This window comes from Alligator mississippiensis, chromosome 3, assembly GCF_030867095.1.
Source record: "Alligator mississippiensis isolate rAllMis1 chromosome 3, rAllMis1, whole genome shotgun sequence".
In the NCBI taxonomy this organism is placed as follows: domain Eukaryota; kingdom Metazoa; phylum Chordata; order Crocodylia; family Alligatoridae; genus Alligator; species Alligator mississippiensis.
Genome location: NC_081826.1, coordinates 175271781 through 175415959, shown reverse-complemented (window position 1 = coordinate 175415959; position 144179 = coordinate 175271781). Strand labels below are relative to the sequence as shown.

General features: G+C 44.4%; 1 long non-coding RNA gene across 2 annotated transcripts; it reads left to right on the top strand.

Moving 5' to 3' along the window:
- Window positions 1-52655: 52655 nt before the first annotated feature.
- On the top strand, window positions 52656-96170 carry LOC106738239 (uncharacterized). 2 transcript variants are annotated; one of them, XR_001372574.3, is made up of 6 exons: window positions 52656-52784; window positions 63352-64926; window positions 91879-91966; window positions 93632-93773; window positions 94171-94266; window positions 95335-96170. It is a non-coding gene; the product is annotated as an uncharacterized LOC106738239 (long non-coding RNA). The 2 variants fall into 2 exon arrangements; XR_001372573.3 differs by having other exon boundaries at window positions 93628-93773.
- The last annotated feature ends 48009 nt before the right edge of the window (window positions 96171-144179 follow it).

Below are 144179 nucleotides of genomic sequence, written 5' to 3'. Positions count from 1 at the left end.
ATGCCTGGCTTCCTAGGATAGACCTTTGCACTATGCCTACCACAGCGGGCTACTATCTCGTTCGAGGCCTCTGTGCCACCACAATATAAATAAGGCTGCTTTCATGATGATGATGATGTTGATAATCCATACAGGAGAAAATTAAGCCATGCAATTGGTTGCAATTACAATTTCAATTAGAAAAACTCCAAGACAGTTTGACTTCGGTTCCAAATAAACTCCGTATTCAGAATCAGTGCGGATGACCCTGAAGTAGTTTGTCTTAGTTAAGGCTTCCTGTTCCAGGACAGGAATGGCAAACACATCTGGCTCTGTGGCCAGATGAATGGCATGGGGCCAGTTCACAGGCTGGGTTGGGTCTGCAGACTGGCCCAGTATGCAGGCTCTGCCTCAGAAACTGCATGCAGTGCTTATCTTGAACCAGCCCTACACAGGCACCAGCTGCAGTAGGCAGCACCACAGACCAATTGATAGGGCTCCACAGGCTGCATCTGGACTGTAAATCATATCTTTGGCATCCCTGTTGCAGGAAAACAGTTTTTAAAAGAAAGCAACCTTCCTTGTAATAAAGAATCTCAAGACCTTTTCTTGGATAAGCCTTTCAAAATATATGACAGGCAATGAGCTGTCTGTCATAAAGATAAGCATTGGCATTAAAATATCTAAACGGGTGATTGTCTGATTGAAAAATCATTTCCCATCACTTTCATGGCTCAATTAAGTAATTGGAAGACTTGCGTTCTTTTTATTTATCAGCTGCTTTCAGGCTTACAGTGTAATGAACCCAGGGAGAAGTTTGTCACTGTGAACTTTAATTTTATTGTCCTCAATAAATCTAGGGTGCACTTTTTAGCTTAGCGTGCGTTAACAGCCAGATCTGGACTTTTATTAAGAATAACCTTTATACTTGTTTAGGCAGCCTGGATCTTGGGCCTGGTCTTGCAGGAGTAAGGGAGCTATGCAACAGTTTAATATTTCCTTGGTATGCAGCTTCAGAAACAGTTTCTTTACTCTGCCTCTCCCTCACTGACAAGCCAGAGTGGGACTGAGTATTCATTTACAGAATGTAATGTACAGTATACAGGAGAATAGTAAGTTGCTCTTTCTCACTGGAATAAGGAAGTAGGGGAAATACTGTCAGCAACAGAAGTAAAAAATGCTATCAGGGCTACTGCTGAGGTGAAGCTGGTTATGAGTCATACTCTGCTTAGTTTATACCAGGCTGATGATCTAGCCCTATGCATGCTCCCTTTAAACAAAATCCTCAGCTCTAACGCATGCAAATATTAAGTGTTCACATTCCCACAGAAGGGAAGTTCCCACCTAAATCTTTGTATTAAAAAAAAATGTTAAACTTGACTCCAGAAGAAGCTAAAATTTCAAACTTTGCTTGTCATGTATTGGTTCTAGCCACAAAAACCAAGTTAAAGGAAAACCAGTTGTTAAATTTAAAATTATGAATATTTCAAGTTGAATAGATTTGCATCCCTGTGGCAAAAATTACCTATTTTATTTTTTATATGTGTTTTTAAAATCCAAAAGCTCTGTCACCCTATTTCTGCAAAGTTCATGACTTGTGGGACGTGGAAGGCTGTGGTGTGCAAGTAAAGGCTGCTGGGTTTTTTTTACCATAATTTTTAATTACTGTTTAATAGCTAGCCCTTGAAACACATATTGGCTACAATAAATTCTCATATGAGATTCTTATTATTTTTTTTGTCACTGTAGTGCAGCGGTTTGCATCCTATGATATATCCTGTGAAGTAAGGCCAAGTGGGTTGGAAGCACATCAGTGACCATTTGACAGTGGAGAAAGCAGTGGCTGGGTCAGGAGTGGTGGTGCACCTTTGGAGCAAGCTACCCTGATTTGGCCTGTTGCTTCTAAAAGGTTACAAACTCCTCCTATAATGCATAGGCATGCCAGCCATGTGCTGGGACCCTTCTGTGTTAAGTGTTCCACAAACTTAGAACCCCAAGTCCCTCCCTACACATTTTATAGTCCAGATAGAGAAAAGTTGATTGTAGTTTATGCAAGGTACACATCCAAAACACGTTACAAAAATATTCTGGAGAAAGTTTTAAAATTGTTATACCTCTGAGCAGAAAATTATTACGTCTCTTCTCCCAGGAAAAGGAAATCTATTTAAAAGAATAGTTGAATGATCAGTGTATTAAGTACATGGTACCTTCATAGAAGGAAAAACAAACTTAAATACAATGTGTAAGGCCTATAGTGCAAAGTGATGGAAATTCCAAGAATACCCACACCACAGAATAAGAAGACATCCATCTAGATGAACTTTGTGTTTCTATATTTACACTGCTCACAAGTTCTGTCTCTCATTGAAAACCCCCCACCTCCACTCAGTGGTGTCTGTAGGAGTAGTAAGCAACCATTGATACTTCTGGTTCATGATGTATGCATGAGAGGTCAATAGGACCTTCGATACTAGGCAGGAGCATGGAGGAGTAGAAGTTGCCCAGACCTTCCATCCCTTTTTTAGGCAGTATCCAAAGGCCAGACTGAGTCTGGACATTTGGTGCCTTGATGACTGTAGTTATGTCCATGTCTGGGAATTGAGCCCAAGTCTCCCACATGAGAGACAAGGATTCTACTACTGAACTGCAATACCAGGTTATGCTGCCTGTACTGTCCCAAGGAATAGACATCTGTGGTGGTGGGTTTTTTTTTTTGTGTGTGTGCATTTTTTTAAAATTCCCACCCTACTTCCATTGTGCTTTGCTGTGAAAGCTTCCACAAAGCAAAGCTTTTTCCTTCTCCCACTTGTGTTTAGTAGACTGAGTTACTCTTATCCTTTACTACCTCCTTCCTATAGAGCAAGCTGGTTCTGCACTGTCTTTAGTCACTATTCGGGTGACCCTTTCAGGACTCTTCCTGAACTGGACTACTCCTGTACCACTATGAAGGGAAGGAGAGGAAATATGAATCATTCCTTAATAGTTTCTATCTTGGGGCTCTAACAAAAAAACAAATTGAGGAAAACAAATCTAGCTCTTTAATAAATAACATTTTGGGATCCTTCTTTTATTCCACAGTGATGGTTGGTCTTCTTGCAAATTCCATGTCTTCACATGAGTCATGCCAGGTAAACAGAAGTCTAACAGATAGCTGAGTTGGACCCTAAATTGCTGGTATTACACCATACCTTTGTTTTATGTTTTACAGCTAATCAAGCAGACATTGAAAATCAAGGGTCTGCTTTAGTTCAGCTGTATATAAACCTTTTATTATGCAACACTGATAGGAGTATTCAGAGTTCAGTAGGAGTTATTGGGGTATTGAATGCTGTAGAAAGAATCAGAAGTACAGTCCATCAGTTATCACAGATCTATAAATCTTGAAGAGGTGGGCTGCATCATTGCAAGCAATATGCACATACTCAACTTAGTGACTTCATAATGAACACTTTTTAAAATGCTTGCTAATGTGTGTTTGTACTTTTCAAAACCACTTTCAAAAGTAGTGAATTTTCAGACCAAGAGGTCAGTGGTTTTAGTAATGAGGAAGTCACTAAATTGTTGCAATATGTAACAAAAGTGGCAACCCTTACATGCACATGGACCATTTTCAAATGGTCAGTGCGGAGTTTTCACACAGACAGCCTCCAAACTCTTTGTGTGTAATACAGCATTTACTTCCCAGTTCAAAAGAAAAGGAAAGACAATGAAGCAGCTTTGTTGCTCAGTCAGGAAAAGATCTGTGATGATTTGATGTGTGTATTATTTTTATGGATCTGTAAGTTGCCATAGCATGGAATTCCCAGAATTCTTTAAACTGTGTTGTATATTCTGTGTGTATAGGGGTAAAGACACCCAAAGCTAATATAACTGGACCTACCAATTGGAAAATACTTGAGAATTATATTGTTGCTTTTGTCACAACCCAAGGGTGTGATTTTTTGTTTGTGTGTGCTTCGGCACTGCTAAATTATTTTCCCGCCGTTTGTAGCTTTCTTTGCAGGGTGCCTTTCTTCGTTGCAGTACAGAAATGCACGTTGCAAGGAGTTCCCGCCATTTGCATTTAAATTCGTGCCCCACTATTGGTCAGTTCTAAATTATTCCTACGTGGCGGCTAGCGATTGGCTTGCTAGCCGTATAAGAGGCTTGAGTGGTTTCCGCCCAAGTTGGAGGACTCCACGAACATCAGGAGGAGGAGGCTTCACGTCTCATGAAGATCTCTAAGCGCTGCGGATCCTATTGGACCCAGCGTGAATATCAAGAAGGCAATAGGGGTCTGATCAGCCTCTAGCCTCTCCCCGTCGCTGAGCGCAATCCTCGACGTACCCTTTCCCTGCGCGCAAAAGTTCCATGGAGCCTCGAAAACTTTGTGTGAGTGAATTGTGAGTGAATCCAGAGCTCTGTCCGAGTCCTAAAACTAGGATTTAAGCGAAGTATTCCTGGAAACGTTCCAGCCTGCACCGCGACCATCTACGGTGTAAGTAAACAATCTTAAACAACCATTAAGCGTCCGTGCCTAATTCTAGTGTGCCGCCTGCCTTCCCTGACCCAGCGTGTCCGGGCTGCTGGCCACAGCCCGCCACGCAAAAAAAGGGCCTTGGACTGCTCTCGACCCGCACAGCTTTCATTTACCTTTGGTATGGCTGTGGATGGGCAGAATATTCTAAATAGAATGAATAAAATGCATATGCAACTGTTGTCTCACTAAATCTCCCCTCTTGTGAATTCAAATAGATATTATGGACATGCAGAGGAATGCAAGGAATTGGGTGTGTCTGCATGTGCATTTACACCAGCTTAGATTTACTGCACAGTAAGTGGGAATAGGCTGGCATCTACACGTGCTGGTGTTAAAGCGTGTTAATGCTCTGTGTGGACTAACTTGGAACTAAAGTTAGTCCCAAATCAGTCCAGACACAGTGTTACTGCACAGTAAGGCATCTACATGTGCATTGCTGTGCAGTAACTAATTGGGCATAAATGTGATAACTGCATGGTACAGGTATCAAATTAATGTTCAAGTCAGCATAAGCCACCATATTTACTGTGCAGCACAGGCATGCACATGTAGACATGTGCCTGTACCGCGCAATAATTTCAGTTACTGAGCAGTAAATATGCATGTGTAGACATGCCCACAGTGGCATTCAGCTCTGCAAGACAAGAAATTCTCTGCCAATCAGAGTCAGCAGTAAGGTTGAGTGCCTGGTTACAATGGGTAATGGGTACATGTGCATGCACATTTCACCCTTCCTGTAAATCTGGTTCTTAATATTCTTGCATGCCTGGTTTATTTCATGTAAATGTTTCTGACTTTACCATATCTTAATATAGGAAATCTCTAATTAATTGGTAAGTACTTTCAGAACCAAACAAGCTTGTTGTCATTCATACTACTAAATAAGGTGGTTAACTGATAGCCTATTCTAGCTGAAGCCTGTGGGAGTTCTGCCATGTGCTACACCAGGCAGAGGAACAGTGATTCTGCTTGCCAGAGATAAGAAGAGAAATGTTTTCATTACTATCCTTTTTTTGGCCCTTGAATGCAGGCATGTGACTCCTAGTGAAGTCAGTGGTTGCTATGTGCCTGAATTCAAATGTATAATCCAACTCTTAACTTATTCATTTGTAAAGGCAAAGTTTACTATGAATGGTACTGTACTTTCAGTTGTTTGGACTAATAAATTAATTACTGCCCAGTTTCCCAGCTGGAGAGATTGTGCTTCCATTTTAACCTGACAAGAACTCCCTTTCTTTGTTCAAAATACAAAATATATTCTATTTCTAAATTCAGATGTGGTTCTCATACACTGCAGGCCTCAGTTGGCTTTCATCAGTGCAAGATCCACAGCAGATCCCTTAGGCTTTGACAGTGACCTTGTGTTAGTATAGGAAACATCTGTAGTATTTGGACTTGAATCCAGCTTCCAAATTTATCTCCTCCCAGCTCGGTGTTTTCAGGTAGTTTGGAACCAGATTTGGTTCCTACTGGTCACTAGGTAGATTTTTGGCAGTTAGAACAGCCAAACAGAAATTCATGCTTGTTAATTCTCACCTCCTCACATGTACTTTGCAACATTGTATGGCTATGAGTCAGACTATTACCTTTAAGGGCAGAATTGCCAGGAAGGAAAACATTCCATTACAAATAAATAATGAGATTGTGTATCACCCAGCTCATCCCTTCCCCCCTAAAGTAAGAATTCTCTTTTTGAATGAATGACCCTTATATGGTAAAAGTGCAGCCTGTACATCTGGCCTGGGACTGTTTGGAAACAATACTTTCAGGCATATTTGGTATTGAGCAGTATCTGGAAGATCAAATTATTTTCTCTTTTAATCTGTAATAAATAATGAGTCTGAGCATAGTGCAAATTTACTTCCTGCTCATTCCTCAAAGGGGTATGAAGAGAAACAGGATAAGCCAGATGACCTGTTCTGGCTGCTGCTGTCTACAAGACTTCCTTCTCTCTTGCAATTGTTCAGTATCTCCCATTGGAAAAGTCCCACGGAATGTAACAATAAAGGAGAGGCAGTCTATAGCTGACTTATGCAATGTAATGAGTAATAGTATCCCTGCTACAAAATTGTATAGGATGATTAAAAATGTCTATTGCAGGAATATTGTTGTCTATGAAGTTATATGGGTTTTTGTAATTATTTCTAGAGGACACTTTTTGGTTTCATCTCTGCTAAATTCCATAAGATTGTTTCATAAAAGACATTAGGCTGAGGCTCTATTCCTGACTCCCAGTCATGATGAAAGAAGGGGAGTGATTTATAGTTTTTGGCTGTGACATTACATAGTGAATACAGGGGTCCTGTCTTGTCAATCAGACTTTGCATCCCATCATGACTTCCAGCAACATCTGATCTGCTAGCTTTCTTCCTGTAATGCTTGTGTGTACTGCAATGTCTTAGGTGAAATCAGTTACTTATGTGTTGCAGTACTGAATCAATTTTTAAAGGACTAAGGAACACATCCTGCTTTCATTTTAAGGCATTGGCAAGACTCCTATTGCCAAAATAGGACTAAATTGAGCCTTGTTTCAACATGGTAAGACACCAGCTGTTCCTTCTATGAGCCTAAGCATGTTATAAATAGAGCGGATTTTAAAATCACTGAGAGTTTTAAGAGGACAAGCTGTATGTTAAGACTGTTTATCAGATATGCGTAGAAGTTTGGGTAGCCTTTGAGTTTGGTCAAAGAACATTGTGCAGTTTATAAAAACTATCACTTGTGAAGTCTTCAGATGTTGCAAGAGAATTTGCTGTCCACAGTTGAGACTTGATCAAAAGCCCCTGGAGGTCAATGGGAATCTCTTCAATAACTTCACATCTTTATGGCACACCACAAATTTTATACCTAAGAATGTATTTATTGAACAAGGTTTGATTTTCCTAAAGTGTGTGTGGTGAAGATATAAAGAAAATACATGCTAAAGGCTTTTTTCCTTGTACCACTGCAGTGGGAATTCCCTCCTTCCTGCTAGCAGCCAGGTAAGAGAAAATGTGTGTAAGAGAAGATTAGTATTAGGATTCATGTGAACCTGAAACCCAGAGTAAAAATGAAAAGTATGTATGTGCTGCTGTTCACATAGACCCACATGAAACAAAACGTAAGGAAAAAATTAATCTGAAGTACTATAAACCAGACTTCTTTTATTTTGTGTCCAGTCATAGGTATTTTTCCATCCCTTTGTTGCCTGATACCAGATAATGTGTTTCCTCTCTTAATCCTTCACTGTCCAAGAAATCAGATGTCCTTGAATGTTGATAAAGGTCATCTTGGAAGGCAGACGTAATCAGATGAGAGTTTGGCAGGAAAACATGTCCCACCCACTTTTAAATTGATTTGACTTCAACATTTTTTCTTGCATTATATTGGGACAAACCAAAAGTGCTCCAAGTTTTAATTTATAAAAATGTAGAAATCCTATTCAGGACCCCAAAAAACTTCTTTTTGTCAAAATTGGTATGCATGTTGTGAAAAGTTTCAGTTTTAATTAATTAGTCTCCCAAACAGTTCTAAATCTTGAAATCTCTTGACCAAACATTTTAAGCACTTGCAGCATGTGCAACAAGCACATAACAAAGGCCCAAGTGTAGTGGTTGGATTTTTGAAGCCTTTAGCAGTGGCCTAAAAAGGTATAACAGGGTGCCCTGGGCTGTGGTGGTGTACGGAACAGGGCTGGCTGTCATGCTGCTAGCAGTAGTGGCATGCTCATTCCTTAAAATAGCTATTTTTGTACACCAGTATATACCAGTGGCTATTTTTGTACTTCCTCTCCCACAAAAGGTGGTACCTTGGGCTCCTGCCCTGGTTACCCGCTCTGTTATGCTATCAACCTAACATTGCTCCCATTGAAGTCAATGGCCAATGCTAAATGGCTTTGAAAATCCCATCCTCAAATTAACAAAGCAAAAAATGCTTAGCTAGCTCTTGCTTGCCTTAGATTCTCAATGTTACTGAAGTCACAGTTCATGCTACTACTGGTTTCCATAGATAAATTATTTAAAAATATTTAAATTTCTAAGTTCTAAGTGGGTGTGCTTTACTGCACAGTAAATGAATCCAGTGAGGCATAAAGCATCACCATCTATAGGTGCATGCATTTATTGAGCAGTAAATTAGTCTACTGTGCAGTTAGTTACTACCCATAAATACAGGTGGTAAACTAACTGTACAGTAGATACTGTGCAGTAGTGCATGTGTAGACACTGGCCAGAACAAATTTGCTCCCAATCAGCCCCTACACTAGGGGGCCATGGGGGATAGGGAACTGCTCAGGAGCTGGGAGCTTGGCAGTGCCAGGATGGGTAGCTCTCTGCTCCCCCACCCCATCCCAGTTCTGCTCAGCTCCCAGCTCCTCCCAGGAGGCACCAGTCACTGAGCTGGGGCCAGAAGGGTCCCCTGCGAGGTCCACAGCAGACCTGGAAGTGGACCAGAAGTGCTGGGGATTCCCCTCCCCCGTGCTTCCATGGGACACTCCCATCTGCCCCACCATCTCAGCATTCACAAGCTGCCTGATACCTTGAGGTATGTAGAAAAAACATTTAAAGCTGTGTCTGTCTGAATCGTAAAATCTCACCGAATAGATTCAGAGGGTTCTGATTCAATTCAGAGAGGTTAAAGTGTCTTCTGATTCAATTCGGATTTAGAGATTTGGCCGCTGAATTGGGCCGAATCTCCACTGAATTGAATCGGCGACCAAAGCTTCGCACAGCCCTACTGTCTGCTTCCCTGTGCAGCCTGTAGCTGGCTGGGAACTGTTCTGCTTCTGCCGTAGGTTCCAGCCAGCTCTGGGCTGCATGAGGATTTCCCCATATAGCCTGGCTCTATACATTTGATATTCTCTCTCTGGGTCAGAGCTGTGTAGTGAAGCAGGAAGTGTGAAGACCATCTACAAGGCCAAGTTGATTTTGAGTTTTAATGGTTGTTAAATTCTTTATACTGTGGTCTAAACTGGATCTTGTATCTTGATCCCTTCTGCTATATTCAAAACACAGGATTGTTGGTTGTTTTATCCTTTGGATTGGAGTTTACTAAAGCAAGGGTCTCTCTCTCATCCTCTAAATCATTATATAATCCAGTGATAAAAATGTGTGATATTTAATCTTGGGAGCAGGACACAATCCAAGTCGTTAGTACAAGGTCAGTAAAGATTAGGGAAGTGAGCATGACACAGAGCTGTTTGGTGAAACAGTCTAGATTGCCTTGAAATACAACATTTCCAGTACTAGATGGATAAATGCTCACTTTTAATTAATCTGTTAGGAAAAATATATAAAGGATGAGGTAAATACTGTAAACATCAGCATGACATTTGGCAGTCTGCTTCTTCATCTTTGTCTTTGTCTCTCTGCTCTTCTCTATCAATATTTATATAGTTTTCTGGTCTCTGAGATCTGAAACAGAAGTTTGATACATTGGTTTACTCTAAATCAGTTAAGTATTATACTGCATCTATCCAGGTTTATCTTAAACTGGTTTTGCACCCATTGAAAATAGTTTATGTGCATTAAACTTCTGTTGTGTTACAGATTTGAACTGGTTTCTGATCACTTATACTGGATTATGTGTGATTTCTGTCCCTAGCCCAAATGCCCTCCATTTTGCCTGATTTGTCCCATGGAAATGAATAGTTGCACAGTAGTAACATAGTAACATTGGTTATTCAAGTACTAAGTGACTGTACAGTAACAACTGTGCAGTGGGCATCTTGTGTAAATGTGCCCACTGAGAATGCAGTGTAGAACTTCTCAGTGACTCCAGTGAGTTTTGACTTGGGTACCATGACTATTTGAATGAGATCATACAGGGGGACAGAGAATCCAGTTAGAAGTCAAGACTTCCTGGCTATTAGGGCTATGGTAAATCTATTTGTCATGTAAAAAGGACTCTTTAAACTATAAAGGGTGTATAAGCATATGAACTGATACACCTAGTAGATGTAAAAGCCCAGGCATATTGAGATTTATAATATAAAAATCTGTTAACTGGTTTGATGGAACACTTGATGGTTTTATGGAGGAGGTATGATTGTCTTGTAATTTGAGCACATGACCCAGATTTAGAACTCTTGTAAACTTGGGCCCTTTGCTTCTTTGTCTCTCAGTTCTCTTGTCTATAAATAAATACAATATTTACTTCTTTACCTCACAAGCATGGTATAGAGATTTGTGAAATACATACCGACCTGAGGGAGGCCATAGAAATATCAATTCTGTTTCCTACTGATTGGAACAGTAAGTCATCAATCATGTATAAAGAACATTTTATTCTGAAAAGAATATAAAGCATCTAAAATTTCTAAGCTAGATAACACAAAAGAAATAAGAAAACCACAGGAATCTTCAACAGTGTTAACCTCAGGACAACCTACAGGTGATTTAAAGGCCATCTGTTTGTACAGGGGAGGTGTGTGTGTGTCTATTTTATTTATTATTCTTTCTATTAAAGGCATAAAAGTATTTGTTTTCTTGGATTTAATTCCATCACAAATATTTAATAAATAGAGCAGCATGTGCCATGTTACAGCAGTTGCATACTTTTTTTTTTTTGTTAAAATTATGTCTTGCATTTCAGGACACCTTATTATCAGAAGAATACACTATGCTGTGAGCTGCACATTTTCTAGACTAAATAAGACCTTTAAAATGACTTAAGAAACAGATTTTTAATTTCTCTCTCAGGAACTTATTGAATGAAGAAGGGTAGAACTGACTGTGAGTGGATCAATAACCATATTAATACAGAGCAATTTCAAAGTGTCTGGTCTCATCTGTTTTCTAATTAGGTTAACAAGGGCATCTGTATAAGGCAGCATCCTAAAGTACAAGAACATTTTTTACATCACCTAACAGATTATCACCTATGTTACCTAATCCATACCAAGGGAATATTACAGTCTGCACCTGAGGTTGCCCAAAACTTTTCATTATTGTATAGCTTTTATTGTTTCCAGATGCTTATAATGTTGTGAATCTTTTACTATTAGAACTGAAACTTTCTTGGTTGGTGTCTGGGTAAGTGTTCATTTAAAAAAAAAAAAAGGTGTGTATGTGGAGAAGATGGGGAGATGGGGAGGGAATGCAAGTGTTTTGTTATGCAGCTTTAATGCTTCCGTGATTTTGAGCAAATTTAGCTGAGTATTTGCCCTGGTATCAGGGATGGGCCTGTTGCCATAGGCGTGAAAATCAGATAGAGGGTTTCACTGTGGGATAACCATGACGTTAAAAACTGGATCGAAGAAGAGAAGGTATGTATTTCATATACAAGTGCTTAAAAAGACTTGTAGATTTAGGAATTGTATTAAAAGGCAGGAGAAGTAGTGATGGGGACTGCACAGTTACACTGCTGTGTCACTGTGTTACTCTTGTCACTGTGGTGGGTAACGTCTTGTAATGTGTACAATGAAAAACAAGTTCAACGGCCTCTTCCAAACTTTGTACAAATAAATGCCAGAGTAGATTTAGAAACATCATGCTAAATTCCACCATCATTTCTCAAATACTGGATTTATTTTAAGCTATGGTCCTGAGAGAATGGGAAGAAAAGCTACTTACTGTGGCTAGGGACAGACATTGAAAAAGCCTGAGCTTGAATTGATTCAATCTTTGCAGGTTAGTCTAACCTGGCTAGGCTGAACTGGTTTGTAACCTCACAGACATCCCCTCTGGACTGAAGAAATACAGACACATGCCTGCAGTGGCTCAGGCTAGAAGCTGGGGGTGCGGGGTGGGGATGCTAGACCAGCCTTCCCTTCCCTTCCAGTGCTGTGCTGAGGGGTGGGGGTGTGGCTAGGCCCAGACAGGATGCTCTGATGTCTCCCCCCTCCCTCCCCCTTCTGAGCACCTCATCTGGGAATTTTTATCTCCCCTAACTCAGTGTTTATCTACCCATTAAAAAAACAAAGCTTCTCTCCATTAGTTCAAGCTCTTCTTAAACAGCTTTTCCAAGGAAGGACATTACTAGCTACCTGTTGATTAGCTCCAAAAAGCTTGTCTGCCTTTGTTGTCTCCCACAGCATGGAGAGTAGCCAGCATGTGGTCTGCTAGCTAATGCTGAGAGGTGTAAGGCAGAGGGGGGGTGGTGGTGGTGGTGGGGAGGGGGGGAGAAATAGTTCCTGCTTAGCAGGGAGAAGCCAGGCAGATGCCTGCAGTCTCTGATGGAGCTCCAGTGAGGGAGCAGAGGGGAAGGGCCAACCCTGCTGTGAAGCAGAGAGCCCCACCCAGCCAAGAGAGCATGCCAGGATGTTGCAGGAGTCTGGTTGAACTTGAAACAGCAAGGGGTCTGAGACAGACATTGCATAAACCAGTTTGACCCAAATCAGTTAAATCTGATAATACATTCAACCAGATTTATCTCAAATCAGTTTCAGCCATTTTCAAACTGGTTTACGTGCACTGAACATCTACTTTGTTATAGGTTTAAACCAGTTTCTGATCATTTAAACCTGTGTATGTATAATGCCTGTCCCTAGTCGGTGAGGAAAAAGGAGATGGGGCTTTACTGTGTGTAAACTGTTCCAGGTTAACTGCCTGTCTGCTTGTCTCAGTGAAAGAGGACTAAATCACCATTTAGCTGCCACCTATACCACAGGATTAGAATGCGCTTATAAGAAGTTGATGTTTGGCAGCTGATGCATGGTAAAGCTTGAAAGAGTCCAGAGGAGAGCCATGCGTATGATCAGAGGGCAGGAGAACAGGCCCTATGATGAGAGGCTGAGAGCCATGGGATTCTTCAGCCTGGAAAAGTGCAGGCTCAAGGGGGACCTGGTGGCTGCCTATAAGTATATAAGGGGTGTACATCAGAATCTGGGGAATGCTTGCTCACCAGAGCGGCCCAAGGGTGACAAGGTCAAATGGTCACAAACTCCTCCAAGCCCATTTCAGACTGGACATAAGGAAACATTTCTTTACTGTCCGAGCCCCCAAGGCCTGGAATAGACTGCCTCCAGAAGTGGTGCAAGCCCCTACTCTGGACTCCTTTAAGAAGCGTTTGGACTTTTATTTTGCTGGGATCCTTTGACCCTAGCTGACTTCCTGCCCTTGGGGCAGGGGCCTGGAATCAATGATCTCCCGAGGTCCCTTCCAGCCCTAATGTCTATGCAATTTACTGCTCTTGTTGACATTGTCACTCTGCAGAAGAGAATTCAAGGTTCATGAAGCCAGGATAAAGGAGTCCAAAAGGGAAGCATGATTCCTTTAGATCAGTGGTTAGGGTATCTACCTGGAAGCATAATTCCAGTTCTTGTTCTCAGGAATATATTGTCTTTTTATGCAATGCCTATTTAACATAAAATAGAAAAATTACTTTTCTGCATAGTGACACTATTTCATCAGGATGGTTGGAGAATGTACCTATCCCTGCTTAGCTTCTAGTCTGATGGATGGAATTATATTTTGGAACAGGAGATGTGGATTAGAACAGTGTTTCTCAACCTTTTAAGTAGCAAGTACCCCCTAACTTCTGACATTTTAATAAGTACCCCAGCACTCGGTTTTCTAGGGGATTTTATACTTACAGACTAAAGTGTGCCATATGTTGGAAGAACAGCAGAGGACACCAGGGGTGCTCAAGAATGTACCTGGGCTAGAGGTGATGTTGGCCAAAGCTAGGAGGGCTGAACCCAGTGTTGTGCAAAATTATTGCCAAATTATTGCTGGGGAATTTAAAGCGCTAAGCAATTCCCACAGTGTGGGGGGTCCCTGAGGCAGCACAGCCCAGAAAAGCCCTGTGCCACTGCTGGCACTGCTTGTATCCAGCCTGGGCTCTGGGGCAGCTGCAGCAAGCAGGCTGCAAGCAGCTGCACTGGGCTCTGCAGCCCTGGCATCAGCTCTATGCTGGTGGTGACTGCACACATGCCTCAGAGCAGAGAGTGGGGATAAACCCACTCTCTGCTCTGAGGCTCATGTGCAGTCGCTGGCATGGAGCTGATACTGAGGCTGCGGAGCCTGGCATAGCTGTTTGCAGCCTGAGTGCTGCCTGCTGCAGCTGCCCCAGAGCCCAGGCTGGCTACAGGTAGGGGCTAGCAGCAGCATGGGGCTTTTTCCCGTGTTCAGCAGCAGTGGTGCTGGGGGCAGGCAGCAGCCCCCCTCCCATCACTGCAGCCTGCCCTGAGTGCCGGGAAGAGCCCGGTGCCACCACTAGCCCTCCTGCCTGCAGTGAACTGGACCCTGGGCGGGCTGGGTCATGGGGCCCAGTCTCCGCAGTGCCCTGCCCCTCCCACACTCTGGGGGTCTCGGTCTGTCCCCCACCCCCACAAGCCCAGGCAGGATAAAAAAGAAAGAAAACTTACCTGCCTGTCAGCAGGGAATGCATGGGTATCTGTGTGCCCACCCTCCCCCTCCTGCAGGAGCCTTTGGCTGGCTTGGGGGTGGAGGCGAGTGGCTGGACGTGAACCCGGCAGCAGCAGGGGGAGCAGCAGCTCCCCCTTGATGTGGGGGTTTTCTGCGCTCATGTACCCCCTGCCTGTGTCTTGCGTACCCCCAGGGGTGTGCGTACCATGGGTTGAGAAACATCTCAGGTTGTGGAGGGCCTTGAACACAGGCCTCTCATTACCTATGTAAGGTTTGTAACTGCTACACTATTGCATCAAGGGTAGGCATTACCACAGATGGCATTATTGAATAAGAGCAGGAGAGCTGTTGCATTTTGCACTGACTCAGTGCTTTTGGTAGGTGTGGGGTATACTCAGATCATACTTCCCAGATGGGGTTCCTCAGTGAATGTAGATGGAGGATCATCTACATTATGAACGCCAAACAGGCAAAGTACCATCAATTCTGATAAGATGGCAGCAGTTCTTGACATGTGCAAAATGAAAATACTAGTTACCTGGGGAAACTTATTACTGAAACTACTGGCGCCAATAGCCTTCTACATGCAATATGGGGTCAGGTTGGGGTTCTGTGGATTATACTTTATATTTAAGCACTTAATTTTTGCCTAAGTCTTTTTTGTGCATCTGAACCTATGCTCCTTAATGCTTCCTTTCATTTGGTATGATTCGGAGGTGGAGACAAGAGGAGCCTTTTCCATAATGAGCTCAAGATGTGTGTAAAAGTCACTGCACGCTCAAAATTGCTTTTACATGAATCTCCACTGACAGCTGATGTTTGTATTCATGTGATTGACATGCTTAGAGTGTGAATTCTTTTGCTGTAACACAGATATCAAAAGCATGTAATTCATCACAGTACCCCACTAATATGCCTTCGCCCTCTGTTAGCATTTGGGAGAGAGTTTTTACCACTAGGTTTATAAGGGAGAGTCCGTAGATACAGATCTGAGAAATAGTTTCTATTTTCATGTGTATATTTTTGCTTTGATCTCTTAGGAGAGTTTCAGTGTGTTTCTCTTCTTACTGAACTATCCAGACTAATTTTCCAGTGATGCTACATCCTCTCTTCTCCTCCTAAAACAGTCTCCATCAGAAACTACACGCTATAGTAAGGAATACTGGCAAGCGTTAAATGGAAATCCAGCTTTTCAAAGGCAGGTGACAAGATAAGAGACAGCTGTCAAGTATTAAAAAGATCCTAATTATATGCATAGATGTATTTGTGCATACCTACTGGTATATGCTATACAAAGTCCTTCTTGAAATTCAGAAAGCTCAGCAGAGGACTAAAGGTCTGTGTGACCCTATCTGTAGGGAGGTGGGACTATGCTTGTATGTGTTGGATAATTTGAACCTCCCTCTTTCTCTTGCTTCTGCTCTGTGATCTATGCCTCCTTTCTGAAATCACTCTTTCTTTTTTTTTTTTTTTTTTTTGGAAAGCTGAAAAGTTTCTTGTGGTTTATATACCCAGGTTTGAGGCAGGATCCTAAACTCTGAAATATCACTAGAAAAGCTATTCTTGCTGCATTTCCTGTTTTGACCAGGAGTAGAAGTTCTGTAAATCTCTTGAGAACCTGTTTAGAAAAGTAGATATCTGCTTGTAGACTGAGGTTTTTTTTTAAAAATTGTTCAGACAGCCTTTGGAGAAGCATCAACATTTGATGATGAATAGCTAAGCTAAAATAGAATGCCAGCAACTGTAAGGTTGACCTGTTTTCACTGAGTATAATTCTAATATTAACTTCTACTTATCAGTACATCAGAGATTGGGAATAGGATGTCATATCAAGTCCAGTCTTCAGTGCTATAGCTTTGGGACAGTTTTGTTCAATAACTCAGAAAATCACTGGTTAAGATTGGTGAGCATAATAAGCAAGTTGCATCCAGAAGTTGTGATGAATCATGTGTTCTCTATAGAAATGGCACCCAACATATTCTGTATCCAGCAGGAGTTAGGTTGAACAAGTCATTCAGTCTTCCTCTTCCCTGACTGTTGGGAGTCCTGTCAGAGTTCATTAAGGTTTGTAAAGTTTTCTAAGGTCCTCAGATAAAATGGAAAACATTATTCCTCTCCTGAACTTTCAGAATAGTAGTCAGCTACTTCCTGCCACAATAACCCTTTAATTTGTTAAATTACATCTAGTAACCTGGAATTTGCTTGAATATCTCAATACATCTCTTTCAGTGGAAAATTATTCTACATGCCTACATGTTCACCAGGAAGTTATTGCTTCTTGCTTTCTCTGTTATATTTCCTCTCTTTCTGATCTGCCCAGTAATCCCAAATAGATTTTAAAATTAATCTTTGTATTAATCCTAACATTAGTAAATTGTTTAGTTTGTTTTTCTTAAACCTAAATAATGCCAATGAATAAAACTTTCAAATGCAACTGAGTGGGCTGAGGGCCATATTTTCAATAGCACTTAGGCATCTTGTGAGATTTACAAAACTACCTAGGCAGTTGAGGCATCCATTAAAATCAGTGGGAGTTAGATGTCCTGGGAGCTTTTGAAAATCTCACTAGTGTCTCCCTACATCTGACTTCTATCAGTTTTCAAGATGTGTTGACAATTTGGAGCTCCTCATAAATTCATGTGATTAGGTTCCTAAATCACTTTTGAAAATGTCCGATTTCCTGATTTCCTTTTATTCAAATACATTTAGTTTAAGTGTAAGCAGAGATTTTTGGAATGCTAGGGAAAGCATTAAAATCTAATAAGGTATCCAGCCACAGTGGCACTTTGGTGAGCAATTGACTAGAATAGCAAAATGTAGTTTGTGGATTTTTGTGCATATTTTATTTTACTATGTACTGTGAAATCCATTAGTGATACCAGAAGAAGGTGGAAATGGTAGAAGCATTCCTTTAAGGGAGACAGACACAAAGTTGAGGTTTGAAAATGACTTTGTTTTAATAGTGTTGCAATTTACCTTTTACTAAGCTGCGGTTAAAAGCAACTGTTAAATGGCTAATGAGCCCAATCATGCATTCTTTGTTTTTCTCAAACACAACCCCATCATATAAATAATCATTTAGCTCTGCATTGTCTGTGGAATAATACATATTGGGCTGTTTCTCCTCCTGCTGGTCATCAATCAAATTACACTGCTAATATTCTGGTCCTCACTCTTAGTTAACATTGTTCTAACATGTCCATTTTACCTGCATGTTCAGATTATTACTGGGAAGTGAGAGATTTTTATTCCCTGCTGCTGCCTAATAGCTTTTCCTTTACAGTGGAGATTAGGGTATGAAGAAAATGGACACAAGGGTTGTTTTTTAACCCCTTTCAAATACCAAATCTGAATAACCAGAATTATTTTTTTTAAAGCTCCTCTTTGCTCCAAGGGATATTGTTGGTTTATATGTAGTCTTCCTTTGAGATGTACCATCTCTCTTTCGTTTTCTGGGCTGTAAAGTAATCCAAAACAAAAAAAGGACAAAATACCAAGCTCAGAGGCAGAACAGAAATAGGGACAGAAGCCCCCAAGTCCATTAGGTTTCTTAAAAGTCTCTGAACTTAAGCTTCCTTATAAAGTCTTATAAACAGAATCTTATCTGACTCCCTGTGCGAGACAGATGGACTTTCTCACTGCTATCTTCCATTATGCACTCCTTAATCCTGTCCCAGTGAATATGTTTTCAGGGCTGATTCTTTCCTCCTTAGGCACACCTATGTAAAGCTTTCATATAGGCCTGCCAAGTTGGAATGATGTACTCTTACAGCAATTTGGCACAGATAAAAATGATTTTTCACACTAGTGATTGACAGTGGCAAATCAAACCCTTGTTTTCTCACTCTAACACTGGAGTTAGACACTCCCCTAAACCCTGAGACAACTTGGCTCAAATCCAATGATCTGGTCAGTTCTTCCCAGCAATATTGTAGGAGTATTGAGATCATGGAGGGTTGCTTGGAAACAAGATAGATGATTGTTATCACCAGAAGGGATTCTTTGAGGCTCACTCAGCCTGGATACATTTGCATGCTTTAATGCAATAAACGTGTCTCATAGAATAATTTTCTTTCTGCTGCATCTGGGAATTTAAGATCAGTTTGTGCGATCACTACTGAACTGAGAGAGTGCACAATAGTGGGAGCATGTACACAGTAGTAGGAAACAATGAAAATAAATCATCTGCTCCTGCCATGAATGCAAACACTGTCATGGCTTGGAAGGTGGTCAGAGTTTTGGTTTGAGCCCACACTGCTATTGATACTAACTCTGGCTGGGGAGAGAAGATGATGAAGTTTTGGTTGCTGAGGAAGAAGTCAGTTCAACTGAATTCATTTTTGTAGCTCAATTTTAGAGATCCTGTTATGGTCGGTTTTTTGCACGTGAGTGTCTAAGTTTGGTTTGTAGCCCATTGCAAGCTTTATTAAGGGACAAGCAAATTAAAAGGTTGCCATGTTCCTTTGTTCTTGGCAGTGACATAACTAAGGGGGAGGTGCAGCTTAGGGAGGTACAAAATAGCAGCTGCCATCACTGCTTCCTTGGGCTAGGGACAGAAGTTACATATCAACAAGTATAACTGATTGGCAACTGATTCAAATCTGTAACACAACAGAAATTCAGTGCACATAAACCACTTTCAAAATGGTCAAAACTAGTTTAAGATAAATTTGGATGGATGTAGTATCAGCTTAACTGATTTTAGGTTAAATCAGTTTATTGAACTTCTGTCTTGGATTCAAGTTAACTCAGTCCCCTAGCATCCCCTGATGGTTTGGAGCTCCCTGACAAACCTCACCTTGCAGGTGGGTGGGCTAGGGTTGGCCCAAGCTGTTTGCTCCAGGCAAACAGAGAGGAATGCTCTAGCACTCCCCAGCTTCTGACCTGGGCCATTGCAGGCATGTGGCTGCATTACCGGAATCAAAAGCAAGTGTCTGTTCACTTGCTTATCGGTTCGATCTTTACAGTTTAGATTAACCTGCAAAGAGTTAATTGATTCAGCCTCAGGTTTTTTGACTGTCTGTACTTAGATTTGGCCACTGTGCTGCTGGAAGCAGGCCAGCTGCATATATTGCTCTGTAGGCTGCTGCTGTCCAGGGCATAGAACTGCCTAGTTATGCCTCTGGTTCCTGTTTATAATGGAATAGAAAATGCTGCTCAAGCTATTTTAGAGTTTATTCCTGTCATATTGAATGAAATAGTTTGAATGTTTGTAATAGTTGCCCATTAGCCAGTTTCAGGAAGAAGACAAGATTTATCTTCTTATCTAGGCCATTGTTTTGGTCTACGTATGAAAGATCCTGACTTTGCTCAAAGTCTTAACTCTTGAATTTTATCTTTAGAGGTCTTTAACAAAGAGAACCTAAAACTGACCCTTAAGCAAATATCCCGAGTTCCGAGAGATCAAACCCTAGGGCCTTTTGACAAGATTGGAAAGAAAAGGTCACTTGCAGTGGTATGGAAGTTCCCCAAAGTAATTAAAATGATCAACAAAAGAAACTAATTACCAAGCAAAAGAATCTGTAAAGAAAGATCCGAGCCCAAATTTGGGAGTAATGACAGGTTTGGGTAGGAGTGGCCCAAGACGACAACTCACTCAATAAAAACTGTGACCTACTCTCCCAATTTGGAGGTTATCTCACTTGCAGAACAACGAAGGAAGAATCACAAGTGTAGACCGGATCAGACTGAGCACCTGAACCACCCTCTCCGTGAACACGAATCTCTTAGTTCACGCTGAAGCTGCAGAGCGCCCGAAAGGGACTGAAGGAAGGGGACTTAGTCCTATCACTGCTGAGGCCAGCCCATTGAATCGTATTGCTGAGGCGAGCCCATTGAACCGTACTACTGAGGCCAACCCATTAAATTGTACTACTGAGGAATGAAACCATATTTAGGTGTTTGGCTTCTCGGAATTCTAGGATTGTAAGTATATTATGAAAAATAATAGTATTGATTCAAATTTAACTTTTAGTTGTAATTGTAGTTGTTTTTGTAATACTAATTCTTATAGCATTGTTTGGGAAGGAAGTGCATTCGGAGCATTGTTTCTGATATATGTAGTTATTGTGTTCTTAATGTTTGTGGTATTTCTTAAAGCTAAGCAGTGTTATATATGTAGCAAAGAATTTTAAAATAAAATTGTGTTGTATGAATTAAGAGTGTAATCATTGTGAAATCGTGCAATCAACTAACTACTCCCCCAGCCAGTGCATCAAAACGAATCAGTAAATTGTGTGGGATCTTCTCTATTCCATAACCCACTACAGACAATTCCAACTGAAAAGTGCTTCTTATCTCTTCTAATTTCAGGGAATTTATCTGAAAATCTATATTTTCTTTCCCCTAGGAAATGAACAACATCTACTCCAAGGTACCCAGGCAATGTTTTCATTTACAGAACCTAAGTTTCTCTGGGAGTGTCCCTAAAGTCACGAGATGAACCTGAAACCTGTTCTTTTCCAGGGCCTGGTCCTGCAAAGTGCTCAGCACTGCAAAGTGCTCAGCACTGATTGCAATGGGGGCACAGGGAGTTCAACGTGACTCAGGACATGTTCAGGAGTTGGTAGGATCAGCTCCCTGGGCAGGGTTCTATTTTTTGTTCCACATATTTTAGCTCTCATAAATGGCTGTGCAAACCAAGAGAGTTAAGTAAATAAAAATGACACTAAAAGAGGTATTGTATATGTGTCTATATATAAAAATATATCTGTAAGTGTGCGTACGTGTATTACACATACAGATTTTATGTATACCTCCCCCCATATATGACTCAGTGCCAGCCAGGGGCAGGGGTCTGGCCACACTCACTCTGCTCCCCACCAAAAAGCCTGACAAGGGCTGCTTTTCCCCTCCAGGCACACCCCAGGCTGGGTTTAAATCCCTCCCCAATCATACTTAGGCCTGCCAGGCCCTGGCCATGTGTCCCCTCTCTGCCCCCCAACTCAGCTTCTCTTGGCCACTTCTGAAGGGAAGGGAGGGCTCGCTCTAGTGCCTGCCTTGAATTTTGGCCTGAGCCACTGCAGGCGTGTGTATGTGTGTGCATGTGCGCGCGCACGCGCGCATGTGTGTGTATATGTGTGTGTGTGTGTGTGTGTGTGTGTGTATGTATATGTATGTATGTATATATATATATATATATATATATATATATATATATATATATATATGTAGGTATATGTTATCTGTATTTCCAGATGGGTTTCCTCAGTGCCATGGCAAGGAAGTTTGGTACCCATGGGAAAGCCCTCAGTGGTAGCCCGCCTTTGCCCCATGCACAGGTCCTGGAAACACCACCCTGCCATCCCTGCACCCCCCAAAATGAGCCACTTGCAGCTCCATCCCATGCCCCACCATGGTTAGGCAGTGCCTGTTGGTACCCCTTCACTTTGGCACCCAGGGTGGTCACCCCGCTCACCCCCCTTCCCCCCTTTTTGCTAGGGCACTGGGTTTTCTGAAGCAATCTTCAACAAAGTGATTTTTACCCATTTTAAGCGGGGAATTCATTGTGCATTGAACTGAAATCTTTCTTTTGGGTGCTCCAACATAAAGCATGAAGATCTTGTGAACCTGTGGAGGTATAAACAGCTTGAATCTCTCAGAGCCTCAGTCAAGCATTTCACTAGTATTTGTGCTTAATTTAATTTCTGGAGGTAAACAAGTACAGATCATTGTCAGAGCAGTTCATAGAAGGAGCACAATCGCAATTCTATTTCCTCATAGACTGAAATAGTGAATCACTATTTCCCCTACTGCCATTTTTCACATGATCAAACAGACACACCTGTTTTTACAGGTGTGCTAATGTAATTAATGACTTTTTTTTGTTTTATCTGTGAAGGGGAAAATGTATAACTCCTAGGGCTGTGTGAAACAGAATTGTTCCAATTTGATTTCTGTTTTGATGGAACAGCATTTAATTTTGAGTTTTGTTTCATTTCGAAAGCACTGTTCCATTTTGTTTAGTCAAAACTGTTTTGATGTTTTGATGCTGTTTTGGTGTTTCGCCCATAGGTTACTATGGGGAAACATAAAATGCAGCAGGCAGGCAGATTTGGGGCTCACTCCAGGTGGAGGCCCAAGGCAAATCAGGTGGTGCGGGGATGTTCCCCCACCTGGGGATGGGGGCAGTGTGTCCCTGCCTGAGCTGATCTACCCTGTCCCCTACCAGAGCTGGCTCCAGGTTGGGGCCCAGGGCAGATCAGCTGGTGTGGGGACCCTCCTGCACACTGGTCCCTGCCCAAGTTGATCTGCCCCAGCTTTGCTGGCCCCAGGCAGCAGCACCCGGCTCCTGTCAGCCGGCAGGCAAATCAGGGGCCCACTGGCATCCCTGGGAGGGCTGTAGGGGCTGTGCTGGAGTCCGCCCGGGGGTGCATGCCTCTGATCTGCCTGCTGGGTGACAGGAGCTCGGTGCTGCCTCCTGGGACCAGTGGCAGCACCGTTCTTTCCAGTGCTGGGTGCGTGCTGTGCACAGCACTGGTCTGTCATCTGGCAGGCAGATCAGGGGCCTGCACCCCTGGAAGGACTCCGGCACAGCCCTGCAGCCCTCCCGGTGGACCCTCCAATCTGCCTGCCGGAAGACAGGAGGTGGATGCTGCCGGCTGGGACCAGCGCTGAAGCCAGTAAGCCTTTGAAAGCTTTTGAAACATTTCGAGTTCCCTTGTTTTGTTTCAAAGCTGTTTCAAGGGCTTTTGTTTCATTTCAGTTGTGCTGTTTCAAGCTCAAAATGCATCAAAACAGCTTCAAAATGAAACGTCAGGTGACATTTTGCACAGCCCTAATATCTCCCAATAATCTATAACCCAGGAACCAAAGGAAATATACTGTCTGCTAGTCAGGAGTTTCAATGTTTGTATGCTTATCAGTGGAAGGATTCTTAACCTGCTTAACTGTGCTCTGAAAAGCTGTGGTGACTTACAGAATTTTTCCCCCACAACTGAAACAAATGATAATTGGTCATACTTGAAGATCAAGGGACTGTATTTATAAATGTGTAAAACTAACCCCTTTTCCTCAATCTAATTTTGTACCTTCACCTAATGAAAGTACAGCAGATTGTTTCTGTTTAGGAGAAGACACGTAAGATATCTAGCTACTGCAATGGGTAGATACAATCTTTTAAATTAAGCAGCTACATGCCCTTATTTGACTGCAGAAATTCCTATTCATACTGTCAGAATAAACAGCAGCTATCCACTGAGGGCAGATCAGGCATAGGGGACAGAGGAAAGACTCACTTTTGGGCAAGTGAGTGTATTATGTTCAATAGGCATTGACTCTTGCAATCCATTTGAGCCCCTCTAGGCTGCAGAACAACAGTATATTCCACTCACCAGCTAGTATGAACAGTGTATAGCATGCAAGCAGCTTCTTCCCAGCCAGCCTGCTTAGGAAGTGAATGGATGAAGAACTATTCCTCTGATGGAAGCAAAGGTTTGGAAGAAGCCAGCAAATGGATAATATCTTGCAGCACTGCCTGTGATTTAGAATTTTCCCTCCCTTTTGACAACAAACTGTCTGTTGCTAGAGACTTAGCACCCCCTGTGCTCTGGAAAGTGAGGTGAGGAAAAAGAAAATCCACAGATCTCCTCAGGTTCTCTCAATAGGTGGGTTTGCACTAATGGGTCAGAAAAAAGGCTGTTATAATGAGGCCCATGTTGTGCCCTCCCCTGTATTTCCCTGACTTATGGTAGTGTAAAAGTGATGCTGTAGCTGTGGTGGTCCAGAATAATTTGGGAAGTATCTTTTATTGGACCAACTATATGAGAAAAGTTGTTCTTATGGACACGATAAGAGACACTTAGAGATGCCTACAGGTAGGAATTTTAAATATTGACTGGAGAAAAATACTGGCAGTGAATTTGAAAGTTGTCCTTTAGGTTAAAGGACAAAAGTCAAAAAGTACATTTTTATTATTTAATCTGTTCCAAAGTTTCAAGTGTTCAAGGCTATTGTAGCAATAGATATGTTGGTTGACCTTTCTCCACCTGATTCATAATGAATCATATGATGTGTTCCATATACCACAATAATATGTAACTATAATGAAGGAGTAAACAGATAAAAGCAGTTTCACTCTGAACTGAAAATACTCTGTTTTATATAACAGAGTGTAAAAGGTAGATATGCACAGGACTGTAGCTTGATACAGGCTCTCAGGCTGTATACTTTCTCTTGATAATGATGCTTCAACAGAAGTTTTACACAGACATTTAAAATAACAAAAACTTCTCAAACTGTTCAATCCACTATTTTTAGTCCTCTTAAATCTCTCTCTCATCCAGTTATCTCTAAAGCTAGGATTTTCCTATAATAGCCGTGGACAAAACTAGACAAACCAACACTCGGGATAAAAAACAAACAAACCTGTTTGTTCTCTCTCTTTCTGTCATGTCATTGGGTGAGATGTTTTGGTGCAGAGGTAGTGAAGAGCAGCAGTTCAAGAGCAGGGTTAAAGGAATACCCAAGCAGGCATTTACAGAAACAGTCATTAGAATAGGAAAAGATTCCAAGCTTGCTCCCATGTTCAAGTCTGGTTTATTAACACGCAGACCTGGTCCCCACAACTACTAGGAGAGAAGGGATGGATGAGTTCCCCTTCCCTCCCTCCCCCCCACCCCCCGAGTGATCAAGTAGGCACTGGGAGATGGGATTCCAGGGGCCCATCGGTGGATGCCAGACACTTTCAGTTGAACTCTTCTTAGTTACAGTTAGCCCCAAGCTGGGGCAGGTTTAGTTGCCTGAGCTGGCCCAAAGTTGAGGGACCGACTGCGGGGAAGATTTTGCTGGCTGGAAAGACCGGACCTGTCTCGAGGTGGGTGGCATGGATGAGACGAGATCATCCAGGGGAAGACCTGCAGGGTGCAGCATTTGCCGAGGCCGTGGATGTGGTAAGGATGGGGTAAAGGGGAGGTTGGAGCCCCACAAAGAAAGACCAGGATTGAGACCCCTTCGCCTTGGGGGCCACCTGCAGGAAACTGTCTCCCCCATAACGAACATCAAAGACGTGGCAGGTCAGTAGGAGCAACACCCAAACCATCTAGGTGGCACCAGAGCCCGATCTCACCCTGACATCGCTTGGAGGCAAGGCAACTGTCAAGAAAGGGCTGAAGCCCTACAAAACCTACAAGCAATAGCCAGTTTGTCAAAATCACTTGTCATAGAAATCATAGAAAAGTAAGGCTGGAAGGGACCTCCAGAGGTCATCTAGTCCAACCCCCTGCCCAAGGCAGGATTATGCTCATTTAAACCACCCTATACAAATCCATTGTCTAACCTATTAGCAAGACTGCACAGTCAACCCTGACACAACCACAAGACCTAACAACCTCACCTGCCACAGGTAAAGCAGGGGGACCATGGGGGTGGGGGGCGGTCAGTTATGACAAATGTGTCTAGTCAATAACCTTTTAGGGAAAAATGATGTCGATGCCTAATGATAGTCCATGGGAGGGGAGTGGAGCAGCAAGGGAAAACTCACTGCCCATTCCCCAGTCTTTCCTGCCACTTCACTCTCCCCTGGGAATGGGAGGAATGGAGCAGTCACTGCTCCCCATGTTTTCCCTAAATTGGGATGACTTTGGTCTAGGGAAGACATGGGGAGCAGGGGAGAAGAGGCAGCTGCAGACTGAATGCCTGTTCTGCTTCTCCTCCCAGAACGAGGTCTAGCAGTGGAAATTGCTCAGAAATTTCCAAGCTAGTAATGGATGCCTGTTCATGGCCTTATAATTTTTCTCTTGATTCATGATAGGAAAAGTTTTCAAAGTTTTTGAAAACTTTTGCAGGCCAGACAAGTCATTTCCTACCTATTACAAAGTGTAACACTAAGAAAATAAGAAAATATTAACAATTAGCTCCATTCTTCTTGCCAGGCTTGGCTGATCTAGGGTTCTTCCTCCAAGACTGCTTGTTCCACACTGTCTTCCAGATAAATGCCTTCTAGGTGAGATAAAAAAAATCTTTGGTCTCAATTGGTCACCAGAATTAAAACCTCTTTTAGATAAGAGCAAACTCTTTTAGGCTCAGCGTGTTGTCTTCTAGAAGAAAATTTTATGGCTGCTGTTATGCTGTTAGGAATGTTCACATTGTTTCATAGTATCCATCCTGCTGCATTACCCACATGGCGTAGGTGGTCTTGAGGGACTGTGGTGAATAAGAGTGGGGAGTAACTGTCACATCATTTTCCCAGTCAAGGAAAATACTTTGTATTTTATTCAGAGGGGAATGGGATACCAGTAGTGCATGAAACAGGGACAATTAAAATGGTTTGAATTACATGGGATGGAAATGTAAATCATTGTGGTTATGTTCTAACCTGACCATAGATAGGGACAGAAGTTACACACAAACCACTTTAAGTGATGATAAACTAGTTTAAACCTGTAACAGAACAGAAGTTCAGTGCATATCAACCAGTTTCAAAATGGCAGAAACTGGCTTAAGATAAACTTGGTTGAATGTAGTATCCGACTTAACTGACTGAGGTCAAACCAGTTTATGGAACTTCTGTCCCAGACCCCTTCCTGGTTTAAGTTAAATCACAGTCCCCCAGCATGTTCTGCAGCCCTGGGCTGGGCTCTGTGCTCCAGAGAGTAGAGCTGGCCCCACCCCTCTGCTTTAGAGCTAGAGCAGGGGTGGGGGTGTGCCCAGAGCCCGGCCTGGCATGGCCCCCTGAAATGAAGGGAGAGGGGGTTTATTCCCCCATCCCTCCCCTTTCCCACTGCCAGGATCTGCTAGCCCTGTTCACCACCTCCACTGCTCACCCTCCTGCAGGCTGAGCACCCCCTGACAGAGGCTGCTGTGCCCTGGCCAGGCAGACCCTGGCTGGGGTCACCCAGAGGGAGAAGGGATGGAGGGGGGAATAAGCCCTATCCCTGCCTCCATCACCTCAGGGGCCTATGCCGGGCCAGCATCTGGCCACACCTGACAGGGATCCTGACAGGGGCAGCAGCCCCATGGTGTCCTGGGGACAGCAACTTTCTTCCTAATGTTTGGGCTGCGCTGTGGATGGGAGCAGGGTGGGCAGAGCAGTCAGGCAGGCAGCAGTGATGAGGGGTGGCTGTGGGAGATAAGGCAAATTTTGGGGTGGCCATAGCCCCCTGAGCCCCACCCATCGCTTCTACTGCTTTGCCCCCCATAGCCACTCCTCCCAGCCCTGCTGTCACCACTGCTTACCCCAGCTCAGCCCTGCAGCCCGAGGCGTATGGCAGGGTTAGGTTGGGCTATGGGGGAGGGGCCCTTGTCATTCAGCTGTGGCTTAGACTGAGGCTGTGGGAGCTGTGCACCTCATTTGCTCCAGCTTCTTGTGCCCAGGCCGAGCTGGGCTGTTAGGGAGCAGTTGCAGCAGGCAGGGCTCTCTGTCACCATGGGGCAGAGGGTGGGGCTCTTTGTGGTGCTGTGTCAGTGGCTCTGCGACAGGCCAGCCTGGCTATGGGGAGCTGGGAGCAATCCAGGAGCACAGCTCCTGTGGTCCCAGCCCAAGCTGCAGTTGGCTGGGAAGGGCCCTGCCCCTGCAGCTCAGCCCCACCCTCTGTCTGCCTCGCTTGGGGGTGGGGCTGAGCTGGGCAGCCCATGGGCACTGCTGAGGGTTGGCAAGATGGGACTGGGCCCTTCCCAGCCAGTTGTGCCTCAGGCTGGGGCCATGGGAGCTGTGCACCGAGGCTGCTTCTGGCCTCCCACACGCCCAGACCCACAGTGGAGGAGGAGGAGGAGGAAGGGGCTGCTGCAGTGTCTCCATGGCAGCCTGGCCTAGCCTGGGTGTGGAGAGCTGGGAGCAAACTTGGCTGGGCTGGGCCCTGGGGGTAGAGCCCTTCGCAGCTGGAGGTGGGGCTTGGGCTGGAGCCACAGGAGCTGTGTGCCTGGATTGCTGCTGGCTTCACATGCCCAGGCTGGGCCAGGCTGTCAGGGAATTGATGCAGTAAGAGGGGTTCTCCTTCCTTCTCCTCCTTCCCTGCTGTGGGGTGGAGGGAGAGGGGCTCTGTACAGCGCTGTGTCAGTGACCGGACCTAGGTGTCATGGAGAGCTCTCCCTCTCCTCCTCCTCCCCTGCCATGAGGCTGGGGGGAGGGGGCTCTGTGTGGCATTGCCTTGGGGCTCAGGGTTGGAGGGGCACAGCACTTGGCCCTACTGTGGGGCAAGGGGGGAAAACCAGCTGCTCTGGGGTGGGCAGGGAAAAAATGTGCTCCCGGCTCCCTTGTCAGGGAGATGAGGTGGGCAGGGCTCTCTCCCTCTTCCTCCTCCTTTCCCACCACAGGTTGGTGGGGGTGGTCTGGCCATGCCCCTACTCTAGCTGCTCAGTGCCAGCCAGGGCCTGGGGTCTGGCCATGTTCCCTCTTCCCCCCACACTCTCCAAAAAGCTTGTCAAAGGCTGCTTTCCCCCTTCCCTTCCAGGCATACCCAGGGCTGGGGTCCAGGCACACCCTGGGCTGGGTTTAAACCCCTCCCCAATCATACTTAGGCCTGCTGGGGCCTGGCCACGTGCCCCCCCTGCCCCCAGCTCAGTTTCCCTTGGCCACTTCTGAAGGGAAGGGAAGGCTTACTTTAGTGCTCCCCTCAGCTTCTGGCCTGAGCCACTGCAGGTATGTGCCTGCATTTCTGGAATCAAAAGTAAATGTCTATTCACTTGCAAATTGGTTCAATATATGCAAGTTAGATTAACCTGCAGATTGAATCAAGTCAAATGTGGGCTTTTTGAAGGTCTGTACTTAACCCAAGAGGGCAAAAGTGAAAGAAACACCAAAGAGTACTTTGTTTTCTTTCCTTGCCTCCTTTTTTAGTTGCTTATAACTTGTTTTTTAAGACTAAAAATAGTTGTGGCTTGGAGTACTTTACATATTGTCATCATTCAAAGAGTAATTTTTTGAAAGTAAGAATCCAATTAGTCAGCCATTTTTATTTATCCCTCAGTGGACGAAAAATTACATATTTCCCATACTAAGATTTGTATTTCTATTACTTCAAGTTTTACTCCTTTACATATGTGCAGAAAAGATAGAGAAAAAAACAGTGACATTTGCATGTGCACAAAGAAGAACCACATATTGCTTGTTTTGTTTTGTAGCACTCCTTTGAGGAAGGAAGAAATTGGATCTGAAATTCGGAGACGTGTATGCTAAAATATGTCATAAAAAATGAATATTTTGTTCGTGGTCAGTAGAGCACTTTCCATTGTGTGTTTCAAAATGGGGACAGCTCTAAAGAGCTTTGGAATGTGAAGTGTGCGCCTTGCTGCTGGAAAGCTACACAGAACATCAGGTCTCACTTGCAAATTAAGCTCTTGAAGCTGACCTTCTCCTTTGTTTTCCTTTTAGCCCTCCCTTCATAGCTAAGTAAACTGAATATGCAAGTGGGAAAACCCCAAACAAAGATACTAGTGCAGAGTCAATTTTGTGAAACCAAGCAAACAAGAAATTTAAACTAGTACTATAACATTGCCACCCATCTACATTATGCATAATGCCTTTTTTCTGTTCCCCTTTCCCTTGCTGAGTGCATCTTCAGTATAGTGTAAAACAGTGCATCTCAACCCTTTTAGCCTCAAGACACCCCTTGTTAGCATCAGGGCACCCCTCATTAGCATCAAAGAAAATGCCAGCTCTTAGTTTTTAACTCATTCATCTTTTGACTACAGAAAATAAGAGAGCAATTGTTCTGTTGTAAAGAACTCAGACTATAACAAGTCAAAATGTCTTTTTGACACTATGGATCCCTATTTGAAATCCCTGAATGCACCTTGAGAATTGTGTGTAGGTTTTTGCATAACAGGTACAGCACCTCTCAGCACCCATAAAAGTGTGAATGTTGCATTAAAAACTGTAATAACCATATCAGGCTGCATTAATTTTATGATTTATTAGCTTAAAATGTCCCAAAGTGTGTGAAGCATCCCATGAGAGAGTTAAATTATCCATCAGGGCTGTAACCATCTGATGACAAATATGCAAAACCATCCAAAGTACCTTCTTCTGCCTCTGGCATTCTTACAAAGAAAAGCCAACTCTTCTGCACTTCCTCAGAAAGTTAAAGGACTTGTGAATAACGTAAAAACAATTTCAGAAATGTTCTTCCAATGAGCATTCATAATAGCTTTTTGTTGTTGTTCTTGGAAAATCTGTCTGGTCTTCAGCTGCTGTAAATCAGCATAAGTGTACTGAAGTTGATGGATGTACACAAATTTACATCAGCTGAAAATCCAGGCCCCCAGTGTTGAATAAAATAATTTTTTTTTCAAACATGTATGAAGATTGCTGTCACAGCCCCATAATAGAGAATTGACAATGGTGATTATCTTGCCAAGATGTGACTAGGAATGACTGCAGCTATGTTCCTCATTAAATTAGTGAGCACCATAATGCATGGTGGTCATTAGACAATGGAAAATGAGACATGATATCTGCCTCGTAGGCATTGTACTGCCCCTCTTGATATTACTAGAAACTTTGATATTTACTTTGTTGGGTGAAAGGTTCAACACCAGGTGTTCAACTGATTTAACTCTGTTTGCCCACAAAGTCTTAATTTCCCCACAAATGATCCATGTATCATTTAGGTACTGTTGTTTGTGAAACTTTTGGAGTGTGTCAACCATCTTACATAATACAGAGAAAGCCCTAAAGTTGTGACATTCTGGATTAAAGCATAAAATAGGTGAGGAAATTTGAGTAGGAAAGGGTTACGTAAATGAAACCAAGCAATAAATTAGATTAATAATATACATTTCTTCCTAAGAATTTACCATGTTATCTTTATTGTATTTGTGTTCCTACTGTCATTTCTTGCCAGATAACACAATGCTGCAGAAGAGAGGATTTTGCAAAGGAACTGGAAGGAAAAAAAAAGAATCAGTCATGTCCACTAGATCTGGGAAGCATGGAAGAAAAGGGGTATTCAGGCTGACAGAGAGGATGTCTTTGGCAGGGTGGTGTGTGAAAAGAAAGATCTGAGATGTAATCTGAAGCTGACTCATGAAGGGTTAGGATTTCTGAGTTGTTTGATTTGTAAGAAACAGAACTAGTAGCTCTCTGGGTTTATGTAGAATTGCAAGGAGTGTGACCAACTTTTATTATCATTTTACTGTTTGTATTAAAGAAGTATGCAGGTGATCCAGCTAAGATCAGGACCCCATTTTGTTAAGCAATTAGTAAGAGACTGTTCCTGCCCCCTGGATCCAGTAGTCAAAAGAGGAAAAAAAGGTCAGTGGGGATAATTGGATATCTTCTCACAGACCATCACAAGGTGGAAATGGTAGGCCAGTGTCATACAGGGTTCTTCCCTTATTTGTTGTGAAACTAACTTGGAGGTAAAACTATTTGGGAAGATATAATGGCAGTGTCTCTATTTTACCAACATGTTTCCAGTTATTTTAGTATTCTAACTAAATACATGGGATGATAATTGCTGCATAATTAAAGGCTTCAATACACTATCAGTTTTAAAAGATTGATCCCTAGATCCAGCGTTCGAGCTCCTGATTGTAGAAGGTAATGACAACACACTGAGCACCTTCCATGCGCTTCTATAAATGATTCATAGTAACCTGATTTACATAAGGGGCAGAGGCATCACAAACTATATGAGGGCCCTTGTTCTTGGATTCCATATCCCATGCTGGTTTGTAAGGAATTAGAGCAGAAAATGAGAGGTAAGAAGGTCAAGTAGAATGTTTAGTGTCTGAATGAAGTAAAATTTATAAGGAAACAGGTGGCAGAAGGCCGGGGCTAACAGGGTTCAGCCCCTCCAAAAGTGAGGCAGCGGTTAGGGTTACAAGGCAGCCTGACTGGGGACTCCAAGCAGCTGCAGCAGGGGTGGGGAGGGGCATGCACACAGCTGCCATGAGAGTGGTGAGATGCCACGTGCCTATCACTGCTGGGTTGCACCGCACCCCTGCCTGCCCAGTGGCAGAACACACATGGCATTGCACGGCTCTTGAAGCAGTGGGGTGCAAAGGCCAGTGTGCAGTGGCAGCTGCCTCCACCCCACACACAGATGGGGGGTGGTATGTGCCCCCCCGGGCCTCTTCCAGAGTGTGCACAGTGGCAGGAGCCTCCCGACGCCCCTGGACGAGCTGCCTGGGCTCTGATTGTCCCATCACCCAGCCTGGCTGGGGCTCCATTTGCCCCTGCCCCTGTCCCTGCCTCTGTTCCACTCCCTTCTTCACTGCTGGGGCCTCAATCTACAACAACTGCAACAACCCTTTCCTCTCCCCCTGCCCCTTTCCCCACAAACGTACCTGCTCTGGTGTGCGGGGGGGGGGGGGGAGGACGCATGCACACTCAGCCCCCACCCAAATAATTTCTTCTCCCTCTGCCTATATTTTAATCCCCTTCCCTCAGTCCTGATCTTTTAGGTTTTTGACTTTTTTTGTTACCTACAACTTGATACCCACTATAATCCTTTTCATTTACTGTTCTCTGGGTATTTCACAACCAAGGTTTGACAGAATACTATCAGAGCTACTCTCCTCAAACACTTGAGTTAATCAGGAAATTGGGTACAGTTAAAGAGCCAGGTTTTAAGATGTAAGCATTCATAATAGAACACTGGAATGAATCTGAAGGAGTGACCACAAGGCTCTGAATGTGGGCAGATATATCCGCTTACTTCATTATTAAGAGGCTTTGACTCCCAACAAATATCCGGAAGGCTTTGGTGGAAAAAAAACAGTCAGGCAGAAAGAGGAAGTTAAGAACATTAAAAAGTTTAAGTTGTGTTGTGAAGTAGTCAGCCAAACTTGATGAACAAACACAAAAAATAGAAGGGATCTCTGAATGGGAAAAAGGAAGGGTAAAATTAGCTCCCAGCCCATTGTAGACTCCTATGCAGGACTCTTCAAGATGACTAGTATTGGATTTAAAAAAAAAAAATTTGTTTTTTTATAAAGAAAAGATAGACTGATTCCAACCCGTGGCTCCCCCCTCCCTGCTTCCCAAGGTCCTTTTTTTCTGCTACTTTTAAACCTAAGGAAGCCATAATGTTAGGATTGGTTTTCACTGGCTCAGCAGTTTGAGGTGCAGTTTCCCTGAAACCCCTGCACCTACCTCCTTGAAACTTGGCAGGACTTATGCCCTCAGAAGGGGCTACCATCTCTGCTGTTTTCATCCAAATCTGCCTTAACACACACACAACATGAGTTTTGCTTTAGCAGTTTGAGGTACAGTTTCCCAGAAACCTCTGCACCTATCTCCTTGAACCCTTGGCAGGCTTCATGCCCTCAGCAGTGGCTACCATTCCTGCTGTTTTCATCCAAATCTTCCCCAAAATGACAAAGTTATAAGTATTTCAGTGATTCCCCATTATAGTCTATGGCCGAATCTCTCCGAATCAGTGCCGAATCTTCCGAAGCCGATTCAGCTGAATCAATTCAGGACAGTGATCCCAATCTCTGAATCGAATCACTGTCCTCCAAATCAGCTGAATCCAAATCGAATACTTCCCTATTTGCATAGGCCTATATTCTTCATCTGCATACCCTCATTAGTATGCAGCATTGAAGGGCTATTAGGCCTGTGCAAAGCGGCTAGTATTCGCTTTGGATTTGGACTTGGCTGATTCATGGGACAGTGATTCAAGTTGGTGATTAGAATCACTGTCCCAATTCAATTCAGCCGAATCTGATTCAGAAATTTGGCTGCTGCCGAATCTCTGAATTGCCCAGGCCCATCTCCCCTAGCCCGGCAGTGGCAGCCCTGCTTGCCCCAGCTCCTGGTTCTTTGGGAAAAAAAAACCCCTATTCAGCAGGTGCTGCTAGGTGGGGGGGCAATCCCCACTTCCCCCCACTGCCCCATGCCCAGCCCCAACGGGTGCCCCACCTGGGCCAGCTCCGGCCCTTTAAGAAAAAAATAACAATGAACCCCCCCCCCCCCCAGATTCACTGTTCCTGCCAGCAGGGGGTGATCCCCATGCCCCACATTGATCCCTACCATGTCGGGGGCTCTGCATGAGCCCCCAAAGCCCTGAGGCCACTGCAGGAGCGGTGAGTCCCGGGGCTGGTCTCCACTTACTTTTTCTTAAAGGGCTGGAGCTGGCCTGGGTGGGGCATCTGTGGTGGGGGGGCTGGGGGAGTGGGGGGGTTTGGCGGGCTCATGCACAGCCCCCCATGCAGTGGGGGGCAGCAGGGATCGCTCCCTGCTTGGGGCAGCACCCAGTGAGCACCAGGGCTTTTTTTTAAACAGCTGAGAGCTGGGGTGGGCAGGGGCAGCCATGGGGAGGCTGGGGGAGCAGGCAGGGGTCCCCCCATGGTTCCCAAGGTCCTCCAGATTATCCCCAAGATGATATCCAGATCATGGGAGAAGAATACTTGTGTCAACCAACAGTGATGAAGAAGGATGTCGTGAAGGAGAAAGTGTTGGAAGAAAGAGGAGATAAAGATTTTAAGCTTATGCAACAGGATAAATTGGAGGAGTGGATGGACTGAGACAACTTGATAGTTGGAGAGGTGGGCTTGTGAGTTGTGTACCTAACAATGGAAGCTGAAACTGTGAAGGTCTACATTTGTCCAAAGAGAAAAGCACAGGAAAGGGCTAGAGTGAGGTCTGAGGGGCAGCCACTTAAATGTGTGGAACGGAAATGTAAGATTTGCTGCAGAAGCTAATAAGAAGCAACCAGACATGTAGCACAATAAGAGAGAGAGTTCCAAAAACCAAGGAAGGAACAGATTAAAAAAAAATTTATGACTGATTATCAGTAGAAAAAAAAATAAGTCTCACATTCTACTTAAACGTCTACAGCATTTAATTACCATAATTAACAGGAAGAAAAATCCCAAGACTCCAATTTAATCCAATATAGACTGTAAATTCAGAACATGTGAATAAGAACAAAGCATATATGATATTGTTTTGTGAAGCAGTAAAAATCTATACCCATGGGATTTGCTGTGACCAACACTACAGCTGTTGAATGAGTTATATTTGGGTAGTAGATATTATGCTTTCCATTCAATCTCAGCTGTAACTGGTTTGTCCTTACTTACAGCATATACTTAGACTTCTTCTAACTTTCAATAGCATACCAGATAGCAAAAATATTTTATTCTAACAAATTCTGTGCGGTTGTTTTAATACTAGTGTTCAAATGTCAGCAGTAGCGGTGATCCCTCACAGTCGTGGATGATCACTCCCACAGGTCAAATAAAGAGTTGTAGATGAATCCGTTGATAGCTAAGGCAGCTGATCCTAGAGCCACAGGCTCTCTGGCAGACACCACAGGTGGTGGTTAAAGGAATGGTTAGACCATGGATTTCTCAGTCTTGTTTCTTAACCTTCTATTTTTGTTGTTTTTCTGTCTCCAGGGCAAGACATTTTCCCTCAAAAATGTATCTTCTCTAACAAGGCATTGCCATGTAGCCCTGTCCCAAGCTAGATTTTCCCAGTTTGTGATGTCAATGCCACACTTCTTGATGTTTGCCATGAGCATATCCTTGAAGCATTTCCTTTGGCCCTTGTATGTCCTTTGTCCTTGGCTGAGTGGGGAGTATAGCAGTTGTTTTGGTAAATGTACATCAGGCAGGTGAATACAATGTCCTGTCCACTACAGCTGATGTTGAATAATCAACACTTTCATACTTGAACATTGGTGAGTTCACTGGCATCTCTGGTGAAGGCATTCCAGGCTTTTGAGGTGGTCACCCAAGCTTCATAGTCATAGAGAAGAGTTGGGATTACCACAGCCTTATATAATAAGAGCTTTGTTTGAATCCTGATGTCGTGATCATTGAACATATGATGATACAGTGTTCCAAAGGCATAGCTGGTGCATCAATTCCTATACTGGATCGCCTCATTGATGTTGGTTGTCTTTTAGAGATGGCTGCCAAGGTATCTATGCAAAGTGTTTAACATTCTCCAGCTTCTGTCCATCAGTGCGGATCCTTGCCAGGGGAGTTAATTGGCCCTGAGCAGGCTGATGTTAAGATCAGTTCCAGGCACTGATATGCTTGAAAGCGGTCAAAGGCCGTTTGTAGGTCCTCCTCAGAATGTGCAATGATAGCACAATCATCAGTGTACTGAAGTTCCACAATTGTGGCTGATGTAACTTTGGTTTTGGCACGGAGGTGGGAAAGATTGAAGATTCCAATCCATCCTATACTCAATGCCAATGCCCTGTGGCAGACGGTCATGGATGAGCATTTTGATGACCACAAGAAAGATAGAAAACTAAATTGGTGCAATTATACAGCCCTGCTTGACACCAGTTCAAATGACCAAGGGGTCCATATCAGAACCAATGCATAGGATAGAAGCATCATCTGGACATGGCAAAGCTTTAGGATGGTGAAAAATTTTCTTGGGCAGCTAAACTTTCATAAGATCTTTCATAGAGCCTCACGGTTAAGAGAGTTGAAGGCTTTGGTCAAATTGATAAAGGTTTTTTATACAGTTTCTGGTGTTGTTCTTCACATGTTTTCTGGATCTGCTGGGCTACAAAAATCATGTACATAGTGCCTCTCAATGGCATGAAGCCACATTAAGACTCAGGAAGGATTTTCTGGGCAAGAGGGAGCAATTGGGTTAGTAGAATCAGAGTGTGATCAAACAGACAGAAGATTGTCCTATCAAATTGCTTCAGGGGCAGTTGTTGCTGCCTTGCATAGGCAGAAGGAGAAAAAATTATTGGGCGCATGTGCACATGCATCCCCCCAGCAGGTAAGTCTGGGAGAAGGGGTGGGGAAAGAGGCTGTGGGATGGGGACAAATTAAGGTCCTAGCGGTGAGAGAGGGAGCAGGGCACAGGAAGGAACAGGGTCTGGGGTGAGTGGGGCCCCAGATGGATTAGGTTCTGGGACAAGCAGAGGCCTGGGGGGCATGTGTCTCCCTGATCTGTGTGCATGGTGGAGGCAGCTGCCACTGTGCACTGTGCTTTGAGCCCTGGTGCCCCAAGAGCCACCCAACGCCACGTGTGTCCCAACGCTGGATGGGCAGTGGGCATGGGGCAGCTGCAGCAGGGAGCAAAATGCAGTGCACAGTGGCAGTTGTCTCCATGTCATGCACAGATTGGGGTGGGGGGGCATGTGCCCCCTGGGCCTCTGCTTGTTCCACTACCCAGCCCGGCCAGGGCTCCACTCATCCCAGCTCCTCCTCCTGCCTGTGACCTGCTCCTTACTTCACTGCGGGGGCCTCGATTTCCCCACCCAACAGTGGTGAGGGAGGGACTGGGGCTGGGACAGGGGCAGGCACTGCACAGCCAGGGCAGGATGGAGGTGTGAGCAGCTTGTCTGGGGGGCACCCAGCATGGGGAGGGGATGGCAGCTGCAGCCACTGCATGCACCCCAGTAGGGCATGGGTGGTGTGTGCCCTGGATCTGTGCATGAGGCAAGCTGCTACTGTAGGCTGGGACTGGGGTGATGCCAGGCTTTTCCTGGAGGCAGGATTGGACCATTCTGCACTCAGGGCAGGTGGTGGTGGTGCAGTGAGAGGGGTTTGGGGCGGGGGGGGTCCAGCAAATTTTGAGGTGGCTGCAGCCACCCCTCTCCCATAGCATCCCTCCCAGTGCCACTGCTGCTTGCCCTGAGTGCAGCCTGGCCCAGCCCACATCAGGAAGAGCTTGGCACAGCCCCGGCCCCAGCCTGCAGAGGCAGCCCACCCTTGCCCCGTGCAGATCTGGGGGCACATGCCCCCCATGCCCACCCAGGGTACATGTAACAGCACGAGCCATGCCCCGCAGATGAGTTGCCTGCGGCTCCGCCCCACGCCCTGCCTTGCCCCATACCAACTGTGCAGCCCCATCCCCAGCCCCGCTCCCTCCCTCACTATTGCATGTGTGCCCTTCCCCAGCCTTGCTGCAGCCACCGGAAGCTCATGGTCAGTCTGCCTTGCACCCATTCCATTGCTTATGCTACCTTGGGCCATGCTTTACATCTTAATTTCACCAAAAGAATCCCCATTTTCTTCATTTGGTTGTCTACAGGATTGTAGTGGAGAGCAGAATTCATTCAGCATATTTTGTTCCAGACAGAAGTCAAACACTGCCCCAAATTTTAAAATGCCAAACGAAACGCCCTTATGTGTATACTGGTGCCACAAAAACAACTGACTGAAGTTTATTAAAGTGGGTACAGAAAGACTGCAGTTTTAAACCACACAGATTTAAGTCACTTTATAAAGTCAGAATGAGGTTAGTGTGGTTATAATGAGAAAAGTTACTATAAAAAACTGCGACCTGCTCAGGCTTTTTTTCTTCTTTTTTTATCAACATATGTGGTCTCTGCAGTTTATCCTTCAAGCAGTCCCTGACTTAGTAAAGCCCAGGTGCAGTGTGGCAGGGGGCTGATGGGGAACAGATTCTTGGCTATCCTGAGGGAGTACCAACTTGCTCCAAAAAAGCAAGGCCCTTCAAATGCCCAAGGGCAGTGGAGACCTGTGAGTAGCATCTCTGCTGTCTGTCACATTTTCTGCTTTCCCACAGCTAAAAGAGGGAGTCATAGGTACAAGTAGAATCAAGTGGCAGAGCTGGGGCAGTGGATGTGTGAGCCACATTTGTCGGCTTTGTACCAATAGTGGTGTTTCCTTCACAGCTGGAACTCTCAAGCATAGGTATTGCTTAAGTTGTCTCTGAATGATGTTACTAGGTTGCAAATTTCCATTTTTAATCATGCTTTTTTTGGATGTTTTTTTCCTTGGTCACTTCTGGAGTCATGTGACCATACGAGAGCCTTGGCTTTCATTGAAGAAGTGAGTGCTGAGCCCTCATTTTTGTAGAGAAATGCTTGAAAATCTGAATTCTTAGATTCAAAAGCCGCAAGGGAAATAACCAGAACTTGAAAAGATCTTAATTATTTTCAAGTTAGTCTGATTTTTGTGGCATCTGATTCATGACTTTTGAATGTTTGGATTGGCACAAAAGTTGATGGGATGTAGATCAGGGAAGGAAGTGTTGCTTTTCTTCTTTTCTTTTTAACCTTCAGTTTAGCACCACATTTAAACTGATAATGAATTCAGCCATTGGAAAAATTAGGGAAATACCCCCCCACCCCGATCTGTGCTTGAGAGCAAAACCTTGTCCCAATAATGTGTTCCTGACAATAAAATTTTGGTACTTCCCAGGGAGCATATTAGTAGTTGTTTGGGTAAGTCTGTCCTTAACAATGTAACTACCACTGGAGGAGTGAAAATATGACTTGATAAAGAGCCTGCTGAAGTCAATGAAAAGACTTGAATCAATTTTGGCCTTGGACCTTATTAAGCAAGATGCAAGAGAATAAAAAGGAGGAGGAACAAGAGGAGGGTGAAGTGGGATGAAATCAAGAGGAGGAAAATTTAGGTGGAGTATCAGGAAAGGTTCTCAGTGAAATCTACAGATTCTTGGTAAGTTTCACAAGAGTGGGGATCACAACCTCATAACTAGAGTTTGTAAGAAATAGACTGAATAGAAATCCACAAGTATATTTTGAAGACTGAGAACCCCTTTTACACTTTAACATGTTTCATTTTTATGGACATCTACAACACAAGTGAAAAAGAATCTTTTGATGTGATCCAAAGGAATTAAAGCTTAGTACATTTTGATAATGTGATGAAACCTGGACAAAGACTTAGTTACCAGCCAGTTGTGCCTCCATCTGAATTAATTCAGGTTACCTTCCATTCTTTGTAGATATTCACCTTATGTGCTGATCCTGGGTCCTCATAAGCTCGTGTAAATTACTGTGGCCAAGGACCTAACCTGACTTTCAGCAGCTGGGACTTTGGCTTCCTATTACTGGTTTAATGTCAATCTAAACAGTTTTCAAGTTTTGATCTTTCTATCTGAACATGCTGGAGGCCTCCCACTGACTAGTAGTGCTTACTAAGCTATGGTTACTGGGGAATTGGAAATATCTTGTATCCCTTAAAACAACACCAAATGCCCACAGCATAGGAAGGTCTTTTTGCCTGATCTGTCTGGAAAGGCAAGTCTTTGTTTGCCTCAGCTATCACAAGCAAAGTTTTTGTTTTGTTGCATGTCAGAAACACCCAACGTATTTCTAAATCTCTGGCCTATTTGATGTGTTGAAAAAGTCTGTGTGAAAGTAGAGATCTGTCATGGTGAGGTAAATTATCTGTTTTTCTTGACATTTTCTTCGGAGACTGAATTATTGAATCATGCATTTTCTGTATTTTATTATGAGGGACAAGAAAGATGGCACCTGTGTAGCTCATTTCTCATGCTTCTGAAACCACCCAACCAATGATTGTGCAATTTCCTGCAGTCATGAGAAGCACTTGTTAATATGGCATCTGTTAATATGGCACAGGGCCTATTCATGACTTGATTTTGTCCCCAAAATATATTTGTAAAAGATTGGATACTGATGGGCAGAGTTGTTCAGCTCTCCAGCCTAAATTTAACTGACCCTGAACCAGTGTTGCAAAACATTTGTTAACTTTTCTTTTGATGTGCTGTTGCATCATCTCCTGTTGCAAAATACCACTGGAAAATACCAGCTGAGGTGGGAAACTAATTTTTGTAAAACTTCCAGGCCAATCACTGGACCAAGGGTGCTCTGATATCTAGGAAGAATATCTAGCCTTTTGGGAAGGCGATTCATATATAAAATGCCAAAAGAGTTCAAGAATCATAGTGATCAGTACCTGGAATGGTAGGGCAAAAATATTAAGCCTTTTACAATAAACCCTTTACAATACACACATGTAATACAGGATAGTGCATTTGTGAACTAATCCCTACCTGCCTATAAATAGATCACATTTAACGATAATGAGTTTAGTAAATTGTTCTTGTTCAATCCTCTGCCCATAATTTCACATTTATGCTGATCTGAGTAATATGTTTTGATGCTTAGATACTTTTAAAGTGATCATTATAAAAATTAGGGCTATGCATAGCTTCGATGGCTGATTAGATTTGGCGGCCAAATCTCCGAATCTGAATCGAATCAGGGGACCCTTTAATTTCTCCAAATAGAATTGGAATCCTCCGAATTGATTTGGAAAGATTTGATGATTTGGATATAGACACAGCTTTAAATGGTTTTTCTACATACCTCAAGGTGGCTCGTAAACACTGGGATGCTGGGGGATTGAGCATCCCAGAGAAGCGCATGGAGGGGGGGTCCCCACCGCACTTAGCGGTGGACCCAGAAATGGACCAGAAGTACTTTTGGTCCACTTCTGGGTCTGCAGCTGAGCGTGTGCACCCCCCAACCGTGCTCCTGTGGGAGCACCCCAGCATCACAATGTTCATGAGCCATGCCTGGTACCTTGATGTATGTAGAAAAAACATTTAAAGTTGTGTCTATGGCCGAATCGCTGATTCTCCAAATTGGTATCAAATCTTCAGATTTGGATTCAGTCAATTTGAATAGGGACAGTGATTTGAATCAATGATTGAATCACTGTCCCCAATTTGGGCCAAATCCAAATCGAATACGGCCCACTTCGCACACTCCTAGTGTGTATTATTAGCACAGAACAGACATTCAAACTGCACATTGTATTGCTTGCTCTGTATTAACATAGGTTTACTGCAGGGGACTCCTTTACTTTTCTGGTATGTCCTGTACAATTACAGTTGAAATCGTTGTACAAGTCACCATTCAGTGTCTAGCTGCTGCTGAGCCTGGGGTAATATTAGTATCACACTAATGTGTAAATGAGTTGCATGTTTAAAAAGCTCCTCGACTCACTCTGTTGCTCGCTCTGAGTTAGGGACCATGTTTAAAACAGGAGAGGACCTGGATAGTTCTATATGATCAAGAAGCTGAATGCTACAGATCTCTAGGTTTCAGACCTTTTATTTATTTTATTTTCATAGTTTTGTGGATTTGAAGACTGAAAGCAAGAGGTGAGTATTACAGTGTCATTGTTTAGAGTGCTTGCAGCATGTCGTTATGATGACTGTACTGTTACTCCATGGCCTCCCGGCATATATTTAATTGTATAGGAACCTTGAAAAAGGAGGGAGGAAATATGCCCCCCATATTCCTTCTGGAAACAGGGAAGGACAGTTCTACAAGCCAGTTTTGAGAGACACTGCAGGGTTAGACCATGAAGGGCTGCACCATGAGCAGGCACACCTGCCTGGTTTAGACTTATCAGATAACCCTAATGCATGTGGGAACACATTTTTATGCTTTAGCCCTTTGTGGTCCAGTTATGTACAAGGTGTGTGTGACTCTTTACCCGGCAGCAGTGGCAGCAGCACTGTGGTTGAGAACCACTGAGATAAGATGAGGCAGCACAACAATGTTTCTCAACTGGGGTGCTGCCAAATTCAAAAACTTTGTGGAGGGGGTGCTCTGACTCTAAAAAGTTGAGACCACTGGTCTAGGAAGCTATGAGTTGAAGAAGTAATTTTTGCATAGTTAACTTGGGGGAGAAATTATGCATGAAGCCCTGGAAGGATTATGGCAAGAGACTTCAACATAGTAAATATTTAATTGGCTGAAATACTTCTGTCCTTGATCATGAAATTATCATGGTTGACATATTTTGAGAGAAGGAACTTTAGTTTCCTTTTGCCACCCCCACACTTCCCCATTAATATTAGCCTTGATAAATATTGTGCTTGAAAGAGAACTTACCCAACATGCTGCCAGTTTATTACAAGTTCCTATGACTAGAGAATGCTCTTTTGAACCAGCATCTGGCCCCAGTAACTTGGTAACGAGGTGCTTCATATTTTGAGTTGTCTCATCAGATCTTTACATCTCCACAGCCTGCTGCTGTTTTCCTTTGAGGAAGTGACTTCTGGATTGTCTATGCACCAAAAAATATAGAAGAAGATTTGCCCTCACATACACGAGTAGCAAAACAAATGCTAGCTAAAGAAATGCTCCATCCTTGGCAGGCACTAACGGTCCCTTGGGCAGTAAAGGTACAGGAAGTGAGGGCATATTTTCAGATCTCTGAGGAGTTACAGTGATGTGGTGATACTTGCTGAAGTGAGGGAAGTGACAGGCAATGTGGTCTCAAGATCATGGAGTGCCTGAAAATCTATCAAAGTAACACAGTCATTGTCAGCAAACATCAGCATGTGTCTTGGTCATCCCCATGCCTCACTGCACTATCTCATTCCTGTTTGAGGTATATATTTCCCCTCTTTCAGTGGCATACACAAGCTGTATAGAGCATTTTTGGGGGCAGTGGTAACCTCTGCAAGCAAATTGCTATGCACACCTTCCAAATTGCCTGTATGGACTTGATTATATCGGGACTAAAAGTGAAATTTCTCAGTGAGAGTTCACACTATAGGACACAGATTTTTAACCTGAGAATCGCACACCATTGGGTGGGTGTTTGCGTGTGTGTATGTGCATGCATACACATGCATGCAAACAACTAACCCTCCCTCTGCAGCTAAATGGGAAAGTGTCTTGGCTATCTGAGAAAAGTGTCCCTGGTGGGTTCTAGAAAGAAAAGGGATGCTGTGTGGTACAGAAAAGCTGGAAAGCCTCTGTTTTATAGCTTTGCTATAGTTAAGAGAGTGGCGATTTGAGAGAAGCTTTGACTTCACTTAATCCTCCTGATTCATCTGAATGTAATGCTGACCACAAAAATATGAAGAAAAGACACAAGTAGAGAATACTGGGAGGGGCTATAGAGCTTGTAAGAATTTGTGGGATGAAGAAATACAATTGTGCTCTTTTTTTCACTTGAGCTAACTGAAGACTCCTTGGGAGGAAGGGAAGAGAAGAGGAGAGTGGGTCACTTATACTGTTGTGATGGCAATTTTACTGGGTATTCAGAGCACTGTGTGAGCACAGTATAAAAGTATAGATGGGTGGATAATGTTCCAAGAAGAGTCAGGAAAATTCTGAAGATAATTGGGGGTGGAGGGTTTAAGGAATGTACTGGTAAAAGATGCATACATGGGCTTGCACTTTCGTTTTGTAAACTTCATGTGCAGTTTATGTTAACAGATATCCTATTTTCTGCAAGGAACAAGCAAATTGTTGAATGAATTTCCATGTTCTGGTGAGCCAGGAGGGCATTGCAGTTAAACTTTATAAATGTATGAGAATCATACTGTCCTGAGAGTTTGGCTTTCATGTGAATCACAATTTTTCTGTCAGCATACCCAGAATTTACTATTCCTTCCTGTTTTTACCTCTGTGGGCTCTTTATCCTTGGGACCTGAAAAAGGCACTTTGAAGGCAGACTGAGATATACACATTAAAGCTGTGTGGAAACTGGATTTTTTGTTTCCTGGGAAATTCTGCTATTTAACTTTTTCCCATTATAAAAAGGGGCAAACCCAAAACAAAATACCTTGCCATTTCCCATATGATGAGATTTTGAAAACAATTTGGATTAATTGCACTGTTCTGTTTTGCTCAAGTTTAAACATTTTAACTGCCAACATTTTTTACAATGATTTTCATTTGAAAGCTTAGTTTGAACTGAAAAATCAACATGTCCCATTCCAAAAATGTTCAGACTGGAAACTAACATTACAAACATCTTTTATATTTAATTTTTAAAAAAGAAAATTGTGTCAAACTGACATTTTTTCAAAATGCTATGAATTTAATGCAATTGACATTTTTCATTAAATTGTTTTCCACAAAATTCTTCTGACCAACTTGAATCCACACATGCATATGCATGTTGAACATTCGGGAACATAACAATGCTGTAAATTTATGTAAATTGAAATTGATCATACATGCCCATTGTGTCATATGCCCACTGGGTACATATTTCATTAGTTCTTGGACCTGTCCTTTTTAATAGTTTTAACAATGACCTGGAAGAAAAAGTTGGCTGATTACACACAGATTAGTAGAGTGGTAAGTAAAGAAATTGATAGATCCATTGGTACTAAGTGATGTGGATTGCTTGATCAGCCTAACACAAGCAAGCACTACATGTTTTGATACAGCCAAATGTAAAGTCATATATATAGAAACAAAGGATGAAATCTGATTCTACTTAGTAGGTGACTAAGTGGATTTAGATCATGAATATGGTAAGACAGTTACTTTTGTAATGCATTGTAATCTTAGCAAAAAACTAAGTCACAGAAAGCATAGAGGAGGAAGAAGACACAAACAGCTTTTATATTAGCAGTTTTCCAGAGACCTGAGCAGGGAAGAACAGGTGCTCACTTGGATGTCTAAGTGGACTTAAGTGCATAAGAAGTGGATTAGGATCTGGGCCAAAGAATGTAGAGTATGTTTACAAGGCAGGGACATTCTGTTTTGAAAAGGACATAAGGATCATGGTGGATAGTAGGCTGTACATAGCCTCCTAGCATGACACTGCTGTGAAATGGGGTAATGCTACCTCCTTGGATGTATGAATCTGGGAGTTTCTAGTAGGTGTAGGGATAATTATATTTCCTGTATTTGTTGCTGGTACAACCTCTTTTGGAATACTGTGGACGTGTCTGCACAAGACACTGCATTGCTGTAGTGATGAGCTACATCACCATAGCTTGTTGCTTTGGTGATGTAGCATTGACAGGCACAAACCTTGATGCCAGTGCTACTGTGCAGTAGCAATGTGCTACTGCACACTAGCATGGGAAAAAACCTGGGTGGCATCAGGAATGCACAGTAACGCTGGTTACTGAACAGTCATTTAGCTTAAGCAAGTACTAAAGCAAGTCCAGCATATGTGTAGACTCACCCTGCGTTCATTTTTGGTATCCACTGCTCATAAAAGATGCTACTAAATTGGAGAGGATTCAGAGAAAAGCCTTAGGAATGATTAAAACAATTGGAAAACATACATTACCGTGACAGACTCCAGGGGCTCCAGCTGTTTAAATGGCCAAAGACAAGGTTGAGGGGTGACTTGCTCATAGGCTATAGGTATCTACGTAGGCAGCACAACTTTAATAAAGATCTCTTCCATTTAATAGACATAATTATAATAATATTCTATGGCTGAATTTGGTAGCTAGATGTTTTCTCATTTTTAACAGTAATTTTTAACAGTAAATATAATGAACTACTGTAAGAACTTACCAAGGGGTTTTGGAAGGTTCTTTATAAATGGGAAATTTAAATCAAGATCGGATGTTTTTTCTGAAAGATATGCCACAGTTAAAAAAAGAACTCATATAGCCAGTACAACCTTTGAGGCATGATATCACATATTCCCTCAAGTTTACACCTCTTAAGTAAACATGTTGCTGAAATCTGTACCATGTCAATATGCTCTCTAAGTGTACATGCATGAAAACTTCACAGTAATCATTCACTTGGGAAATTAAGTAACCCAGAGACAATGTTTGTTGTCTGCACTCCAAGCACAGCTGAAAAAAGGAATTTCTGATAGTTACAGGAAATTGCAATTTCTGAAGTATTGAGGGAAGGAAGCCCTAGCATTATGTTCCTCATTGGCAAATGGCAAGTAGGCACCATATTAACAATTTGTATATGCTGCAGTTATGATGCGATATACCCAAGCTAACTTTAAACTAGCTACCTCATCATCAGGCTGCCTATACACCTGCTCCTGGCCATGGAGGGGTGGTGAATTTTAGGTAAAGTGACTCCCAGAAAGCCACTCTAATTAAAGCACTTCAGTGTCATGTGTATTAAGCCCCTGCATGTTTAAAAATGGCTGTAGGACACTTTAAACCTTATTCAATACAGTTTAAAGAGAGCACCCTGTGGCTATTTTAAACGTGCAGGGTTATAATACATGTGATGCTGCAGCAATGCTGCAGCTTTCTAATTAGAACATGGAGCATATTTGATGAATTGAGTCTGCTCTGATGAGTAAATATATAAGCAGGCTCATCAGAATAGTGTAGGTCAAACTAGCTGCCTAAGGTATTTACCCCAGGTCCTGGGTAGCTAGTAGGGCTATGCGAAGCTTCAGTCGCTGATTCAATACAGCTGGTTAGGTGGTCGAATCAGAGAATCCAAATTGAATCAGAGAACCCTTTAACCTCTTCAAATTGAACTGGAACCCTCCAAATTGATTTGGGGAGATTCGGAAAGATTTGGCGATTCAGATATAGACACAGTTTCATAGTTTCATAGTAGCTAGGGACAGGAGGGACCTGAACAGATCATGTAGCCTGACCCCCTGCCACAGGCAGGAATGAATGCTGGGTTCACAAGACCCCAGACAGGTGATCATCCAATCTCCTCTTGAATTTGCCCAAGGTAGGGGCGAGGACCACCTCCCTGGGAAGTTGGTTCCAGATTTTGGCCACCCTAACTGTAAAATATTGCCTTCTGATCTCTAACCTAAACCTATTCTCCATCAGCTTATTACCATTGTTCCTCATCACCCCAGGCGGTGCTGGGGAGAAAAGGGCTCTACTTATTTGCTGTTGATCTCTCCTGATGAGTTTGTAGGCAGCCACTAGGTCCCCCCTCAGCCTCCTCTTGCTGAGGCTGAACAGGTTCAGGTCCTTCAGTCTCTCCTCATAGGGCCTGTCTTGCTGCCCTCTCACCAAGCGGGTGTCCCTCCTCTGAACCCTCTCCAGGCTGGCCACATCGCTTTTGAAGTGTGGTGCCCAGTACTGGACGCAGTACTCCAACTGCGGCCTGACCAAAGTCGCATAGAGGGAGAGCATCACCTCTCTGGCCTGGCTTGAGATGCATCTTTGGATGCATGACAAGCTATGGCTGTCCTTGCTGGCTGCGGTCTGGCATTGGCGGCTCATGTTCATCTTGGAGTCAATAATGACACCAAGATCCCTTTCCGCCTCTGTACTTTCGAGAAGGTAACTCCCTAGCCTGTATGTATGCTGTGGATTCCTTCTCCCAAGGTGCAGCACCCTACATTTGTTTATGTTGAATCCCATCCTATTCTCATCTGCCCACTTTTGTAGTCTGTCTAAATCTAGTTGCAGCCTCTCTCTCCCTTCAAGTGTGTCCACCTCACCCCACATCTTAGTGTCATCAGCAAACTTGGACAGCGTGCTTTCCACCCCCTCGTCCAAGTCACTGATGAAGATGTTAAACAGTGCGGGCCCGAGGACCGAGCCCTGGGGTACTCCACTGCTCACATCTCACCAGGTTGAGTACAACCCGTCCACCACTACTCTCTGGCTGCGCCCCATCGGCCAATTTTTTACCCATCCAACTGTGCAGGCATCAATGCCGCAGTCACTTAATTTATTGATGAGGATGGGGTGAGAGACAGTGTCAAAGGCCTTCTTAAAGTCTAGAAAGACTATGTCCACAGTGACACCGTCATCCAAGGACTTAGACACTTGGTCATAAAAGGCAATCAGGTTGGTCTGGCAGGACCTGCCTTTGATGAACCCATGCTGATTGCCCCTGAGCATGATCTCCCCTGCAGGGCCCCCACAGATGTGCTTCTTGATGATTCTCTCCAAGATTTTCCCGAGCACCGAGGTGAGGCTTACAGGCCTATAGTTACTTGGGTCTTCCTTCCTCCCCTTCTTGAAAATTGGGGCCACATTAGCCAGTTTCCAATCCCCCGGCACCTGGCTAGATGACCACGAATGCTTATACAGCCAGGCCAAGGGCTCTGCGATGACTCCTGCCAGCTCCCACAACACCCTTGGGTGGAGGACATCTGGACCTGCAGATTTAAAATTGTCTAGCCCTTCCAGAAGATCCCTAACTACATCTGCGCCGACTGAAGGCTTGATAGAGCTATCCCCAAGATTGTCCCTACCTCTGGTAGGTGGGATATCCCGGTCCCTGTTCAAGAAAACAGAGGCAAAGAAACTGTTAAAAATATCAGCTTTCTTGTCTGGCGTGGCCACCAGATTACCGTTCATGTCTTGCAGGGGCCCTACATTGCCTGGTGCCCTCTTCTTGCTCCCAATGTACTTGCAAAAGGACTTTTTGTTGTCCTTAATCCTGGACGCTAGCCTGAGTTCCATCTCTACCTTGGCCTTCCTAATAGCCCTCTTACACTCCCGTGCTGAGGAGGAGTAGTCCTCCTTGGTGAAAGCTCCTCCCTTTCACTGGTTGTATGCCTCCCTTTTAGTCCTCATGCATTGCTGAATGCCCTTGCTGAGCCAAGGGGTTTCTGAGTACTCTTACCCCCCCCCTTGCTTCTCTCAGGGACTGTTATCCTTTGGGCCTGGAGGATTGCCTCCTTAAGGTACGACCATCCCTCATGGGCTCCCATCTCCTCTACCTTCTGGGCCCTTAGTGCCTCCTCCACTAGTCTCCTAAACTCATTGAAGTTGGCCTTTCTGAAGTCAAGGGCTTTAGCCTTAGTGTGAGCCCTAGATGCCCTGCGTTGGATAGTGAAATCCAGCAGGTGATAATCGCTATTGCCCAGGTGGTCAAGGACCTGCAGTCCCCTCACCAGGTCACCCCCCCATGACCAGGACCAGGTCCAGCAAGGCATTACCCCAGGTGGGGCTGTGCACTTCCTGGATAAGGTGAAGGTCCTGTAATACAGCCAGGAACCTATGTTAGTGGTCAGACCTGGCTGTCTGCTCCTCCCAGCAAGTGTCTGGGTAGTTTAGGTCACCCATGACAATAACATCCCTTGACCTAACTGCCTCCATAAGCTGACTGGAGAAGTCCTGATCTAGCTTTTCCTCCTGGTTGGGTGGTCTGTAGTAGATACCCACTGTAAGGTCCCTTTCGCCTTGCCCCCCTTGTAGTTTGACCCATAGTGTCTCTGCCCGACCCTCCTCTAACCCGAAGCTAATCCTTGATGATGTGAGGTGCTCTTTGACATAGAGTACAACCCCCCCACCTTTCCTCTCTGTCCTGTCTCTTCTATATAGGGTGTATCCCCGAATGGCCACCGCCCAGTCGTAGGTAGGGTCCCACCAGGTTTCTGTGAGCCCTACTAAGTCTGGGTTCTTACTTGCAATCTGGAGGCACAGTTCCTCCTGCTTACACCCCATACTACAAGCATTAGTGTAGAGGCACCTGAGGCCTCCTGAGGGTGCATGTGCCTCCCTCCCACTCCCAGGACAGTTGTGGCCCCCTGCTCCCCAGACGTTGATGCTTACCTGAACTTCCCTTCCTCTTGTCACCCTGTGTGCTGGTGAAGCATCCTCTCCACTCGAAGTGTCCCCTTCCCCCGGCGAAGCTAGTTTAAAGCCCGTCATACGAGATCAGCCAGAGCTTTAAATGTTTTTTCTACATACCTCTAGGTAGCAGGTGACTCGTGAATGCTGCAATTCTTGGGCAGATGGAGCACCCCACAGAACTGCAGGGGGCTCCCCAGCATGCTCGGTAGCAGATCTGGAAGTGGACTAGAAGCACTTACGGTCCACTTTTGGGTCTACTGGGGAGCACATGGGCGGCTACCCCCTTGCCCCTCTGGCTTGGTGACTGGTCCCTCCTGGGTCTGGGGGGGGCACCTAGGGTCCCCCAATAGCTTATTGCTGCACTGGGAGGGCACGGGGGGGGGGGGGGTCCCCTGCGCACTCCCCAGTGGACCCGGAAGTGGAATGGAAGTACTTCTGGTCCACTTGTAGGTTCTCTGCCAAGCATGCGGCGGGCCCCGCTGCAATCCTGTGGGATGCTCCATCCACCCCAGCATCGTAGCATTCATGAGACATGCTGGTACCTCGAGGTATGTAGAAAAAACATTTAGAGCTGTGTCTGTGTCCAAATTGCTGATTCTCGGAATCGGTATCGAATCTTCAGATTTGGATTTGGCTGAATTGAATCAGGGACAGTGATCCAAATCAGCTAATCGAATCAAATCCGAATAGAATAGGAACTGTTTCTCGCACCCCTAGTAGCTGGCTAGTGTGGTCTGAGTGTCATGCTGCTATAGTTACGTTGGCAGCACTTGAGCTAGCTAGTTTAAAACTAGCTCAGGTACTTTTAGATATACTGCAGTCGCACCTTGACCACAGTGTCAACATTTACCTCTGTATGGGAAAGGCCTATGCACCAATTCACTTTATTTTGAGGGCTTAAATAAGCTTTCTGCTGATCTCTGGTATGTGGATGCCTCTTATTTCTTAATGTTTCTCCAGATTTTCTGGCATTCTCCTGCTTATCTAGTCTGAGTTTCAGCCAACTCATTCTCTTCTAGGTCCATCTTACCCCGGTACTGACATAGCAAATATATTGCTTGATCTAAGCCCAGCATAAAGATGATATTTTTATAATCTGCAAACTGTCTGAAATCTGCATACTGATGACACTGAGGCCCAACATGCATGATTCTGTTCCTCCCCACCAACAGCCCTAACAATGTGCTAATGAGCAGGTTTGACAGAATAGATCCTAAAAAATCCTGCCCAAAAGAATGCCAAGGTGAAATCAGGCCTTGTTGGAGTCAATGGCTGTTTTGCCATGGACTTCAGTGGGGCATGATTACACTCCTCATATTCGCTAGGTCACATTTTTAAGGCCTCTTCTGAAAGCTCTGCCTTTATTATACAGTTTAGTGTATTTACCTTACAAGGATAAGAGGCTGCATCACATCTATTGGGACTTGTACATGAGACTCCAGGGAGAATGAATGTTAAACTGATTTACTCACTCTGTAGTAGCACCAAAAGGCCAATCTTTTGGCCTCCATCATGCTAGACACTTCATAAATGTATTGTAAAAAATAGTTTCTGTCCCAAAGAACATATATGGTAAAGGCATTAGACCACTAATTTGTCCCCTGCTGTGACACCTAGTTATCTCATTCACAGTTCATAATTTATGACATTGGGTAATGTATTCTCACATTATAAGGCCCTTTAGTGCGGAAATAGTAGTTTTATAGATTAAATATTGTGATTCTATCCCAAATAATAAGAAAGAAACAAACCTAATGTTTGTGATAAACAAGATACAATTGGACAGTTCACAAAATGGGCAAGGCTGGCTTTCTGACCGGAAGGGTTACAGAGAGGTGAATTTCTCAATATTGCTAAAACTTTGTCCAAAAATATTTACATATGCTCAGTTTGGCAGGAAGTTTTAAAGCAAAAACAGCATGCCCTTCCGTTCCTGATATATTTAAAAGCTCTTTCTGTGTGAGTCATCAGAATCCTGTGGTTCGTGTATCCTGAAAGGAGAAAAAGCTCTGTGTTATTATCAGGCATTATAAAAAGTTTTAATCAGAGGGCGGGGATTGGGGGAGGTGGATGGATGATAGGGGTATGAAAAGGAGGAAACCTGTTTGAAAAGGAAGTTCATTATTAGGTAGGAAATGTTTATGTTACTTTTGCTACTAGCTTTACACTTGTTTCAGTGTGTCTTGTTATTGCAACAAGAGCAAACCCACTTTTTAGGTGAGCCAAAAATGGCAAGATGCAGGGTGAAACTAGAGATCATTGATCATTCTGAACAATTCTCTGCCTACTAATCTGATGTAATGTATCCTTCAATCTCAGCAATGAGCAAGACTCAGACTACCTACTCATAATTGTACTGCAGTGAAAGCAAGAGGGATATTTATTTACACCATATGTCTTTGAATTCCACAGTGACTTGCAAACAGGCTGTGGTTTAAAAGTATTTCTAAGTGAGTTGAATTCATAGTGATTTTTTTTTTGGACTGGCTTTGATACTTTTTGTCCTGTATTGGTGTTTTATGAATTGAATCCAAATTATGTTGCAGTCAATAGAAAAAACATGTTCAGTCACTGGGCTGGGTCATTGCAGTAGGGTAATTTTAATTTAGAGGAATGATGCAATACAGAATTAAAACCAACTTTTATTCATGCATTTATGTTGACATTCAGTGTCTAATTAGTCTCTGATGCAAACCCTCACATTATTCTGAGAAGAGCCTTCTCCAGTATGAAAGACTGCCAGCAAAATTCTTTCCCTAAGATGATACCTGCTCTGCCTAGTAAAAATTTCCTGGAGGTGTGTTTGATCTCTGAATGACTGAACACTCAGGAAGGACCTCTTTTGCAACACACCTTCCCCCCTCAAATTGAGAAAGGGGGGTGGGAGGAGTAAGATGCCTCCATGGGACTAATTGCAGCTGACTAAATACACAGGCAAAAAGCTTGAACAAAGCACTAGAAACTTGTGGTACCCAGGAGGTTAACCTAAAGGGGGTGGAATGGCAAGGCAGCATCCCCATTTGGCTGTGCACTGCATGTGCAGTGAGCTTTTTGGGTCGTGGGGTTTGCCTGCCCTGCTTGGACACAGCTCTGGAGCCCAGGGGGTCAATACTGCTGCTGTTTGCTCTTTTCCTCCCTCCTCTCCATACCCCCCACCCCTCTAATGCAGCAGTAGCAGAAAAGGGGATGAGTGGCAGGAAATATTCCACCCCTGCTTTCATGTATCTCTGGAGCCCAGGGGCTGAGCATTGTTGCATTCATCCCTTCTTTTCCCCTGCCTCGGAATTTAGAGTAGGGGAGCAGGGGTGGCAGGGGAAGATCCCATAGCAGCAGCATTTCCCCCTGGCTCTGGAGCTACGTGCAAGCAGGGGCTTTAAGCAGACCCCACCTGATCACATATGGAACTCCCAGCAGGAGCTACACTGACATACCAGTGAGCCCAGAAATCTCAGTGGCATCCAGGATCCTGGCTGCATAGGGTGTACACCATGAGCTCTCTTCATTGTGGCTGCAATCCTATCGCTGAAATCCTGGATTTGTCCACACTGGTACCTGACCCTGGCTTAGAAAGAATAAATAGTGGGGTCTAATGTTTAAGAATCTTTCATCCTTTAAGAATGTCAGAGGGCTTCAAAGATTACCTTTCTTCTCTCTCACCGTTACAATCACCATTTTAGGAAGCATTTGTAAAACCAGAACCCTCTATAAAATCAGAAGTCTGGGTTGCAGTGTATGAGTTGGTTCTTTTCAATACTGTATTTTAAAGAGTGAAACATGTTAGATTTTTCTATTTCTTTAGTTAAAATAGACTGATACAGGATGTGTGTGTGTGGGTATACTCACATCCACATATATATAGGTAAATATACAGGCTTTGGATGGGGTGTATCTAAGAACACTGGTTCACAGATAATAGAAGCAGTACTGTTCTATATTAGATTTCATTATACAGACACTTGGTGCAGCTTTTATGTATTGTATAAACTGTACATAAAGCATGAATAGATATTCAGTATTTATCCTTAGATAAGACCACAAAAACTGTGGGTGAATTTTTCCAGTGAGTTAGGCATAGGAGCATCATGTGTAAAATTGTTTACACAGGTGTTATTTGCTTAGTATATGACTAAAAGATTGATAGCTTTCTCAGTGTAGCATAGCATAATTTTAGTTTGAAGTAACCTTGCATCTTTGTTTGGGTCTTTCAACGCATTTGCAAGTAAAAGCCCACATTATTTTTATTTTGACAATATTATTATGCTCATAATAGTAAAAAACACTTCTATGGATCCTTTTCTAATGGTTGTAGAATGTAGCTCAGTGGTTCTTAACCTTTTCAGACTTGAGGCACCACTTGGAAAATGCCAGGTCTTGGTTTTCACTTGTTTTTTGGCTACAGAAAACAAACACAGCAATTTTTCTGTTGTGAAGAACACAGAAAGACCACATCAGGTCAGAATGATTTTAATACTGGATTCCTAACTGAAATTTCTGAGTTTATCTTGTGATTCATATTTGCATATCTCACAGTGTTAATATTGTGTGGCACCCCACAGCATCCTTGAAAGGATCTCAAGGCCCCCAAGCGTTGCTAAGCACTGGTATAGTTCCACACTTTACAGAAGACTACCAGTTTTTTGTGCTTCTAGGACATTTAGGAAGGCAGTCCCAGATACAGTACAATACCATTTATTTAAAGATCTGGATGATGTTGAAGACTTTTGTATTTAAATAGGGTTAAAGATAGAAGGGGATAAAAGTAACCAATAACATGTAAGGAAGCTAAGCTCTAGCAATTAAATCCTGAAATCAATTCCAATTGATTTTAGTAGACCCAGGGCTTCACACTGAAGTTCTACCTTGGAGTTAACTGAAGATAAGCTTTAAACATTGACGAGTATAGAAGGAATTCATTTCTGGTGCTACGTGGAATGGCAAAAATCAAACTCTAAATAACTAAAGAATCATGAAAAGATTAAATTCAAATGTGCACCTGACAGAAGCCTATGAAAATTCATGCCCTTCTGAATCAATCAGTCTGTAAGGGCACGTCTACATGTGCATTTTAATGTACAATAGTCTATTTTAATGCTCTTTAAAAAAAGGCTAATGTACATTAAGCACCACTTAACCCAGTTACCTGTGGGGGCACATTTCTCACAAGAAAGCCACTCTTTCTCCAATCTCTCAGTTCTAATCCTCAAAGAGAATTTACAAAACACCTTTCATAAATGAACCTATTAACTTTACTTAATCAATCTCCTGGACATAGAAAAATCATCCACTAAATATCCTCAAGGGAAACTTACACAACACTTCCCAGAGACGAGCCTATGAGCTCCATTTCATCAACCTCCTGGATACTAGAGATCATGAACTAAACATAGACATTGGACTTTTGACACATTATAATCTGCCTGACAACTGACTCCCCAGCCCAGCCCCTGGCTTCTTTATTTTTCATTCCATCCAGGAAGAGCACACACCAACTGCTGAAACTTCCTTAGCCTGACGAAGGGTTTTTGAACCCAAAAGCTTGCTTAATGACTTTTCTCCAACTATTTGGGTTGGCCTAATAAAAGATATCAAATTCACCCAAGGAACCTTGTCTGCCTATGTCCTTAGAGCAACACAGCTACAACCTAAAACCCTCCACTAAATATAGACATTGGATTTATGACACATTATAACCTGCCTAATATCTGACTCCCCAGGTAAACCCTCCACTTCTTACCAGTTATATTCATTCCCTTTCCCCGCCCCCCTTCTCATCCTTTGACTACAGCTACATTCATTCCCCTTCCTACCCCCCAACCTCCCTCACCTGCCTCTCACCTGTTAACCACCCCAATTTACATTTTAATTGACTGGCTTTCTTGCACATGTACTGGCCTCTGGCTGCTTTACTACTCCATCCAGGAAGAGCACAGGCCATCTGCACACACTTCCTCTGCCTGATGAAGGGTAATTGTACCCAAAAGCTTGCAAAGAAGAATTTTTTCCAAAGATTTGAGTTGGTCTAATAAAAGATATCAGATTTACCCAAAGAACCTTGTCTGCCTTAAAAACCCTGGGGAACTTTTACATGTGCTCTAAGGGTGGGGAGACAGTATTTTAATTAGAGCTGTTCCAAGAGCCTCTCTAATTTAAAATGCTGCAGTGTCTCATGTATCAGCATCCTCATGCTTCAAAATGGCAGTGGGGGAGCTTGTCAATGAGCTTTAGTTCAAGTGCCCCTGTTGCCATTTTGAAGTGCAGGGATGCTGATACATGAGCACAGTAATTACAGTGCATCAGAGCAGCCTCTGCACTCATGTACAGGCACTCATTCTCTTTAGTTAATGCACATTAAGATGGGCTAATGCACATTTTCTTAGTACCTTGCAATGTAACTAGTTTTAATATGCATTAATCAATGTGCATTAATGTGTGTATAGACACATCCTAAGGTGCCATTCTGCCTTTCCTTCTGCCTTTGTAGGATATTGAGTCATTTCTAAATTGGATGTGGATTCCCCATGACCTCTTGGAGGCATTCACAGAAAACTAGTCACATACAATATTGGATTATTTTGAAATTGGTTTAATAACGGTAACTAGTTTCTCAGGAAGTGTCTTCTGTGGTTAATGTGTGGATCACTTTTTCTTACTATTTAACTTTCTGTTTTATGTTTAAGAATACATGACAGAATTTCATAATTTCTAGTCAAAATCTGTTTATAAGAGTTGCTCCCTGGCTACTCTTATGAGTAACCATTGCTCATCTTTCACAAAGGGAGTAGAATTTGACCCATAGTTAACTGTCATCAATTTTAAATTTCAGGCTGCTTAAGTTATAAAGGATTAAAAATAATAAGTGATGACAGCATCAGAAAAAGAAAGCATTTCATATAGTTGTAAAATAATAGAAAATGATCATTAATTGGCTTTACAATCTTTTTATTATTTCCATGTAATTTGTTGTGAATCACCAGGTCCAGAATTTCCCTTCTGTTTTTCACAACATCCTCTTTTCAGCACTGAATGAAACCATTAGTAGAAAATGAATGTTCCTTTGTTTCATTACATAAAATTAAATGCAAACAGTTCCTCAGGAAATACAGAAAATATGATTAAACATCAATTTTTTTGCTCAAGTTTTATCATATTGAACTTTTGTGTCTGATTCGGATCTAAAAGAAAATAGAATGGAATCCTAGTCCAAATGCTTCTGCCACATTTTCAGTATGGAGGTGCCTCTTAGCAATCATACTGCTCTACAACCTTGCTGAAGTTCAGATATAGAATTGATAGCAGAAGTAATCAGTAGGCTGAGAGCCCTCAGTTATCTGCCCTTGTTGTTATATAGGTTCCTTCTAAGGCAGGAACATATTAAGTAGAAATAGCTTCTTTAGGGAGTTTACAGGACCATTGCAGAGACCTTCTGTCAGCTAATGCTAATACACCCTGATTTAAAAGAGACTTCCTGTTTTCATAGGTGGTGGTGTCTTGTTACCAGAAGTAGTATTACACCAAGATTTTCCTTCTTCCTTTTTTGCTCATGCCAGTACTCCAGTTTGGATTGCCTCTTCCAAGTAATGATGAGCAATACAAATGGATATTGTCAACTATTAGGGTCTATACAAATAAGATACTTGTACTGTTATCTGAACTCCCCAAATAAGACATTAATGTTTTGAAACTAATTATAAATAGGAACATTTTATATTTTAGTTAGAATTATTTTTAGTGAGATTTAAAAACACCCTGTAGACATGTACTCTTCAGCTTTCTCCCATGTTTCTTTTAGTGCAATTCAGGTCTAATCTACAGCACTCATCCAACTGCAGCCCTGGACACCTCAAGCAGGTCTGTCCATACTTATCATAGGGTTTATGTGTGGTTATTAATTTGAGATGATCCAATGAGAATTTTCTTTGGGATTTCAGACATGGCCTGAAATAATGTTTTCTGAGGTAATGAGGCACTGCATTAATCCACTGTGCCATCTGATTTGTCCTTTTGTAATATATATTTGCTTTTTTTGCTATATGGATTAGCATTCATATGCCATGTTTTGTTTATCTAGCAGTAGTTACTAGTATACTAGTTTAAAAAAGCAAAAACATCCATAATAACAACACTTAACATGTAAAGAGCACCTTCTAATTGGAGATTGCAAAAGGCATCCCTTAACCCTTGTTGCATCATGATCACCTGTAAGGGAATTGCCTTTGTGACTGTTTCTCCCATGATTATCATTATCTCTTCCTTGTTTTCTCCCCACAACTCCCAGCCTCTCCATCAGTTCCTTCCATTCCAATCAAAACCTATCTATTAATATTCTTTTCTACAATTATTGGTCAGAAGCTTTTTGTTTGTTTCCCTCAAGTGCTGTTTATTTCCCCCAGACTCACTGTACTGTGTAATCCTCTTGCAGCTTCAGGACCCTACATGACCTTGCTCTTGCTATGGAATATTGTTTCCTGCTATGTTCTTCTTCTCCCCTTTGACTCTGATAGTTGAGCTGGTCTCACCACTTCACCTGGATCCTCCTCCTTAACTTCTTCAATGCACATATGTTATGATTCTCCATTCTCATTGCTACCTTCCTCCCCACCCCTAACATGCTCCAACTCCTTCAACTCACTTGTAATGGTCCACAAATACCGATTCTCATTGGGCAAATGTCATCTTCACCCTAATATTTTAAACCCATAAATTCACAAAGAGGAAAAAAAGATGGTCTTAATCTGGATAAAGGTTTTGGCTTTATAGCATTTTTGTGATGTTTTGTGATGTTTGGCTCTTACCAAAATCCTCAATATACTTCAGTTTCCTATCTGTAAGGTAGGGTTAATACTGCTTCCTTTATCATGTCTCCTTAGCTTGAGAAGAGGCAGGTGACTCTTGCTTAATACATGTCTGAAACAACCCAGTGGAGATCCAGCTTCATTTGGGGCTCCTAGGAACAAATGTAATAGAAATAAGAATTCTTAATTCCTTCCTTTACTTTTAGTGTTCTTTTCTTTTTTTTTCTTTTTCTTTTTCTTTTCTTCTCATGCTGTAAGCTCTTTGGGCCAAGGCTGGCTTTATTTATGTTTATCACAGAGCAAAGAAAATTGTTTGCAGCTAACCAACAGTTGCTACAGCTACCATATAATACTCAGAGGTTATTAGAATATTATGTGCACTCTGAAAAAGCATGAAAAGAATATGTTTATGTTATTGATAACTTACAGGACATCTAGGAGTATGCAATGTTGAATATAAGTTTAGAAGTTGGTCTTACAAGTCTATTGTGAAGGAAAACAAACAAGTAAAGAAGGCTCCTCACACCATACTTGAGAGTATTCTGAGAGAGAATTAGTTTGTTTTATGATTAAGATTGATTTTTTTTCAGGTGTTTAATGGAGGAATGCAAAGCTAGACAGTGGAAAGATGAATCAGAGTCTGCTGCGGTTAGTTCACAAATTCCCTCTGCATAGAATAATATAACAATTCCTTCAGTCTTCAAGGTAGACAAAGTTAAGGGGCCTAGCAACAACGAGCATAGTTTCTTTTAGCATGTCCCAGCGTAGATGACATATGACAGGCAAGCTGATCTGTGCTTCATTTTGTAATGAGGGAGGGAAGGGGCTACGTGAGAAGGCACATGGATCACAGGGGAATATAATCTGGTGCAAAAACAAAAGAATTATTTTACATCAGTCTGGTAAAATGGGTATGGAGGGATTTGGAAGGATGTAGGTAGGTGTGGGGGGACTGTGAGAATGGGGGGACTGCTTAGGAGGGGTGGGTCCCCTGCCCCCCCCCCCGCCCTCCCCTCACAGCACATGGACTGCCCTGTCTGCAGGGTCCCAGTGCCTTCCCCCCCAGCCCCCTGCTCATTCCCCCACTTGTCTCCAGGCTCCTGCTTGTTCCCCTGCTCAAAGCTGGAGATGAGCAGGGGAATGAGCAGGAGGCTGGGGATGAGCAGGGGAGCAATTGGGAGGCTGGAGACAGTCCAGGGATTCCCCAGTTTGGCTCCAGCCTCCTGATAGCTCGCCCGCTTGGCTTCTACCCCCATAATTGCTCCCTGGCCCAGCTCCAGCTTCCTGCACCACACACTGTCTGGCAGCTCAGGGGTGCTGCAGCTGTCACCTGGGGCTCAGCGCTGCTCAGCCCAAACAGCCCGGAGCTGTGAGACAGCGTGTGCCCCACACTGCGCCCTGCCAAGCTGGGCTGCACCCGTGTGATATGGCAGTGGCAGCGCAGGTGCCAGGTGGCTGTGGCCATGCCCTGCTGCCCCCCACTGCCCTGTGCCATGCAGGGGGGCTCTGCCAGGAGGCCCCAAGTGGCCCCAACTGCCACTGCTAATGCCAGTGAGTCTGGGCTGTGTGGGGGGGAGGGCTGGGGGAAGCAATCAGGGAGCTGGGATAGGATTGGGGAGCTGGGGAAGTAACCAAGGATCTGGGGAAGCAAGCAATGGCCTGGGGCTGGGTGGGGTCCCCCCCATGGTTGCCTCCACCAACCCCCCCCCCCCAACTTACCTTTCAAGAGCCCGGGTCCAGGTCCCTGCGGCTTGCACTGCTGCTTGCCCAGCATGGGTAGGCAGCGTGCTTCAGCAGGGCAAGGGCCAGCCATAGAGATGCTCCGGCTGGCTACTAGAGTGTCTCTGTGGGGGACTGAGCTTCCAGTTGCCTCAGCTTTTTTCCCCTGGGGTATTTTTTGATACTTGGATATCCAGGTATCTCAAAGGAGTTTGAGACACTGCAAGAGGCACGTTCAAGCTTGTCTGGATGTGCCCTTGAAGATGAGTACTAAGGGATTAGCCCTAGCATGGCACAGTACTAAAATGACCAAATACTGGGATGCTACCTGAAGCAGGCAAAAAACATGTCCACAGTAAAAAAGAGCTGTCCAGTTCTGTCTTCTGTATCAGGTTTGTTCCCACTTCCCCAAGTGTTACCATTTTCCAGTATTACTGAAGAGCCTTGGCTAAATCCAGGACTTGTTTGCATCCTCTTGTTACTGAATCTTGCCCTCTGTTCCATCTGTGCAACCTCATTCTTTTTAATGAGCTTGAACTAATGGGCGTGAGGGCATAATTTGTCTCTAGACCTTGGGGCCACATCCAAAAACAAAACAAGGTCTTGAATGTCTAACCTCTAAGTTCAATTTAAATTATCTATACCCCACATTGTTATCCTGATTCCCTGCCCCCTATCCCCCCTTGCTGTCTAACTTCATAGTTGTTTTAGATGCTGACTGTAAACTTACCTAGAGGAAAAAAGGTTGTGTCTCTGCATGTGACCAGAACTACCTCAGTGTTGACATGCCATAGCAGTGTGGCACCTAGCTCATGTGTAAAACTTATTGGGATTTAGAAAATGGGTATTCTTATAAGTCCCCTGAGGGGCTCTATTGGCAAGTTTTAAGAATACGTCTAGCACAGATGTATAAAACCTGTATAAAAGACAGGCAGGCCTGATACTTTCTTTTGAAATATAGGAAGGTTGGCAACAGTGTCAATGGAGTCTTTTAGAACAGTTTACCGATTACAGCATTTGCCAGTGAAGTGGGGCTGATTTCAATGCTCACTTTTGTCTAGGGGGTTTAAACCCACATCCATCCTTTGAGGAAAGGGTTGTAACCACCAGGCAATAGGCTGTTGAGGCTCCCCATGCTCTTCTGCCCCTCTGTAGGAAACAATTCAAGATTCACTTGGTCAGAAAATCAGCAAGAGGAGACATGACTGGCAGTCAGAGCACTGACTGGGCAGGGGAAGTTTTTGGTTCTGGTCTCCGATTGCAGGACTGTTTCTCTACTCTGTGATTACTATTTAACAAAAAATAAGAAACGGTCCTAGGAGCAAAGACTGGAATATAATCTCTAGCTCATCACCAGGCACATACACTCTGTTGTTCACAAAAGCTCCTTTAAGGTAACCTTTACACTATGACATTTACCTTTGGTGGAACCAAAGTAAACATGCTGCATTGAAGTGTTCACTTAACATTACCATTATGATGTGTCGCCTGCCTCTGAATTGTGTACAGTATTTGCAGAACTGGAAAAATAAAATGACTGCCTTCTATCTCCTTTCATTAGTTTTATCATTTGAGAATACCTAGTGGTCTAACTGCTCAAACAGCTGTAAAACATTTTCTTAAGTATGATGCCATCTTTCCCCTTCCCTGTCTAATCTTGTTTTTATAGCAGCTCGTGTGTAATTTATAGGTTTTTCTATTGCTTTTATCAATTATTATGGCATGATGTGAGAGAACTGCTTTCTTACCTCTCCTTATTATTAATTTCTTCTGTCCTGTAAGAGAAACTGTATGTAGACGTTTACTACAGATGAAGCATCTATGGAATATAAAATTGGAGCCTTGTAGTCATGTCCATTAGTGGAATTGGACCTCAATAACAGTAGTTCATAAAATATTTACATTTGCCTCTTGCTAGTAATATATGTTCCCAGGGTATTTTCAGTATGGGGAGCAAGCACTGTGAAATCTCACCAGTAATGTCTGTTACTTGTATTTGCTATTGTCAAGAGTGTAGTGGTGGCATCACACAGATATTCCTCCACTGCTATGCTACTTCACTGACCTCTGGACAGATGACTACTCCACAATCATGTTTCTAGAGCCTGCTCACCCCTTAATCTCAATCATCTCCCCTTTCCCAGGGCTCAGTGGAAGTTAATATTGGCTTTGATTTGTTTTTAGGTGGAGGTTTGTCCGGGAAAAACATCCAGGAGCTGGAACTGAAGATAAATCCACCCACTTTGTCACCTTTCTGCCTCCCCAGTGTGTATTAAATCCATGGATCTCTTCTGTAGAAGGCAGAAGCAGAGCTCTTCCCTCTTACAGCATGGGGTTTGTCTATGTGGAAGTGGATCAGAATGTTGAGACCTAAATTAGGAGACTTCCAGACTACAGTTGGATGAAAAATCCATTTTTCATTTTGGTGGCTGAACTAAAAAAGTGCAGGAAGAATTTTGTGTGAAATAGATGCTTTTTTCTTTCTTCTTTTTTTGGCAAAACAAACAAAAAGCCTTGAAAATTTCAGTTTGATTCAAAATGAAACTGTTGTTTGACATGGTTAGAGGTTATTTAACTCTTTAAAAACCCTTTTTTTCTTCCTTTTTTATAAGAAGGGATGATTTTTAAAATACAAATTACCATTCCAGAACTAAAAGTCAAAATGAAATGTTTTGACACATTCAACAATTTTCCACTATTTTATTTATTTAATAATGAAACTATCTGCCAGTCATTGTAGTCCCTCTGGTCCCCCTTTAAAACCCCATAGTTTGAGTGATTTTATTGTTCACTGAAAACATTTCCCTCCGCCCTTTCAAAGCACGTACAATTAGTACTTGTTGCTAGTCAATGCACAAGGTATACTGAACAAAATCCAGGTAAATATTGCCTTTGTTTTTGTTTTTCCCCACTACCTGCCTCTCTGCTTGGGGACAAGACAGAGTGCAGGAACAGAGAGCACATTTGATTCATGGCACAGTGTTAATTATCATTAATTTCCTGTACATTCTTGAGTGCAAACATGTTTACTGAGCCATTCCTAATGATACAGATCATTCCCAACTCACTTGTCACTGGTCTATTTGAATAACTACAGAAGCAATGAAGACACTCCTCTGATAGTCAGGGAAACCCCCTAGCTTTCCTTCCCTCTTATTCAGGGGGATTTCCCAAGCTACTTAGAGAAAAACAAAGATAAATGTGTCTTTAAGCATGACAGATGTCTCCAGTTTCTCCCCTGTGCTTAAAAACTTAAATTGTTTGCTATAAATAGAGTTGTTGAAAGGATAAAGGAAAGGGTAAGCAGGCTGAAAGCAGTGAAAAAATAGCCTTATTGTGAGTGGTATCTTTAATATAAAAACATCCACAACACATCAATGTTAATTGTACATCAGAGAGTGTAGAGCATAAATGAAAGGGAAGAAATTGCTTTCAGGTTTGTATCTCTACACTCAGTTGGGGCCAAAGTGGGGAAAGGAAGATAAGAGACAGAGGCCAAGAGGGGAAATGTTTTAAGATGAAATCATTACTGATGAGTGTAAGCCTCAGAGAGTAATCTGTTTATGTGGTGGTGAAGTAGGCATTAGCTGAAGGGGTTAAGTCCTTTTAGCTGTACAAGCTAACATAACAACATAGCCTCTCTATGCTAGTAGCTTTAGGTGTTAGGAATGTAAGATGCCTCGAACCATCCCAACACTGTGTCTCTTTTGAAGGCAGTTGTGGGGCAGTGGGGATCGCTCCCCTGCTGGGCAGGAATCGGTGAGTCGGGGTTTTTTTGGTGGGTTTCTTTCCCTTAAAGGGTCGGAGCTGGGGCGGGTGGGACTGTGGGGGGGAGGTGGGGGAGTTGGGGAATCTTGCAGAGTACCCCCATGCAGTGTGGGGCAATGGGGGCTGGCAGCACCTGGTGAATCGGAGCTATTTTTTTCCCCAAGTGCCCATCCCCTGCCTGTGTGATTCAGAGATTTGGCAGCAGCTGAATCTCTGAATCTGGTTTGGCTGAATCAATTCAGGGCAGTGATTCAAATCACTGTCCCCTGAATTGGCCAAATCCAAAACAAATACTAGCCATTTTGCACAGGCCTAATGATTGGTATATGTACCCATATGATCCGTATATGTGTCCAACAAGAGTGATGTTGTGGTGGTGTCTGCTATAGACCACCAAACCAAGAGGATGAGGTAAATGAAACTTTTTTTCTGAAAACTAGGGAAGTTTCCAGATCATAGGCCCTGGGTCTCAAGGGGGACTGCCATCACCCTGACATCTGCTAGAAGGTCAATACAGCAGCGCACAGGCAATCTAGGAAGTTTTTTGGAGAGTGCTGAAGACAACTTCCTGGTGCAAGCATTGGAGATACCAACTAGGGGCTGTGCTCTTGACTTGCTGCTCATAAATGGAAGAATTGGTGAGGGGATGTAGAAGCGGATGGCAACTTGGGTATCAATGTCCACAAGATAATTGAGTTCAGGATCCTGACAAAAGGAACAGAGGAGAGCAGCAGAGTATGGAACTTGGACTTCAGAAAAGCAGACTTTGACTCCCTCAAGGAATTGGTGGGCAGGAGCCCCAGGGAGGTCAGCCTGACAGGGAAAGGAGTTCAGGAGAGCTGGCTGCATTTTAAAGAAACCTTATTGAGGGTGCAGGAACAAACCACCCCAATGTGATGGAAGAATAGCAAAGGTAGCAAGCTGCCAGCTTGGCCTAACAGAGAACTCTTCAGTGAACTTAAACACAAAAAGGAAGTTTACAAGAAGTGGAAGCTTGGACAAACAACTTTGGAGGAGTATAAGAATATTGCTCTGCCATGCAGGGATGAAGTCAGGAAGGCCAAAGCACAATTGGAGTTGCAGCTAGCAAGGGACATGAAGGGTTTCTACAAGTATGTTAGCAACAAGAGGAAAGTCTGGGAAAGTATGGGTCCCTTACTGAATGGGGCAGGCAACCTAGTGACAGATGTTGAGGGAAAGACAAAAGTATTCAGTGCTTTTTTTGCCTTGATCTTCACAGGCAAGGTCTGTTCCCAGACTACTGCACCAAGCAGCACAGTTTGGGGAGGAGGTGAGCAGCCCTCAGTGGTGAAAGAACAGGTTAGGGACTATTTATAAAAGCTAGATACGTACAAGTCCATGGGACCAGATGCAATGTATCCGAGGGTGCTGAGGGAATTGGCTGATGTGATTGCAGAGCTGCTGCTCATTAAATTATTTGAAAACTTGTGGTGTTCAGGGGAGGTCCTGGACAATTGGAAAAGGGCAAACATAGTGCCCATATTTAAGAAAGGGAAGAAGGAGAATTCAGGGAACTACAGACCAGTCAGCCTCACCTCTGTTCCAAGAAAAGTCATGGAGCAGGTCCTCTGGGAATCCATTTCTAAGCACTTGGAGGAGAAGAAAGAGTTCAGGAATCATTAGCATGGCTTCACCAGGGACAGGTCATGCCTGACCAACCTGATTGCTTTCTACAATGAGATAACTGGCTTTGTGGATGCTGGGAAACCAGTGGACATGATATACCTTGACTTTAGCAAGGTTTTTGATATGCTCTCTCTTGCAAGCAAGCTAAGGAAGTACAGGTGTCATGAATGGACTATAAACTGGATGAATTGTAGGGATCAACACACAGTGATCAATGGCTTGATGTCTAGTTGGCAGCTGGTATCAAGTAGAGTGCCCCAGGGATTGGTCCTGGGTATGGTTTAATTCAATATCCTCATTAATGATCTGGAAGATGGGATGGAGTGTATCCTAAGCAAGTTCATGGATGACACCAAGCTGTGGGGGGAGTAGCAGATACATTGGAGGGTAAGGCTCAGAGTGACCTAGACAGATTAGAGGATTGGACCAAAGGAAATCTCATGAGGTTCAACAAGGACAAGTGCAAAGTTCTGCACTTATGATGGAAGAATCTCATGTACCACTATAGGCTTAGGACCAATTGACTAAGCAGCAGCTCTGCAGAAAAGGACCCGGAGGTTACAGTGAACAGTAATCATCACCTGAGCCAACAGTGTGCCCTTGTTGCCAAAAAGGCTAACAGCATACTCGGCTGCATTAGTAGGAGTGTTGCCAGCAGCTCGAGAAAAGTAATTATTCCCCTCTATTCTGCACTGCTCAGGCCACATTTGGAGTACTGTGTCCAGTTTTGGGCACCCCACATCAGAAAGGATGTGGACAAGCTGGAGAGAGCCCAGCAGAGGGTAACAAAAATCCTTAGGGGGCTAGAGCACATGACTTGTGAGGAGAGGCTGAGGGAACTGGGCTTATTTAGTCTGCAGAAGAGGAGACTGAGGAGAGATTTAATAGCAGCCCTCAACTACCTGAAGGGTGGTTCGAAAGAGGGTGGAGTAAGATTATTCTCAGTGGTGGCAGATGACAGAACAAGGAGCAATGGTCCAAGTTGCAGCAAGGGAAATTTAGGTTGGATATTCAGAAAAACTTTCTTACTAGGAGGGTGGTGAAACACTGGAATAGATTACCTTAGAACAGTGCTGGAATTCCATCATTGGAGGTTTTTAAGTCCTGGCTTGACAAATCCCTGGCTGGAATGGTCTAGTTGAGGATGGTTCTGTTTTGAGCAGGGAGTTGGACTAGATGATTCCTGAGGTACCTTCCAACCCTAATTTTCAATTATTCTATGATTCCAGGTAAATGTATCAGAAGAGGGATGCATGACTGAAGGAGACAGCCATTGTCACTGTGTTTTGTAATTAACAAAGAAGAGTAATAATGCTGATTTACAACTGCTATAGAAAGACAGCTCATCTCATGTGGGTGTACTAAGAGGGAAAGAAGAAACCAGTGCAACCAGGGATGGGTGAAATATGGCCCATGGTCCACATCCAGTTTGCCAACTGACTGGAACCAGCCTGCAGGCAGACACCCACCAATTGATTGCATCTGGCCTGCAGCACCCTACATAGGGCTGAGCCTCACCCGCTCCCACCCAGGGCAGCCCACATTATGCTTCTGCCCACTGAGGGCCCTGGCCCTGGCTAGTGTACACAGCTTCCTGGCAGGGCTGCTCCCAATGTGGCTGCAGCCACCCAGGTACTGCTCATCTCCCCCCACCTCCAGTGGCTCCTCCTTCTCCTGCCATACCGCTTTGGGCAGCAGGTAGCATGGAGAGGACAGTGTTTCATTTCATTCTTTAATTTCATTTCGAAACACTGTTCCATTTCGTTTCATTGAAACTGTTCTGCTGTTTCGATGCGTTTCAACATTTCACCCATAGCATATAATGGGGAATCATGAAAATGCCTATAACGTGGTCATTTCTTACCTGATTCAGATCAAAATTGCAGGGATTGTAGCCCCTTCTTCGGGCATGAAGCCTGCCAAGTTCAAGGAGATAGGTGCATGGGTTTCTGGGAAACTCCTGGGGCACTCAGGCTCCTGGATCGGCACGAGGGATGACAGGAGGCTGCCGCTGCTGCCTTGGACCAGCACTGGGCACAGCTCGTGCCCAGTGCCAGGAAGACTGTTGCTGCCGCTGGCCCCAGGCAGCAGCAGCAGTAGCAGCAGCAGCAGCAGCAGCAGTGTCCTATCATCCCAGATCTGGGGGCCCGCACCCCTGGGAGGAGTACGGCAGTGCTGGGAGGGCAGGTTGAGCTCTATGGGGCTGGCGGAGCTGCCTGGAGCACAGCCCTGGCTCGCCCCACCTCCTGCCACTGGGCTGCACTCCAAGCAGCTCCTCTAGCTCCATAGAGCTCAGCCTGGTGGCAGGAGGTGGTGGGAGATCCAGTGGCAGAGCCCCTTGGAGCACAGCCCTGGCAAGCACAGCCCAGTGGTGGGAGGCTCTGCATCCCCATAGAGTTGAGCCTGGTGGCAGGGTGGGGGGTGGAGAGCCACTGGTCAGGGCTGTGCTTGGAGCCAAGGCTGCACTCTAAGTGGCTATGCCACTGGCTCTCCGCTGCCTCCCGCTGCCAGCTTCATCTCCAGCCACCGGGCTGTGCTCACCAGGGCTGTGCTCTGAGCAGATCCAGCACTGGCTCTCCCACCACCTCCCGCTGCTGGGCTGAGCTCCGTGGGGCTGGCAGAGCTGCTTGGAGTGCAGCCCTGGCTTCAAGTGCAGTCCTGGTGAGCACAGCCCAGCAGCTGGAGGCTCTGCAGTCCCATGGAGCTGAGCCTGGCAGTGGGAGACATCAGGAGGTGATGGAGAACCAGTGACAGAGCTGCTCGGAGCGCAGCCTTGGCTCTGAGCACAGCCCTGGCCAGTGGCTCTCCCCTACCTCTTGCCAGCAGGCTCAGCTTCGTGGGGCTGCAGAGCCTCCAGCCACCAGGCTGTGCTCACCAGGGCTGTGTTTGGAGGCAGGGCTGCCCTCCAAGTGGCTCCACCAGCCCCATGGAGCTCAGCCCAGCAGTGGGAGGTGGGAGGAGAGCCAGTGGCAGAACTGCTCAGCCCAGCAGCAGGAGGTGGTGAGGGAGCCAGTGGCAGAGCCGCTTGGAGTGCAGCCCTGGCAAGCACAGCCTGGTGGTGGGAGGCTCCACAGCCCCACAGAGCTGAGCCTGGTGGCAGCAAGTGGGGGAGAGTCACTGGCCAGGGCTGTGCTCGGAGCCAGGGCTGTGCTTTGAGTGACCCTGCCACTGGCTCTCCCACCACCTCCTGCCATGAGGCTGAGCTACGCAGGGCTGGCGGAGCCGCTCAGAGCACAGCCCTGGCTCTCCCCTGCTTCCCACCACTGGGCTGCTTTGAAACTTGAAACGCGTCAAAAGTTTAGAAATGTTTTAAGTGCCCTCATTTTATTTTGAAACTGTTTTGAAGCCTTTTGTTTCATTTTGATTTCGAGCTCAAAATGTGTTGAAGCAGCTTCAAAATGAAACACCCACTGAAATTTTGCATAGCCCTAGCAGGCACTACATGTCCAATCAGGCATGGGGAGCAACTGCAGCCAGGTGGCTTCTGTCTCACCACATGGGGCTTCAGCTCCAGCTCCTGGCCACATTCCACCCACTCCACCTGCCTGGTGTGATGTGCAGCCACTTGTGGGCAGCCGAGTGAGTGAAAAGCACCTAGGAGCTGGAGCACTCCTGTGTGCTGGAGTAGGAGCCACCTGGCTGCAGCTTCCCCCCAACCCTAATTCTGGCTGGGCATCTGCTGCTCTGCTTGCATCCCTATGGCTGCCACTGCCACTTCCCAGAGCTCCCTCATACCCTGAGCAACACAGCAGGGACAGGAGGAAGAGGAGGAGGAGCTGCTAGAGGTGGGGGAGCCAAGTAGCTGCACTGGGAGAAGCCCAGCCAGGAAGCTGTACACATTGGCTGGGACTGGGGGTGGGTATGAGCAGGATCATGGTGCGGGCTTCTTGGGGCATGAGTGGGCAGGGCTCAGTCCCATGTGAGGCACTGTGGAGCCAGCTGTAGGCTGGATAGCAGGGCAGACTGCACCTGCACTACCCAGGTGAGCTCTGCTGCACATGCCCCCTGCCCCTGCTCCTGCCACCCCTGGATGGCTCCTGGGACCTAGTGCACAGGCATCCCCCTAAAACAAACATGTACACCAATGCCACACCCTCTCCACCCCCCTGGCCACATGATATAGAAGAGTAAGAATTTATTTTGAGCTATTATGCAATCACCCCTGTATACACTACTAAAAAACACATAAATCAGGACATAAAAAAAAATTAAAATATGTATAACAGGGAACACTAGCCCTGTTACTAAGAGGCAGGGCTGCCTCTCTAAGACCCGAGTCTACGGGAACACCAAACACCAGGAGGGTAGGGGTTTATCAACCACCCAGGCCGGTGAGCTGACAGGAAGGGGATAGGCCTCTGGGCATATATAAACCTCAGGGCTGAGGCTGACAGGGGGAGGTCTCTGGCAAGTGGCCAGGGGAAGAGAGCTCCTGCACAACAAAATTACCCCAGAGCGTTATGGCTGCTGGCTAGACTGTTGGTATGGCTAATGAGGTTCCAGGAGTCTACAAGGTACCCAGAGCTGGGGAATACTCAAGAAGCAGTTTGGATTTTTTAATGAGCCAGAATGTGGCTTGCAGGACTTGTATTATGTTATAGCCCAGGGGCTCATATTTGTGTTATTGTTTTATCTGGTGGACTGGGCTGAGGCTATCTGGGGAGGAGGAGGCCTTATTGGGGCACACTACTGTGCAAAGCCCCAGGGCCAGGGGGTGCAGCACCAGGAGGTGATCAGACCCCAAGGCCAGGGGGCACAGTGCCAGGAGGTGCAGCGATGGGTCATGCCCCAGTGCCAAGAGGGGGTCACCTCAGACATTTGAAGCAGCTGGGGTGGAGACCATGCCTACCTCTCCCTCACAGGACACTGGTGCGATCAGTCAGGCTGTTGCTGGGCTCTCCATCAAGCAGAGTTGATGGATGAGTCCCACATGGCAAGGGAGATCATGGTGGCCATGAACCATAGGGTGCAGGGGGTGGATCATTGGGCAGGGTGAGTTCACCCATTGGACCATGGTCACTGACAATGGGACCAATATGGTAAAGGCAGTGCATGATGCCAATTTTGTTGGGATCTGCTATGTGGCACACAAGTTCCACCTCATAGTCAGGGACACCTTGGAGGGGGACTTGGCTCCCAGTGATGGTGCTGTCACTACCACTGTCAACCAACTTGCTTCAAAATGAAGGAAGGTGGTGAGCTACTTCCAGTGGAGCAAGATGCTGTGGGACAAACAGGCAGAGCTGAGCATCCCCTAGTACAAAATAATGCAGGATGTGGAGACTCGATGGAACTCCATGTACTTGATGCTCAAAAGACTGGTTGAGCAACAGAAGGTCATCCATGAGATGGCCTTGGTTGGGGAGATTGGGATCAATGGTCCCTTTAACAAAGATGAGTGGGATACCATCTCCCAGATGTTGGTGGTCCTCAAGCCATTCCTTGAGGCTACTGAGAGCCTCAGTGCTGGCAATGCCCTCCTTAGTCAAGTGATCCCCATAGTGAAGGAGCTTGAGAATCAAATAGAGAAGTTCCAGGGGATTGATGTTCCTGGCTGGGGAAAGCCGCTTTCACCAGAGGTGCAGGCATCGGTGAAGTGGCTGAAGGAGGGTATCAAGAAATGGCTGGATCCATTGTGGTTCAGTACGGTCCACGTGCTGGCAGGCATGTGTAACCCAAGGGTGAAGGGGAGCATCTGTAACAGTAAAACCCTGGATCACTGGACAGAGGTGCTGGAGAACAGAGTCAGGGAGGCAGAAGGGCAGAGGCAGGGGGACGTGGAAGAGTGGGATCCACTTTCCTGTGCCAGCACTCCAAGCACAGCTAATTTCTTCCATCACAGCCACTGCCAATGTGGGCCAAGGGCATGGGTTCAATGTTGGGGTCCAGAGGCACCAGACCCCACCATCCAGCAGGTAGTATGGAGGCCTCAGTGGCTACCTACCTCGCTGAGGACATGGAGCCACTGCATTGCAACCCCTTGGCTTATTGGGCAACCTGTAGCCAGATGTGGCAGGATCTGGCCACAGTTGCCTGGGAACATCTGTCCTGTCCACTGACTAGTGTTCCAAGTGAGAGGGTGTTCAACATTGCTGGGGATGTGACACGCCACTGCACCTCCTTGGATCCTGGTTTGGTGGATCAGCTGGTGTTCCTCAAGGTGAACCTCCTACTGCTGGGGTTCCCCAAGCTCTAGGTACAGACAGAGTGAGTGCCACTCTCCTCACTCCGCATCTATTTGATTTTTTTAATTTGTTTTCTGAACCATTTAATGCCTTGCTCTCAGAGCTGGAGGTGGCACTCACTGCATCACTAGCCAGCAGGGGAAGAACATGTCCCTGCTGAGCTGCCAGGCCAGGATGAACTTGGAGGTATGAGCTGGGGCTGTGGGGAAGAAGGAGGACCCAGGTCCCGGGCATGACCTAAACTGCACCCTGCCAGGGTAGGGAGGCCTGGTGGGATGGCTGGTGGCATGGCAGCCCCCAGGAAGTGCCAGGACCACAAACCTCCCTGGTGAAAGGTGGGTAGGAGGCACCTGAAAACCTCCAGCCACCACATGCACACACAGTCCTGGCTAGGGAAAGCCCAGATCAGTAAGATCTTTGAGAGGCCTGAGGCTTACTGGTTGCAGTGGAGTTGTGAGGCTCCAGGTGAGCTTAGCTGCCTGGGATGCCATCTAAGAGGTATGGACTGCAGCATAGGGGAGGTACAGAGCTACAGAACAGCTGTGACTCCTAGACATCAGGGGCCTAAATAGGCAGCCTCCTACCCGGGTAACATCTGAATCAGTTTTCCATCAAGGCATGGCAGATGAAAGAGGGGCGGACCAAGATCTAACCAGCACTGGGAAGGCCCCCTGTTACAGGCTACCATCCCTGCTGCATTCATCCCATCCTGCCTTAACACACACAAGGCAGAAAAGTTTCTTTGGGTCAATCTGATATCTTTTAGTAGACCAAATGACTAGTTGGAGAAATATATCTTAGCAAGCTTTCAAGATTAAAAACGATTTGTCAGGCTGAGGAAGCATCTGAAGTTGGTGTGTGTGCTCTTCCTGGATGCAATGAATAGTAAAGAAGCCAGAGGCTGGGTTGCAGGCAAGAAATCCAGTCAGGGAAAATGTAAATTGAGGCATCAGGGAATGAGAGACAGGCTGGGGGGTGGGTTAGGGTAAGGGTTAGGGTTGTCAGGCAGGTTATAGTGTGTCAGTAATCCAATGTCTATGTTGAGTCCATGAGTTTTTGTATCTAGGAGGTTGATGAAATGAAGTTTGTAGGTTTGTCTATGAAAGGTGTTTTGTAAATTCTGTTTGAGGATCGGGACTGAGAGATTGGAGAGAGAGTGGTTTTCTTGTGAGAAATGTTTCCTCACTGGTAACTGGGTATTCTTGTTTTTAATACATTTCCGGTGTGCATTCATTCTTGTGCACAGTTGTTTGGTCTCTCCCATGTATTTTCCATTGGGGTATTTGGTACACTTGTATAATGTTTCTGGAGGTGCAGCTGTAAGATCCAGGAATGGTGTTGGTTCTGTTATGGGATGTAGTAATTGTGGGGGTAGTGGAGATATATTGGTAGGTTTTACATTTCTTGTCATGGCATGGTCTCGATCCATTCGGTGTGTTTTGGGCTGTAGGACGTTGGCTTCTGGTGATGGGGTTAGTGAGGTTCAGTGCTTGTGTGAATGTACAAGACACTTTTCACAGTGTTTTCAGTTTTCACAGCCTATGAACTACACTTCATCAACCTCCTAGGTACAGAAACTCATGGACTCAATATAGACATTGGATTTCTGACACACTATAACCTGTCTGACATCTGACTCCCCAGGTACCTTTCCACTTTTACCTGCTACATCCCCCCTCCCCTGCCTGTCACACCCCCTGATGCCACAATTTACCTTTTTGCTGAATGGCTTTCTTGCCTGCATTGATGCTAGCCTCTGGTTTCTTTATTATTCATCCCATCCAGGAACAGCACACACAAAAACTGCAGATGCTTCCTCAGCCTGATGAGTTGAGTTTTGCTCAAGTGATAAGCACAAGTGATATGAGTTTTGCTTTAAACAGTTTGGGGGGGGGGGGCACTTTCTCATGAACCCCTGCACCTATTTCCTTTAAACTTGGTGGGCTTTGTGCCCTCAGAAGGTGCTATCATCCCTGATGTTTTCATCCAAAGTGGCAAAAAAAAAATGACAAAGTTATAGATATTTTAGTGATTCCCCATTATAGTCTATGGCTGAATCTCCAAATCAGCACCAAATCTCCACATCCCACTCAGCCAAATCGAATTGGGACAGTGACTCGTATCACCAAATCGAATCACTGTCCCTCTGAATTGGCCAAATCTGAATCCAAATCGAATATTGGCCGCTTTGCACAGGCCTACTGTACAGTAACCTGATATTACTGCACAGTTGTGTTATCTGGCAACAACTGTGATCTGATGCTACTATGCAGTAATATTAGGCTACTGTGCAGTAGCATCACAAAAAAGACATCGTTCAGCACTACTGAGTAACTTGGGTTACTGCCTTTTCATTTAGTACTTGTTTATACAAATACTAAATGACTTCACAATAATGACTGTGCAGTCACAGTCTTGTGTAGACGTGGCCATAGAGTAGTATGCTATTCCATCTAGTGACCTACTGTGGGTCTCTGGCACTCGGGGGCTAATGCTTGCATTTGCACCCCATCCCTTGCACTGGGAGCTCCTCCACTCCTGCCCCAGCTCTGTTTGGTTACCTGTTTTGACCAGGAAGGAAATGAAATCCTGGCATACTGGATGCCGGAGGAGGGGTGGCAGTGGGCATTTCCAGCCTGAACGGGAAAGTAAACACCCAATCCCCGGGGCAGGCGAGCGGGTGAAACAACAAACGTGGCTGCCACCTGTGTGATAAGAACTCTGAGGCCCGCCTGGCACCCTCTCCAGGCCAGCGACTGAGGGCCATGGCCTCCCCCCCCCCAATCAGTCTGCCACTTATACTATCCCAGAACATTTGGAAAGGAGTATTCAATTTCAGGACAAAACTGTCATTTCAGGGACTCTGCAAAGATATTTTTTGGGACTGTCCTAGATAGTTTGATATAGTTTGTTGTTTTAACATTGCAAGTTTACATGGAGGTTATCGGAGGGTAGCCTTATGACTGTCTACCACAGTGTCTGAACTATAAGAATCCTTTCCTGAACGGATACAAGGTTTTTATATCCTCATTATGCCACTGGAATACTGCCACAAAGGGTCTGGGATTTGGGGGAGGATCTCACCCTACATGTACACAGATACTCCACATGTTCACAAATGGACATATGAAATAGGTATGAGCTATGTATACTTTAAGTGATGTTTGAACAAAATGAATGGAACTAGTGGGAAACAAATCTTTCTACCACTGTCTGTTTTCTTTTATTGAGAGGCAAGGATTTCTTAGGGTGATATTAGACAAGATAGTCTTCATCAGCTATTCTAAGTGGCATATTTCAATATCTTTCATGTTAAGGTAGTGTTAGAGTGATGTTGTAGCTGTGATGTTCCAGGAATTATGCACCTGCTAAAGAATGTCTTGCATTTCTAACTCTATCCCAGCTGGTCCAATAAAAGATACCACTCTAAGAAATCCTTACCTTTCGCATAATTCCTGGACCATCACAGCTACAACATTACTCTTCTCTTTTAGCTCATTCATTTCTCACAAGAAGGCAAAAAGAAACTGTATCTTTATTAATTAGAAAGAAAGCCCTTGAAACCAAAGGCTTCTTCAAGGCTGGGCCAGGTAGCAACTACAAAGCATTCAGCTTGACAAAGAGAAGGTGTTCATATCTGGTAACAGCCTGACTTTCAGAAGACCGAGTGCTCTGATTGTGGTTGCCCAGTGCTTTGTATTCTTGACAGACTGCTTCTATACACGGTTGATTTATTGTGATGCAGGTCATTCATTTGATATTGGATTTGTGTATGACACAGCAATAAAGTTTTACATTGCTAACTACAGCAAGGGAAATGGTGAGGATGCTGCTAATATTCTGGTGGAGGGGGAAGAGGGGATGACGGATAATGTCACTTTCTGAAGACCAACACTAGATGGTGCTAATAAACTTTGCACAGGATGGCTAAATTGTAAAACTACACAAAAATGTTCTGAAACAGGAAAGCTAAAAATGTTTCTTAATCTGCATGCTGGAGAAGGGCATTTAGCTTCCAATGTAATGATATTTGGAGAAATTGACTACTGGTCAATTTATTATTATTTAATGTGGGCATATCCCTTTCCTGTTTTTCTGGTACACCCACAGAGACCAAGATTATCTAATGTATTTCTTTAAAAATAGATAGTTGATCTCAACACAGCCTCGTGGCTAAGGGCAGATGTTACAAACAACAGCCAAAATCCAGCCAGCATTTGTGTATACCTCTTACCAATGTGAGCAGTCCTACTTATGATGATAAAACTGCTCACATATAGAAGTATTTGCAGTCTGGGGCCTACCACACCTATGATCTCTGCAATGTATCACACTCTTCCCTCTATGCTAAACCTAACTGCAATGTACATTTAGGCCTTGGACCTACAAATACTTCAATGTATATATGTAACTTTACCCACATGAGTAAAATTCACAAGCAGGCCTATGGTGCTGCAGTTTCAGGGTATGGACAGGTATAACAATTCAAATGTGTCAAATGCCTTTGAAATGTTTCAAAGGTCCACCTGGACACATCTACTATCTCTTTGAGACCTTCCAGAAGTGTCTCAAACACTCCAAAAGAGCACCTCTTTAAATGAAGTACTGTGTTGGAGCATTTCACTTTTGGTTATGTCTGCATGGGGAAGGAAGGCAAATAGCCACTGTCCAGCTGCTGGGTCATGCTCCAGGTCCGGGGAGCTGTTGAGTCCTCACTGGGCAGGTCTCAACAGCTGTTTCTTGTGCAGTAAATGTCTTGGCATGTACACATGAGCCCCTATTACAGTGCATGAAACTAATAAACTCTGCAGCAAGATAGTACTTGTAAATACTAGTACTATCCTCTTCCAGATTTTTTTTTTGTGCACAGCAGTGCTAATGTAGATGCTGACTGGCTGGCTAGGTTGTGAGAGTGCTTCAGAGCCAGGGCTTCTGGCCAGTTAGACCCACATTGAAGCACCCTCATGTCCCAGTACTGCCCCTCCGCAGCATGTTATGCCTGGTTGGAGCAGCCAAGGGCTGGCAGGCTGACCCCTGGGTCATGTTGCACATGAATAAATTCCAGACCTAATTGCTTCAAAGTTAATTGTTCCCAGGTGGATGTTCAAATGGCATGCCTGGGAGCAAAACCTCTGGAGCAAGAAGCTCCAGAGCTTATTCATGTGCAATAATTGCATGAGTAGACGTGTCCACTGGGATCTCCACTAAGAGTCCACTGGGACCTCTGCCCCTGCCAGACATAGAGCCAAGCTTTCTCCCTGCCACCCTCCCTGCCAGAACACTTCTGACTCCTGTGGCTCCCCCAGTGCTGGAGCTGAGCTGGGGAGCCCTCTGAACCTGCCCCCCCCCCCCTGCTTACCTCTCTACTTTTGGGCTCTCCCCTGTTCCCTACCTTCTCTCCCTATGTGGGGGACAGTATAGAGTAGGGCAGCAGATTGTAGCAACTTAGTCTAGCACCCCCAGCTGGTCCTTGAAGAAGCTGTAGCATTTTGAAATATTCCAAACCCTGGGAATAGCATGGGAAGCCATACCTGTGTCTTCTGCCTGAAATGTTTCCTTTATGAAACGTTTCCAAGTGCATTTCATTTAACTTGGAAACATTATCTCTAAGTGTGTATGATGCTGAGTACTCTGTTCAAGAATATTTAAAAATAAAGACGTGGTTTCAGATTGTTATTACATTTTTTGTTACAGCATTATTTCATTATTTCATTTCGGCTTAGTGGGCACGTCTAAATGAGATACTTACTATGCATTATCCTAATAACACTGCACAGTAGAGTAGTGGTTATTAACCATGCTAATAGCCTACTGCACAGTGTTATTAGGTTAATGTGCAGTAAGCATCACTCAAAAATCATGCACTGGCATTACTGTGCAGTAACTCTAAATGTGCAGTAACTAAGGCTCATTAATGAATGTGTAAAAATACCCAGTGTTTAGGGTTCACATTACGGGGGAGCCCAGGAGGGCTAACCCCACCCCAATAAGAGAGGAGAGCCGCCTCTGACCCATCCCTCAGTGGCAGTTCCTTCCAACTTCTGGCTGCTACCACTGCAGACCCCTTTCCCCCCCGCCCTTGCCAAGAGTCAGAATGTAATTTGAACCCTGACCATGTTAGTTAAGGCATTTAGTCCCATTAGAGAAAGATGTCAAAGGAAAACAGGTTATTAGAGTATAACTGCTGGTGTTCCCTCTTGTGACTCAGTGATCTTGAGATTTCAGGCAGGAGGATGGTGACTTGAATCATTCTTGGTGATGAGCATGTGGAAATAATTTAAGTTAGAATGTTCAAAACAAGATGTTGGGACATGTTGGTTTGGAACAATCTAAGATTTTTTTTTCTTATTTCATAATTTTCAGAATTATTTGAAGAGTTTATTGGTAGGTGTTTCAGGCTGCATTATTTAACTCAGGGCTGTCCAGCTTCTAAGCAGATGGGGACTGCACGCTGTGTAGGCCACACCAGCATGGGCCACATGGCACACACATCACTCCCCCATCAGGCTGCAATCCTGATGAGCATCCTGGCTGCATGAGCATCCTGGCTCCTTGGGCTGTGCTGTCCATCCCCTGGGTGGGGGCAGAAAGTAGAAGCCAGAGGAGGGAAGGGGAGCCAGACTTGTTGGAGGGGAGTGGCAGCCCAGTGAGAGCTCAGAGGCTGTAAACTAACCCCTTGTGGGCTGCCTGCAGGCTGTGAGTTGGAGAGCCCTGATTTAGCTTTATAAAGAGTTGTTTGCATATGCTGTCCTAGGACCTTTACAAATCCTACCCCCACCCACTTGCTAGAAGGAGGCATTGCTTAATAAAAGGGAGTGCTAACCAATAAATTCACTCTGCCAAAGTAGAGGTGGAATTTGAAGGCTGTATGTTACATGTGGGCAAAATTCTTTTTGACTGTAATTGGCCATTTTCAGGTTAGCCAAATCTTTGTGACATAGAAGCAACCTCACACAATTTAAACATGTTCCATGAAATGTTGCAAATCTTTATTTTTTTGCATGTGAATTTGACAATGGAAACTGTGTGGCAATTTTCCAAGTTGCGCTTTCAAATGTAAAGCTGTAATGGTCAGTATCTCATGAAGTGAGCTTTAGCCCATGAAAGTATGTGCTCTATATAGACTAAACAAAATAGATACATATGAGGTGCAAATCTACCCTGCCTTCTACATGGTTAGTAGTGACAAATCACATGTTGTTGGTTCTGCTTGGCTGTGCCTTCCTATGGGATGAGCAGAATTAGCAGAAGCCATTTTGATGAATTTCCTTGGAGTCGCTGCATGTCAATTGCTCTGTTTGAAACATGAAAACCCTAATGCTCCTGCAGCCAGAAAGTCACTGCTGTAGTGTGGATTCCCCTCAATATCCAGGATTAGACCCTTCCTGGTTGTCTCTTGGAGAATCCCAAGGTTCATTCTACAGTAAGAAAAAATTATCATGGATGGGGTTTGCTGTCTAGCTTTGTTAGTCCAGATAGCTTATATAAATATCTAAGCTGCGAATTGTTTGAGATTTCCCCCATGACTGGGTGTATAGAACATGTCCACACAGCACAAGGCAGTGCCAAGCAGAGTTACTCCAAGTTAACTTTGGGGCACCTGGCATAGTGTACCTAGACTAGAAAGCCTTGCTTTTCACTGAAACTAATAAGCCCAGGCTCACGGCCTCATTAACACATCCATACTGCTTTCAGTTTTGCAACTAATTAGTACAGAACTAGCTCATGTATTGCTGTTCAGCCCTGCTTTGTGCTATAGAGACCTATCAATCCATATCATATCAATCTGCAATTTAGAGGCTAGTGGACAAATTGTGAAATGGAAGAATTTAGAGAAGACACCATGAAGCCAGTCTGTGTGCATGTGGCTGGAAAGATAGTTTCAGTTGCAGCATCTTGTTAAAATGGTTCCCTTGGTAAAGAGTCAGTTGAGTTTTAGACATGAGTCAGATCCTATTCCATCTATTAAGTGCCTAAGTTTGATCCTATTTTGCCCAGCTCAAGTCCCTAAAAAAGGTCACCGAATCTACTTTTATAACCCAGCCCATCATCTTAGCCTTAATTAACTCACAGAAAAGGAAGAGGTGGAGGAGGACTCACGTACTTAAGCACCAGCTAGTTTTTAGGGAGTCCAGCAGGGTGGAATCAGATCTTCCTTGGATACCTAATAGATGGAATAGGATCTGTCCTAGAGTTGTCTTCTATGTGTTATCTAGGTGTTATAGATCACACCCCTTCCAGGAGATGCTTTGTCTTGGGACTTCCAAAGAAGAAGCTTTATTAACTTCAGTTTCCTGAAGGCCCCCCATGAAGCCATCCCTGGCATGGCTTCACAAGATTGAAGACCCAAACTTTGAGACCCTGGCTGTTCTCTGTCCCTGACTTTTCTGGCAATCTATAGCACCCCCCTCTCCCCCACTGCAGAGAGCTCCTTTTTTCTGATCGGTTTCCAGGAAGGGAGGCAGTTTTTATTTCTTTGAAGCAGAGGGGGAAGAAGGGGAGGGTCAGAATGCTGACGTCCCACCACAGCAGGCTGCTCAGCTCCAAACAGTCCTGTGCACTACAGTTCCCTCTGTCCTTTCTTAGACTTTACTCTGTTCTCCTTGTGGCTACTCCTTTCTCTCTCCCCAACTCTCTTCGAGTTCCATGCTCCTCAAGCAGTCAGCCACACTTTCAGGAAAACAGTTACAAAGCTATACCTTTAACTACTGGGGAACTGCAGTCTAGTTAAACATAATATCATGGGGAACTAACCAGAAAGCTGTCTCTGTGGCCTGCTGTCAAACCCAGACTGCCATCTCCTCCTAGGGTGAAAAAGGGCATTCAAAAGGTTGGTGTTGGATATTCAACAGGGGTGTGTGAAATAAGCCATATTCTATTTGGGTTCAGATTTGGCCTGAATCGGCGGGACAGTTATTTGATTAATTGATTCAGATCACTGTCCCGATTCGATTCGGCAGAATCTGAATGTCCGATGCTGATTCAGAGAATCAGCAATTTGGCCACAGACACAGCTTTAAATGTTTTTTTCTACATACCAGGCATGGCTAGTGAATGCTGCGATCCTGGGGCAGATGGTGCATGGACCGTGGGATGCTCCATCCGCACCACCATCTAAGCATTCATGAGTTGCCTGGTACCTTGAGGTACGTAGAAAAAACACTTAAAGCTGTACCTATGTCCGAATCATCAAATCTCTCTGAATCAATTCAGAGGTTCTGATTCAATTTGGAGAGATGAATCAGGAGACCGATGTGACGGGCTAGCTGGCAGTGACCTAGCCCAGGGATTTTGAAAGGGCAAAAGATGATTGGAGGACTTGGGATTCCCTTTCCTCACCAATCAGGCCCCAGAGACTCCCCCCTCATGTCCCCTGATTGGCCCCTTGGGTCACCTGGAGAGGGATAAAAGGGGCAGCATGGCTGACTCAGGGGGGACCAGCGAAGGACCACGAGGAAGGAACTTCAAAGAGCTGGCAAGAGCTGAGCCAGCGGGGTAGAAGCAGTTACCCCAGAAGAGCCGGAACGAGCAGGACCTGCAGGCAGCAGTTGGACCCTCAGGAGCACAGTGTGTGGCCGGCAGGAGAGGCTTCCTGCTGGGCTCCAGGATCCCCTACGAGAGGCTGTGGCCAGCAAGAGAGGCTTCCTGCTTCAGCAAGGATCTGAGCAGTGACCTGAGGGGTCCCCAGCTCAGCTTCCAGCTCCTCCAATTAGAGACCAGGCAGCTCGATGTGAGGCCGGGGTTCCAGGAAGGTCAAGACCCGTAGCAGTTTGAAGCAGTACCAGCACTGGTGGCTGTGTGGCAGTGTTCCTGCCTACCACATGGGAGATCCAAATTCAAGTCCCAGCTTTGGTGACCTGGGGTGAGTGAGCTAACAAGGAGAAATTCCTCTTGCAGTGGAAAGGGGCCATTGTGTTTTCTCCCTTTCCAGGTACCTAGGCCCTATATTTCTTTGTCCTTTGACATTTTGTATTTTGTGCCTTTTTATATTTCCCCAACCAGTATTGTTTGCTCTGCTGTTTGTGTTTTATATTTTGTTAACCCTGTTTTGTGTCAATGATTGTAAGTGTCTAACTTTTGTTGAATCCTGCCCCTTGGGGCATTGTAGTGTCCACTATACCCCCTGATTATGCCTGTTATGTTCCCAGTATTGTTCCCTCATTAAAAGGTATATGGTTAAGTCCCCAGTGGTGGTCTGGCTCTGCTTTATAGGGGGAGGAGAGTCCCTATACCTCCCACTTGGATTATCTAAGGTACTAACTTTAATATGTCACCACAGTCCAGTGGGTGCATCTACACATGTAATTAAAAGCAATAAACCCTGGTGCATTCTGCACTGGAGTTCATTGTTCCTGGGTGTTGCATTTCACATGTGCCCTGGATCACAGCATGTTGAGCTGGATTGTAGCAGCCACGGCTGGCAGGAAGTCTGGAAGGGCCAGCCTGCCAGCCTGGGGATGCTTTGTGTGGGCTCCATGTGCTGTGGAGGGTTTGGCTGGGGCACAAGAGTGCTCCAGCTTGGGGCTAGCCAGCAGGCATCCTCTTCACTGAAGCACTGTCATGGTCCAGCCAGCCTCATCAGTGTTTATACATGCACTGCTGTTCACTAAATAACGCTGCCTCAGGATAGTACTTGTGATTACAAGTACTAACTTATGGTGGTGTTTATTAGTTTACTGTGACCTAGGGCACAGATGGAAGTGACAATTTTCACCTGATCTGGGCACAGAAAGCAGCTTATAGCTATGACCAAACACAAGCGCACAGCTACAGACAGCTTAAAAAGTGGCCAATCAAGTGATTGCATGAGGGGTCAGATGAAGACTTTCCAAAACCTGAGCATCTTCTATAACTTGGGTCTGTGCTGCCCCCTAGCCTGTCGCTGTTTGCAGAATGGGAGGGGGGGAAGGGAGTGGAAGGATCTCAGTCTGGGGTTTTTTCAGCCCCTGCTGGAGGGTGGAGCAGGTGAATTGGAACCCCTCTGAGGTGGGGGGGGGGGGGTCCAATTCACTTACCCCATCCTCCAGCACTGGCTAGGGAACCCCTACAATGAGCTGTCTCTGCTCCCTTTCCTCCCTCCCATTCTGAAAAGCTTGCAGCCTCACAGGGAGCAGGAACCATTGCTACTGGAAGCCATCAGCTAGATTCCTCTTCCCCCTGGAAGCAACAGTGAGCTTCTGCTTGGTCTGCGGGGAACGGGGGGTTGTAACTTAAACGCTTTGCAGGAAGTATTCTTCAGTTACAATGGGGAGCTGTGCTTCTGTCTGCACCCAAAATGTGTAGTTGTGGAGACTTTACTGGGGAGCTAACTAATTAGGCAGCTCCTCAGTCCATGTCTTATGTAGATGCGCCCAATGATTTGCAACCATTGCAAGAGAACGTATGATTGCATCCTAGATGTCCTACTTATTACTTATGACATTCTTTGCAGCTACTATTTACATCAACATGTATTCGCACAGAGCCCCCCGCTAATGTTCCACAAGAACTGCAGGCCAGTATTTAACCCACTTAGCCTTTTTCTTCATACAAAGATGGTGAATACCTTGTGTCTGAAAGCTTGTCTAAGTACTCTCCCAACTACAGTTGGTCCAATATAAGACATCACCCCCCAAAATCCTTGCCTTGTTCAGATTTTGTTGAAAGTCTTATGATACTTCAAGCCTCAGCTGATGGAAAATGGGGACAATGTGGTTCTCACCTTTCATTTAAAAAATGTAATCTTCATGTTTGTGGAACAGGGCTTGAAAGCATGAATCAATTGGTTGGAGTCAGTGATAGAAATGCTGAGGTTTTGTATGGCTTAAAATTTTTCTTCATACTTGATATCACACTTAATAGCAATTACTGGGGTTTTTTGTAGTCTTGATTTCAAACTCATTTTGTTGACTAGGTCATCCCAGAACATCAGTTTGAGCTGCACATCTCAGGTTGAGTTACATGTTAGACAGGTCTCTCTGGAGCCTGCCATATCACAAGAAAGCACAGAAGAGAAGATTTCTGGGGCTGAGTTAGTACTAGAGCCAAAGGAGCAGCTCCTTCCTAATACTATAAGAATGGAAACATCTATATTCATCTTCGTGGGTATTCCTTTACCTGTATCATCAGCTGCTGAATGAATGCTGGCAGAACTAAGTAGCTCCTCTGGATGAGAAGCCAGAGTTCTGAGGCTGGGAGAGTGACAGAGACAGAAGCATTAAAACAATAAGGAAATGACTATCCCCCAGTCTACTGTGTAGCTAACACATGGAGGTAATCATCCACACCTACAGGAAAAATAAGCTGCAATAGAGGAGGCAAAATACTGCTCCCTTTCCTTTCCCTACCTTAGGTAGTTTGTTTTTCTGTCATGGTGCCACTTGTTCCTGGATAACGTGGTAAGAGCTCCCTCTCCTGCCTCAATGTACTGTAACCTGCCACTGATGTGCACAGTGACATTTTGCTGTGTTCTAACTTTAGAGGGAAAGAGTTTACTTTATTCTGAACTGGGTGGAATAACAAAGCTATATATTCTTCACTCAGTCTATTAAATCTGGTATTCAGCCCAAGGGTCAGTAATTTTGGGTAAGTAACGTGTTGGGTTACTGCCAAGGTTTTGACCCAGGAAGCACCTTCCCAATGGGCTGATTCTAACAGATGCATTAATACAGTGATTAGAGTGTAGTGAAGACATACCTGAGCTAACTTTAAATATGATGGGTTAGCCACGGCAGCACAGAGCCCAGAATGGGCTAATTTACTCTGCTTCTCGCACAGGTTACAGCGTGCCTGAGCTGCATGCTGTTGCAGCTAGACTGCTCGCAATAACTGAACTAGTTACTTTAAATCTGGCTCAGGTAATGTCTATACTAAAAATCTCTGTTAAGGAGGTTGGAGAGCATGGTTATAAGGGTCCCTTTTGGTCTTTAAAACCCAAGAATAAAAATCATGTTCTGGTTAATTAGTGTCTTTCTCTCTGAGTGTAATGGGGCCTCAGCAGAAATATTTAGCTTCAGCTGCTAGTGTACTGGTACCTCTGTTGAGGACCTATCACTAAGTTTTCCTGTTGTTAGGTGAAGACAAACCATTTGTTGTTTGTAGGTTTCCCTGTTAAATTGTATGGGAGTTGTAGTACTGCTGTTCTGATTGGATAAACAATTTTCTATGTTTTTACCATGGCTGTTTAGAAGGCAAGGTAATTTCCTTGCATCTTTTATACCAGCAACGAATTTGGCCCCAGATTATTCCTGATTTGTCACATTGTACTTTATTTTATTTAATGTATGTCCTTGGTATCTCTTTCGAATACAAGCCAACTGACTTCAGACACAAAGTATAACAACTCTGATCTGCAAATACATGCTGCTTTTTTATGTTTATAGTCCCTACATGGGTACCAGGAGTGAATCTGTTTGTCCTTCAGTTGTCTTTTGCCCACCCTTGCTCTCCTTATTCACCTGCCATGTCTTTATTTTTTCACAGGAATCTTTGCCAGCTTGGGGAAACATATGGACCTATCCATCTACCCAGTGGGCTTCCCTTCCTCTTCAAGCTTGAGTTTCTTTAAGGAGACACCATCGTGGTGTCTTGGGATTGTGTCAGGATCTCATCTGCTTATGGTCTGATCCCTTTTTCTTTCTCTGGCACTGCCTTCTGACTTGGGTCCATGAGACAAGCCCCAGACTGCAAGGCTTTGCCACTTTTACTTCCCGACTACCCCTCATCTGAGCGGTGGAGGAGCATGCTATGTCAGCAAAACCCTCTTTTACCTACCTCATCTCTCCCATCCTTCCCAGGGAGTTATCTGGAACCCCTTGAAAAGGGAAGTTTTTCTCAGGTGCCCATAGCTTCACTCTGTTCTGTGCCCTCTGGCTCTCTCTCCCTCTTCCTTTCTCTCCGGGCCTTTTAGCTGGGCCCTTTAGCCTTCTGGACTCTCTTTCCAGCCCAGCTGGTGCCTCCTTACAAAAGAGCAATCCTTCTGGATACAACACAGACTAATCCCACAATGGGTCCACACATATATGTCAGCCCACAGGTTCAAAGAAACACAGTCCTTCTAAATGATGGCTATGGATTGCCCTACTTTATCGCTACAGTCCCCTGGTAGTGCCCCTCTCGCTTCCCAGCCTGCCTCAGCAACCAGCAGCTTCTTTCTTGCAGCTGCCTGTGGCAGGAGGGTTATCTCTTGCAGTCTGCTGCCCTAGATGGCTCCTGCCCCTTCCTCCCCCACTGTTCCCATGGGAGGGGGCTTATATGATGACTTGCTCTTTCACACCAGAGCCCTGTGTTTCCAATAAGCTTGTTATCTGCTTGACCCTCTGCCCTGCACTCATTGCCAGTCTCCTTGTAACAGGGGTAGGGGTTCCTTGATACAATGTGGAATGCCTATATCTTCTACACAGCCATGTCTGTTTATATGAGGAAAGAATTTGATCCAGTGGGACACTTTTCATTTTAATGTCGTATGCTTGTGCTGGTTCTGAATTCAATGAGGGGACTTGGTTCATGGAGATTTGAAATAATTTACAATAATATGAGTATCTGCCTGATTTTTCCTGCTTGGCTATATACTATGTCTTGTCACTACAGCAAGTTAAGAAAAAAATAAAAAGTTGTTCCATTGCTGATTGAAAGCCCTCCAAATTTTATATAAAAATATGTGGAATAGCAGAGGCAGGGCTAGACATTTCCATTGAAATGGAGGTAACATATAGGGCTGTGTGAAATGGCACCATTCTGTTTTGACTTGCAGTTTGACATTTTGATGGAATAGTGTTTTGTTTTGAATTTTGTTCCAATTTGAAGTTGCTGTTCCATTTCATTTAGTTGAAACAGTTTTGCTGTTTCAATGTTTCACCTGTAGGGTATAATGGGGAAGCTCAAAACAGCCTATAACTTTGTCATTCCTGGCCCAATTTGGATAAAACTTACAGAAATGGTAGCCCCTTCTGAGAGCATGAAGCCTGCCAAATTTAAAGGAGGTGGATACAGGGGTTTCAGGGAAACTGCACCTCAAATATTGAAAGCAAAAAAACTCATGTCACATGGTATGTGTTAAGCCACAGTGGGGTCAGAACTGCAGACATGCTAGCCCCTGCTGAGTCCACAAGGCCTGCCAAGTTTTAAGGTGATAGGTGCAGGGGTTTATGGGAAACTGCACCTCTTACGCTGGCAGCACTGATGGTACTTCTCCGGTGACTGTATGTTGTCCATGTCTTAGCTCCATGCACAGCGTGCAGACTGAACCAAGAATCTAGACCCACCCATTTTGCATGGAAACATGTGCCTGAGTTACAACAGAACAAGTCAATTCTGGATTGGCCTCATCACTATCTGCAGACCCACAGATAAGGCAATCATGGAAGACAATCATTCTCAACTGTGAGGGACTGATAGTTATGATGATTGACTTTTCTTTTTTAAATGATGTTTCATTTCAAAATTGGAGCTAAAGTTAAGAGTAGCAGAACACCTTGTTAAACCCAAGTGAATTATTTTTAGGGCACTAACTTGGAATTTTGGATGCTTGGCTTCAAGTCCCTGCTGAGCCTGGGAATAGCTATTTAACTTTTCAAGGTTAAAAAAGACATCAAATTTCTTCCAGGATAAAGCCTTTCATTCTGGGATCCTACAGATAGGTAAGTATGTGTTATGTTGTCCCATGTTAAGTACTTGGGAAGTATCTGAGAGAACAGTTTTTCCCTGAGACAACTGGAGCTAATTTGAGTTAAATGCTATTCAAGCTTCATGTGTAAAGGGCTATGCCTCTCCCAGGTTTGACTTGGAACATTCAGAACTAGTTTAAATGTGACATCTGCTTTAACCCTCTGGCTCTGATCTACAAAAATAGGGACTTTAACACATTAAAGACAGTATTGGAGTGCCTTACAATGTTAATGAGAGTATTTAAGCACTTTAGTGTAGCTCAGGTGGTATGCAGCTGGTACCCCCTCTTCAACTGAAGGTTTGTTAGAGGGTGTGTGTGTGCTGTGGGAGCATGACTTCCTAGCTTTAGGCCAGCTTACCTCCACCCCCTACAGAGCAGAGACCAGGGACACCCAATAATGTTTAACTATTTACAGATTTAATGTACAGTGCTGTGTCAATAAAATTATAAAATACGTACAGGAAACCCTTGCTATTTGTGAACTCCAGATTCATGGATTTAAATATTCGTGGGGGAGGGCAGAGCCGGGAGGTGGGCGGAGAGTGAGTACTGGGGACGTGGAGGGAGGCAGCAGTGGCATCTCCCCCAGAGGCAGCTGCGGCAGCACTCGGGCGTGGGGGTGGGGAAGGGCTCGGTCCCCACGCACTGCGGGGGAGCCCTGTGAACAATGGGGGTTGGGGAGCAGGGGGCAGCTGTGGGGTCTGACAGGGAGCCCTGTCAGTATTCGTGGATTTTGTCATTTGCGGGAATCTCTGGAACACATCCCCTGTGAATGGCGAGGGTCTCCTGTACATATGTGTATATATACTATTTACAGATGTAGGTTTACAAAGACAGTAACTCTTATTAAACATATACCCCGGCAATATCACCTGTGTGTGGCAGACAGAGGCACTATATCAGCATAGGCCTTGAGCCTTGGTGGCCTTCCAGTTTGTGTACAGCCCCTAGCCTCAGCAGGCCCTCCAAGTGGCAGGCAAGGGAACAATCAACAGTAAAAACACAGGTTATACAATAGGTCAGCAAATGAATAAGTCCTACAGTAGGTCCACAGATGCTGGCAGCAGCAGCGGCCAGTCTCGGGGGTGGAGGGTAGGGGGAGGAATGTATCAATCTTCGGGGATGGTGAAATATGGAGGCAGCCTCTGTGAATTAGGTAGGTCCCGAGCCAGAATTTGCACTAGTGTAAGGGAAAGGAGAATAAGACTCCTCTTTAGCTAACATGAATTAGCCCTGAATATTCCAGGGAAAGAAGTGGCATCTCCAATACTTCACAGGTTCTTTAAAGGGAACAATGAGCTTGTACATCTGTAGGATCCCAGGATAAAACTCTTGGTCCTCATTTGTCTTATTAATTCATATTGTTAGGGCCCTTTCCGGGCTGGAATGATTATTTTTCTAAGCAACTTTTTGGTTTCTCATATGTAACAGGGGACCCTAAACCTGGTTCTCAACTGAGAGGGGAAGAGGAAGTGGGGAACAGGGCCTGAAGCAATGGGTTTAGAGAGGAGGGGTCTGTGTCAGTGAGCCTTTAAGAAAATGGAGCAGGTGGCACAGAGGCTGCCCATTAATCAAGAGATGAAATACTCCTGTGGAGGGTAAGATGAGGCAGGGTATAGGCTGACTGAAAGGGCCTTCAGACACTTAAGCCCCATCTGGAAGTCAGATAGGTGGAGGGAAGAGGGGGAGAAGCCCAGCCAGTGGGGTGAGATGAGGTTCTTGAGTCATGCAGGGATACAGGGGTTCCTGTGTTGCAGACATTAGAAACCTCAGTGGCTCAGACATGGGAGTCTGTGAGGAGCTGCTGACAGTGGTGGCCCAACCCCTCCCATGATGTTTGTTGGACTGCTGTTAAAGCAGTAGCTTTCATTTTTCTGTTTTGTTTTCTTTACTGTACTGTAGTCTGGGAAGTTTAAGTAAGGGAACAGCCTACATTTTTGTTGGAGTTATGACAGTAGGGTGGGAGTGGCTGTAGGAGAGTGTGTGGAAGCCACAGTGAGGGTACCGGTAAGGTGCAACAAGTGTTAAGGTCCTGCCAGAGTAGAGAGATGGCTGGAGGCCAAGAAAGCCAGGGGCCATAGTCTGTGGAGCAAAAACCAGGGTCAAGGACCCTGAATTGAAGAGGGCTGGAGCTCATAAGCTAGGCCTGGGTATGGTGGGCCTAGGCTGAGGAAACCCAGTTAGAAAAAGGAAGCAGAAGCTGGGGAAGGCTGAAACCCCAACAAGTGTTTTGAGGATGGAACATGCCAGACTGTGTATTGAGGCAAAGTGCCTCTGGAGAATGATACCTGATAACACCTGCAAAGCTTAGACGTGTCTATGGGGACAGCAGGAGATCATGATTATTGCCCTTAAGGAGGTCATGATTATTGCCTTTAAGGCTTAAATTGGGAGACTGTCTTGAAAGGGATGACTTCTCCTGTAGAGATCAGTGCAATGAAGCCCAGAGGACTGCACCATGCTGAGGCACCTAGGAAGAAGCACCCCTTTTTCTGCTGGCAGCCTCCAAACTCAAGAATTCTAAAATAAGATCAAGTTCTGGCAGACAGGAGACTGGAGGTAGAGTAGAGACTGGGGAGCTTGGGTAGCCTGGTTGAATTGCTAGGGGACCTTGGACATTGGGCGGATAGCCTTGGGCCTGCTACCTAATATAAATGCAAAATTATGAGCCATGCTATGTCACCAAGCATTAGATACCCTCACTGATCTCTGGGCAGAGCTTTGCTTAAAAGTTGGGGGTAAAATACAAGCCTCAACTCAGAGCTATGAGTACTTGCTTTTTCAAGCTGGAAGCATCAAGAATTGGCATATCAGCAGGACTTAAAGGTAATAGTGTATTTCAAGTAGAAGTACCATGTGGTGGAAAGCTATGGGAACTTCATATCAGGTAATCTGTCCCACATATCACTTGCCTGCTGGACTACTTGTGCTGCTTTAATTGCATTGTGATGTAACTCACTCTAATACTAAAAGTTATTTTTCTTCCTACAATAACAAATAAATAAACTGAGTGAAATTCCCCTCCTTGTAGAGAAAAAGCACAGGGGCTTTGCATCATTCGTGTGAAAACCATAATTCACCTGAGAAGGTTTACATGTTGATATAGGTGAATTGGACTTATGGTCAAGTCCATCTCCCTTCTCTGTATCCATGGATGTGGTTCAGGCAATAGAACCATTGCTTGATTTGTGTTTTGTAAAGGTGTTTCTAGCTGTACTGTTTGCCAGTGCAGATGCCAAGTGTGTGCGCACAGATGAGCTTTTCTACATGTAAAACCATAGATGTAAAATGTTGCCAGCACAGTTTTTAAGACTTAGCTGCAGCCCTTTTGAAAGTGGAGTTTTATTTGCATTAGCTAGGGAGACAGGATATGACCCACAGATGGAACTGAATTGGAACACTGGACCTGAAACCCATCAAATGTTGCATCTAAAGGCTGAACCAGATACCATATCCTTTGTCTAGATATGACACAAGATGGCATTGACAGACAGAAGAAAATGTAATGTCAAGACCGGAATGAAAAATAAAGCTGTAAGCTCTCTTGGTTGGTGTAAGTATCCATTTTGCTTATGAGTTTTCTATGTTTTCAGTGTAAACACTGACACACAAAAATAGGAACAGTTTCAAAGTTGAAGCCAAAGGCTTAGAGGAAAGTTGTATAGAGGAAAGCTGTACTTCTGTAAGTTTAGATGTAAATTTAAGCAACCATAGTTATGCCAATAGTAGCCTCTCTTGTAGCTTTCACTTATGTCATTTCTGAAGAGGTTCAAGCTAAAGTGAATAAAGCCATTTTTAGTCTGGAATAAAGTGTCCTCAGACAGAGCTATATCGATTTACATTTGTACTGGGATCACTGAAAATCACATTCTCTTGTAGACAAATCCATAGGGAGACCAAGTTGGTGTATGCTTAGTGTGCCAGATGAAAATACACATTGTATCACTTTATAATTCCTTAAAATTCACATAGATGTACAGATTTGGTTATTTGGAATGTATTTTAGTAATAGAAGAACATGCATTCATTTACCTAGCAGACATTAAAAGCTGATTAACTTTCACACGTTCCCATGAGGTAATTTTCTACCCCAGATGCATATTTTGTGCAGTATCTTAAAGTTAATTAATTCTACAATAAATATCTTTAAAAATCTGGTTTTAACTTTTTAGAAAAATCCAGTTTAGGCTTCTAAATTACTAAGGATATATTAGAAATTTGACTTTAGAACTTTGGTTTTGCCCATATTATGTGGAAATTGAATTTCAGTGTCAAATTACACCATAAATCTAACATCCCCATTTTTCCAGTGTATTTTAAGGCTTGATCCATTCAAGCTTGTATTATTTTATCCAATGAAATCAGAAGACATTGGATCAGGCCCTAAATCTGGCAATAACCAAGGTCCCTGAAACTGTACTTTTTAATTCCAACAAGGTGACACTTGAAATGATTATCTGGAGTACCTCTGACTTCATATTTTGTTCAGAAGAGTTTTCACAGTCTTAAACTTGGCCAGGAGAGGCAGATTTATTATAACATTTCCTTTATAGTTTCTTTTTTCTCCAGAACAGTAACAACCTGGCTGCTTATTTTATTTTCCATTTAAAAGTCCACGTGTATAACTCATCATGTAAATAATTCTAATGATCTTGGAATTTTAGAAACAAGGTAAGAGGGTACATTCACATGTACACTTATGTCTTTGTACAGCTGAATCAAAGCCCCATGTAATGAGGTCATGGATGCAATGTCCAAATGATTTACATTGGCTGGAAAATAACATCCAATAATTTTTTTATAGTGGCTGAAAATATTACATCAGTTTTCTGTATTGTCGATGCACTGTCTCATTTGTATACTGCTACTCAGAATGCTCTTGTAGCATTCTCCTGCTTTCAGAAAAATGCTTTGATCAAAACCTGTGGGCCTAAGCTCAAATATTTGGAGAGACATAGATGGTACACTGAGTTCCTTTCCCTTTGTCTTTGCAAAGCAAACCATGCTCTAGAATGCATTTACTTCAAGAAGAACACTGAAAACCTAGCAGCGCTTGCTGGACAAGCAATCAACCATATTTGTTTTGGTTTCATACAAATTTATTAAATGCTAAAGATTGAAATCACTTGATTTTGATAAATGACTAATGAAGTTCTACAAAAGTGAATTAAATCTGTTGTTTTAAGAAGGAAGTTTAATTTCATTTCTTTTAAGCCAGACTGATTTCTGACGTGAAGGTTTCCTGGCATGGCTCCTCTCAAGATCTGTTTTCTGGGATTTTGATTGTCACATGAGTGGAATGTATTCAACAGATGAATTTTCTTCCAGACTATGCTGTAAATCTGTAAACTGCTGGAATGGTAAGTATCAGAGGGCAGGGGTGACTGGTGCCTCCTGAGTCTGGGCAGGTCACAATTTGTGGGTGGGCCCAGGGGTGGGCTGAAAGCCCCATATCCGCTCCTATACTTCTGTGCCATGGCTTAAAGCTCCCCTCTCCCCCCCGTGAACACGTGACCTGGGGGCAAAAAACCTGCTCCGTCCTGAATGGTGCTGAGTTAGGGGCCAATCTCGGGGGGGGGGGGCAGCATGTGCCCCCCCCCCCCGACTTCCTCCCTACCAGTTACCTGTATTGGAGGGGCACAGCACATATGCGTGGCTTGGGAACTTATGAGTATATGTTGTGAGCTGATGCCTCTCAGTCTTAAATGATTTGGCCTTTTCACAAAAGTGACTCTTGCATTTATATATTTTTTACAGGTTATCTCATCTCTGTTCTGCCCATTTTGCTCTACAAGGAAGCTGGCTGCACCATTGAAGAGAGGCTGGGAAGACCCCCTGAGTCACCAGACACAGGTAAGTAGTTAACGCTTGGGGATTTACAATCTTGCCAATTTCTTCTCTGCTATTTTTGAGTCTCTCTATATCTCTTTATGTTCTGTTATTTTAGTTTAGGCTTTATTGTTTAAAGGTGATAGCATCTCATGAGCTGTTGAATTAGGAGTTTCTTTGCTTTTCTTTGTGGATAAAGTTTGCAGATGACATCAAGCTGTGAGGAGTAGTAGATATGCTGGAGGGTAGGCTAGGATTCAGAGTGACCTAGACAAATTGGAGGGTTGGGCCAAAAGGAATCTCATGAGGTTCAATGAGGACAAGGGCAAAGTCCTGCACTTAGGATGGAACAAATCCATGTATCGGTACAGGCTGGGGGCTGACTGGCTGGAAAGCAGCTCTGCAGAAAAGGACTTGGAGATTACAGTGGACAATAAGCTGAATAAGCGTGCCCTTGTTGCCAAGAAGACTAATAGCATATTGGCCTGCATAGGTAGGTATGTTGCCAGTAGGTCAAGGGAAGTGATTATTCCCCTCTATCCAGCACTGGCGAGGCCACACCTAGAGTACTGTGTTCAGTTTTGGGCACTCTACTACAGAAAGGATATGGACAAATTGGAGAGAGTCCAGCAGAGGGCAACAAAAATGGTGAGTGGGCTGGGGCACATGACTTATGAGGGAAGACTGAGGGAACTGGGCTTATTTAGTATAGAGAAGAGGAGACTAAGAAGGGAATTTAATAGCAGCCTTCAACTACCTGAAGGGGGGCTCAAAAGAGGATGGAGCTAGACTGTTCTCAGTGGTGGCAGATGACAGAACAAGGAGCCATGGTCTGTAGCAAGGGAAGTTTAGGTTGGATATTAAGAAAAACTTTCTCACTAGGTGGGTAGTAAAACATTGGAACAGGTTACCCAGAGAGGTGATGGAAGCTCCGTCCTTTAAGGTTTTTAAGACCCGGCTAGACAAATCGTTGGCTGGGATGATGTAGTTGGGGATGGTCCTGCTTTGAGCAGGGGGTTGGACTAGATGACCTCCTGAGGTCTCTTCCAAACCTAACTTTCAGTGATTCTATAATTCTCTTTTTGGTTACAGTAATACAGCTTGAGATTATCTCTACAGAAAGCAGTGGAGAAATGCCAAAGTAAAGCTTCAGTGAGTGACAGGAAAATCAGATCTACGACTAAACCTGAAAGATACACTCAGGGCATGTCTACACTGTCAAAAGCCCATGCAAAGGAGTGTTGTGGAGAAACATAGCACACTGGCTCCATGTGGCCAAAATGGGACCTCTAAGTGCAATTTACCTGGTCCTGAGAGTGAGTTTATCTGCATGCAGTGGGTGCTGCCACAAGGGACAACATGACATCTATTTGGAGTGCTATATACACAGACAGAAGGCATGGAATGCTTCACTGTAGTGCTCTTACTGGCAGGGCTGGCCCATCCATGCCTGAGAAAGCTGCGGCCTCAGGGGACCCTGCATCCAAGGGGCCCCATGCAGCCAGCATCCTCCCTAACTGGGATGAAAGCTGCAGTTTTAAATTCTGCCTCCATTTTTGGCACCAAGTTTAAAACTGTGTCTTTTACATTTGCTTCCCTGGTAGCTGGAAGCAGGATCCCTACTCCACCAATGGGCCTGGGGGAGGGAGGCAGGGCAGAGGTCTTGCCTGAAGAGCTGCACCTGTGGGCCAGGTGGTGCCTCTCCTGTGGGGGAGGGGAGAGCCCTGCCTTATCTGCTCACTGCTGGGCCCAGCCCAGCCTGACCCCTGCATCTGTGGGGCTGCTTGGGGCAGTCGGGCAGCTGCTCCCTGCATGTGAGTGTGACGGTTGGTGGAGTGAGACTGAACTGCGGGCGGCTGCAGGGGGATGGGGCGGAGAGAGGGCAGAGGGCTGTCTCTGGTGTGTGTGTGTGTGTGTGTGTGTGATTATCTTTTATTAGATCAACTAAATAGTTAGAAACATTTTTCTTAGCAAGCTTTTGGGCTTAAAAGCCCTTGGTCAGGCTGGGGAAGCATCGCAGTTGGTATGTGCTCTTCCTGGATGGAGTGAATAGTAAAGAAGCCAGAGGCTGGGCTGCAGCAAGAAGGGCAGTCCATGGAGATGTAAATTGAGGAGCCAGTGGGTGAGAGGCAGGCTAGGAGTGGGGGAGAAGGGGGATGAATGTAGCAGGGAAAAGTGGAGAGGTACCTGGGGAGTCAGATGTCAGGCAGCTTATAGTTTGTCATAAATCCAATGTCTGTTTAGTCCAGGGATGTACTTAGTAGACATGTCTTTGAGAGTTGTTCTGAGTTGCTCTTTGGTATACAGATTAGGTAAAATTCCTTCCCTGGAGGTGTCAGATGGCAGGCAGGGAGGTAAAAAATCTTTCTTATTGTTCTGAAATGAAGTTTAAAATCCAAAATTGGCTAAAATTCGGCATCTTCCATGTTTCAGGGATGTACTTGGTAGCTATGTTGGTCTGAGATGAGAAGAAATACAAAAATGTAGAACTTCTGGTTCCAAAATGATACCTTTTATTAAACCAACTGGGAAATCACAAGAAAAAGCTGGACCCAGAGGGACAGATTTCCATCTCCAGCTTCCTCTGTTCAAAAATGAAGCTTATTTCCTACCTATGGGGACTTTTTACCATCTATACTTTTCTCAGAGCCTGATGAAGGGCCTTTAAGCCCAAAAACTTGCAGAAAAGGACAATTATCTTGTGATTTCCCAGTTGGTTTAATAAAAGGTATTATTTTGGAACCAAGAGTTCTAGATTTTTGTATTTCTTCTATGTTTAGTCCGTGATTCTTTGTATCCAGGAGGCCGACGAAGTGAAGTTCATAGGCTTATCTGTGAAAAGTGTTTTGTGAATTCCCTTTGAGGATTTATAGTACGAGATTGGAGAGAGAGTGGTTTTCTTGTGAAAAATGTGCCCCCACTGGTAATTGGGTATTCTGGCCTTTAATAGATTTCCAATGTGCATTCATTCTGGTTCACAGTTGTTGTTTGGTCTCTCCTATGTATTTTCTATCAGGGCATTTGGTGCACTGGATGAGATGTATAACATTTCTGGAGGTGCAGGTGTAATACCCAGGAATGGTGATGGTTCTGTTATGGAGTGTAGTAATTGTGGGGGTGGTGGAGATGTGTTGACAGGTTTTGCATTTCTTTCCATGGCATAGCCTGGATCCAGTTGGTGTGTTTTGGGCCATAGGAAGTTTGTTTCCGGTGATGAGGTTAGTGAGGTTTAGTGCTTGTTTGAAGGCTAGGATGGGTGGATCTGGGAAGGCCTCTTTAAGAATTGGATCTCCTTCTAGTAGGGGTTGCAATTGTTTGAGGATTTTCCATATAGGTTTGAGGGAGGGGTGATATTTCATAACCAGCGGTGTGCGATTCGTGGGGGTTTTCCTTCTGCACTACAGCAATTCTTCACATGGTATCCAGGTGGCTCTTTCAAATGTGCATCTATCTTTCTGGAGGAGCGTCCTTGCTGTGTGAAAGCCTTTTTAAGATTTGAGAGGTAACAATCCTGGGTGTTCTCCTCAGTGCAAATTCAGTGGGATCTGAGGGCTTGGCTGTGTATCACAGGTTTCTTGTTGTGTTTAGGGTGATTTTCTGGTTCTGTGAAGATATGTATGTTGCTCTGCAGGTTTCTTGTATAACGTGGTCTGTATTTTACCATTCTGGATGCTGATCATTGTGTCTAAAAAGGAGGTGTTGGTGCTGGAGTACTCAAAAGATAGTTGAATGGACTGGTGATGATTGCTGAATTTCTGATGGAACTCAATCTGAGATTGCAGGTTTTCAGTCCAAATGATGAAGATGTCATTGATATATCTTAAGCATAGCAAGGGCTTGATGGTGCAGTCTTTGAGGAATTCTTCTTCCAGGTGGCTTATAAAAAAGTTGGCACACTGTGGAGCCATTTTGGTGCCCATAGTTGTGCCCATGGTCTGGAGGAAGTGTTGATTATTAAAAGTGAAATTGTTGTGTGTGAAGGCATATTATTTCAGTAATGTCTTTGGGTCTGTACTCAGAATTGTCATCTTGCTCTTGAAGGTATGAAAGGAAGGCTTGGATGTTGTCCTGGTGTGGGATGTTGGTATATAAGCTGGTAACATCCATGGTGGCTAGGAGGGTGTTGCTGGGAAGGTAGTCTATGTTTTTAAGTTTTCGTAGAAAGTCTGTAGTGTTTTGGATAAAACTCACTCTTTTGGTGACAAGTGGCTTAAGGATTGATTCATGAAACCCAGTGACTCTCACCCACTGACTCCTCAATTTATATTTTCATTGATTGGCTTACATGCAGCCCAACGTCTGGCTTCTGTATTATTCGTTCCATCCAGGAAAAGCACACACCAATGGCAGATGCTTCCTCAGCCTGATCAAGGGTTTTTAAACCTGAAAGCTTACTGGAAAAATGTTTCCAACTATTTAGTTAATCTAATAAAAGATATCAGATTTACCCAAAGAACCTTGTCTGCCAAGTATATGTGTACGTTTGGCCGTAGAGGGGGTGGGGAGCAGGGAGAAGTGGCGGGCATGTGCCCCCCAGACCGGCAGGGTCCACCCAGCCTCCCCTGCCAGCACTAGGAGGGGAAGGGGCCCCTCTGTCCCCTCCACAAAGCCCAGCTTCCATGGGGGGAGGGTGCCTCCACTTTTGTGCTTGCCCAGGGCCCCAGTACACCTTAATCCACCTCTGCACTCAGCACCGCCCCCCGTTTCCCTCCCCCCCCCCCCCCCGGCTACCAATGCCTTCTTTGGGTCAGGGGGCCTTAAAGCTGTGCCTTGCAGGGGGCTCCCCAAAAATCTGGACTGGCCCTGCTTATTAGATCTTTTGATTTGCAGACGTGCCTTGAGGAACACTTCAGAATGCACCTGTCTTGCATTGCAGGTTCTTTGGGCTTAACTCTGAAATCAAAGGTCCCTTATATTCTGACATGTCATCAGCTCTCTTCCAGCTTTTATGTATTCTGCACTGAATTGAGGAGGCTTGTTCTCAGAGTAAGAAATGCCTCACATCTTCTGTCCTAAGGTGGAAGTACCTTTGCCTGTGGTAGAATGAAAGAACCTGACAGTGCTGACAACCGCAATGTTCTGCTTCCAGATTCACACAAGTGATACAATTTGTACTTGCTGTATGTCAAAATTGTCCCACCTGTATGCTAATACTTACTAATTACCCAATTACTTTATTATGGGATACTATTAAAAAAAGTGCCTTAGGGTTTTCTGCAAACCCCAATTTGAAGTTGATTAATTACTTGATTTAAATTTATTTACTAAATGAAATATTTCACTGACATGTCTTGGATATCATATAATTTACTTTAGTACAGCTCTAAAATGAGACCATTATGTAGTTAATAATATGTTTGCCAGCCCTAAAAGTATTTTGTTAAACTTGGTATCAATAAAATTTATCTAAGGTTTTACGGATTACTTACTGATTGTAGTTCAAGTGGATGCCAGCTATAAGACATCATCTTCTTTGACTTATCTAAGGCATGTTAAGGGATAGAGCTAATTCCTGATATCTTCATTCATATAAGTAGTCTTTGTACTCAAGCGAGTATCCCCACTGGATAAAATTTTTGTCCCGTTAAAAGAAAAGAAAAGAAAAGAAAAGAAAAGAAAAGAAAAAACTCCTATGGACTTGAATAGTAACAGAATTTTACCCAGGGAATTCAACTGGATGGTGAGTAAAGGCTAGTTATTAGTTAAAACTTATTTGCCGGTAGCACTTGAATAGGAGGACTTAAGGCTTGATTCTGTTAGATATGGAGCATTAGAAAGCCCCTTTATAGTTCTGTGGGAATTGGAATTGGGAAGGTGCTAGATTGCTAGATATCTTCAGTGTTGGGAAGACCCATCTTGTTTTGCACAGTGCCTGGTCTGAATGTCACTGAGCCATAAGGGAATGTATGATGCCTTCTTCTGAATAAGCTCTCAGGTGCATATACGGAAAACCCCTCACATTTTTATAGTATCACAAGTGAGTTTAAAAAGCTCTTTGCATACATATGGAGCAGAACTTCTAAGATTTACTTAACCTATGCCAATGTCTGACAATAATGATGGCAATGATGTTTCATTTGTATTGGAATGAGGCTCCTAAGTCAGTGGTGGCCAGCCTTTTTGGCAGGCATGCCACCAATTTGCCCTCCATTCTGCTGGAGTGCCACTCCAGTTCCCTTTCCCTGCCTGATCTGCTGCTCTGCTTTCTGCTCCCTGCCTTATCTATTGCTCTGCTTTCTGCTTCCTTCCCTGTGCTTCCTGCCCAATTTGCTGCTTTGCTTTCTGCCCTATCTGCCACTGGGCTGTCTCACCCCTCCCTAGTCTGCCATCTACCACATGCACAGGCTGCCCATGCCACTTGTGGCACCCATGCTGCCGGTTGGCCATCCCTGAACTAGATGATATTTCAATACAGGAAACACTTACGAAAGCTATAGAGCAGTGGTTCTCAAACATTTTTTTTTGTAGACCACTTGAAAATTGCTGAGGGTCTCAGTGGACCACTTAATCTCCGTTGTCAAAAAAAATAAAACAAGTGCAGGGCCAAGTACAGATATTGATTGTTCTGCAACCTTTCTGCAGACCACCTGAATGGAGCTCATGGACCAGTGGTGGTCTGTGGATCGCAGTTTGAGAACCTCTGATATAGAAAACAGGGAATTCTCTATCTAGGCCCTGTTCCAGGACAATGCTCAAGCATGTACTTTAAGTTAGGCACATGCTGAAACCCATGAGTGATTGGTGCTTCCCAAGTCTGGCAGGGGTGCATCAGATCAGGTGGGGGGGGGGGGTCCCCCAGCAGCCCATCGCCGAGCCAGTGGTGCAGCAGTGAGTTGAAACTGGCGGCACTTTCAGTTTAGCAGCTGGCGCTTCCAGGGGGTACACCCCCTATACGTTTCCAATGCTGAAACCTCTTTGGCTGAATCTAGATGAATGCAGATGTGATGTGGTGCCACAGACCCATCTCTGATGCCACACACTGCACATGCAATCATTCCTATACTGCTGTTTTGCAGTGCGGGCCGGGGGGGGGGGGGGGGGGTGGTTCACCCTGGGAGATCCTGAGGTAAAAAAAATCCATGCCAAAAAAACAACAACAACAAAAAAAGGGAGGCGGCACACGTGGCAGCAGCATGTACTGCCCAAAACAGAGCCTGGACAGCCAGAGCCACACTCTGGCTGCTAGCCAGGCTCCCTGTTGCAGGAGAGCCATGGCTGCAGCTCCCTGAGGCTCCCAGAACAGGCTGCTGGGACCACCACAGTTCCTGTCCCCATCCTTCCCTATCCCACCTGGGGCCAGTATTCTAGAGTGCACGTGGCATGGGCACAAGATGTGCTGCTGCTACTTGTCCCCAGGGAAACACAATCCCACTCATCTGGATGTGGCCTTTGAGTTCAATAGGAGTTAATCTCATACTTAGGAGCTTTCCTGAATAGGGATACTTTGTAGAGCTAGGGCAAGAAGTGGAAGTGAATAAATAACACAAATGTTTTGGATAGATGCTTCATTAATACTAGTGTTTGAACTAAACAAGCTACATTCCTTGTTCTCAGAAGGGAAACATGCAGGTCCTGGAAGAGAGAAGTAAAATGCTGGGAGATTTCCTCAGATCATGGGCTGCTTAAATTAAAGAATAGATGCAAAATGCACCGACTTCAATAGGTACCATTCCATGAACTGCAGTTGATTAAGTTTAGACGGGTATCTGCAATGTCAACAAATATGATGCTCTATCTTACTTCAAAGCCACTAGTCCAGACCATTGGGAGAGTCCCTGAAGAAAACAAACAAACCTTTCTCAATATGATGTTGTTTGCTTTTGGTTCTGTTGCTTCTCTGAAAGTTGGACATTATTAATTTACCTGTGGCCTGAGCAAAAAATATAGTCAGTGAGGTCTGGCTGGGATGCTTCTTCTGACAATCTTCTATTCATTATGTCACATAGCAGGGAGTCTCTGTACACTCATTATTGCACATTGGTCAGCAGAATATAATTGCTTATTGTTGCCTTTAGGATTGGTGTGCACAGTACAATACAGAGGATACTACTAGCTAATACTATGAGCCTTGAGAGATGCTTTCCAGTACCAGACTATCCAATGAGAAAAGGAACATTAAAGTAATTGAGATAATGAATGCCTCGGGTCCTTCTGCTGCTTTCTGTGGCAAAGTAACTGTTATCTTTCTATTTCACCACTTTGGATTTAAAAAAATTTTAAAAATATATTGCTGGATAAATGGCCATTTGATGCAATGGAGCTTTAGTGCTTGGGATGAATGCATTGTCAGCTACTGTATTGGGTGTGTAGCATAAAGTGGGGTTTAAATATCACATGCAGCAAGTAGGAGAGCAATTAGAGACCTTTAAAAGATCTGTAAAAACCCAAGAGAAATGTTTAAGCGAGTTGTCTTTTTCCTATAGATAACCAGGAGCAAAACTGCTAGTTTGGTCATACTGCTCTACATTGAAAAGAAGCTACTGCTCTACAATGTAATTTCTTTCCCATTGCAGCAGAATCTAGAAGGTCCCAGTTGAAGCTTCTCAGACTGGGAAGTCATGGTAATTGTCTATGGAATGATGGTAGCCTTAAGTAACTGGAAGATTGGGAAAAGAGGGTCCAAGGCTGCAAGAAAGCCAAGGCTCCAGGCACACCAACATCCACACGCATGCTTAACAGTGGTCATTCCATCATTATTTTTGTGGGACTTCCAAGCCTACCTGGACTCTCTGTCCCTTAGGCTCTAATCCCTTTGTCTGAGCCTTGGCCTTCTTCCAATCTTGGCCCCTTTTTTCCTTTCCCTTGGGTCCTTAGCCCTGGTACAGCATGTCAGGCTTTGGCTCCCTGGCCCTAGCTCCACTGTGTCCCTGCCCTATGCAGGACTTAACACAGAGCATCCTCTTGGCACTCTGCTGTATAGCCTCCAACACTCCCCCATAACCCAGTCCTCCAGTTACTTAAACACAAAATAAAAATGCAGCTCAAAAGAAAATTAACTATGTAATACAAGAAGACCAGCACAGCTCCTTCCTTTTGCCTGATTAGGGCCAGGCTGAGCCTCTAGCCCTGGTCTCAAACTCATATGGCCCTTTCCCCTGCCTCCCCTTCCAGTCATCTGATTTAGCCCCATGGGTAACAGGGCCCATGTGATGCTACTCATCTTTAATCAGTGGCCCCACCTGTCCCTTGCCTGCAGGCAAGGTCCCTTCCAAGTTGTTTGCCCCTCTACTTAAAGTATTCTGCAGCCTGTAGCCTCTTTTCCTATAAGCTACCATTTCCCAGCCTGCCTACTATAACACTGCTCCTGCTACAGGTGTGCAAAGGTAATATATGTCACCTTTTTTCTTCATTTGAGTCTTACCCAGAGTCAATGAGCCCTGACATAATTCAGAGCAACTCTTGCTTACCCATTACCAGATGTATTTTGCCATTTCAAATTTTCAGAAACATTTTATTGTAAAATGCTAATGTTAACTTGTTTCAGTCCATACATGCATCTTTCATTATTGGAGGTCTCAAAGGGTTGGAGATATTCCAAGCTATAGACACTGAGAGGGTTGTAATGGGTATTTATCAGATTTCCATTGTTGGAGGGTATTTCAGATTTCCATCTCAAGACTTGAGCTAGAATCCAGCTTTGTGGTTAGTACATTCCACTCAGTTAGGCCCAAATGCATCAAGAGGAGGAGAAACTCCCTTGGAATGAAGACAGGGGTTGTCCGCATACCTCTATTTCTTGGGTGCAGCTTGTATATCTGGTCATAGTCCTGCAAAAGTTGTGAAAATGGAGGCTGTCTGGCTTTGAGATTTGATAGGTCTAGAAAGTCTGGCTGTATTATACCACTTCAGTATTATATACAGTACCCTATTTCCTCTTCCCTCCCTCTCTTCTGGCAAAACAGTTCTGCCAGGGACCAACTACTTTTTCTATCGTGCATGAATGGAACTCAGTATCTAATACTGCAATTTTCCATGACAGGTTATTATTTACATACCACAATGAGAGTACAACTGACTACAAAGAAATGTCTACATAGCAAAGGAATAATTAGGAAACTTACTTAAATTGAATTGACTGAAAAACAACACTACACTGATTGCCTGAAATTGAACAATGCATTTGCAGTGTGGTTTTAGGTTTGATACATATCTTGACCAGCAGGTGGAGTTGTAATGTAAGATATACTACCAGGCTCTAGCAAAGTAGAAAGGAAAGTTTGCCTCCTTAAGAGCTCCAAGTCTTTCCACATTTGTGTTCCTAATTAACATTAAATACCATATGTGTATATATAGTACAGACACCTGGTTTAGGGAATACCTTGCATTTAGAGAGAGTTCACTCCTTATTTCCTAGGTTCATACTGCATTTTCTCCAACTTAAAAATAAAACAACCCCCCTCTCCCCCCCCCCCCCCCCCCGTCCCCCCCCGTCCCCAACACAAATGGACCAAAGCTTTTTGTGGGTAATATCTTTTATTGGACCAAATGCATGTTTGGGATAAACTTAGGTAAGCTTTTGAATGCAATAGATTCTTTTTTAGGTCTGAGGAAAAAGCAGGCACAGCTAGAGCTAAAAAATATTCTGCAGAGTTGTGAAATAGGAGGAGAGAGATTCTGAGTAGTAGCTAACAGATAAAAAATTGCTGAAAGGAAAGGATGGCTTGATTTAGAAGAACATCAAGATCATTAAAAATGGAAGAGAGATGTTAACATGTGTGAAGTGAAGAGAGATTAGCAGGATTTAGGTAGCTTAAAATGAGCAATGAAATCAATGTCTTGTGCTCAGTTCTTGGTTCTTAGTATCCAGTTACCTCGTAAGTTTTTGTTTCCAGGCTCACCTTTTGAAGGTATTCTGTTAATTTCCCTTGATCACAAGAATAGCGAGATCAGAAAGTGAGTGCATGTTCTGTGAAAAGTGCTCATCTGTCTCTGTCCTTAAATGTTTTTTACTCTGATGGTTCATTCGGGTGTGTAGCTTTAGTCTAGTTTCACCTACGTAGTTTCCATGAGAGCATCTGGTGCATTGGATGAGATGTACCACCTTCTGGGATGGACCTGTGTACTATCTGCATATTCTAATGAGTTCCTGTTGAGGGGGTGTTGATCATTGTAACAGTGGTGGTGTTGACATGTCTCTTGCATATATCCAAGACCATTATGGCTACAACATCTCTCCTATGCTGTGCAGATGAACCAAAAAAATCCCTGCGGTTCACTTCCTAGCTTTTACTTATAACACCTTTCCTAATGGTGGAGAGGGGATACGATGGGACCTGGAAGAATTAAATACATTTTACTTCCAGCCCTGGAGTTCCCAGTGTCTCTGCAGGGCGGCTTGTTCCTCGGTAGTGATTTGCTGGCCACCTCTTCCCTGGCAGCTCCATTTTTTCAGGAGCTGTGATTCCACAGGCTGTCTCACCCTTTGGTTCTACAACAAGAGAAAAGTAGAACCTGCAGCAGTTAATGGATAGATAACCACCTGGATATCTGTAGCAACAGAAGAGAGTGCATGATATTTTTCCCATGTTTTAATAGATTATGTCCTCTACAGTAGTATCTGAGCTGACCCTAATAGCTTCAATGGAGTTGTAGTGTATAATCTAGCCCCAAATTAGATTGTCTCAAAAATCCTTGATCACGGGCCCCAGACTGTGAAACTCAGTATGTTGACTTGAAATTCTTTTGGTTTGTATTACCGGGGGGGGGGGGGGGGGAATTTGCCTCTTACTGCTACCTGTTACTTCTAAGACTCTCCAAAGTAAATTGCAGTTTAAGTTCTGGGAAGATGTGTAAATATTGAGCATCTCTGGCTTTTACCTGCAAGTCCAAACATCCTTATGGAATACTAGGGCAGGTCTTTCAAATAGCATCTGTCACAGCAGACAATAGAAATCAGACTAATTTACAATGCACAGGGAAAGAGAAGCTTATTGTAGCTTGTGCAGCTGCTGTGGTTTCTTAAAATTCACTTCAGTGTCATCTTTAACCACAGACTTATACACTTGGATGCCTACTTTTAGCATACCTACCTGTCTATTTGAAAACTTAAATATGGAATTAGGTGTGTTTAAATTAGATATAGAAGTTTGAAAATCAGTTCCCTCCCCTGGCTCCCTGAACCAGTCATGGATGGGCTTTGGGCCCCCACTGTTCAATATCTTTATCGGCAACTTGGACGAGGGGGTGAAAAGCACCTTGTTCAAGTTCGCAGATGACACTAAGATGTGGGGAGAAGTGAGCATGCTAGAAGAGAGGGACAGGCTACAACTAGATCTGGACAGGTTACAGAGGTGGGCAGATGAAAATAGGATGGGTTTCAACACTGACAAGTGCAAGGTACTGCACCTGGGGAGGAAGAACCAGCAGCATACCTACAGGCTGGGGAACTCCCTTCTTGTCAGCACAAAGGTAGAAAAGGATCTTGGAGTCACTATTGATTCCAAGATGAACATGGCCGCCAATGTGGGGACGCAGTCAGGAAGGCTAACCACACCTTGTCATATATCCATAGATGCATCACGAGCAGGTCCAAGGTAGTTATCCTACCCCCCTATGCGACACTGGTCAGGCTGCAGTTGGAGTACTGCATCCAATTCTGGGCGCCACACTTCTGGAGGGATATGGACAGTATTGAGAGGGTCCAGATAAGGGCCACTCACATGATCAGGGGGCAACAGGGTAGGCCTTATGAGGAGAGACTACGGGACCTGAACCTGTTCAGCCTACACAAAAGAAGGCTGAGAGTGGATCTGGTGGCCACTTATAAACTTGCCAAGGGGGACCAACAGGCAATGGGAGAGTCCCTATTTCCCTGAGCACTACTGGGAGTTACAAGGAATAACGGCCATGAGCTGACTGAGAGTAGGTTCAGGCTAGAAATCAGGAGGCACTGTTTCACAGTCAGGATGGCTAGGAGCTGGAACCAACTTCCTAGGGAAGTGGTGTTCACCCCTACCCTGGGGATCTTCAAGAGGAGGCTAGACAATCACCTAGCCAGGGTCGTTTGACCTCGGCATTCTTTCCTGCCCATGGCAGGGGGTTGGACTTGATGACCTGCTTAGGTCCCTTCCGACCCTACCAACTATGAAGCGATGAATTGCTGAAGCCCCGTATAGAAAATATAAGTGAAATAACAGGAATGAAGGCTTGATAACTAGAAGGGAAAATAACCCCTGATGTTAATGGCTGGTCAGAAGGATCGGAGAGGATATAGGCATCTGATTTGGACCTGGGCATATATAAATTTGTGCTCCTTTTCTTTGCTTAATATAAAGCAAAATCTTCATAGATTTTATAGATATTAGGGGCTGGGAAGGACATTGTAAGGTCATCAAGTCCAACCTCCCTGTCAGAGGCGGGAAGTCTGCAGGGAGCAGATGATCCCAGCAAGATAAACATCCAAATGCCTTTTGAATGAGTCCAAAGTAGGTGCTTGTACCACCACTGCGGGGAGTCTGTTCCAGACCCTGGACACTCAGCCTGTAAAGAAGTTTTTCCTTATATCAAGTCTGAATCAGCCTCCTGGAAGTTTGTGGCTGTTAGATCTAGTTATCCTTTGGGGAGCCCTGGTGAACAACTGTTCTGCTAGATCCTGATGCACCCCCCCTCATATACTTATAGGCAGCCACCAAGTCCCCCCTGAGCCTTCTCTTCACCAGGCTGAAAAGCCCCATGTCCCTCAGTCTCTCCTTGTAAGGCTTGCTTTCTTGGCCTTTGATCATATGGGTAGCTCTCCTTTGGACTTTCTCAAGTTTATCCACATCCCTTCTGAAGTGGGGGGTCCAAAACTGGACACAGTACTCCAGCTGCGGCCTCACTAAGGCTGAGTAAAGCAGGAGGATGATGTCCCTGGTTTGGCTTGAGATGCATCTGTTGATGCATGCCAGAGTTTGGTTTGCTCTGCTAACCACAGCATCGCACTGGGGGCTCATGTTCATCTTGTGGTCAATCAAGACCCCCAAGTCCCTTTTGGTCATGGTGCTAGCAAGTGTAGCGCCCCCAAGCCTATAACTATGATGATGATTTTTTCACCCAAGGTAGAGTACCCTGCATTTCTCTACTTTGAATGCCATCAGGTTTTGGCTCACCCACTTTGCAAGTGTGTCCAGGTCAGCCTGTATCCCTAGCCTGTCCTCCAGAGTGACTGCCTTCCCTCATAGTTTTGTGTTATCTGTGAACTTTGCCAGTCTGCATCTGACATCTGAATCCAGGCCATTAATGAAGATATGGAACAGTACCGGCTGGAGCACTGAGCCCTGAGGGACTCTACTGGTAATCTTGTACTAGGTTGATTTGTTCCCATCAGCTAGTACCCTTTGGGTCCGGCTCTGGAACCAGTTCCCCAGCCATCAGACCATGAGATGGTCGAGGCCACAATTCCCCAGCTTGGTTGTGAGGACGTCATGGGAGACCAAGTCAAAGGCCTTCTTGAAGTCCAGATAAATGACATCAACCTTGTCTCTCTTGTCCAGGCAATGCGTCACCTGGTCATAGAAGGACATGAGGTTGGTCAGGCAAGACCTTCCAGTAATAAAACCATGTTGGCTGGCATTCAGTAGGTTGCCTTCCATTAGCCTTTTGCAGATGGATCCCTTGATAATTTTCTCCAAGATCTTTCCAGGGATGGATGTCAGACTGATAGGTCTGTAATTCCCTGGATCTTCTTTCTTCTTCTTGAAGATTGGGACCACATTGGCTCTTTTCCAGTCTTCCAGTACATCACTCAAGCACCACGAGCTTTCAAATATCTTGGCTATAGGGCATGCTATGATGTCCGCCAACTCTTTTAAGACTCTGGGGTGTAATCCATCCACACCTGTGGATTTATGGATGTCAAGTCTCTTGAGGTGTTCTCTCACTTGATCTATGTCAATGGTGGGCTCATCTCCTGAGCCCTGGTTGCTTTGCATCTTGTCTGACAAAGTGACCCCCTTGGGTCGTGCTGTCAGACTTATAATAAGAAAACTCATTATGAATCGCTGTTGTGGGTTGATGCATGCAAGTAAATGCAGACAGTTTGGATAATTGATTGCAAAATTCACTTTCTTCATTTGAGAAGTGTAGATTTTAAATCTAAAATGTTCATGATAACATATTCTAAAGTACAAGTCTTAGTAGTTTAAGACTTCATTGCAGCACTGTGTCATTCAATCTTTGCCAAGAAAAAGGGATAGACCATAATTTTCTACCAGAATTAGTGAAGTATGAATTAGTGGGTTTATTTTATGGTTTTCTATAACACATCTGCTGAACCCTGCATGCCTGTCAATTCTGGAATAACAGTCCTACTAGTGTCCATGTTTCTGGAAACTCCGTGTATAAGCCTACTCAATCAAATAGATTAGCAGCAGTGGAAAAGAAGCAGATCAAATACATAGCAGACATCTGACATATTTGAAAATAGATTTTTCTATGGCTATAATACTGCTACACTCAGTAATATAAACTCAACACCAGAAGTCACACACTCCAATGCAGATGTTTCTTTAAAGACCTCTAAAGCACCAAGAAATCATAATTTCAATTTCATATGTGTCCATCTTAAGAAGTACATGCTATTCTCAAAGAAGGAACATCATACACTAGAACCCATGTTAGCCATAGGAAAGAAAACAGGAGCAATTCAAACCGACTGAGTTCAATTACCATTGGAATCAAAAAGTGTCTCTCCTTTGGCCACAACCTTGCTTTTCAGGGTGCCTTATGCAGAGGAATAGCATTGACCACTTAAGTCTTGTAAGAGTTGCTTAGGTCTTGTGCTGCCCCTCTCCACGTGGGTGACTTGCCCCCAGTATGAAAAAGGATTTCTTGAAGAAGTAAGAATTTTAGGATTGGCTTTAGCTGCACTCCATCTTTCCTCAAGTTTCTTACTTCCAAAAACCTCCCAGTACTGGAGTTCTCTGTCAAATAAATGCACTTTAAACATGGAAATATTGATTGCTTTTATGCCATGTTTAAGTTGACTATTCTTGGCTGCACTTACTGAAAAATGAGTCATTTCTAACACTACAACTAACTATGGTTATTAATATTAATTAAATGTGGTTTGCTGACAAGAAGTATCTCATTTTCAGGAGAATCTGGCAGACTTTTAAAACGTTAAAGCATATCAACACATTTCAAATAGTTCAGCCAAAATTGTAAGGAATTTACTGGTACAAAAATATATCCCTATTGTATACGTTCAGTGTAATTATCATAGCAGTTTTATTTTTAATGCTTCATATGCAGTTTTCAATTACTCATTTAAGAAATGGGCATTAAAAGCTTGTGTATCTCTAGTTGCGTATGTATAATGTACGCATGCACTCATGTATAATATACACATGCACATAGAGGACCTGATTTCTCTCTCTACTTTCTCCTAAGCCCCTGATCTAATGCCCACTGAAGACAATGGTAAGAATCCCCATTGTTTCCAGTGAGTTTTGGATTAGGTTCTAGAGGGATGATTTTGTATTCTCTCTGTTAATGTGAGTTTAGCCATTACTTCAGGGGGTATAGGATCAGGCTCTCTTACATGCCTGAAAGGAGAATCACACTGACCAAGTATGGTATTGTGTATGGGAGCAATTTTGTAAATATGTATGTAGGTGACTACAGTTACACAAGTCCATGGACAAACCTATGTAAGAAAGTTACATGTAGAATTAGACCCTGATACTACAAACGAAATAAAACATGCACATTTAACAATTACATTGGCATTAATAATTCATAAGGAATAATTTATTTATCACACTTCACAATTTTCCTTTTGGTTTCAAATTGAAATGGCTCACACAAGGTGGACATTTATTAAATATATGAATTATTTAGAATTATTTGCTAACTCATTCTAGATCTCTGGCACGTTTCTGAACAGTCTCTTCAGAGGTTTTGACCTTATCAGCATGTTCCTGGTTTGGTGACTGCAACTCTTAGAAGTATTCTGGTATGAATACTTATGATTATACATTCAAAATCAACTTTTTACAAGGATTGCTTAAAAAGGCATTAGATATAATAGACTAGCTGGAATTTTTTAATTCAGAGAGAGTTGCAAACTTAACTCCCAGTAGCTTCTTTGAGAATCCTAGAGGTATACAACACACGCATACATACATGACTTCAAAATAAAAATATGCTATTATACTTAATTTACTATTCAGTCATCTGTTTTATTGTGGGGGAAGGAGAAACCCCAAGCCCTAAACCCACAGTGGACAGATGCATAATGTATTAAGTCTGCCCTGCCAAAAAGTCAACTTTGTCACAAGTCTGCAGTAAAACTAAATTTAAACTGTGTTATATCAGTAGCTGTTAAATGTGAGTATTCATTTTAGCAGACAGCCTTCCTGTTGAAAACACAGGGCTTTGACAGAAGATAACAAATAGATGGAGTTGTGCAGTGAATGCATGACAGTGTTCTTTCCAGAAGCAACATGATAATTGGGGAAAAAATTAGGAAAGAGTGACTGGAAGAGTGGCTAAAAGTACATAATGTAGCTGCTGTTAAGGTATATAATCATCACTGCAGTTGACATAGTTGTGATATTAGCTAATATTTAGAATGTTGTTTTAAGGAAATGGTGCATCTGTAAAATACAAGTTAAAAATGAGAGAAGTGGTTGTCATTAAAAGCTCATTGCTAATTGGAATTGCCAGCTACTTTTGAGTCTCACCTGTACTGCACCATCTGATCTACCAAGCAGCTCTGGCTAACTATCATTTGGAATGAATGTGTTTCCTTCAAGAAATGCAAAGTTTTATTCTGTTAGCATTCACAGTCAAGAGGACACAAATCTTAAGTCAGAGGTCTGGGATTTTGATCCTTAGACAAGCTTACAGAAGTAAATGGGTGGTTATACTTTGTTTTTTAAATGAAGACCATTTAAAGCATATGGTGGAAACTTCTACAACTATTTTTGACACTACCCATTGAAACACACAAATTATGTTTAAAGAGTTGGTGGGGGGGGGGAATAATTTGGGAAAGTAAACTGGGTTTATGAGGTTTGTTTATGCCAAGAGAGCAAGATTAATATTTATGTTTAGAAGTTAATTAACTACCTTGACTTCAATAAGCCAAGTTGTAGCCTCAAACTTTGATTCATTAACTGCTAACTGAGGAGATTTGTAGCTTGGTTTGTTGCTCAAAATGGTCAGGTTGGTGTTTTGTAGGGCTCTAAGATGCTATCTTAAAACTGAAGCCAAACAGGCTATAACAACATGTTAGGCTGTATGTTAACTGTGTGTCTTAAGCATTATATTATTTATATATAATTATTATAATACACATTATATTAATTAGCAGTTGCAAATGTAGCAATGGTGCAGGGTTCACACATGTTTATATGTGTATATATTATATATACACATCTTGTCTCATTGTTACACTTGAAATTTCTAACTGCTCTAATGCTCAATTATAGCATTAATTCTGTGATCCTTGAGTGAAACTCCCACTGAAGTCAGTGACAGCTTTACTCCATTGATGGACTAATTGGCTACTCATCAGCCACTTCCCTTGCATCTGAAAAACTAATAACAAAGTATGCTCCTTACTGTTTAATGAATGTAGTGCTAGAGTAATAGAGATGGAGACTGAATTGCTGTGTTTGTCTAGTGCATGTACAGGGAAGGCAAGGGGAATGCAGTTTTAATTTTGCAGCAATGCATTTTCACTAGAGAAACTGCATAGTTCAGTCTCAGGGTCTGCTCAGTTTCAGGGGCCTTCTCTCTCCTCTGCCTTGCATCTTTATTATAGCAGTGTGCACTATACTATCACAGTATAATTAAAGATCTGATACAGTTCAGGCTGATAACTTACTGTGTAAAGATTGACTTTTTCTAAGGACTCTAAAATCTGCCATACTTAGATTGACATATTAACTTTGCCTTATGATGGTATGATACAAGGGTCATGAGAGAAAGCTGAACTTGCATATTGGGAGAGGAGCAGGGAATGGATGGCAGCAGGAATGACTGGGGTGGACTTTGGAAGATCTAAGCTTTGTCCTGTCCAGGTTGGAGCCAGGATTGGGAGAAAGAGGTCCAGGCCTTTCTCCTATCCCCTGTATCTGTTGGAGGAGTCTGTGTTTTTGAAGGGTTTGAACCTCTTTCCTTATGCTTGTGGGATAGGGATCTGCCCAACTGTGGTGTCTGAGCTACTTTCAGTACCCCTATGTGTAAGCTATGCTCTGAGAAGAGGCATCCTGAAGGCAACACATATTAAGGGTATGTACAGTCATTCACCACACCTGGTCTATGTTCACACAGCCAGTACCGTAGAAAGGGGAGTGGGGAGTAAGTGGGGTGACTGCCCCAGGCACCGAAGTGAAGGGGCACCAACAGGGCATCCTGGCAGGATGAGCATCCTGCTCATCCTGGGCAGGGCGTGGGACAGAGCTGTGAGCAGCTCATTTGGCGGGGTACGGGGATGGGGGATGGGTGGGTTCTGCCACTGCATGTGCTCCCGGGCAAGCATGAGAGGGCGTGTGCCCACCGGATCTGTGTAGAGGGCAAGAGTGGACTGCTGTTGTGGGCTTTTCTCTGGGTGCCAAACTTTGTTGCTATGGCTCTGCACACAGCTTACCTTAAGCTGCCTAAATGTGGACCAGGAGTGGCATGTACAGCCATTCATAGCTCCTAGGAGCTGCATTGGGAAACCGGCTGTGGCAAGGTGCAGAGCCCAGAGGTTTATCGCTGGGGCCTGGTTTAAATCATGATTTTGTATTTTTTACATAATCACAAAATTAAGTGATTTTCACAAAAAATGAGATTTGCAATGAAATGCCACACTATGGCCACTTGCTGGGAAGCTTCCCAGCAAGCAGCCATATCATGGCATTTTGTTGCAACAAGAAGGCTGCTGCAGGCTGGGGAAAGCATTCCCCAGCCAGCAGGAAAAACTTAGCAGCCCTGGAAGTGGGTCACAAAAGGGACAGGGGGAGGAGAGAGCTTGGGGATGGGTAGAGGATGGACTGCTTGCTCCTGCAGGCAGGAAAACTGGGGTGTACCCTACCCAGTACCACAGCCATTTGCCAAAGCATCCTCTAGGTGTCCCCAACTCCCCATTCCCCAGTTTTTCCTCCTGGAGGAGCAAATATCCCTTGAGCGCTGAGCTCATTGTCATTGCTGCTGATTGGCTGATGCTGAGCTCATCATCTGACTCACTGCTGGTTAGCTGGGAGCCTGGCAGAGCAGAGTGGCATTTTGAAAAGGGGAATTTCCTTCCTGCCTGTCAGAAACAATATGGAGCAACAGGTTGCTACTGCTGTTTCTGCCTCTTCCAGTGAGGGGGTGTGTGTGTGTGTTGGGGGGGGGGGGGGGTCATGGTCTTTTAAGCAGCAATTGGAGGCATTGGGAGCAAGGCCTCTGATGTTGAAATTTAAACCTGGCCATAAATCTGCCCCTCAGCCAATCAGGGGGTATGGGGGTACCATGATCTGGGGGTAAAAATGGCGGCCCCTGCCTTAATTGGGTCATAGTATTAGCAAGCTGGGCCTGCGATTTTAAATTAGGCCTTATTTATAGCCCAGGAGTGGGCAAGTATCAGCAGGGCCAGGGAGGCCAGAAGTCTGTAGGCCAGGAGGGGTGAGTGTCAGCAGGGCTGGGGAGCCCAAAGGTCTCACTGGTCCTGTAGCAGGGCAGTGCCCGAAGGCTGAGGAGGGCTACAACTGGAGACCAGTGGAGCCACAGGTCTCCACTAGTCTAGGAGCAGGGCCAGGGCTCAGAGAGAGAGCCAAAGACCAGGGGTCACAGTTGGGGACCAAGGGGGCCAAGGACTGGGGCTGGGAGCCCAAAAAGGGGCAAGGACCGGGGCTGGGAGCCTGCAGCCCAGGAGGGGCATGTGGCAGCAGGAATGAGTATCATCTGTGAGACATGGCTATGGTGTAAGGAGTGGTTAGAGCCACATAATTAGTCCTTAAGGGAATGAGCATGGACACCTGTGTTCATGAGAGAAGATCTGATTTTATGAAGCCCTGGGCCAGCCTCCCTTTTCTGAAAGTAGCATTTCCTCAAGGCATAGCAGGCAGGGAGAAGGAGAAAGTGCCCAAAGAGAGACAGGCTAGACAAAGGGTAAGGGGGCTCCAGGGTCATCATGGCCACCCCTAGAGCTGAACCCTGTTACACTGATATAAGTATAGGCAACACATAGGGGGGCCATGGGGTGGCATGTGCCCCCTCTGAGATTATCCCTTGCCAGCTCGGGAGTGGGGGGCGTAAGTGGGTGCCCCCCCTGAGATTGTGGGGGTGCCAAGAGAAGAGATTGTGGGGGTAACGAGAGAAGTGCCAGTGGCACTTCCGGTTTTGCCAGCAGCACTTTTTCTGGTGGCAGGGACCGGCCACTGAGGAACCCGCCCCCCCCCCGGTTGGCGATCGGCTGCTGGTGCCCCCCCCAGTATCAGGAGGCACCAGTCGCCCATGGATGTAAGTAACATGGGATGGGGTGGGGGAATTTGGCAAGTCCTCAGGAGTTGGCGGGTCCCTTGGGTGGTGTTGCCTGGTTGGGGTGGGTGTCGGAGGGTTTAAAAATAGCTCAGTCAGGGTCTGGTGGGTGGGCTGTGCCATGCTGTGCTGTGAATGCATGCAGGCATCTGAGAAATCAGGTTAACTGTTTCCTAGATTGGGTTAACACAATCTTGTTTTAAGTTAGTGCACCTCCTCAGGGTGCACCATTCTTTTTGGGCCATTTAAGCCCTCTGAACACTTCCACAATTGGGCATTTAGATCAACCTAAGCCTGGCTAGGTCAATCTAAATGTAACATCTTTATGGACTCACAACAATCTGAAAATCAGAAAATATATACTGCCAGACAGACAACTTTGACTGACTGCTTTTTTGGCTGTGAGTGTGTGCATTTACACATATTTAAGATGCAGTTTTGCCTGTGGTGTACTTTATCCCCATTTGGCCCTGGGTTTGCACTGGGATAGGTGATTATACTGGGAGAGTTGATTACACATATTATAGACAGCGAATAAGGTCCTTTGCAGCACATTTGGGGTTTTACTTCTCATTGTCTTGGTGGCACATATAATTTATTCTTCAGTGAAAACAATTGCAATTTACTTATAGCAGCTCTTCTGTTTGCCTCATAATTCCATATACTTTCTTAGTTTTGTCTAATCAAATCAATCTGTGCTTCTTACCTTTAAAATACCTTTATAAAATCCACCAGAGAGTGCTCACGGTCCCTTGCACTGAAATAAGATTTCCTATAATTTTTAAGGTGCCAATAGCAGAAGCTAAGAAGCTAAATGGAACAGAGGGCCAAATTCTGCCCTTCATATATATGTGTGTGTAAAGAACTCCCATTGCAAACAAATGGAGGTTCATATCCATGACAGAGAGCAGACTTTGGTCTGGTATCAAATCAGAAATGCAAAGAGCACTGTTTTGAGGTTTTTGGTGTGCAGAAAATCGTCTCTTAAGCTCTCTGCACAGAGCATTCCCAGTTTTGAAGTGGGATTGGATAATGAACAAGGCTAGCTAGGTGTTGTAATAGTTATTAATATAAAGTTTGGAAGGGATATTAAAACTCATATTGTTATCTTGTTATAATAATGTTATCCTGTGTGTGAGTCTACTAGGAATTTTAAAGCTCTGGAACTTGCTGTCCATGCCTATCAGTTCTTAAACATGACTCAGACAGAGGCATGTTGATAGTGTCTAAAATATACTTGGTGTACAAAGGAGCTAAAAACAAATTCCCTGGCAGGAAAAAGCCTCCAAAATAGCGGCGCTAACTTCATGATTGAAAGTCCATATTTTAAAGGGTTTCATTTGAGTCCTGATTCTGTTCTTGTACCAGGTTTTTGCTGATATTGCACATCTGTTGATTTCAGTGGAATAATTTGTAACTTCCCAGGCTGATGTAAATGAGACCACAATCAGAATCAGCAGCTTAATAGTACCATTACATTAAGCCATATCAATGCTATAAATCCCACATTTAGCCATGATCCAATAGGGTTTCATATGGCTCTGAAGTCCAATGAAATAATTAAGAACACAGTTCTATAAAATGTTATCAGAACAATGATAATCCTAGTCTGATGACTTCTCCCCAACACCTACTCATCCTTTACAGGTTTGGGAATCATAAAGTATTATGCAACTAACCAGAGCCTGGCACTGATCAGATGTATCAGTCCCCATACCCATGTGCTTGTGCAGGTATAACTTGCACAGTTTAGAAAACAAAACACAGTGAAAGCATCTACATGTGCAATTAATGCAATGTAATAAACTCTAGTGCAGTTTCTGCTGGAGTCAGCTGTTCCTGGGCACAGAATCTACACATGCGCCTAGGACTGCAGCACTTTGAGCCTGGGCTGGCAGGCATATGGGAGAGGTAAGCCATATGGGAGGGGTGGCAGTGTTGGGTGGAGGAGGATCTGTCTGGGACACAAAGGTGCTAAAGTGTGGGGCCAGGTGGCAGGCAGCCCCCACACTTTAGCACCCTCATGCCCCAGCCAGCCCCCGTCACTGTCTACACGTGAATTTCAGTGCAGTTAAGTACTCTGTTGTAAGATAGTGTTGTGCCCAACAGTACTGTCTTACGGTGGAGTTAATTAAAGTTAGTTAAAGCCTTGGTTTTGAGAGCAGTGGGGGGGGGAGGAGGTTTAAATCTCAGACTGCTGTGGTGATCAGCTTTAATCCTCAGGTTCTGTAAGGGAAAGGATGGGGGTAAGGCTCAGTACAATAGTGATGAGTGTGATAGAAGAACCTTAACAGAATTAGCTATCAAAAACTGTGTTTAATGACAGTGAAGGCTGCACCAGGATATATCATAAAATCTTCAATGCACTGAAATAAGAAGTAGAAGGGACATGCTTGTACATTTTTTCCAACATTATATAGTTTACAATGCTGTCTAGAACCATCTGTTGGACCTAAGCCATTTGTTTCCATCTTCATCAAATACCCAAAAGCAGCATGTACCCCAGCTTAATTAAGCTTACACTAATGACAAGCCTTAAGTGATATCTCTGTATCAATTATACTAACTGGCCATCTCTCTAGACTGTCACTCATTCCACATATTGGAATGTTTTTGGTTTTTTTTTTATTTTAATATTGCTGAAGACATTACAGTTATTGCTGCAATCAGAATAAGTTTACGTAGAAGAAGTCCAGGATGCTAGCATTTGGAATTTGCAAGGAATGGTGAACTATATATGTAATTAGCTGAATATGAAATAAGTATTCATAATTTTGGGGCTGGCTGAAAAATATGCTTACATCTATCTTATTTGGCAATATAATTTATTATTCAACTCATTCTTAGTAAGTCTTGAGACCAAAATGTGTCCAGGAGCCCTAGACAAGAAGTCAGCCTTGAGGATAAACTCTTCGGGGCATAAGTTTTCATCTGATCTGTCTGTTCAGTACCTAGAAGAGTGGGCTGTATTTATATACTACTGGACAATGAGGATCAGAAAAATTAATTGATTGAGGTGCAATACCATTGAGGTGCCCACTACATCTGGGGCTATTGCTGTAGAACAGGCAGATGCCTCTCAAATTCCTAACTCCTTCATTCAGTAGCATTTCTTTCCACATGGGAACATATAAATAGATACTTTTCCTAGGACAGGTCTGCTTTGCTCACTCCAATCTATTATTGTTTTTAGATGTAATAGACACAGGTCTTTGCCATCATGTTTTGCATTCAAGCTGTGTCCTGGGCTTTTCAGCATATTTTAAAGTGTCGCTATTGTTTTTTTTTTGTAACTGCATCTTTCTCATAGAAGCTACATTCCAGATGGAACACTTCTTGTCAGGTAGAGTCTCACCTGGCAGTGCTGAGTACTCCCTGCACATTGCAAGATGAGGCCATGGCTGGAGTTTAGTATGAGAGATTGGTGGTGAATTAAATTGCTGAAGGAAGAGCAAAATGGATGGAGAAAGGGAGCTGAGGTGAGCAGTGAAAAAAGCATGGAAAAAGTCAAGGCTGACAGTAAAAAGAGATGGAAATGTCAAAAACAGAATAGCTGTCAGATATCGTGGGGAACAGTGGTCGAAATAAGAAGCAAGGGCTAAGAACGGGCAGGAGAAAAAAGGAAGGTGAAAACAGAAATAGAGAGAAGACAATATAAAACCCAGCAGCTTCAGAAAGAGTATCTCTTGTCAGTCACAGCTGAGAGGAACTGCTGAGAAAAGAGCTAACCTGATATTAGGAGAGGGAGAAGTTACAGAAGTGGAGACTGAACACCGCTCTTTTGGCCTAAACGAGGACAAGTGGGAGCAAGAAATGAAAACTTAAAAGAAAGTTGTTGCTTCTGCCATCAGGATGCACTTACTCCTGCATCAGAATGAATTAGAAAGGGTAGGGCACTGGCCAGTGACTCAAGAGCCTTGTGTAGACAAGCCCTTCTAATTTAGTGTTTTGATGTTTGTAAATCATTAAAGTAGCTGAACACTGCTACTCCACACAGCAGAAGTATTAAACAACGACTACACCCCACACCAAACTCTTTAAACTCAGGGTAAGCTAAGCAGAAAAATATGAGGAAATTTGCTCCTGATCAAGTGTGTGCTTGGATAGCCATTAGATGGGTGAGTATTTGTATGCTCAGCCCCAAATGTAAACATTGAAAATAGATCTTCTATTTTAACCAAGGGAAAATCTATTTCTATGTGGAAATATTGTATTTAGTTTCATTTGCAGCCAAAGGAAAACAATGATAATGCTGAATTCAAATTCTACATAGTTAACAGTTGCATATGTGGGGCATGTATCTGTTTATGGGCTAATAAGGATAGAAACAACTTTCCTAAATGGCAGTTCTTTCTGCTAGACCTCAAGGCAAACTGACAGAAGTATGAAGGCACCTGTAGCTATATCTATGTTGCCTTCCTAATGAGCCTGCGGTCACTATAGAGAAATGAGCCCTTTTAATTTGCTATTGCTCCACATGTGCCTAAGCAGGAGAATTAGGCTGGCCGGATGACTTTGGGGGAGGGAGTGAGTGAATAAAGCTTGCTTCTTAGAGGTGCTTTTAGGCTCAGTAGGAAGCAGTGTAGATATGGCTAAGTGATTTTTGTAAATCTGGCCCTATATTATTTTCCAGTGTGTTTTGCACTGATGATATACTGTGATGAAATAACGTCAGACAGGCTCCTGCAACAAAATTACGTGGTATGTGTCAGGACACTTGCCTGAGGAAAAAGTGAGACTTCTAACCACTGAATCTACCATCTTCTCTTACCAGGAACGAACAGGCCTGAGAGACTATAATTTAATTGAATTTATGGGTGGAAACCAAACAGCACATGTTACAGGAGAATGAGCTTTCCTCATAATGCTAATATTGAATCTATTTGCCCAGTGATTTTTGTGAGATTTTGAACGCTTTGCTTGTAATCCCAGCAAATTAGGAAGGCAACAGCAAGGAAATGATTATAGCTGCTGGGTGAAGTCCTCATGGCACAGCATTTAATCATCAGATTTGATCTTTTTTCCTACTCTTTTGTAAATTATCTGTAGATCAGTTGGATTTATTTCATTATTAGTGATGGTGGGGAGGGAAAGCAATGAAATCACATGATATAGCATCTGCTCCCTGATTAGATTTTTTTTATAAACAAGAGGAGGGGAATTGAAAAAATACCAGGATGTCCAAGGAAGTGTGACATTGCACCTCTGCATGGGGAAAGGATGGAATATTTGCTGAAGTTTACAACATGGAATGAGGTTTGCTCACATAGAAGAGGGTCTGAGACTATGTCCTAAATCAAGAGTACTCCATTTTTCTAGACTCTAGGCAACCCTTATTAGGCTCAAATGCCAGCTCTTAGCGAATTTTTTTTTCCGCTGCAAAGACCTCAGAAGGACCAGAACAGGTCAGCATGTTTTTGATACTCTGGATTCCTATTTGTAATACCTGGACTTATCTTGTAAATCAGGTGTAGTTGTTTGCACACCTAACAGTGCTAAGATTACATGGAACCCTTAAGGATCTCACAGCACTCCAGGGTTTGTAGGATTCTGGTCAAGAATCATCACCCTAAACCCAGTGGATTTTTGGTTTTGGATTTTTTAATTTTATTTTTGTCTGTGAACTCTTTCCTTCCGCACCTGCCGATATTACAAGCCAAATTCTGTGGAGTCAATGAATCTTTCCTAGCTCTTTCCTAGCTTTCTTCTTGATCCCCTCTTAGTTAACCGCAGAGGGACCTGTGCAGCGTCCAGGAAGGAGGAATGTTGGCTAGGAGGCACTGAGCCTCCTTTTCCACATGAAGTGAGTAAATATGCACATATACCTCAGGTTCAGAATTAAGTCTTGGATCAGATTCACAACTTTTTATATTGGTTTAGTTCCAGCAACTTCTTCATCCCTGAGTTCAATGTGCCTATGCTAATTTATCTGGAGACCTTGCTTAGCATACCTAAAATGAAAATTAAAAAAAAAATGTAAATGTAATAGAATGTAATAGGTAAATGTATAGAATTCACAGAATCTCTCTTAAACTACAGTAACATCAGGCTCTGATTTAAGCCAATGAAAGCAAGAAAACAAGAATTCAAAGTGATGCTTCATTCTTAGTGTGGATGCTTGTGTGAGTGAGTGAGGGAGGGACCTTATTTAATGTACTCAGAATCGTATGAGTTAAGAACAAAATGTCAAGTTTTCCTGGCATTCCTTGCCCACAGATTTTACCAGGGCTGGGGCAGGGGTGGGCTCCCTTGAGTGCCTTGACCTGCTGGCTTTGCAAGGATTGCTCAGCGGGCCAGCAGTGGTGGTAGTGCCCCCGTCCCCCAGCGGGCTTAGTTTAAAGCCCAGTGGAGCAGGTCAGCCAGTCTGGCTGAGAAGAGCCTCCTCCCTAGGGGAGAGAGGTGGAGGCCATCTCTTCCCAGCAGCTCACTGCCTCTCTCGCCAAAGAGCGGGCTGTGGTCATGAAAGCAAAAGCCTTCCCGATGACACCAGCGCTGCAGCCTTTGGTTGACCATGTGGATCCTCCTCTCCCTCCTCAGCCCATAGCCTGAGACTGGGAGGATCGACGAGAACATCACCTGTGCCCCCAGATCCTTTAGCCCCGCTCCCAAATCCCTGTAGCGCCTCATGACCCGGCTGGGAGCGTTCCGAGCCGTGTCATTGATGCCCACATGAATAAGGAGCATGGGATAGTGGTCTGTGGGTTGGAGGAGCTTTGGGATCCTCTCCGCAATGTCCCGGATGTGGGCCCTCGGGAAGCAGCAGACTTCCCGGGCTAAGGGGTCGGGGTGGCAGATTGCCTCCTCAGTCCCCCTCAGGAGGGAGTCTCCCACAACAAACACCTTATGTTTTGTCTTGGGGAGAGCAGGGGTGGTAGCTGCAGTTGGGCCCAAGTTGCCTGTGGGAGCCGGCAACTCAGCAGGCTCTGCTGGAGCGGCAAGAGGTGCGTACCTATTGCTCTGCTCTGGCGGGGCAGGGGCCTTGGTGCGGCGGGCCGTAGGGCCCTTGACCACCATGGTCCATGCCCCTGGCTGGACAGAGTGGGAGGTCCCAGAGTCCTCCTTTGGCCTGGAGGGAGACTGTGGTCTACCCTCCGCCTCCCGGGGGAGAAGGGCCTGGCAGTAGGAGTCTATCTCCTGCTCGCAGTCCCTGATGGCACGCAGTCTCTGGACTGTGGCCTGGAGCTCCTCCAGCTGGCGTGCCAGAGACCCCAAAAGGGAGCAGACGCCACAAGGGGAGGTAACCATGAGCCTGAAAAAGGGACAGGCAGCCCCCGCAGCCGAGAGCCAGGGGCTCCGTCTGCATGGAGGACGGAACCAGGGGCTCTGTCTGGGTGGCAGTCTCTGAGGTGCCGGGGGGGGGGGCGCGGAGCTCAAGGGGACCCTCGGGGTGCGGCGCGTGCCCATCCGTGGCATGCCTCTGGTAGGCTGGCTATGGCTGGGACTGTCTACCTTGGGGGGGTACGCAGGCAGGGTCTTGGGCCCTCCCACGTGCCCTCCCATGCGAACTCCACGCTAACTCACGCGCTAACTCATGCGCTGGCAGAGAAGCGCGCCTGTTTGCGCAGCCTGGTCGCGTGGCTCCCTGGGGGGCTGGGCGAAGTAGGGGCCTGGGCGGGGCTTGACCCGGCCCGGCTCCACTCAGCCGCCTCCTCCCACTCACTAAGGGGTTAGCCCCCTCTCTCCACGGGCCCCGCTTACCTCCGGCTGTGGTGGGGGTCGGCGGGGGGCTCCGTGGCTGCTAGAGGGTTTCTGGGGGGCTTCGAGGGAGCGGGGGCGCAGTGGGCTTTCACCTGTGCGTCTCTCACCGCTCCCGAGCCATATGTATTTTTAAATATATATAATTTGACTTGATCATTTGACCTGAAAGCAAAACAATGGGTATCATTTAATTTCAGGTTTTGTTGCAACAGTGGTTTTTCCTACAGTTAGTCCAATGAAATATTATTCCAATAAATGAAATATTTCAAGTAGGCTCAAAAAAAGCCCAACTGTAACTTCTTAACTTATATTGCAAAATACCCAACCACATATACAGTTCCATGATTAAAGAAGACCATTGGTTTATAGGCACTACTTTACTATACTATTGAAATTTTCTCTGTAAAAGGCATTTTCAACCACAGTGAAATTTTTCACAGGAAATATTTATTAGGACTGAAATTGCTGTGATAATTTAAAAAAATATCATTCCTCGGGGGGAAAAAATCACTTCTGCTGTTTTATTTGAGATAGTAAAGAGTAAAACAGAAAAAATATCATTTCAGAAAGGAAAGATTTTACACAAAGGTACATTTTAAAAATGTCTTTAAATTTTCCCCCTCAAAATATAGTTGCCTGCCAAACTCTAGCTTATGTAGTAAAATGTTGTGTGGTTTGAGTAAAGATGAGGCAATTATGTGCCCAATATGAATTCTGCTTCACATGGTCTTCTACATGTATAACCATACCAATCAGATGTCTCCACAAAATGCAAATTTGCTTTTCCTTTTACTGAAAGAAGGATATTATTTCCTATAAATTAGCTTCTTGATCACTCAACTGGAGAGAGCTGTTGGTGCATAATTATCATTCTTGTACAATCTTAAATGAGAATAATGGTTCAAGCATCACCACCATCTGTCTGTCGTTAAGTGACTGACAATCTAATTGCTAAGGGAAAAGTATTCCCTTCTCCCTATAGAAGAGGAAGTGTATTTCAATTGTGTGGAGTTCACTGATGACAGCTTGATTTGGGGGGGACTGGAAGCACATTTTTAATACGTAATACTTTAAACAAACTGATGCTGAAAGAGAAGTTATAACACCTGTGTTCACACTGAGTCCTTGTAAAATAACCAATTGACCAGTCTGGGGAGCTCTAGGTATCTGAAGTATGCAAAGGAATACTGTGAAAATTCTTTATATTTTGCTATGATTCTGCAGCTTAAAAACAAAAAGAACAAAACCCCAAACCACTTTTAAACACATCTAAAGATCCCTTTATAATGTCATAAAATTCTTTGTTGTTTTAAATCCTGTAGCTCCTATCTAATACCTGCTTGAGCTGTATGGGCCAACTTTTCAAGCCTTGAGAAATTTGGGGGGGGGGAACTCTGTCCATGTTGTCAATTTTTAAAATCTAGGCCCATGTTGTCAGGGTCTCTGCAAGGACGTATTGTTGCTGGGATCCTAATGACTAGGCCATACTTCTGACCAATGCCATGAGTAAATTACTACATTAAGACTGGCACCTGCTAGTGGGCCCACAGGGGCACATGGCAGGGCTGCAGGAACTTGGGACTACAGGTTTCCCTCGCTTTATGCTGTACATGTGTTCCTGGAAAACGGTGCATAACTTGAATTTGCATAAAGGGAACCCACTTTACAATGTAACAAATAGGGATACATTCCAAGGCCTCAACTGTACTGACTTCCAGACATATTTCTACCACTTTTACAAGAGAATTTTGGTACTCACCAACAGCAGACAGAATACACAAGCACAGGATGATGGTGAATGTTAAGCTAGCGGGGCATTTAGAAGCCATAATGGGGATGGCAACTACAGAAACATGGTTGCCGACAATGAGCGAGGAGCACAGATTCACAAAGGAGACTACATTTTGGTGCGCATCACTCCCACAATGTACTACACAAAGTAGCTGACTGCAGGCTTTCACCACACGGTTAACATAAGAGTGAATTTACCGCACATATAATGAATTTTTGGTATAAAAAGGGTCATAGCACAAGAATGAATTTGCACATACAGAACCCACACAAAAGTAAGGGAAACCTGTATAGTGCCCAGTCCAGGGATGTGGGACTAACTTTAGTGCCAAGACTCTGCACATGTAGACACCTGCCAAAAAGCACTTAATGTGCATAGCTTAATGCACATTAAATTTAGTCATGCTTAAATGCACGTGGAAACATGCCCAATGTCTGCTGTTTGGTGGGGTAATTTAGATCTTGTAGTACTCACTGCTACTGGGGCTGCAGAGTTTCCAATACCCAAGCTATGTTTAAAACTGAATAGATGCTAACTTTGTGTAGTAGGGTACCTGTGTTAAGGGTGGTTATGCAAATAAGACAGTTAACTATGTTAATTAGTCTGGTTTTTAAACCACCCTCAGTGGAAAGTGGTGGGTGCTAATCCTCCCATCAGATTATTGCCTTACTGCCCAGGCCCAATCTGATGTTATGAACAATAAAGAAACAAGACCTCCAATTAGCGTTTAAGCAACAGGACTATATTAATAGAGAGAAAAAATAATTAACACACACAGAGAACAATTAATACACATTCAACAAACAATAGTTCGAACAGCAATGAACTAAACAGAAAGCAAACTTCTGGGTCTCGCTCAGTTGTTAGCTATGTTACAACTTTAGTGACAGCGACTGTAGTCACAGACAGCCCTGCAGTTCCAGTGAGCCAGGTTCTCTCAGTCGCCCCCACCAATCCCTGGAGCTTTCTCTCCCTCCTCAGAGAACTTTCTCTTTTCAATGGGGAGGGTGATACATTACTCTGCTGCAAAGGTGACAATTCCTGGTGGGGTAGATGGTCCATAGCATCATCCTGTGACCTCTGGGAAGCCGCCTTGCTTCTTGACCAGAAAATAGGGATTACCATATATCTGGGTTTTCCTGGACATGTCCTTTTTTTGGGTCCTCCCATCTCCATCCAAGCAGTTTTTTAAAATATCAACAAATGTCCGGGATTATGTTCTGCTTCTGCTCAGCATCAAAGTTTTCCCCCCAACTTGCCCTAGCAAGGAGATGCTTGGTGCTGGGGAGAGCAGTGGGGAGGGTGATTGGAGGCAGGGTGCACATGGTGCTGGAGCTGCAGCAGGGTGGGGGGTGCCTGCCCCTACAGCGCTGGAAGGGGGTGGGGGACCTTTAGGGGCAGCAGGAAGCTGTGTGGGTGGGCTGGCTGCACTGGGGCCAGTGCCTGTGCTCATAAGGGTGGGGTGGCTGGGAGATGCTGCAAGGCTGGGGGGAGCAGGGGGCTCCGGCAGGGCCAGGGGGAGCAGGGGGTTGCAGGTTAGGAGTGAGGGACACCAACAGGATTTGGGGGGATGTGGCTTGGGAGTGAGGGGCACCAGGGGGGACAGGAGATCATGGGTCAGGAGTGAGGGTAGCAGCAGGGCTGGTGGGGGCTGTGGTTTGGGATTGAGGGGCAGGGCCAGGGCATGGGCATATCATTGCCCCCCAAATTATATTACATCCTCCCCTGACAGTTGTCCTCTTTTTTTAAACTGGAAATATGGTAACCCTACCAGAGAGGCATGCAAACTGCTCTCTACCATACACTTTTTCACACCTTGAGCAAAACACAGGCAACTCATGCGACTCATCTCACAAACTTCCACAGACTCGCGCCCCAGATAGCCCGGATGACCTCAGACTCTCACCTCAGAGTCACAGCAACCCAATCTCGCACCCCCACCTCAGGTGCAAGCTCCTCAGATGCAATTGTACCATAGCTGCCAATCATGTGTTCAACCAATTATCATCTCAAGAAAGGCCATCAATCAACAAATACATCAATCATGTCCTTTATCACCTCAGAACCAATGTACCAATTCCTGATGGCCTCACATTAATTTTGGCACAAAACTAGTTATTTAATCACCATTTATCTGCATATGCCCCTCTTTCCAAAATTAGATTATTACCACATAGAGGTCTAAAGGTGAGTTCTTCCAGAATCTTCTGAACACTGTATTCACAAGGTGTGTACAAATGCAACACTATTTATTTAACTATTACTCTGATAATGTAAACTAAGCAAACTCACTAGTAAGGTCAGGTCAGGGCTGTATCTGTATTTGTGTCAACCTCATCAACACCAAGAATCTCAGTATCTGAAAGGGTGTACTTTTCTTTTTTTTTTAGATTGGGTTTCTTTTTGTATCAGATCATATTAGAGAGTTGCTACACTGACATATCTCACCTTTCTGCAGCACTTTACCTCGTACAGAATTCATTCAGAACAGAAACACTTCAAGGTGACTAGTTTTTGCAAAATGTCTATCCTTGCTAATGTTTTCCCAAGGCCACAAAGCCCCAATTTCTTACACATATTGTGATGCTATTTATTTTTACACAAATGCTGGGATATTCATTCCTCCTTCCATGCCAGCCTTCTGGGGATACTGAATTCAATCCTATTAACTCAGTCTTTTTGGGCATTTGGTTTTGCATGGGGCAAATACATCTGACAATGTTCATCCTCACCACTCCTGTTCCTAGTTTGCTTCTCCTTGTGCTTCTGCTGCCTGTAGAATACTATGAGATGAATTGTTGTAATAAATTTATGCAGGAAGCATTGAGAAAAGAAAAATGTGCAATCTCCTCCTTTCAGGGATTGGATTACCAACTGATCTGATAGGGGTTTCCTTTGAATTGGGACAAAAGATTAGTGACTTCCAGTTCACTTTCAGTCCATATCCAAAATTCACATGTATATGCTGACAAGGTTATTTAGGTAAATCTGATATCTTTTATTAGATCAACTCAAATGGTTGGAAATTCTCCTAGTTTAGCTAGAAGAATTTTTCAAATTATTTGAGTCTAATAAAAGATACCAGATTTATCCAAATAACCTTCTCTGCCTATGTCCTTAGACCAACACAGCTTCAGCCTACACCCCTGAAACATGTATATGCTTGTGCTATGATTCTAAACTGACCTATTTCTTGCAGTCCCAGTGCCTGGATTCTCAACAACCAGTGTATGCCAGAAGGGCAACCCTGTCCTGAAAATGAATTTCATTAAATAACAAGGAGTTCATTTCAACATGCACTGTCTTTCTGCAGGAAAAATGTAATTTTTAAGTCTTCAAGATAACAGCTTCAGAGAGGTTTGCACCTATCCCTAATCATGGCATCTGCTAACAACAAGAAATCCTCAGAACACTATGTGTTTTCTTAGTGACAAAAAAGTATATTAGCATCTTTTAAGACAGGATTAGGTAGCATATGGTTAACTTACTATGCAATTTACACAGTAATTGAGATGTTCAGAGACCAGCACCTGGGGCTCATGGTTCTTATTTAAATTTACTGAACATTTTAACTTTAAAAAAAAAGGTAGCCAACAGTTAACTTTTTTGCTTGATTCATAGGAAGGTGGGTTGTTTGCTGTCTACCTAAACTCAGTATAGTTTGACAGTTTCAGTTGACAGGGGTTCCACTCTGGTAATATGTTGGATTCACACCTTCTGATTTTGCTTCGAGATTCAGGCCCTATCATGAAAAAGATCAGCATTTGCCCAAATGGTTCAGCTGGTCTGGGCATTGTTTCAAATGTTTTCCTTGGCTCTACTTCCAGTCTTCCCTGAGTTGCAAGCCATTGGGACCAATCTTCATAAGCAAATGCAAACAAGTATCTGATCCTGCAAACTGGTGTGCACAGGTTTGAATGGATTTTCTGTCTAGAGGGTGACATAACTTGCAGGATCTCATGGTATTACTTGCATTACTTGCAATTTTTTAAGTGAGAAATCTCAGGTGGTTAGATGCCCAGATTGGTGCTGTAAAATTCTTGAATCTTTACAGTTTTGCCTTTTCTGAAGGCAATTTCCTTGCCTCTAGACAAATCTCACTGAACAGCACTGAGTTCCTGGAAAAAAACCCCAACAACACTCTCTTTCTGCTAAACAGGTAAAGTTTTATGGACACAGGATTGTAAAACTTCACTGAGATGTCTGCTATTTTCAAGTGCACCTCTGAGGAAGGAGGTTGTTAAAAACACAAAAATGCAAAGGAACTGTGCACATCTCTCTATGTAGTTAAAAGTTGGGATCCATGTAAGAATCAGTTTTCCATCCCTGTTGTTCTGTGCTGTTAAACTAGACAGTTCTAAATAATGAACAATGCTAAATAATGTGACTGTTTTAAAAAACCTTAAAGCAAGTCTGCTGTCCTAGAGACTTAAAATGATAACAGGTTGCCATGTTTTTTTCCATATATCTTGCATTTCCAGAGCTTGCCACCTGTGTAACAAAAGGAGATCTGTTTAGAAGCATGATTTTCATTCTTTAGCCCTTACGCCATTATTCACAGCATGAGATTATTGCTACAACTTAACAAGCTGCTTTTCCCCCTCTATTTTCTTTCCTTTTTTTTCTTTTTTGCACCTACCTCCTTTTAAGCCCAATCAAGCCTTAGGGAAACATTTAGTACTTAAGCTGGAGGTTTTTAGGCTCAGTCGGGTAGAAAATCTAACACTGAATGTGTGCACAAATAATATCCCCACACAAAGGGGATAGGCAAACAACACAAAGAGAAGCAAAGAATATATGTGTTCAGGGTGCAGGGGGTGTATTTAAATTCCGTTTCCCAACACCAGCCCTGAAGTTTGCTCCCAAGATTCCCAGATTTCAAAGCAGGCATAATGGTTATAGTGTAAGAGAGTTACTTGGACAATGCACAGAATTGCAGTCCCTAATTACAATTTTGGTTTCTGGGCTGCTTTAAGTTATAATATTATTCCTAAAACTGTATGGAGAATGTGTTCAGCTGACCATAACTGCATGCTTTCATAAAGCATTCAGAACCAATGCTAATTTCAGGTCTGATCTTGCAGGGGGCCTATCACTCTTGACTCATGGTGAAAACAATAGGAGGTGAAGGTGCTCTGTACCTCACAGATTCTTGCAAAATGGGACCCTTCACACAGTTCATGCATTCTGTGATTCGTATCAAATGCTTAATCTCGTGACAGTATATTCCTACCACAACGTATAGCAATATCCTCCTGAAAGAAAGAGAATCATTATTAGACTATCTCAATATATTAAGAACAACAATGACATAACAAGCCTTGTTATATTTTATACAAGGGCTGCTCATCACACAGCCTGCAGACCAGATCCAGCCCCTGATATCATGTCATCTGGTCCACAGGTCCAAAAATTTGGTGGAGAGGAAGCAGTGGCATTGCTCCCTTGGTGGAAAATTTTCAGACCTGTGAGAAGCCCTGTGGGCCCCATAGCATGGCATCAGGGGGTGGATTGTGCACTCAGGGCAGTGTGGGGCCTGATCCTGGTGCCCAGGGGTGGTGCAAGTCCTGATACTAATCAGCAGGGATTCTGGTTTTCTCTGATAAAGAATCACAAATTCTCTGATACAACCCCCCAAATCCATTATAAAAATTAAAAGGCCCCTACAGCCCCACCTAACCCTGCTGGTACCCCTCACTCACCCCCAATGCCTCCTGCAGCCTTGATGGTACCCCTCACTCACCCCCAAAGCCATCCCAACCCTGCTGATGCCCCTCATTGCCCCCACAACAGCCCCCTGCCCTACCCATAGCCTCTGCCCCCTGGCCCTGCTGGAGGGGGCCCCCAGCCACCAGGGCTATGGGGCCAGGAACCCAAGTCTGCAGCTCTCTGCCCCCAACATTAGGCAGCTGTAGCACAAGCAGCATGGAGCTGGCTCCCCCACTGCTGCTGCCTGATGGGGGTGGGGCTGGCTCCTGGCCCCCCAGCCCTTCTGATGCCCCCCAGCTGTGACCTGCAACCCCCCAGCCCTGCCAGAGGGGCCCCCAGCCCCCTGGAAGCCCCGCTTACCTCAGGCTCCAAGAGCAAAGAGTGAAGCTGAGCTGAGCAGAGCTGTAGCTGACTGATTGCCTCAGGTCCTTCCTGTGGAATCAGAAAATATATATGCCTTAAACTTTGATTATTTTAGTTATAAGATGACATAACCGCTTTGTGTAGAATTGCTGGCTCGGTACAGTAGAACAGATAAGGGCAAGTGTTTGTTCTTTGTAACTCTTCTGCAAATGCTTCGCTCACCGCGGCCTTGAAGGTAGAAAAAAAAAAAAGTATGTACAAAGTAGATTTCCAGGTGCAAGAAGGAGGTTTGTGAACTAACCCTATCTCCCCCATAATTCCCATCCTGATAACAGCAAAGAAATAATGAAGTAATATTATAGCCGCTTTTCATGCTAATTTCACTATATGATCACGTGAGTTGTAAGCGACTGTTAAAAAGTATATAAGCCTCCTGATTTTGCTCTTGGGGGGGGACCCCTTCCAAGTGCTTGGGAAATCCATGTCACTTTGGAACTCCCCCTACAGCTGTAGTTTCTTTTGAATAAAAGCTTCTGCTGACCTGACCCAAAAGTACTCTGTGTGTGTTTCCACGACAATTCCTGGTGCCGTGACTCGGATCCAGAACACAGGCTGAGGAAGGAGGACCGCAGGCTACCCCCCCCCCGAACCCTGAGGCGCCAAACTTGAGAGGTAAGAGACCTAATTCAAAATCTCTATTGGGGTTTCGGAGGAGGACTGCCTGTAGGCTCCCAACTTGGCCGTGGTAACTGGATCTGAACCTTGTTAAAACAGGTCAGTCTGAACCTTACTGCCGGCTAAAATTTTCTGTCTGGTAAAGGATCCCATTTTGTGTCTGGTAACGTACGTTTTAGGGAGAAACTGTTTGAGGCACCTTCATCCAACAGCACATCGGGCTTGTAGTTAATTAACTAAGGCGGTGTGGGTTAGGAGGTCTGGCTGACTGAATAAATGTGCATGTGTGTGTGTATTTAGAAATATGAGCCACTGACCAGGACTGAGACTACGGTTGGGCTCAGCCGCCCCAATTCTGCCTGACAGGGCAGTTTTGAAAGCAAGGGGGCCCAACTGGAACCTCGTGACCCAGTGGACAGGGCTTATTGAATGAATGTGTGTGTGTATTTAGAAATATGAGCCACTGACCAGGACTGAGACTACGGTTGGGTTCAGCCGCCCCAATTCTGCCTGACAGGGCAGTTTTGAAAGCAAGGGGACCCAACTGGAACCTCGTGACCCAGTGGACAGGGCGTCTGAGTGATTTTGTCTTTTCCAAACCCCTCGTCCCAGTAGCTTCTGCCGAAAGCAGGAGTGAAAGGATCCCTCTAGTGTTTCCCTCCCCATTTCCATTTTATGAGCCGGTGTCGGGTCAGAAGCCTTTTGTCTGGGCAGTGAAAAACTGCGAGGCAAGGCACTGAGCGGCCCGGACATCCTAAATAAGCCTCTCCTACGTCTCCCTGTGTGACTGAAAATGGGAACAAGTCAGTCTAAACAGGTTCCTGTCCCCCCTAAGGGGACTCCGGCGTACTTTATGTACACACACTATTCTCCCGAGACTTGCAAGTACCTGGATAAGTGGAACTGGTATACTAGGGATGATCCTGTGAAACATTTTCCACAGGAAGGAACATTTGATCAGGATAAAATAGTGCACTTGAGAGGGGCGTTAGAGTCCCGTGGATCCAAAACACCACAAAACCAGTGGGACGCGTTCTTTTATTGGTATGATGAGATGTCCAAAAGGCGGACAGAATCTCAAACTAGGAGCCTAAAAGACTTTCAAGAAAAATTAAAACAGCAGTTAAAAGCTGTTCGGGAGAAATTGGCTGCTCCCCCAAATTACACGCTGGCCACCGCTCCAATGTATCCAGCATTGCCCGGGGCGCCCCCACCACCGGAGCCAGCAGAGGATATCCTTGACCTTTGTTCGAACCCCGCTCTCCTGGGACTCCCACATCAGCAACAACCGGTTCAACATCAGGCTGCAGCCCAGGCTAGTGACCCATTAGCTGAAGCTCCTTCAGTAAATCCATCCACGGAGCTTAATAGTCCGGACTCATCCACCATATCTGCCACTCAATCATCACCAGTGTGGCAATTTACTCCTGGGTCACAACCCACCACAGGTGTATTTAGAAGAATGGGAATAGGCATGGAAAGATCTCCCATCAATCTGAGATCCCGAACTGCACAAGTTTACCCCCTAAGACAAATGCCAGGCATTGGCAACGATGGACAAAATATAGTAACTGTGCATGCACCCTGGACTCCAGGTGATCTCTACAATTTAACTCAAAAGTTCCCAAAAATCAGGGAAGACCCAGAAAAATTTCAGGAAGAATTGCAGACTGTTATAAATTGTTATAATCCAACATGGGCTGACATTAATCAGCTCATGCGATCCATTTTGCCCAAGGAGACTATGCTACGTCTGTACGCTGCCTGTACTTGGCCAGATAAAAACCCAGGGATTGGCCAAGACTTTATTGACAAGAGAAATGCTTTGGTTCAGGCAGTTCTCACAATTTGCCCAAAAAAGGCAGACTGGACCAAAATAAATACCTGTAAACAAAACAAAAATGAACACCCCAGTGACTATTTAGAACGCCTCAAACAGGCATTTGAACGATACTCAGGAATGGATAACCCAGTCGGAAATGCTAAACAAGCAATAGTGGCAGCATTCGTCCAGGGACTTAACCCTAAAATTGCTGAGAAAATTCAAACAGTAATTATTGGCTGGGAAACTAAAGATTTGACCGAAGTCCTTGCTGCGGCTAACCATTTTCATAACAAATTGGAACGGTCTAAAGACAGTGCCGAGTTTAAGTTAATGGCCTTACAGATTTCTCAGTTGCAGGGTCCAGGTAGAGGAAGGGGACGAGGACGGGGAAGGGGAGGCCCGGGTAGATTCAGGGGAAGAGATAGATCCTTGAGCCCACAAAACCCAGGCTATGGGAACCAATGTCATTATTGCAAGCAAGAAGGACATTGGAAATCAGAATGCCCCAACCGCCCCGGCCAAGGACCCAGACCCCAGCCCCCACCTCCACTTCCTGTCAATTTTCCCAGTGTTGAATAGGACAGCCTGAGGGACAGTGACATCATTGCTCCTTTGCTTGCTACTGACCAATCTGGTCCGTTTGTTGAATGCCTTATTTCTGGTAAACCTGTCTCCTGTCTGGTCGACACCGGAGCGTCCCGCTCCACACTAAAGGCTGCTGAGTTTCCTTTTCTACCTTATTCTCCTGAAACTGTAAATGCTGTCGGTATAGGCGGACAACCTATCCCACATCCCGTCTCTGAACCTGTCTCCATCTCTATTGGCCCTTTGTCTGAAAATCATGCCTTTCTTCTTAGCCCCTGTGCACCTGTCAACCTTCTTGGTAAGGACTTGCTGTGTAAACTGGGATGCGTGATTTATTGTAGCCCAGATGGTGTTTACCTTGAGGTACCGGAACATAGGGAAACCGAGCTTGTGGCTTTGCTAACCCAGGAGTACTCTGATTCTGACACTTCCTTCTTGCAAGAGGAACTGTTGGCACGAGTACCTCCACAGCTGTGGTCCACCCATGCGAATGAAGTGGGGCACATGCTGAGTGCTGAACCAGTGCGTATCATCCTGAACCCTGCCAAGCCACTTCCTCGTGTCCCGCAGTACCCCATCTCAAAGGAAGCTGAGGAAGGGATCAAGCCTGTCGTTTCCTCACTCCTTGAGCAAGGGATTATTGTCCCAATACGCTCCCCTTGCAACACACCTATCCTACCTGTCAAAAAACCTGGTAAAGATACGTATCGCTTTGTGCAAGATCTTCGAGCTGTAAATGCCGCTGTGTTACCCGCTTTCCCCGTGGTCCCTAACCCTGCCACTATTCTTTCCTGTATCCCTTCAGATGCTACATATTTCACAGTAGTGGATCTTTGTTCTGCTTTTTTCTCTATCCCCGTTCATAAGGATAGCCAGTATCTGTTTGCATTTACTTATCAGGGATTTCAATATACCTGGACAAGACTCCCTCAGGGATATACAGAGTCCCCAACCCTGTTTTCCCAGATCCTAAAAAAAGATTTGGATCCTATCACGTTCAAAGGGGGGTCCACCCTTGTTCAGTACGTTGATGATCTATTGTTAGCCTCGCCCACTTTAGAGGCCTGTGAGCAAGATACTTTGACACTCCTCACAGCTTTAGTTCAGAAAGGCCACAAGGCCTCAAAATCTAAATTGCAGCTCTGCAAGTCTAAGGTACATTATTTAGGGCATGATATCTCAGCAGGAGAACGACACCTTTCCCCTAGTAGAGTTGAAGCTATCCTCAACATTCCCAAACCTATGACTAGAAAACAGATGAGGGGATTCTTAGGTGCAACGGGTTATTGTAGACAGTGGATCCTGGGTTATGCTGCTTTCGCAAAACCCTTGCAAGCATTCACTCATGATACCACCCCGGAACCCCTCCCTTGGACTCCTGAAGCCGAACAAGCATTTGTGGTCCTTAAGCAAGCCCTCACTCTTGCTCCTGCTCTTGGACTTCCTAATTATAAGAAACCCTTTACCTTGTTTTGTCATGAACGGGAAGGAATCGCTTTAGGAGTACTCACTCAGCTGCATGGTGAAAAGCATCGCCCAATTGCATATTACAGCTCTGCCCTTGATCCCGTAGCTGCGGGACTTCCTCCTTGCCTCCGTTCAGTTGCAGCTGCTGCCTTGTTGGTTGAAAAGGCAGATTCTCTAGTTTTGGGACACTCTTTAACCGTTGCAGTTCCACATGCTGTGATGGCCCTTCTGCTCAAGGGCAAAACTCAGCACATTTCCAATTCCCGTCTTACTAAATATGAGAAACTTCTACTGTCAGCTGCAAATGTAACCTTAAATCGCTGTTCAATTCTGAATCCTGCGTCACTTCTGCCTATTGCCTCTGATGGTGAGCCTCATGATTGCCTGTCTATCACAACTCAATTGTTAACCCCTCGAACTGACCTCAAGGACATTCCTATCCCGAACTCTGACCTTGTTTTGTTTGTTGATGGTTCCTGTCTTAGAAATGATGCAGGCAAATTAGTTGCGGGATATGCAGTATGCACTCAGTATGCTGTTTTGGAAGCCTATTCTTTACCCCAAGCTCGTTCTGCTCAAGTTGCTGAACTCATTGCTTTAACACGTGCTTGCATTCTTGCAAAAAATCAAACCACAACCATTTATACTGACTCTAAGTATGCTTTTGGTGTTGTTCATGATTTTGGACAAATCTGGAAACAAAGAGGGTTCCTCACTTCATCAGGGACCCAAATCAGTCATGGTTGTTATGTAAAAGCGCTCTTAGAAGCTGTTCAATTGCCTCTTGCTATTGCTATTGTTAAATGTAAAGCTCATGAGAAACCGTTTGATGATGTCACACGAGGAAATGATCTGGCAGACCGTTCTGCCAGAAATGCGGCCCTTTCTGGCCCACAGGCTCCTAACTCTGTTTTTGTTTGTTTTTCAGCAGACCAGTCTCCTTTGGCTAGCCTTTCAAGTCTGGCCCTTCTTCAAAATCAGGCCCCAAAAAAGGAAATAAATGACTGGCTGCGTGCAGGATGTTCACTGCACCCCGACTCTCTCTGGCGCTCCCCGGACGGCCGCCTGGTGGCGCCTAGAGAGCTTTTGCCACATCTTGCTCGTTTAACCCACTCTGTGGCCCATACGAGCAAAGGAGGAATGATTGCTACAGTACAAAGAAATTGGTTTGCCCCAAATTTTCCTTCCATGGCACAACAGTACTGTAGCTCCTGTCCCATCTGCTTAGCTCACAACATTGGGCAACGGGTAAAAACGACACCCACAGCCCATCCCCCTCCATGGGGACCGTTTGTAAATCTGCAAATTGATTTTGTGCAGCTACCTAAGTGCTGTTCTTATGAGTACATTCTTGTTATTATTGATGTGTTCTCTGGATGGGTGGAAGCCTACCCATGCGTACGTGCTGATTCCATCACTGTAGCAAAGAAATTGCTCAAAGAATTCATCCCTAGATTTGGATTGCCTCTCACAATAGATAGTGACCGTGGCACCCATTTCACAGGACAGATAGTAAAAAACATCTGCCAAGCACTCAACATACAGCAACACCTACACTGTAGTTATCATCCACAGTCAAGTGGTGCTGTAGAACGTAAAAACTCTGATTTAAAAACGCGCATTTCGAAGATTTGTGCTGAAACAGGCCTCAAATGGCCTGATGCACTGCCCATTGCTCTTATGCACATTAGAAACACTGTTAACAGAAAACATGGCCTAACCCCTTATGAAATACTCATGGCACAACCCATGAGGATGCCAGCTACACCACCTGTTGCCCCTCACCAAACAGACCTACAATTAACTGATGAAACTGTACTAAATTATTGCAAGGCATTAATGAAGTATGCCAGGTCTGTTCATTCACAGGTCCAAGAAGCCTTACCTCAACCACCGGATGTTCCCTGTCACAACCTCGAACCAGGGGATTGGATCTACGTAAAGGTCTATCAACGGAAAAACGCACTTCAACCCAGATGGAAAGGACCTTTCCAGGTACTTCTGACCACTAATTCTGCTGTTCGTTGCCAAGGTCACCAAACGTGGACTCACGCCTCGCACTGCAAGAAGGTATCACCTCCATTGCACCCCGAAGCAGCTGTATTCCAACCAAGGTTGGGATCTTTCCCTGAGGCCAAGGACAAAGACCCTCAGGACCTCACTCAGGCAAGTGAGGAGCATCAGGGTGCAAGTGCTAGTAACCTCTCCCCTGCACCCAACACCTCAGCCCAGCCGGATTCATCAGTTGAAGAACGAAGATATCATCTTCGGCCTCGAAGAAAGTGAATGCTCCCATTCGGAAGATCACCACCTCGATCAAGACCAAGAGCCGACATTATCAGTCCTTTAGGTAACTTGAGCCCAGAGGACGAAGAAAGACTTTGGCTGCCATCCTGGGTTTGGCTGGTAGTGTTCTTTTTCTTACTGGTGCTGGTTATGTTTGTTGTTAAGATGCTTTGTCCCTCCTGTATCTAAAAATGGCACTGATATCCTTATATATCACACTTGGGTATCTCAGTATCACCCAAGGGGGGTGGGAGAAAAATTTGTATTTGCAGATCTCCCATGCGGTGGCTCAAGCTGGAAATAAAAGTGACTGCTGGATATGCTTTCACAGCCCAGCACACCTACACCAAGGAATCCCAATGATCGGAGTACCAATATCCCTCCAGCAATGGGGAACAATAAACGGCGGCTTCGTTAGACACTACTCGTTAGCTGCCCATCGGTCCGCTCCTAAAGAATGGAGGGCCGCCCCTGCTAACTGGATAATCTCCCCAAGAGTAGAGGCGCCTTTCTGTTACAGATCCAACAACACCGGAGCTTATAATAAAGCCACACCTGTAGGACACTACCCTCATTGCCTAACTACTCTAGATTATAGCCCTAGTAGCACCAGTGGAATCCTGTTGGGTAACGTACCCTCTCTCACTTGTACAGGATTCATGGTCTACAACTTTTCTAAGGAACCTCATGTTGCTCTCATTGCAAACAGATCAGAATTTTACATTCACTCCAATTTTACTTCTTGTAATATATCTCGGTCCAGCAGAATAACAGCTGAACGTGGACCGTCCTATACGATGCATATCAATCGAAAGTGCCGGATAGGGCACAACAACTGCCGAGATTTGAGTACCCTTTCTGCCCCAGGCCTTTACTGGCTCTGCGGAAACAGGGCTCATAAAATCTTGCCCTGGAATTGGGTGGGGGCATGCACTCTTGGACGTGTTATCCCTGGTTTCGAAATGCATAGTGCAATATATCTGGAACAAGTAAAAAATTTCAACCATCACATGAAAAGGGCGGTTAACCCCTTAGCTACCAGAAACACAGGGTTCCATCGATTTGTGAGAACCTTCATACCGTGGCTTGGAGTAAGAGAATTGGAACTAGCCATAATTAACATTTCAGCCACAATGGAAGCTATGGGAAATGCCACTGCGGATGCAATTCAGGCTCTGCAAAAAGAGATCTCCCAGATCTCACAAGTAACTATACAACACCGCATAGCCCTAGATTACCTATTGGTATCCCAGGGAGGAGTATGTGCCTTAGTAAACTCCACCTGTTGTGTCTATGTCAATCAGGACATGCGAATCGAAACTGACATTCGCAAAATCCGAAATCAGTTAAGGGTCCTACATCAAGTGGCCTCAGAAAATACTGACTGGGGTCTAGAAGAAATGTGGTCTTGGCTAACCTCCTGGCTCCCAGATTTCGGGGCCCTTGGCAAGAAAATCCTGTATGGAATATTGTTTGTCTTGATAGTTCTGATAATGTTCTATGTATTAGTGCAACTGATCCTCTGCTGCGTGAAAGCCAGCAGGGGAAGCTTTAGCAAGGCAAGAAAACCCACAGCAGAGTCTAGAATAATGGTGTTACAAAAGTGTGAGCAGATTGAAAGAAAACATGAAAGGCTGCATGATGAAATAGAGGGGCTCATGAGAATGGAAATTTAAGGCTAAAGTGAGACTAAATAGTCTCAAAGGGGGGGCTGTGGAATCAGAAAATATATATGCCTTAAACTTTGATTATTTTAGTTATAAGATGACATAACCGCTTTGTGTAGAATTGCTGGCTCGGTACAGTAGAACAGATAAGGGCAAGTGTTTGTTCTTTGTAACTCTTCTGCAAATGCTTCGCTCACCGCGGCCTTGAAGGTAGAAAAAAAAAAAAGTATGTACAAAGTAGATTTCCAGGTGCAAGAAGGAGGTTTGTGAACTAACCCTATCTCCCCCATAATTCCCATCCTGATAACAGCAAAGAAATAATGAAGTAATATTATAGCCGCTTTTCATGCTAATTTCACTATATGATCACGTGAGTTGTAAGCGACTGTTAAAAAGTATATAAGCCTCCTGATTTTGCTCTTGGGGGGGGACCCCTTCCAAGTGCTTGGGAAATCCATGTCACTTTGGAACTCCCCCTACAGCTGTAGTTTCTTTTGAATAAAAGCTTCTGCTGACCTGACCCAAAAGTACTCTGTGTGTGTTTCCACGACATTCCCTTCCTCCTCCCCCTTTCCCTCCAGGCAGGGCTAGGGTTTCCTGCCCTGTTTGCAAATGGCTCTTGCAGGCTAGAGCTCAACCAGCTTGCAGAGCTGTTTGCAAAAGCCGGGAATCCATGGGTTTCTCGGATAAAATGAGAAATTTGCATTTTCTCTGAAAATAGGGGGAAATCTGTGGTTTTCTCTGTTTTTCCACGGGAAACGAAAAACCAGGATCTCTGCTAATCAGGACTCAGGGTGAATGGTGCAGGGCCCAATCCTGGTGTTCAGGGGTGGCAGGGGCCCTAGTGTCTTAGCTGGGTGGACAGGGCTGGGCAGAAGTACTTTGGGGATGGGTGGAGGCAGCATGGTGCCTGATGCAGCATGCATACTGGCCTTTTGCCACTCCATTCATGGAGGCAAAAGATCGAGCACCACCATTTTACACTGTTTCAGGAGTCAGGACATAGGAAATTGCTTATGACAAGGTATTGGAAGATAGGGTCTGTTCCTTGCATGCTCTGATCCACAGTCCTACAAGTACTCATGCTGACAACAAATTGGTGTCAACACAATTTGAACTGGCTTGGATTAAATAAGAGCTGTACAAATTGTCATGCTGGTCACACCTGTGGTCCAGTTACTTAAGTACCATCTTTTTTGACAATGACTAGCACCCAGATGCTTGAACAGAAAGTTCAAGAAACACCCCAGTGAACATTAATAGAACACCTTTCTCACAAGAGAAAATTTTTGTTGGCTATTCTGTCTTTAGTGTTTACACAATAAAACCATGAGGAAGTAGATGCAGTTTTGTTTCTTAAATACTCGAGGTTTAGCAACATACATACTGCAGTTTTAACTACTGCCTGGCAGATACTAGACCATAATACACAGTAAGCACCACTTACAGTGACTACGTGATGAGGGAGAAACCTATTATGACCTAAAACATGAGGATTTATTTCCCTTTCAATTAGAAAAAAACTGAAGGCAATAGTATTTACAGGAAGTTCAGCATCATAAATGCTCAGATGCTTAAAGCTTACATGTTTGCCACAATTTACCAGGACCTGAGCACCATTATTTGTACATTAGTGACACCTGGCACTTGAAGGATACTGTTAGTTTTCATGGGAAATGGTGCAAGGTTTCATGGTAGGTCAGAGTGAGCAAGGATTATTAATTGTAAATGTGCGGGCCGGGAGCGGTCCGAGGCCCTTGGGGGTTTTTTCTTCGCGCGGCGGGCTGTGGCCAGCAGCCCAGACACGCCGGGTCGGGGAAGGCAGGCGGCACGCTAGAATTAGGCATGGACGCTTAGTGGTTGATTTAAGATTATTTTACTTACATCGAAGATGGTCGCGGTGCAGGCAAGAAAACTTGCTTGAGTTGCAGTTACAAAACAAACAAAACTCGAACCTGCAGAACATGAGGGTACGTCGCAATGGGGTTTCAGCGACAGGAAGATGAACAAAAACCTCGAGAGTACGTTGCAATGGGGTTTCAGCGACGGGAAGATAAACCTGCAGGACTTGAATCCAGGTAGAGCTCTGGATTTACTCACATGAAGTTTGCTAGGCTCCGTGGAACTTGCGCACAGGGAAGGGTACGTTGAGGGATCAGGCGGTGACGGGGAGAGGCGAGAGGTTGATCAGACCCCTATAGCCTTCTTGAGATACACGCTGGGTCCGATAGGCTCCGCAGCACTTAGAGATCTTCATGAGACGTGAAGTTCTCCTCCTCCTGATAGTTGTGGAGTCCTCCAACTTGGGCAGAAACCGCTCAAGCCTCTTATACGGCTAGCAAGCCAATCGCTAGCCGCCACGTAGGAATAATTTAGAACTGGCCAATAGTGGGGCACAAATTTGAATACAAATGGTGGGAACTCCTTGCAGCGTGCATTTCTCTTTTTGCAACCTAGAAATGCACCCTGCAAAGAAAGCTACGAGTGGCGGGAAATAATTCAGCAGTGCCGAAGCGCACACAAACAAAAATCACACCCTTGGGTTGTGACAGTAAAAAAACAGTGTATTCCAGTAGGAACTGAGACACACCTGAATTATTTGCTGGCCTGTATTTTTACAATTCACTTTGCATGGCCATTTCAAATCTTACTAAGACGACAAATATTTAATTATTTTTTTCCATCCACTGACTTCTTTAAGTAATGGCATAATGGGGGTGCCTACATGTGAAATTAATGTGATTCAATAAACTCCAGTGTATTTTGCTGAGGCATGAAGGTGCTCCAGAGTGGGACTCGCCAGCATGCAGCCCCCTGCACTGAAGTACCCTTGTGCCACTGCCAGTCCCATCAGCATCTACACATGCATTGCTGTGTATTAAATAATACCGCTGTAAGATAGTACTTATGGGTGTTTGTACATGCCACAGGGGTTTACTTTGGTTTAATTCTTCCTAAATTTGAAGCATGGGTCTTTAAAAACACTGCTTCAATTTAGGGCAAAGTAAACAACTGTGATGTGTACACAAGGGTCAGGCCCAGCCCTTATTGGCCTCTCTGGTGGCAGGGAGGGGAGGGTGAGCTGCCAGCAGGCCAAGTCATCCCTGAGCTGTGGGGGTGAGGGGGACCTGGTGCTTCCCTCTGTGGCAGCGTCCCCAGGCAGTACCCACCCACAGGCACCCAGCCCGAGTGGTCCCGGAGGGCACCGCAGCTGCAGACGGAAACACTGGGCCCCTGTGCAGCTCAGGTAGGCAGGCAGGCTCCAGGGAGGTGGGGAAAAAATCAGGCTTGCCACTTTTTTTTTTCTCTCTTCAGTGGAGCCTGCCTGCACTGCCCCTGAGATGCATATGGGGCCCAGTGCTTCCCTCTACAGCAAACAACCACCTCAGAGATGTTTTATTTTGCTGTGTCCCAAAGTATTTAATATGCATTACGCCACTGTCACATGCAAACAGCCCACCATTAAAGTGCATTATGCCACTGACACATGTAAACAGCTGTGCCATTAAAGCGGTACAAAAGGACATTAAGCCGCTTTAAAGGCCAATTTTGTGGCATGTACAAATGGTGTTTGTTTACAAGTACTAACCTATGGCAGAGTTAATTAGTTTACTGTAGCCTAATAGGGCCGCTCGTGTAGACACTGAGATTTACTGTGGAGCTAATTAGGCAGCTCCACAGTAAACATCTCATGTAGATGTCTCCAGTAAGTGTCAGACTTTCAAGATTCCCTAACAAACCCATGGGACTAATAAAAAATGGGCTACCGTGGATGGAAAATGAAGAATGTTTGAGAAAATATGAGCTATCCTCCTCATGATCCAATCCAGAATCATCAAGATAATTAAGCATATGCCTAACATTATGTAAATGGAAGTATTCATCAGCTTAGTCAGGCACATGACTTAGTGTATTTCTGAACTGAGGCCTATGCTACTGAATGTCTTATTTACATGTTTCCCCCTTTGCCTGTAGTCTAGAAGACTGTATTGATCTCCTGGCTAAGATATTTTGAGCAATACAGAGACCCAGGTCCTCTTGCTACAGAGGACTGCACCTAATACTTAACTCTACTTGCAGCAATAAAGAGTCATTACTTCACATAGGAAGGAGGCAATCAATGTATGATGTCACATTGCGCACCATGCAAGGACTAGAAAGATTCAGGTCTGGCATTTGCTTCCTAAGAACTGTACTGATTTTGTGCCATTTGAATTTGAATGTGCAGTCAGAGCCAGCAGTGATGGCTGAATACTTAAAAATGGAAAAACAAATAAAAAATAGTTCATACACCCATGGTTTTTCATGTTTACCTCAGAATGGTAATAACCTCAGAGCTGAGCATTTCCTGTGGACTAATAATGACTGGTGGGGGGTTAATGGTCATTAATCCCCAGGAAATGGCTTACACTGAGGTCATTATTACTTAAGTTGATTT